This window comes from Manacus candei, unplaced genomic scaffold (genome assembly GCF_025592945.1).
Source record: "Manacus candei isolate 608988 ecotype Guabito, Panama unplaced genomic scaffold, ASM2559294v1 h1tg000011l, whole genome shotgun sequence".
NCBI classification, from domain to species: Eukaryota; Metazoa; Chordata; class Aves; order Passeriformes; family Pipridae; genus Manacus; species Manacus candei.
The window spans coordinates 21,432,720-21,554,615 of NW_026138059.1; the positions used below are offsets into that span (position 1 = coordinate 21,432,720).

General features: G+C 38.0%; 1 protein-coding gene and 1 long non-coding RNA gene across 4 annotated transcripts; one reads left to right on the forward strand and one right to left on the reverse strand.

Annotated features, from left to right (window-relative positions):
* Positions 1–13,383: 13,383 nt before the first annotated feature.
* On the reverse strand, positions 13,384–118,229 carry COL12A1 (collagen type XII alpha 1 chain). 3 transcript variants are annotated; one of them, XM_051778002.1, is made up of 67 exons: positions 118,208–118,229; positions 117,165–117,263; positions 114,478–114,585; positions 106,288–106,404; positions 105,487–105,630; positions 104,513–104,569; positions 103,564–103,827; positions 103,286–103,450; positions 102,663–102,836; positions 101,570–101,860; positions 100,744–101,346; positions 99,103–99,375; positions 96,599–96,871; positions 95,400–95,672; positions 84,211–84,480; positions 82,098–82,364; positions 80,056–80,248; positions 77,399–77,520; positions 74,657–74,806; positions 74,451–74,570; positions 73,742–73,906; positions 73,405–73,551; positions 72,651–72,790; positions 71,321–71,450; positions 70,150–70,295; positions 69,755–69,884; positions 68,820–68,959; positions 67,964–68,093; positions 65,621–65,760; positions 65,207–65,339; positions 65,080–65,106; positions 64,627–64,769; positions 62,020–62,149; positions 61,078–61,217; positions 59,848–59,977; positions 59,011–59,153; positions 57,944–58,073; positions 56,881–57,023; positions 55,253–55,382; positions 54,944–55,063; positions 54,190–54,336; positions 53,286–53,402; positions 52,686–52,832; positions 52,144–52,218; positions 51,446–51,585; positions 49,469–49,592; positions 49,138–49,281; positions 47,120–47,284; positions 45,183–45,221; positions 44,951–45,089; positions 42,700–42,842; positions 42,215–42,324; positions 36,188–36,337; positions 34,978–35,055; positions 34,255–34,341; positions 33,324–33,377; positions 32,716–32,811; positions 30,758–30,811; positions 29,781–29,834; positions 27,905–27,958; positions 26,723–26,794; positions 21,144–21,179; positions 20,967–21,033; positions 19,202–19,390; positions 18,067–18,135; positions 16,859–17,029; positions 13,384–15,720 (listed from the first exon to the last, which is right to left on the reverse strand). In XM_051778002.1, the coding sequence occupies exons 3-67, from the start codon at positions 114,548–114,550 to the stop codon at positions 15,710–15,712; spliced, it is 9,198 nt and encodes a 3,065-aa protein (XP_051633962.1). In that variant the 5' UTR covers positions 114,551–114,585; positions 117,165–117,263; positions 118,208–118,229; the 3' UTR covers positions 13,384–15,709. The 3 variants fall into 3 exon arrangements, with proteins under 3 accessions (XP_051633962.1, XP_051633961.1, XP_051633963.1); XM_051778001.1 differs by lacking the exon at positions 118,208–118,229 and having other exon boundaries at positions 117,165–117,666; XM_051778003.1 differs by lacking the exons at positions 114,478–114,585; positions 117,165–117,263; positions 118,208–118,229 and adding an exon at positions 112,760–112,832.
* Positions 113,745–121,564, forward strand: LOC127466798 (uncharacterized). Its single transcript, XR_007902862.1, has 3 exons — positions 113,745–113,840; positions 114,721–114,853; positions 121,187–121,564. It is a non-coding gene; the product is annotated as an uncharacterized LOC127466798 (long non-coding RNA).
* Positions 121,565–121,896: the final 332 nt, after the last annotated feature.

A 121,896-nucleotide genomic window follows, 5' to 3' on the forward strand; every position in this document is an offset into this window, starting at 1 on the left:
AGTAGAGTTAATGGAAAGACTTTTGGTTGACTTCCATTCTCCCTGGACCAGGAATATTTCATAGGTCTAGAACATACACGTGTCTTTTGCTGCTTTTTCTCCACGTAGTAGCACATACATATTGCCTCTGCAAATATTTTCCAATTAATGGTCCAAAATAAAGCCCCAAGCGCTTTAGCACAAAGTTCCTTTCTTCACAGCAAATTTCCAAAGAGGCATAAACAGCAACTGTGAGTCACCACACCTAAAATGACAAACCAGTAAGTAGCAAATATTCGGTAAATATAATATACCACCTATAATGTACAGAAAAACAAACAGAAAAGCTTTGAAATAAGATTCCCACTACAAAGATGTGAGTTTGTACAAATGCTGATCCACTTATGAAAAACTGCAGCAATCAGAATTGCTGGGGAAAATAGGAGAATTATGTGAGACTTTACCCCAGAAGTCACAGGAACAGTATTTTTGTTCGTATATAAAAAATAAATTATTTCTGCCAATTTGTAGTGGAAGTCATTGATTTTTTTCACTGACAAAAATTATTGTTAGATTGCCAAAATTGTAAAAGAATCATGAGATGTTTCATTAAATGTAACAATTGAACTGAGCTCCTGTAAGAATGGGAAAACTTGCAGATTGCAAACTTTGCACAGCCTTTGAACAAAAGGAAGTTTTCCCTGCAAGCTGTTAAGAAAGGATCTCAATGTATTTGAGATAGAAGAGAACAGGAACTTCTGTGGGTGGGACAGCTGGACTAGCAACTTTTGGAGAGTGGCAGTCCTGGAGCCTCTGGCCACAGATGGGCTAATTGCATTAGTACAGTTAGTTCTGTGAAAAGCAGCAGTGGCCCTGCTGAGCTTACATGCCATGGAATCATAGCAGTCTTGCTGAGATGGAATGAGTATCATTATGTACATCCATAACCAGCTCACAGCACAAGGAAAAATTAGGTTTTTAATAGTAATAGAGCAGCTTGCCCAGATGCAATCTCCAATAAGTGCCTCAGGGCACCAGGACCAGAGCAAGTGAGCCTCCTGTCCTGCAAGCCTAGCCATGTGGACACTTGGTAATCCTGGGAGCAGGCACTTGACATGCAACCATTTGTACCACCTTGCCCATTTACTGCTCCCCATTGAGGAAGACTCGTCTCTCAGTGCCATGAGGCAAAAATCAGGTTTTTTAATCACCCAAATTTGATTTGATGGTTGAAGTAATTGAAGTGTTCATCATAAATCGGAACACATCGGAAACCAAAGTTTCTGAGCTCTTTAAGGATGCAAAAATAAGAACAGAATAGGAAAATATAAGAATCAACCTGGCTTTCCATTTGCAGTCAAACACTGAAAAATCCAGAGCAGTGACTGCGCTGGGACCCAATGAGATGAGATGGGAATGGATTGGATTGGGACGGGAACCCGGGTCTGCAGTGGGTGCAGACGAGGTGACTTCATTACCCCAGAACAGACCCCAGTTAGGGAACACCAGCGTTTTTAAAAAGCCAAATGGATCTTTTGTTCCTCTTACAGGCTCCTCACAGAAGTGGTCACAGCACCAAGCCTGACAGTTCAAGGAGCATTTGGACAATGCTCTCAGGCACATGGTGTGATTCTTGGGGATTTTCCTATGCAGGGATAAGAGTTGGACTCGATGATCCTGATGAGTCCCTTCCAACTCAGAATATTTTGTGATTCTGTAATACTGGAATAGTTCCAAAGAGGACTAGGATAACACATCAGAAAAGTTGAGATGATAAATAAAAGATCGAAAGAGGAGATGCCTATAGATATAAAAGATAATGTTTGTTTTTCTTTCCAAAAGCATGTCTTGAAAACCCAACATGCTGCAAGAACAGACTGTACTGGCATGGGTAGACAAAAAGTAATGGCAAAACCCAGTAAGTAGCCTTTCAACCACATAAACAAACTTGTCTCTAGGCATGAAATCACAGCCCATAAAAGCCCTCAGTGCTAGGGTTTCATTCTGCTTTAAGAGTGTCATGAACATTAATTTTGGACTTGACTTGTTAAATAAACCCAGGGGGAAAACAAGTAATCAAGACTTTCCTCTATTCATCAAAGATCTGAAGGTAATGTTTCCCACCAGTTGCCACAGCATATTTCAGCCTTTTTCCTGAAGAGCAGCATAGCTAGAAAGAGCTATGGGGCATGGATAGTCCTCCTAGCAGGGATGTGAACTGCTGGTTTATCTTCAGAGTGTTTTTTTTTATTGAGAGTACATTGACTGTAGCAAAATGAAGAGGGTCCTCTTAGACAAATATAGACATATAACCCATCCCCTCCTGAAGATGTTTATGTTTGTGATAATGCCTGGCAATAAACCAAGCTCCCACTGAAAAGCCTGAATCTACTTCTCCAGAAAGAACAATTTAGAAATAATATCAAAATAGTGTGTTATATCCAAACAATAATGTGCACAGAGTGACAAACCACTGAAAGACAGCTGTCAGTAATCTTCCCCAGATCACCACCAGCAAGAGAATATTCCCCTAACAAGCAACTCTTTTAATGGATAAGAAGGTTCTCTCTTGAATCAGTCACTGGTGTTCCAGTCAGTGCTGGGGTCCATGCCCCTGCACTTTCACTGAGTGGCAGCTAACGATTAATTTAAAAGCAGAGAATTTGAGTGAGGGTGAAGGTATGTCCTCCATTGCTTTCTCCTTCATTGCTTTTAGACCCTCATGAGGAAAGAGAACAAAATGGCACAAAAAGAGCTGAACTCATGATTGCCTCATGCGTTTAGTCTAAAAGAAAGGTCTTGTAAAAATCTCACTTCTTGTGCTGACTACAATTATTTATTTTGCCAGGTGTTGGGGAAAGATTAAGAGCAGGAATTTGATGAGCACAGTCAGAAATCAGCTATTTTATGACCTTCATCAGTCACCCTTCATCAGTCTTTGGATGGCTCTTTTCCTAAAAGATTTTCCATAGAATTAATTACTTTAATTTTCAATTCTGTACATGAACCAAAGCAGCAGAACCATGGTAGAAGTTGGTCTCTGAGACAAAGCACATAGTTCTACTATATGTGGCATCAGTGTTATGACACGCTGGATGACCTGGGGTGGGAAACTACGCAGTCACTGGAACACAACTAGGTCATGGAGCACCCAGCAGATATGCTCATAAACCAACTCTACACACACTGGGATCCCTTCCTCTACCAAAACTGCAGCCATTATTTAGTGATTTGTCATTTGTTTACATAAAAATGTTGTCCTCTCTAAGGGTTCACTTCTGAAAATAAGCCTCTGTTTTAAATGCCTTGATAGTGACTGCATAAATTTACATGACTCATTTCACAATCCTTGGAAAATTACTTTGCTTATCATGGGTACTCAACATTTCTTTGAGATAAGTTTGCAGTGGGAGCTGCGGGGGAAGGCTAAACTGGCAAGACCTCAAAATCTGAGGAAATCATAGAATGCTGCTAATAACATCTTTGTGCTTTGCCTCAACAACTATTTTTACAACACAAGAAATTGTGCCAGAAATTCAAATTACATTCATTTTATTACAGTTGTCCAAGTTTTTTGAATGCAGGTATAATCCAGTTTGCATTGCGGGAGGAGCCAATTACTGAATCACAGAATGAGAGAACTGTGGAGCCTGGGAGGGACCTCTGGAGGTCATCTTGTCCAATCTACCTAAAGACAGTGGCCCAAGACTATGTCCAGAGAGAGCTTTTGAATGTCTGTCCAAGCATAGAGACTCCACAGCATCTCTGGACAACCTGTGCCAGTGCTCTGTCACTCTCAGAATGAAAAAGGTTTTCCTGATGATCAGATGGAGCCTCCTGTGTTTCAGTTTGTGCCATTGCCTCTGGTCCTGTCACTGGACACCACTGGAAAGAGCCTGGCTCTGTCTTCTTTACTCCCTCCATCAGGTATTTATACACATGGACAAGATCCACCCTGAACCTTCTCTTACGCACAATGAACAGGTTCTTCCATCCTTTGCTATTACATTTTCTTGAGTATAAATGTTCAGCTGGTAAATCTGACCTGTTGCTCATTTACCCTTGCCTAGTGCTCTTTGAAAAGTGTTTAGATGATTTCCTGTTTAAGGCACATCACAACATGGGGCTCTCCTACATCAACTTTTACCAAGTTAAGAATAGCAGCCAACCAACCTCCTTGAAAAAGCTGGTTCACATCTGAACCGAGACTATAACTAGTCCCTGTGCCAAACAGAAGCTGAACTTTCAGGGAGAAAAAAAAACTAACTTAACTGAGGGTACTGGCCATAATTCATGAAATTCCATACTGATCCATTTCCAAAGATTTTATTAAAGGCAAAACCCATTTGGTTTGGAAAGAACTAGTTCTTCCTCCAGTGGAATTTCCACCACACTGAATGTGGCTTTTCCCATAGTACAATGCACAATGCTACTAATGTTACAGGATAACCATAGGCCAATGTGATGTGCCAAAAGACGGCATACTAAGAACATGAGAAATGTTGGTTGTAAATTTTGGCTTCCAAGGCTGAATTGACTCATGCAGCTTTAGAAACACTATTGCAGCATTTGCACAGGTGATGAATCTGGAGAAAGACTAGAAAAAATACAATCAGATACAGCATATAAAGCTAGGTGAACTTTAAACTGGAACAAAGTGTCATACAATTTTGGTATCAAAGTAAGATCTTCCCAGCTGTTGCAGCTGGAGCCATTCTTAAAACTGCAAAAGTAAAATCCATCCATACCTTGATCTGAAATGAAACTGTTCTTGCACGTACCCATCCATGTTTTTTTTCTCTCTAGTATCTCTAACTTCAGTTTGAACACAAACACAATTTAGAAGTACTTAGAACTATTTTTAAGAATGGATGGATAGTATGGGTTTCTTTGAGACATCATGAACTCTTCAATTAGTGTAATATGCAAGATGGATCTATGCAGAAAATAGGAAAAACTGCTGTGATACCTAGTCATATATGGCTCTAATGTTACCTATGCACCTTTGAATAAGAGGCATAGAATGACTCAGAAATGTGAAAAAAAATTTTTTTTTTATTGTTTAAGATAGGAATTTTAAATTATAAGTTACACATCTGAGTAATGCAGTTTGAAGTTGAGACATATCACAGATGGACTGAATCAGAGTCACAACACTGAATGAACTCTCCAATACAGGATTGTTGAAGAAAACCTTTATTTCAGGAAATCTATAATATTACTTCTTACATAGACAGTGCTTGAGTGAAAGGTTATTATCCCTGTCTCATTTTAATATCTTTCCATCTAGAGCTAAATTTCAAAGAGAATTGTCTAAAATATCTATCAATAAATAAGTATATGTAGCTCTCATCCATTCCGCATTTCTAGTTAATATTTCTATATAAAGGTACATAAAGCAGTATACAACAAACATTATTTACATTTCTGAACATAATTCCTTTTTAAAAAAATATCAATCACATCCTACTTCAAATTACTGTATTTTTAGAATATGCAGAAATTGTATCTATGTATCTTCTGCCAGAGAGGGATGGAGAGTACATTTATTTTAAAATGTAGGCCTCTTCCTTTCTGGATTTATATTTCTGTAGATTGCTACAATCTTCATCTTTTTTTCCCAGTAAATCTCAATAAATCATAGCAAATAGAATTACCTTAAATACAAACATGAAGATTTGTGAGCAAAACAGTGGGGTTTCCTAAATTTTACATCTGTTTCAGTATCTGTAGTCCAAGTATTATATGTGTAATATCTCAGTTTTTAATTTATTCCACTTCTCTGTTTTCAGAAGAGACCTCATTGTCATCTTCATTCAGTGACAACAGTCACTCTCTTCCATCTCTCCAGCAAGACACTGCTGCATTGAGTCATGTTCCAGTGTCAGCAGCCATTGTCCCTCGTAGCACACCTCCAGTCTCAGGAGGAATAGCCCTACATTTCACATAAGGGACATGTCCTGCACAATTTTACCATCTAGCCTGGTAGAGTAGTTCCAATGATGACCATTTAAGGATTTCCCAAACTAAATATTGTAAAATACTGTATGAGCAGAAAACAGTATTTTCAGAGCCCAAAGGGCAGTGCTAAGCCTGATTGACCCTTCCAAACACGCACAGGGACCTCCTCACCCTCCTAGGCACAGGAAGCCATTTCAGCCCAGACTGGGGTCACCAGCCTCTGCCCCAGTGTTGCCACAGCAGGGCCAGTCTCCAGCTATTGAGGCAATTTGTTGGGCCACGATGTCTTTCTGGACAAAACAGAGTTCTTGCCCTTTTCTTCCTGATGGGCAACATGAGACAAGTTTGATTACTCTTATAAGCTGATTTTTCCACTCCTAGACATCACATCTGTATGCAGATCTCCAAGTTTAAGTTCTCTGATTGCACCAACTGGATGCACTTCTAGAGGTTTCCTTGGAGGGAACACGGAGCTTTCTATGATTTTACAGGAAACTGATACTTCTTTTAGAGTGACTAAAAAACTACGATTTAATTTCATAGACTAAAAGATGAAGTGGTAAATAAAATGAGATTTTCTGTCTGTTACTGTATCAGCTAAAGGGATGAGCAACAGCACAACTTGTGCTCTACATGTGGAACAAAAGAAGGAGCAGTCAGAAAACAGTCTCTCATAAAACATTCTTTTGGTCAAGAGTAAGGATTGTCCTTATGAAAATGGTGAAAGTAGTTTGATTTCTGGGATTACTACAAGTAGATGGAGTTTAAATGAGGACACTTACCACCTACTATGCAAGAGCTCCTTACATCATTCTCTATCCCACCTCAGCCGAAGAAAGAGCTTGTGTTTTAAAGGAATTCATTAAAGACAACATACAGGTAAGAAGAATATGGCCTTTAGGGAGTCTCTTTTTCTTGAAATTTCTTATTGTCATGGTTCATTTATAAAGCACTCAGTGAACTGATGACAGCTCACTGTTTAGGCCAATACTCATTAATCTACTGCATCAAGAATTCATTAGTGCTGCTTTCATTTCCTGTCTTTCTAATCACCTCTCCCAGATGCCGGAAGAAATCTGAACAACCTGTAACCCTGTGATAGTACACGGGTCTTGGGCAAGATGGTCTCTCCACCTGATTTCCTTGACCTACAGGTGGGAACTTATACTGTGCCAGCACTGTTTTCAGTCATGAAAACACTTTAATTTCATACCACTCTTTAAAGTAAAGCTTCTAATCTCTACTATATATTTAAACATCTCTCCCTTCAAATTTCTGAAAGCTGTACCTATTTCACTAGAAAATTTCTTGCCTCCTTTTTGGGGAAGCAAGGGCTGTAGAAGGAAAACACATTTTTCAGGCATGTATTTGAGAAATGGGACAGATATATTAAATGTTTGGTGCTGTTTTGACTTCTGTTGCTACTGAAAAGAGATCTGCTAGGGAGATTGAGAAATATAACTGCAGGATATTACCTTAGAGGATGCACTGGCTTGGATTTTCAGGCTACAGACATTTTCTGTCAGATATACTGTACAAAAGGGCATTGCCAAATAACAACAGAGTATTCACGGTATTCTGAGGAACTGCCAAAGAAAACAAGTCTGCAGATTACACTTTATTTGATGTTAGGTTGACATTTCTCACATCAACAGAGTTTCTGGAACTTGAAATTTAAGGATTAACATTAAGTATGGATTCTGAGACAGGATTCCAGATTTCTAGTCAAACTTCTGTTATGGTTTTATATCTTTGGTTATTTACCCACAATGCAACATAACGTTAAAATTCAAAGCCACTATAGTTAAAAGAGCATTGTTTTCACTGTCTTCCAGTGTATAAAAAAGTACTTTTGTTCCTTGGAATTACATAGAAGAAATAGATTTGGCTTAAAATCATCTCACTTCATAGTTGACACAGTAGCTACATATAAGAAGAAAATAATAAAATCCACCCAGAAGACCTCCTGCTTGTTAATCTATTGCAACAGTAGTATAAAAGCAGGAAGAGGACTAACAGTTCAAAAAGATACAGGGAGACTTGAAAAGGGCAATACTGCTACAAGTATTGACAATAAGGAACCCTAAAACTCTGTGCCCAAAACTCTATTTTACAGTTTTGGATGCAAGACAGGTAATAGCTAAATGCAAGTTACATGGACTGCATGATCCAGGAATCCTGGAAACTTTCCTAATCTTTCATCCGTATACTTCCAGAAAAATAAAAACAAAACAAGTGCTTGAAATAGCAGGAAGTCAAAGAGAGTAGAAGATAGAAGACAGATCCCTGCTTGTCAGACTTTTCTTTGCCAGGCTAAACAAGCCCAACTCTTACAATCACCAGGTGCTCCAGCCCCTGGACCACCTTGGTGTTCCTCAGCTGAACTTGCTCCAACATGTCCTTGTCTTTCTTATTTCCTGGGATCCCAGAGCTACACAAGCAGGAGGGCTGAATGGGGGGGGCAGCACATAAACTTCAGGAAGGAAAGAGGGCATGGCAGAAGGGAAGAAACACTGTGCCAGGCATGACATGTTGACATAATTGATAAAGAGAAAACTGCTCCTGCACGATGTACAGTAATTTTAGTCACTTTTTTCTGTTCATTGTCATGAACAGAACCCAAGGTGCAAACACTAAATAAAGTGTTGCAATTTTCCAGTGGTGGTTGCTATGAGGCATAAACATCAGGGCACTAAAACAGATAAACGTCTCACATTTGTTTCAGTTTGGCAGCTGCAAAACCACTATTACTCCAGGTATTTATCAGTTTTATATACTTCTGCTTATCCCAGACAGGAACACTTTTTTTTTGTTAACAATACTGGAGTTCTGTAACTTATAAATGACTTTATTTTGCTCAGAGACCAATAATTCTGGTGAAGTTCATGACAGTAGTCCCTGGATAGGTTCCCTCTCTAATGGAAAAAGATAAAGCTTTTGTTTTCTTCTTTCTGGTATTTCCTGTGCATCTGAAGCCTTTCTACTTTCATTACAGCTGAAGAAAGAAAATACATTTCCTTCAATATTTTTAACTCAAGAACTTTACAGGAATATCATGCGCTGAAAATGAGAGACAAAGTATTTTATTTCTTCTTTGTCTCATTTTCATTGATTTGTTCAGTATTAAAAATTATACAAATAATCTTGGTAGTGACTTGAAAGAGAGTTCAAGGCTGGTTAAAAAGGTCGAGTTATTAGAGCCATATCGCATTCTGACACTAAGAGATCAGTGGGTCTCTCAAAGCAACCACCCAGAAATGTCATGTTCTCAAAACTTTAGGAAACTCTTGAAAATCCAGTGAGTAGCTTGTATCACTGCAGGAAGTAACAAATATGAGCTGCACAAAGAAAAGCTACAGTGGTAATGAATGAAACCTTCAAGACATCCCTGTCTGTAGAGGAATGAAAGATAGTGGGAGTCAAACTGGGCACAAAACTATTCTGTAAGAATAGTTCAGAAACAAACAGTCGTTTTCAAGGATGAAGAAATTCAGAGCCACAAAGCTGACATAGAAATTAAACTCAGGGCAGCGTTTGTGTGACAACTCCGAACAGTCTTGCTGCATTTCCTCATCAAAAAGGAAATATCTGATTACTAAGGGCTTTTTAAGTGTCCAAGCTTACAGAATGTTTTTGTGGAATCAAAGCAGGACTATAAATTCAACCTCACTAAATTTAGTGGAAAAACATAGCTGGTCATACAAGGCAATTTCAGAATCACTCTTGAGGGGTAATTTGTCCCAATTAGCTCATAAACAACACAAAAGAGTAAAAATAATGAGATGGAAACATATTAAGCATAACTCAATGAAAATGGATTGAGCCTTTTTTTCCAGATGCCAATAGTGTATCAGCACTAAAATCAGTGTTAGACTCCGTTCTTTTCAGCTGAATGCCATCTAAGAAATGTTCAGATGTGGACAAGCATTTTCTTTAATTCCACCTCCTTTTCCAGAGCATGAAAGTTATGGCTATGCATCTTTTATCTAGCTGATTGAGACAAAACCTGGTGGTCTCCTGCAGGACACTGAAGGAAGTAAAGCCTTTATTAGAAGCTGTGTTTTCTTGACAGCTAAAAGCTGGTCTGATCTTTTTAACTTTGAAGACCAGAAGTACAACAACCTTCATAACAGTGTGTTCAATGGGACACCTAAAATAAAATTATACAAAAGGTATTAATTCTTATTTAAGAATCTGACATGAAAACAATTCTTGTTCTCCCAGTGCAATATCTTCCCAAAATGTTTTCCCATTGGTAGCTTTGGTCTGAGCTGCAGTCAAAAAATGCCAACACATTATTTCACTTCATAACAACAGTGGACAACTTCAAGGACTACGTGACTCCTTTAATATGCTTTCCACAGAAGAATTTGTTTTGGAAACTTGCTAATAAAAATTATTGCCTTTAAGATCTGTAGAGATTGATCAAGTTATCACTAATATACTCTTTTTATTTTTTTTTAGTACAATGAGGGGCCTTCATGGGAACAAAGATCAACTGCTTATGTCGTTTTTTGAAACTCTTCACGTCTGGCCATATCAGTCACTGTCCCTTTATCTTCTTCTTTAATAAGCCTCTCTCTCCAGTCAGCTCTATGGCATTCAAGAGACTACTGCAAAACCACAACAAAAATAAAAATTAAGGCCAGCACTCTTACATGTCTTCTTTCACTGTATTTTTGCCTACTATTGCACAAAGATCTCAGCAGTGATGCATTACTACAATATTTAGTCTCCATAAATGAGTAACAGCATCTGGGTATTTTTGCAGTTTTGCTATCCATGCTATCAGAAATGCAAATAACTTGCTCTTTGATTGAACAGTTGTGGGACAAAGGCTCTCTTCATTAAGTTCCCCTCTGCAAACACAGAATCACAGAATGGGCAAGTTTGGAAGGGACCACAATGGGTCATGTGGTCCAAATTCCCTGCTCAAGCAGGGCCATCCTACAGCACATTGCACAGGATTGTGTCCAATTCTTGAATATCTCCAGTAAAGGAGACTCCACATCCTCTCTGGGTAATCTGCTCCAGTGCATGGTCACCCGCACAGTAAAGAAGTTCTTCCTAATATTCAGGTGGAATTTCCTGTGCATTAGTTTTTGCCTGTTGCCTCTTGTCCTATTGCTGGGCACCAGCAAAAAGAGCCTGGCTCCATCCTCTTTACATCCTCCCTTCAGATACTTATAGACATTGATGAGGTCCCCTCTCAGTTGTCTCTTTTCGAGGCTGAACAGGTCCAACTCTCTCAGCCTACCAAATGCTCCATAATAATTTCAAAGAAGCAGCAGCCCTTTCCCATCTGCTTGTTTCTACCCACAGTTTTTTGCCAAAATGAGAAGATTTGTGTAGATAATTAAAATTTAGCTTTCAAACAATTCCCTTCTTCAAAATTTCCAGACTACGTAAATGGCTCAGTTGTGTATGAGATATTCAGGAACTGAAATTTGTATGTGCATTGAATCTGTATTACTCCAGGATTCCTTTGGCTCAGCTTTGCAACAACTTTCCCAGAAGTGCCATCAGTAGCCCCACCACCCCCTGAGAGTCATTCCCCTGAGAATTCCTGGAAATAAGTTGTTCTTCCTTGTTGGCCTCAACTGGTAAACATTAATTTATAAACTGTCCAAACATCTCCAGTATTTTCTCCATAATTTGTATGAGCCAGTGAAAGTCCTTTTTACTTCAAAATGCACTGTCAGAAGTCTGACTCTGTCAAACTTGGTGGCAGAGGTAAAAGAAGTGTTAACAGGTTTGGGGATTGTGAGGATTTCTAAATTAAATATAAATGCTTACCAGCACTTGTTTCAAGTTCAGAAATGGTCATGACTTGTACTTTGTAATTCTGTGCCTGTAGGAAGCACACAAGCTAGAACTTGTGTCCATCCTGCAGATATATGAGCAAAATTTTGTCATTAAAAATGTATTAACTACCAATAAGCTAAGGTTTTGTTAAATGTGTAAATATTTCAGGCCACCAGATAATAAAATAGTGGCATCTCTATTAAGATTGATATCAATACAGAACACAAAAAATACAAGGCATCCTTGGTAGGCATTTGGTGTATTTTGTGAAGAAATACAAAATAATTTAAAATATATGCTTTAAATTAGGTAAAAATTTCTGTTTGGAAGATACAAAGAAATCTTTTAGATGAAGATATAGGCATTTAGTTAATCTTATCCTAGAGACACACTTAATGCCAGAAAAAAGCAGATGGGAGATAATGTAAGATGTCATTATTTTCAAATATAAGAGAAACTTTTTAATCACTTCTCCAGATTTCTACCAGTATCTTTTTTTTTTTCTTTCTGCAAGACTCATGCCTTTATTTATTGCACATGAAGCTGCAGGACATGTTTTTGATACTTAACTCCCCACAATTAGAAGGAAACACAAAGAATTAATGGCTTTGATTCTCCTTTAAACGTTCCTCAGTTCGAACCGGAATTATTCTCTTACAGTCTAAAAGGCATATGGCTATAATCAGGATCACTCTTTGAAATACCATTTGTTTGTATTTCCTTTCACTTATAATCAGTCAGGCAGTCTACAGAGGTATATAATTTCCATTAGTGGACACTAAAATTTGCCATACAGCTTCCAATGCAGACTAACATTCAGTGGTCAGGAAGCCAGCCTGCATGTTTAGCTTCACTTCTGTGACAGACGTCTTGCACAATCTTAAGAAACAGAATTCCAGCTTTCCCAATTAAGTCAAAAGGGTTTGCTCCATGTCCTATGGCAAAAGCCATTTCTGTTTCTAAGACAAACCTTTATTAAGATACCATGGATAGGAAGGATCACCACCAGTCCATTCTCCTCCTCAGTTACCAAGTAATTCTTCTGGCCCACTGTTGATCTTTTTGAAATTGTTCTTGTCACCCTCTCTAGGTAAAGCCGTGATCAAAGTTGTGCAACACAGATAAGCTCCCATGCAGGGAAGAGCCAGCACATGTACAGTCTAAGCAGAACAGAGCTTGGCAAACACCAGACACCCACTTCCTCAAGCAAGCTATTTGCTATTACTGGACTCAGTGCTGCCACAGTGCTCACAGCTCATGAGGAATTAAAGGTTGTGTAGCTTTAGGTACTCTCTGCAGTTCAAATAGCTCCTCAGGTGGAAAGTGTCTCTCTGCAGCAGCCATCCACTAGAAATCCCAAAAAAGGCAGACTCTGAGCGTCAGTTGCTACCTCATTTTCTTCACCAAATGCCTTGCAGATTGAATTTGTTTAAAGTCTTATTCATACCTCAGACAGAGGAAGCCTCTTCTGCTTTCATCCACCCACCTCTAGATACCACAGCCCAAATACCTATTTTAAGACTATTCCCATTCTAACTGATTTTTGGTACCCAGCATTTCCAAAAGATTGAGTAACTAACTCTAATACAATACACACATATCAGTGCCACAATGCCTTTCAAAAGATGAATAGACACATAAATTTTCAGTAGTTTTATTGAAAAATGCCTCTTTCATTTCAGAAATAAATAATATAAGGCAGTGAAATTCACAATGTGCAGTTAAAATATAAAAGCAGCAATTCTATATCCATAGTCTTGCAAATGATTTCCAACTGCTTCTGATAACTAAGAAACACTGTATTCTGAAAAAAAAATCCATACTAAATATACAACATAAACATGCAATTCCATCTCTGCAGGATTGACTGCAATTTGGCATAAATGTAATTGTGTCTACAAACAAGGAGATTTCAGGCATTATTAAACTGTATCCAGTTGATACAATGATTTCAGCTACTTAATGTTTGTGGTGTTTAGAGGAGATGTATAAGAGCAGTATATGCACTGCAGATTGTAATTCAGAATAGAAGAAAATGACAATGATATTGGAAGGAGAGGGAAATTATTGTTTCTTTTTTAACTAGATAATGCAAACCTGTGATCTGACTGAACTGAAAACATGCATTTGAAAAAGAAGAAAAATGCAGAGCTAAAGCAGACAGTCCTTAGAAAATTTGCAGCAGCTCTGTGGTTATTTTTGGTTTGGTTTTTTGGTTTTCATTTTTTTTTTATTTATTTGTTTTTACATTATTTTAATGAAAAGGCAGAACTGGTATAACTGAATGCACACATTAACCTGTATGCAGCCACTACAAGCAACAGTATTTTACAAGCATTTCCAGAGCAACATGAAGTCTCTAGGTACACACATTGCTATCACCACATAAGCAAGATACAAAACAGGGTTGCATCTGATATGAAAAGACCAGAAAGATATATTGCAAAAGGAATGATGCACTCTCCCTGCATGTATCTGCAAATGCAAGTACAGCCAAAAAAAATCCAAAAAACCACCAACCAAAAAAACCAAAACAAGACACAGATTTTTTATGGTTTTGTTTTTGCTTTTCCTGACAGTGATCTTTTCCAGCGCATGTGCTCAGGGTATTCTGGTGAATGCATTTCAACTCCATAGTCCTCATACTCGTCCTCTCTCCTTTCTGACTCCATAGGTACTATAAAGGGTTCACCTTCAGGTTGATAGGGTCCACTTTCAGGCACGTATGGTTCTGGTTGAAAATAGTTGTCCGATTGAACATAATAGTTATCGCATGTCTTTGAATCCACATATGCAATGAAAGTTAGTTTTTGTACATAATGTTAGTTCAATCTTATTTTCATATAATAAATACATAAATTAGTAGTTCACTGGGGGTATTTTTCAGTTTTGCTGACGAATGCTTTTTGGTAGTAAAATAATAAAAGGTTTAGAATTCAACATGAAAGGCTTCATATTTATAATACATAAAACATTGCAGAAAGAGTCTTAAATTACGCAAGGGACAAATTATGGTAAAATTATTAAAAACAAAACAAAACCAAAGCAAATAAAATAAAATTATTATTTTACAGCTACTTTAGTAAATCCAAGCACTGGACTTCATTTTAAACTGCGTAATTAGTAGAAGACATGGAGCAGGTAAAATGAAGAGACGGGTTTGGCATATACTAATTTTCTCTGAGAATGGGAAAGTAATTGTAGACATAACTATCACCAGCGGCAATATACAGTACATGTCATTTTCTCGTGCTGTTCCTCGTAACATACCGAGTTACAGCTGGTGCTTCAGGAACACCAAAAACTACAGTAAAACAGAAGAAAAATAATTATAAAACTTTGATATTTATAATTGCAGTTACAGATCCAACAAGATTACACATGAGAAAAGGCACATGCCCCGATTCAGACATGTTGGTAACAAGCAACAGACAGGTAGGTTTCATAAGTTGTCAAAGATGTTATTCCGGCCTATAGCAAGCAGCAGCAGGCTTTTATGCAAAAGTATCATGTAGGGTTGTTAACAGATTTTAGTGGATACAGTCCCATACAAATCATTTACAAGCCACAATTAGTTTACTATTTACATAAGTTATTTCTCATTTTCCAGGTTAAATCCGTCTCTCTACTAATGGCATTACCTTTACTGGTTAGTAGTTTTACAAGCCTCCTTCGCCACTGAGGCTTTTGATGGTCTAGGTCTTTTTTAAAAAAGAAAGACTGTCTGTTTTATTGTTGAAATGCAATAGGCTTAATGAATTGACATCACTGTCCTTTATCTCATTCACAAGTTGTGTTAGTAAAAGTATCTCCCCGTTCTATGAGGTCAACATGGTTCAAAAACCATATCCATGGTGAAATATCCATACAGACTCATTTTCTAATAAGCACGTGCGCAAACATCTCAGAAACAGGACTTTCATGTATTCAAACTGTAAGCAGCACTGGCGACTTAGAAAATGTGTTAGCCGAAACCTGAAACAGGTCAAAGATGATGTTAGTCTTTTAAAAAGTCCATCTGATGTGCAAAAAAATACTTTCATCCAATTAAATACATAACAGTTAAGTCATAAGCATATATTTATATATGTATACATAGCTGCTTACTAGAAAGGAAAACACTGCTGAATCACAGGCAGAATTTTCTTTATTTTTCATTTAAATAAGAATTTTGTGTGATATCTGCAGAACCACTTGGCTCTTTAACCAGCAACACTGAGTCTGCAAGTGTGTACATATATATATATATATATCTCTTTTCTTTTTTTTTACTTTTCATGGGTACATGCACAATATGCTAACAGCAAACCGTATCAAATAGTAGCATCACATACATTAATTTTGAGGTCTGGCAAGGCATACATATTAATTTGTTAACAATACCGTGGTCCTGCAGGATCCCTATGTTAAACTATATTAGAATCTTTCCAGTCAGAAATTGCTGGCCGCTGTGACCCTTCATTTTGATTCCAGAAGCAGCCTACTGTTTTGAGCTACATCACAGAGTGGAAGGCTTATATGACCCAGGGCTAATCAGAGACTCCATGCTGTTTAATTTGGTAGATATTGTAGGACAGTGGTGCTTTTCAGTTGTCTGTATTGTTATCACCAAATGGATTTCTTTGCGGAAAATTTTTATTTCAGGAATCAATTTTGTATAAATAATCCTGACATTGCTCAAAAAGAGACACATGGAAATTGCCAAACACCGCATTCCTTTTATTTTTCAAGAGAAACATGGAGAATTCAACCTTGTTCTGAAGACGATTGGGAGGGGTGGTGATAGAGGGAGGGAAAAAAGAAGAGAAGAAAATCACTTAAAATCAGTTAAATTCTATGAGCAACATTATTAACTTTTTTTTTTAAAGACTAAAATATTTGCTCACCACTTCCCTTTTAAAGGAAACCATACATAAATAACATCAAGTAAACCTGTATCAAAGTCTAAATGGCTGTTCATATACCTGACATTACAAGGCAGGCCTGCTCCCTGCAACCATCTCCTGATTCAGTATGTTCAGGCTAGCAGGACTGTCTCATGTAAAGCAGCTCAATATGAACAGCCATGTCTTTGAAGGCTATCTAAGGCAAGGTTAAGTTGTTCATAACTCACCTGGGAATCCTTGGCCATTGTAAGGAATGCTAGCACACTGGGATGAATCACAATATCCTGGTGGCCCTGGGGGACCTCGGATACCCGCATTTCCAGGACGACCTGGTGGCCCTGGTGGTCCTCGTGATCCTGTGGAGCCTGGTGGACCAGTTCTAGATTCTCCTTGTGGACCTAATTTTAGAATGGAGAGGTTGGGAGGTTGTTTTCTCTAAGAGCCAGCTGGATAAAACAGCTAACATTACTGGTGTCTAGACTACACAGCCTAGGCTATGTCTTTAGTGAGAAACACTTGCACTTTGTTGCTGTATGGTGGTCAACAGAAAGAAAAACAAAAGAACACTAGAAATGTGACTCATCATTAGTTGCTTCCTTGTGTGTGGCTTATTTTAAGGATTTATTCATAGAATCTGATTTAGCAAGGTTTGAGCCAAGTAAGAAACTTCAATGAATTCTCTGGTTTATTTCCTCTTTGTGTAAGATATGATGATCTCAAGGGAAACTACTAGATTAGACAAGCACACTGGATTTCAATTAAAATATAGGAGTATATTAATTCTGCTACCCCGTAGCCCCAGGATAGATGAGGTAATGTTTTTTTTGGAACCAGTCTTATTATGGTTAGCAGAAAAGTAAAGCGTCAAGTAACTGTGGCTACAATTTGCTGCAAGCATCTTCTGGGTCCTGTAATGAAAAGTCATTTTAGCCTAGTAAACTACAAGCAGGAACAAATGATGCAGCTGATTTAAGGCAAGGCATCAATGAACAAAATTTCGTGATAAAAGATCAAAACCAAAAGTCCAATCATCTGCCTCTATCATCTAGTGACTCTGAATGTAGGAGTATTTTGTAGTTCAGCAACCAACAACTAAAAAATGGAATTAGACACTGCAAAAGTATTATTTGATAACACTTATGAAAAATATCTGTCAAATATTTGGAAATGTGTTTTCATGAAAAATATTTTCACACAAGCAAGCATGCCAAATGAGGAAATCGCAAGACAAAGACAAATATCTCTTAGTCACATCCAAAAATCTTCCTAAATTCCCAATTTTTTAGGGGTTTCCAGTAAACTCTAATACTTGCCAAACACATGAAGTGGACAGAGTATAGCATGTTCATTTACCATATGTAGTCTGGCTCCCTATGATGAAATGTTGCCCTTTTCTCCTAATTTTCTGTAATCTGATTAAACAAAAAATATTTACCAGGTGGTCCCGGCAAACCTCTTGGTCCTTGAGATCCAGTCCCTCTTTCACCTTTCTCTCCAGGCATTCCTACAGAATAATAAAAAGGCAGTAAAAACCAAAGAAAGGAAACCACATCAACAAATATTTCTTCATGCTCTCTTGTTGACATTAATATTTAGTTCCTATTATTTAATGTAACAAGACCGGTTAAACTCTATGTTCTACAGATGTCCACATGTGTATCTGGGGAAAAAAAGTTGGATATAAATACATTAACCTAAAAATAAAGTAAGATGAAGAGGTAATTTAGTATGAATAAAATTTTTAAACATAGAAAAGAATCTGAGATACTAAAAACACCACAGAACCTTATTATTTTAATCTACAAACAGGAAGGCACTTCCAGCTTGCATACTTCTGCTATAAAATATGCTTACACTTTCTTAGGAACAGTTATAATGAAATAAGTTTAAGAAATTCAGAAATTCATTCTTCCTTGATTTATTCCTAGTCTTTATTTTAAAATATACTAAAATATATGCTAGAAAACACAGCTCTGAATCTATGCTACAGTAGAGTAGCTGGAATAAGCAAAGGCCACAACATAGTACAGTACAGATACTCCATATGATTGCAGTGATCCAGGATAGCCATAAAATAGGTTTACCCACATGCTCAAATTCAGTTCAGAGTCGCTTCCCTCCCTCAGGGTACTGCAAAGAACCAAGGATGTAGACCTAATTCTTTCAACTCTGACATTTTATTCTTGGTAATGACTCAGTCTCTCTCTTAATCAATGTTATATTTTGCAGAGCTGTGTTACTCCAAACAGCCTTTCAAGATACAGCTGTTTAGTGCCAGAAGAGTTCTGAGAACTTTCATTTTCCTGGGATATTACATAGAAGCATCAGACAGCAGCCAAAATGTTAGACTAATTTGTGTTTCATGAAATCTTAACAAGAGGAACAGAGGAAAAGCACTGATGTAATTAACCTTGCCCTCTAGAACACCAGTATCCCTCAGGCAATCCAACTGGCCTAACAGGCTACTGCTAGGTATGGGCTTCCTCGTCTGTCATGGTAAAGGAAGCAGACAGCTCTCCTGGCAGTCTCTGCGCTATGTCCACTGTACAGCTGCTTTGGAATTTACTCACCTCTTTCGCCGGGTGGACCTTGGACCCCAGGAGGTCCTGGGAATCCTGGTCTTCCTCCAGGTCCAGGCTCTCCTCTTGTCCCAGCAGCTCCTGGGGGACCAGGTGGACCTGGTGGCCCTGGCTGGTTACGGTTTGAATAATAATCATTTGGAATTTGATTCAGCATTTGATTGAACCGGCTCATTTGACCTTCAAAAGAAAAAGACATGCAAAATGAGTGAAAATCTTTTATCAGAGTGGGAAGTAATAAAACATCATCTCTCTTCATTAAGTCCTATTCTTGCTCCTGTTCAATAAATTAGTGATGAATTAGTTCAGATGAATTAGAAAGACTTAAGATGAATGTCTGATGAGAAGGCTGAACATAAACAGAGGAGGGATTGAGGGAGGAAAGGTAAGGGGATTCTGGAAGCCAATAACATTAACAGAAATTTAACATAAAACTATTAATATCATAAAATAAGCATTTTTTACAACACTCTTGTTCTCAGAGCTCTATTTAGAGTTGCTTTTACTCTGAAGAACAGAAAGGACTTGTTCCACTTTTAAAACTGGAGTATCACATTTCTACGTACTTTCAGAGCTCTGAAGCTACCACAAACCGTATAAATTATGCCTGTGTAGAGCTAGAAGCACACAGTCTGCAAAGTTGCTTTCTTAAGCCTGTAGGATGCAAAGGCTTGTACCTATATACCTTCTGCACATATGCAAAAAAAAAGGTGTGTGAATAAAAGCAACAGCATTGCGAAACTATGCAGGAAGGAACCCTTTAATGGGGGGACACATCTAGTCCTACCTGATTAGTGTAATGTGCCAATCCTAGCATAACCCTGAAGAGATGAGCTGAACATGAAAAAAATAAGGCAGGGATGCTCAAAGAAGGGATGTTAAAAGATCTCAGATAAGATACCTGTATTCATAAGTCTAACACATTCATGAATGTAATTTCCTTCTTCTGTGGTGGCTAACTAACAGACATGTTTTAAACAGCAGCCATCACAAACATTTTAAAGGACATACTGTCCTCCTCCCTGTACACAAAGGTAGTGATCCCAAAAGTACATCTATTTACTTCAGTCAGCACTTACCCTTATAATAGATACAATATTAAGAACAATTTAAGGCACACTTGTCTCTGTCCTCCTCAGCAAGTCTACCGATAGCAAAAGCACCACTTCAGAGACAGAGAGAAAGCCTTTGTAGAGAACAATTTCCTGGGCTGCAGAGCTGCACTGTGTGGCAGCAGAGGACTGAAATTCAATTTGAAATCCTTCTCCAAATAAATATTACTTTTACACTGCTGATTCTGTGCACAGTAGTTACCCAACACTCATCTGTCTTTCCCTGCTGGCAAAATACCTGCAACCAAAAAACCTGCAACATTGTTTTTCTCACCGATTTCCTCCTCTTGAAGATGCTTAAAGAGAAAATGTATACTGATTTTACTGCAAAGATGAAGTAATTTTGGACCAGAATGACAAAAGTAAAGTCACACTCCTTGTACAGAGTGTTAGACCTGCGTGTGTATTTCCAAAGGTCACAGACTAGTTCATGATCAAGTTAGCCTCTGGATCTGGCAAAAATTTGCTGCTATGTTTTTTTTTCAGCCAAATAATTGGCGTGTGACAGCTATAAGATCAGTCAAGCTCTTGCTGTGCTCTCTAGCCAGTATCTGTCACCTCAAATTTAAACCATTGTTTTCTCTTTTTAAAACACAAAGTGGTAAATTACTAGTATGAGAAACAAAGCAAGCAACACAGTTTACCATTTATCAGTTGTTCACAGACTTGTCTTGCAACTGCTCGCATCATGTTCTGAGAAGCAATGTCACCCTAAATAATCAAATGCAAAACAAGTGTTTTATTAGCAAGTGCCTGTGCTTTTAAAGACATAGTGTTTAATTTTAAAATTATAAGAAAAACTGACTTTCATTAAGACTTACTCTGTCGCCTTTTTCTCCCTTCATTCCAGGTGCACCCTAAAATAAATAAGGAAAAATAAAGCAACTGAAGAATTATGTTATTCCACCCCAACTACTGGTTTGAGACATGCAATTCTAGAAAAAAAATTGACTCTTTCAAGAAGACAGACCCAATCCTTCTTGAACTTTACATTTCAGAGATGCTAAAACAGGTGCCAGAAAAGACTGGAGAAACAATGATCTTTTGTCTGGGATCAAACACACTGACTTGCATAAGAAAAAGACCAGAGGGAAAAAATTCAAACTAGGGCCAAAAAACTGATGTATTCTGACACTGGGACATCACTGTCAATTTGAAAGTGTAATTTCTGGCATCACATTTCTGTAAATGGTCAATGGTCTTGTGTGAGTTATACAAGACTGTTTAATTTTAAGTCTTAACACAACTCATCATTAAAGAAGGTAATCTAGGAAAAATAACACAAGTCCAGGAAGGGTAACTGTCTCCTTGAACACATATGAAAAGGATTCTCTGTTAAGACAAAAATATTTATGCAGAGATGACACATAAGATGGAGAGAGATGCCAGTAAGCACTTACTCTATTTAAAATGACAGCTTCTCTCCTAATTCTCAACCATTTCTACGTCTTACAAAAGTCTCATAGAAGTCTTAGCTTGAGCTGCTTTATAATTATTCAAGTTTGCCAACTTTTTTCTAACAGCACTTTCCATTAGCCTTTGAATAGTTTAGTGGTTGTGGGTTTTTTGGTTTTCAAGAATACTATGTAAGAAGCAAACCAGAAGGCCTGATTCTAATTTTTATATATGTATGTGTATATGAAAAACATCAGGAATAATGATGGGTCTAGCATGAGTTCACATAGATTTTCACTTGTAGCCTAAATTACTATTTGAAATAAGGCATATTTCAAAGGTGAGAGATCAATTTGGTTATCTGATGCTCTACATGGCTCTCCACATACTTACACACACATCCTAAGTATTACTGCTTTGTACATTGTAGTATTTCTTTAAGGAGCCTGTTTATCACCATTAACAAAGCAAAGGCTAAGTGTGGGCTGCAGCTGTTTCTCATAACATTCCTACAGTACCCGCAATTAATTTCAGCAACATGAGACACCAGATCATTCCACTGAGGTCACAGCAGACACCACTCGAACGCAGTGGTACTGTTTCATAGACTTCCATCAAGGTTTTGGGCAAACAAATGCCTATGGGGTATGTTGGAGTGTGAACTTAGTATGTTCTCTCAGCTTCTCTGCAGCAGAGTTGCACACACCTACCCCACGAGATGCCACAGAAAATATGAGACAGTTCATCCATCATTGAGTTAAGTAGTTGTCATATGGTACATTTGCATCATGAATGACAGATCGCTCAGGCAAAATTGATTGTACAGACTCAAATGACTGATTTAAAATGGTGACATCATAAATGTGCCACTAGAATAAATTATGCCATCAATGAGACAGTTACTAATAAGTACAAAATATACCCATCAAGCTGATGAATATTCTTTCCCTTCTGTCCTTTACTGTTTCATCTATATCTTTCTTACTCTGTGAAGTCCACAGGGAAGCATCTGTCTTTCAGTTTTAGCTTATTACAGCCACATGCTGAAACAGCCTATGGACTTGTAAATGCCATAACAACATAAATAAATGGTAACAACTAAAATCATCAGGAAAACATGACCTTTCTGTCTGTCATTCTCTAATAATTAACATTGTGGTAAATGATAATGTAGAGACGTAATTTGACTCCCAAATCAACAGACATCGACATCTCGTTCATAAACTATTACATATAGCTGAAATATCCATTGAACAGAATTGCAGGTTTTTACTTGCACTAGTCTATAACATGAAAATCTAGGAGGGGGGAATGTTAACAAACTATTTCATGCTTCTCTTTCTGTTTGAAACTTGCCGATTTTTTCTATTTTATGAAAGCATATTCCTTTGAAATTATATGCTGCATAAATATTTATAATACTTGCTCATTGTATTCTCATTCTTTCTACGGTTTTCATAGTACAACCTTGTGGTGTTTTGACCAGAAGCAAATCATACAGTACACAGTTGGTTTATTCACTAGCCAAGTGCAAGCATTAGAAATCAGATTTCTGATCTACTATCCTGACAATATTCTAATAATTACTTAAAACTCCATGTTCCAAGTAATTCACTTGCTAGAATATTCACACACTAAAACTATACAAAGAGAAAAAAATTATACAAACTTAAAATGTTCAAATCCTATACACTGTTTCTGGAAATATTTTTGCTGATTGGTCAAGAAAAGTTCTTCAGGCTGTCTTCAACCACAAGCCATGTTGGTAAGACAGGAAGGTGCTCTGTTAACAAAAGCACAACATTGCTCCAAAGTATTGCCAACAAAGGTGCCCCAGCTAGGAAAATGATTATGTTATTCTTTAATTCTAAGTGATACATAGTCAATTTTGCAATTCACTGAAATAAAATGAGCCTCATTTTTTAATTTGTGACCTTGCAAACAAACACTGATTCAGCCTTATGATTGAAAGTCTATAGGCTATTTGGAACCAATTTTAGAATTTGAAGATTACAGGCTGATGGCTATGTTAACAATAAAGTACATTTTTTACCTGCATATTTTAGAAACATATTTTCCAAAATATAATGACAACTGCAATTACTGAGTTGCTATTTGCATCTTCCTTCCACTTGGTTATATGCCTCCTGAATTTCAGTTTATTTTCTTTTAATAGACAAAAAAGTGAAGTTTAGCCAACTGCTTGACAGCATTTTGTGAAGCAGCAGCTGTTGCTGGCATTCTGTTTTGTTGATATCCTGCAATGAGGGAGTCACTTGGGGTCAGTGCAAGGAAAAGCTGGTTTATGCTGCATGAGGGATTTTTTCTGAGCTGTGGGATGAAGGCTGGGCCTGTAGCATAGTTCTATGGCTGAAGGAGGACAAAACAAAGAAAGTTTTGCTATTTTTACTTTAAAAGATAATGTGCTCATTTGTTTTCCCCAGAAGAATGTTTGCTCGGCTCAAAAACCATCAGTTTGTTCCTCCCAAAGCAGTGTCTTTTTGAAACTTCATCTAGGACATCTGCATAGATGCATGCAAGATCAGTGAACACATGGTAGCAGGAAATGCAAAATTCTCAAAGCCTGCATATAACTCACAACAAACTTGGGACTACCCTCAAAACGTTTTCACAGTTTATTTGGTTCCTGGAGGCATCAGTTTAATAGCACCTTATATATAAAACATAAAACCTCGCACTGTTTTCTGGGGACCTTCCTCATCAACCAAGTCAGACCTGTTGTCACAGAATCTGTAGCTCTACCTTAACACAGCTGACTCTGCCTCCCCATCCGTTACTGTTTTTACTCACACACCTATAAAACAAGTACTGGAACTTTTCCTCTCTTATAGTCCAATATCTTCTATTTCACATTACATTTATTCACAGAAAACATATCAATTTATTCTTGAACCATTATCCCCTTCCAGTTTAATGAGTCCTTCTTACTCCTGATGGTTGTTACCTTATGATACGTGTACAAACTCTTACCAAATTCTCACTCTTTGACCAGACAGATGGAGGACAGATACTTTAGTCTCATCTAGGATAGTTTGTGCTCAATTCTCAATAGATTACCAGATGATTTGTGTACTTATTGTTCCTTTTTTACTCATTTTGTTACTACACTGGAAAAAAACACTTGAGTTTCTTTTGGAGGTACTTATAATCAGATTAAAAAGTCAAATTTCCTATTTCCATAAAAGGTCAGTTAGCATAAGTACACAATGAGGTAGAGAAATGTTTTACAGCGTGGTCTGTCTCATCTTAGCACATTAGTAGTATTGAATACACCAGGAAGGAGCTCCAGTTGACTACATTCACTGGGAATTTCCTCATAACACCAAGGCTGCTCATAATTTGCAAGTAAATGTGTATCTTTTACCTGGAATGTAATGTTCCTTGGTTTATAGGGGGTCTTTTTCCTTACTTGCATTGCATAGTACTAGCAATACAGACAGTTCAGGTAGAAGAAAAAAATGACAGGATCTGGTCAAAAATTATTTGCTCCTTGCATTTACCAGAGGCAATGTGAAGCCTCATTATCTTTCCCTTCAGGCAGAACTATGATTCATGACACTGCAAGTTGCATTTGGCTGTCAGACTGCACCTTTGGCAATTGTAATACTGCACACAAAGGAAGGCCTTGAAATTTTGTCCACCAGGAATCTGATAAAACATCTGTGCAAGGTGCAAGCCAGAATTCCTGCTGGGATCTGTTCTAGAAACATTAAGAATTGTAAATATGATGCACAGTGTCCCACTACAAGAAAGTGCAATAACTGGGGGGAAAAATACATTTCTAACTGAAATGACCTCATAAGATTAGAGTGTAGGAGAACTTAGACATGGTTCTTGGACAGGACTTGACTGCTTTGCTTGCAAAAGCCCTGAAACTGGGTTAGTAGCCAGATTTCCTTCTAAGTACATTATTTACCTGCAGAAGGTTTTTGCTGCTGCACTGGCTCAGCTACCCAGTGTCCCAAGAGAAGGAGAAATCAGATACACCTGGCAATTTGAAGCTCCCTTGTGAACAAAGCACAGCATTTTGTACTCTATCAAGCATCTGACCCAGCAGGAATATGAAATTAGCAATGTATATCTAAAGGCAGGAAAGCTTCAGTACTCCCAAGATACTCAGTGTCCTCTACTACAAGGGGAAATGGAATTTATAGTCCAGCAAACACAGACTGAATTCAACTTGTGTATGAAAAAATGACCCAGCTTCCTGGTGCACCTGGGAACTTCCACTCCATGACCATCAAGCTTCCCAACCTACTATATATTCTTCCAAATTATTCAGCTTTCATATACACAGTTACACTGAAGCGGGATGGAAAATTCTAGATGACTGCCATACATTAAGCACAAGTAATGAATTACTTCTCATTTCACTTGCTGTCTCCACTCCTGATTCAAGCATAACTTCTCAGAGATCCTATAAATTAATCAAATCAAATTTTGCCTGAAACTGTAGGTGGGAGCCAGCACCTCCGGCTCCTTCTCCCTGTTCAGGAAGTGCTTTAAAAGCCAGACTAGAAGCCACAGAAACCACCCCCAAATAATTTTGAAATAACATTGTAAAAAGCACAAAACATTTACAAACCAGAACTGATTATGTAATATTATCAAAGATTGTCCACCTTCAGGAGTTTATCACATTTTTGCTACACACACACAAATGTAAAGACTTTCCAGTCATTTTGCTGACCTAGTTCTTCATGCTTATGCAGTGTAGGAATATATGTCTTGGCACACAATATCTTGCAATTTTTTTAGTGGAAACAAGAGACCACAATTTCCAGCCCCAACTATTAAACTCAGCAAAATGGCGTACTGTAAAAATAAATTTATTTTTTAAAAAAATACTTGTGGATTTAGGTCAGCCCCACCATACTAACCACCATCATAAGTGCAAGACAACTATTTAAAGCAAGCAGAATCCTCATATTCATCAACAGACTGTAAATTTCAATTTGATACTCTAAGTGTATCATTATCTTACTGGTGCTCCACGATCTCCTGGTTTCCCTGGTTTTCCACTCGGGCCAGCAACTCCTGGAACTCCTGGGGCACCCTGCAGCATAAGAGATGAAAAGTGAATTGTGGAAAACCACAACAATCTAAGTGCTAAGAAATGTGTTACTGTGTTGAGTCCAAAGCACTACTGAAAATGGTTCCTATCGGGGGTTTTTCTGTTAAGTACATATTAGGCTTGAAAGCTTTCTTACAGAACAAATACTTTGTTTCTTCATGGAAATGTGTCCTTTTATATAACAGCACAGTTTAACAGGCATTTCTGAACCTAAAAATGCAGAGTGTGTCTATATGTTTTTGGTATCAATCTTAATGACAGACTACTAAAGAAGTACAAAACAGTTTGGCCTTCTAAGTTCACCTAGCAGATCCATTATCCCTGTAAAAGTCCAGATCAAGAAGACCATAAAGTCATTCCAGTGATAGTAGATAAATATGAAAAAACAAAAGACCAGTATTAGATTATGTGATAAAAGCTCATCTGAACACTCACAAAGGGGCACAAGAAAGAAAGATAATCATGGGGGAGCAGGAGCTGCCCAAATAATACCGTGCCCAGAGACTCCTGTCCCTATATATGTTGTAAATGTGTGCTCTGTGTGTGTATGCCTAATGGAAATACATCTTCTAACTTGCTTCTGGTTGGAATTGGTAACATTCAACTCTAGCAACTTGCCTATCTCAGGCTGTCTGATCCAGCATGTTTTTCTCTAACAGCCAGCCTTCTTTCTAGCATGGTCCCACAAAGCACAATGAAGCAGCTTTTTAAGAAAAAAACTAATCCTCAAATACTCTTGTCAAAAAAAACCCCTGTATTAAAAGCATTCGTTTCCACCAGTTTACAAGTAATAAGCTGATTGCTTTCAGAAGATCTAGCTATGCATTTAAAGATCATGACTAAAGAACCAGGTAAACTAGTTCTTTCCTTATTTACACCGGCAGAAATTTTCGAAACCACTGTTACAAACATTTGTGAATACGTGCTTTACGTAGCTGTCTGCTCCCCTTTTACTGAGAGTTTCCCAGACTCGTTTAGGATATTAAACAAAGGATCACTGTCACATTTGGCAGAAATTGAAAATGTCAGTGTAGCTCTCTGTTGGCTCAGGTCTCTTAATTCAGAGTATTTCAAAGACAAAATTATATTTACCGCTGGTCCTGGTGGGCCTCTTGGACCTGTGGGACCATCTTTTCCTGTGAAACCCTATTCAAAAACAAAAGCATAATTAGAGATTAATTTAAGATTGTAGCCTGATGAAAATGGCCTTTAAGATTGTATAATTGCAATACTCCTGATTACTACTGCCATATATTTTAAAACCAATCTACAATGTAAGTTATAAAATAGTTATCACAACTAATGCTATGGAGAAGGCTATGGAACAATGAGCTATAGACAATTTAGAAGATGTTCAGCTGCTGTTGCTTAACTGAGAATTAAATCAATCTTTCTCAGCATTTTTAAGAAAAGGAATCATCGTTTGATGCCGTGGGATTTATGGTGCCTCAAAAAATCTCCCGGAGCAGTTAATTAGGGGTATGATAAGAAAGGGTTTATTATGCCAAGGCAAAAGATGTTACACGGTGCGTGCACCCCTGTGCCCCAGATGTTACATTTTATAATACCATCCATCCAATCCCAGATGTGTCCGCCCTGTGACCTTTACTCTGGACTGCCCTGGTTCCACCCCCTGAAAATGGGTCTGAGGTGTATTTTGGGACCACCTACTTCATCTATCTTCATCTTCTTCAGAGCACAAAGGGTACATAGTTACCTAATTCTTGACTTCATTTTGTTGTTCAGGCCCTGATATGGCTGTTCCCTAAACAGTCTAGGCCTTGCCTTGACTAAACATTTCTACTGGATTCAGGGGTAGGAGTGATATAGGGAGCATAGAATGGGGTAAGAGGGTTAAGGAATGTGTAAACAAGGGTGCTACAGGGAAAAGGATGTAAGGGATGCTGCTTTTAAAATCTACTTATAAAACTTATAAGGGTTTACAAGCATTCGAAAAATAAAAACCATTAGGGGCTTAAGGAATCAGTTCTATCCCAGAAGAGCAAGATCTTTCTTTTCACTGTTTTCTCACTCATGGATTAGTTGGAAAATCAGAGGTTTCTGCTTAAATGAAGAACCATCTCCCTCTCAGATATTTCTCCTGCAAGAAGAGATGCTGAGAAGTCCCATTTCAGTGACCTAACATAGCATGCATAAATTAATGTTGATGGTCCTTGACCCACCAATCCAACATAATGCTCTTTGGCAACTGGCTATGACATGGTTGTCTATTTTCACTTCTGGCTATCAACTCCCACTAAAGGATAACTATATATGCATATATCAGCTATTAATTTTGACCGTAAAGGTTCGTAAGAGCCTTTGTCTAATTTTGAGCTAATTTTCACTATAAAGATGATAAATTGCTTCAGTCATCTCAAAGATGATATTCCACTGTGACAACAAAAGAGATTTACTTAGTAGACTCCAATTAGAAGGAAGGAATTGCAACAACTCCACAACAAGCATGCCCTTCACTATGAAGACATTTCAGAATCCTCCATCCAAAGAAAACTTTTTAGTTCCAAATAGTCAAAGGTTTAGGAGCAAACCTGACCTTCACAGTAAGATTGGCACAGACAGATTCTTTACCAATATGACATCTCCCAGACATTGAGATAAGCAGAGATTCAAGGCAACAGCAACAGTGTGGGGAAGACAGCAGGGCTGAGTTCCTCAGTAGAGCCCCACTCAGCTGCTCTGTGGGTGCAGGCATCTGAGAACCCAGTCAGGAAAGGGAGCAGTGCAGTTTTTACAGAACCTACTGGCTACCTGTCTTGGGAGCTTTTCACCCCTGAGGTGTTTCCAACCCTTCTACTTTTGTCTCTCCAGATGGGATACTGATAAAAGAACTCCTTTTGAAAAAGTATTTGAAAATAGAAAGATATATAAAGAAGCAGGGGGAGAGAGGGGAGGAACACAGAAAACACATTACTTGGTCTTTTAACATAAACTGATGAAACCTTACCCTTTCTCCTGGAGGTCCCACTGGGCCAGGTGGACCGGGTAAACCTGGAGTTCCCTAGAGGGAAAAGGAATGAGAAATTGTATCCATGACAGAATAAACAACACTGCTATGCTAAGCATCACATATATCTCTAGTATAGATGTTCTTCCACTTTTTCTGTCTAATCTCATTGTACACTGACATGTAGCATTGCTTTCTCCAGGGCATTACTACTCTCTAAAAGTGTATTACTCAGGGTTATAAGGACTAATAAAACAGGTAAGGAATACAAGGCCCTTGGCCCATGACTGACATTACCTGATATATAAAATTAAATCCACAGCAACATTTAAACATCCCCCATCTAGTCTATATATCTCCAGTAAAATTAAGGACAATACAGTAACCAAGGAATATTCATTATGTCACCATATGTGCAGTAAAATGACCTTAGATTATCTAAATTTCGCTGATTATCTAAAAATACCCTAAATTTTTCTCCTCAAAACCTAATCCTAGTTTACAATATAGAAACCTGAAAGTAACCGAAATTGAATATTACTTTCTTCTTTCAGAACACAGACAGTTAATGCCCCAAGACCACTTGAATTCCAAAAGAAGGAAGTAATTAGGCAACATTGCTGAAGAGGGGTTCCACAAAAGTTCTGCAACCTTCATTTCAGGAAGATGCTTAACTGCAAGTGGTCAGCAGTTGAGAGACCTTCCTGGGACGCTACCAGTGTACTCTTCACAACTGTCCAGATGGACATTTTGCTTGACTCAGTACAGCTGTTCTTTCACTCTTGCTGTTTTGAATGGTTTACTATTTCCTATATTTCAAATTCCTAAGTATAAGACAATTATGTTTCCAAAACTATTACTTAGGAAGGTATGAGAAGAGCCCATGACTCCTAGTGATGTCAAAGACAGCTGTCCAGCAGTAAACCTGTATCAGGAATAGTGTAAAATGACATTACCTTGTCTAAGCATCAACTTACCGATCGCCCTGGTAGTCCAGGTTGGCCAGCATCACCTTTTATTCCTTGACGACCCTATAATTTTCATAAATGATTGCAAGATATTCTGAATCACAGAATTAATTTGTGTAAATTGATAGAAAATATTTCCTACAAGACACCTAAATTAAGGAATCCATAACCCAACTACATATTATGGAATAAATCAAGATACATAGACCTATTAAGTGAAGCAATACTGATCTTCTAACAAACATTTGCAAATGCAGGATGACTGGGTGATATTATATTAAAAACAAGGCATTTGAAGGGGGCTTCAACTGATAAGAAAGTGACATGGACTTTTGAGTCCATGACTGATATCACAGCTGATATCAGATGATATCATAGCAGGAAAGCTGTGAGGGGTTACATGTTTTCTTCCAATCTCCTTTATCTTTCTCAGCTGGGGAATGGAGCTGTCTAAACTCATGAAAGGTGAAATCTCGGTCTTTTTAAAGTATCACTAGTTTTCTCTAACCCATGGTCTAAAAGATATTACACACTTCCAGGTCACAAGGTGTAGGAGAACATAAAGAAGCAATGTATTGCCTTTCATAGGTAGCTTGCCTTTCATATACACTACAGCACTGTAGTATAAATGCACAGTCTAAACCCACATAAGCTAAACTTGACAATACAATAGTTATTTTTTACAGTGGCTTCATGATAATCCAGCATTAAGAACTGTTAGTAACCAAACAATTTGTAAACATAGCCTGCCAACGTGAATCGCAATGGGTATGAAAACTAGGACTCAAAAGTGGTGCTCAAACTTCTTGTGAGCTAATGAGAAATTCCATGAATGTTGGCATTTTCATTCTTCAGACTTTATCAACTGAATGTGACAAATAAATATATTATTTGTATTCCATGTCTAAAAGGAATGTGTTTGCCCTTTCTTGCTCTTTGGCACCTCTAGAACATCTTGATGAAGTTTTTCCTCCTGGTATACGAAAAAAAGCCTGAAAAGTATCTACACAGGTTAAGAAAATCTTTCTACTTTGTCTTTACAAAGCAGACCGTGTTGCTAATGTCTATCTTCAAGCACATTTTATTTTCCATTTCCCAAATTACATTACATTACAGACAGAGCAGGTAACCTATTATCAAATGTAAAATAAGACGGGATGCAATCACACACCAATTCTATTTTGTTTTCCATAAGCTTTATATTTTGATAAAAGACTTCATACAAAAAGCTCCTGAATGTATTAAAATTCAAGCTAATCCTAAATAGGAAACATCAGAATTATATTCCTACTTTTGGGGTGATTGCTTATTAAAATGTGGCAAAAGCAGTCTTAATACATACAATGTAAGCAAAGGGTTATGTATGCTATTACTATAAAAAAAACAGAATATGGTGAAATTTCATCAGTGCTTTGAAGGCACGTGCATGAAATCAGAAGCAGTATCTTGCTAAAATATGCATGCTATTGCCAAGAAAACCTCCTAGGAATGAAGGGTTGTTCTGTATGACTAGATATAGGCACCCATTTCCCCTCTGAACCTTCAGCGACTGATTTAGGCCAAACAATAGCTGTTAGACATGTAGGTCTATGAGAAAGTCTTCAAATTAATATTTCATGCTTAATTTTCCTGCACCACAGTTTGATAGTTTTGAGTCCTAAAGCTGGAATGCCTAGCAACTCTACAGAAAAGTCATTAAAACTGAAAACAGAGTAGCACAATATACATTACAGTGCTTAGGATCTGTCTCTTCATTGGTATCCCATAAGCACATCTAACATTCAGGATACAAAATGCTGTTGTATTAAGAGACTTGTTTCAGAAATAGACTTGTTTCATAACACTACCGCCCTGCAGGGGCCAATGAACATTCAGGCAAAACTGTCACCCTCTTTGCAGGACCATCATCCACATGGACAGCTCTGGCTCCCCACCCGTTCCCACCTGCACCCAAAACGGCCACTCACCGGTTCACCTGGGATTGACAGCCCATTGGGTCCCTGCGGACCTGGCGGACCTTGAGGGCCAGGAGGACCTGTCTCACCACGAGGACCAGGAGGGCCCTTAAAGCAGAAAATTAAAACAAAATTGTAAATGTCAATGCCTTCTGAGATCTGTAACTGCAAAATCCTTTGGGTTAGACACTTAAGGCAAGTCAGAAGCTTGGAGACACCTTTCATACTTCAGAACAACTTTAGAAACATTCAAGTGGCATACCCTTTCATAAGCTATTCTCTGACTCATGTTGGCCAATACATGCCCTCTGGCAGCATCAATTAGAAGCATAGCCATCTCCTCTGTACACAGGAGAGAACAATAATACTGCAGAGTGTGTATCGACACCCTGATGCCTGTAATCCCAGTATCCTTATGTGCAGTCAATGCCTTTGAAGATACACAGACTGTGTATATATAGTCTCAAATAGGTTGGCTGCACATAAATAACATAAAGGTATACTTTCAAGTAAATTTTTCATTTCCATTCTTAGCTCAGCATAAAACTAAGCATATAAATTTTCATACAGGTAAACATGTAGCAACATTATTATAGATGCATTAGAGGAAAGATACTTACAGATGAGCCAGTCAAACCCCTTTCACCTCTGGGACCTTTAGCACCTGGACCACCCTAAATTGAGTATTCAGAAAGAAAAATTATTTTATACACAGAAAGAAAAGGTACATAAAACTGGTGTGCGTTATGAATTCTCTTTAACAAACTTATATGAAATTCCAAAGTTTTGAAGTGTACAGATCACTGCTAAAAAGAGTGCTAGAATAAAAGATGCATGAGGAACTCAGGTAAACCACATCAGCTTCAGACTTGCCAATTCAGCTGACAAAAATTATTGTGATTTTTGTCTCTGCAGAAAGAAACTTCTTCAATTTATATTCATCAAAATCTCTGGATATCTCTCTAGTAGACTACCAGACAACTTAACTGGGCTTCAGATTCCTCATGCAGCAGTTTGACAGCTTCAAAGTAGAAGGACTACTGGGCTGAGCATAACTCCCTTATATTCAAAGCAATTGATAGGAGCATATTCATTCCATAGACTATTTCTCCATACAAAAAATAAAGACAGTAACTAATTTATGTCCCTTACAGAGTAAAGAATCTTTCCTTGGAGTGAAATCCTGATTCTTTATTTAGGAAAAATATTTGCACAGTCCATTAAAAGTATCTTGTACATGATGTGCACGACAGCTGAGACTGGGCCAGAGTCTTTCAACCTATCAAACAATGAGGAGCTATTCACAGTGATGATCACATTGGAAATACAGCAAAAGATTATATAAATGAATAGAAGTGGTAGGAGCTGCCTAACTGTGTTTGAAATTAAGATGAAATGGGGACAGATTACTGTGATGTTATGGACATGTTGATAGAAACTATGTCTCTGACTGATCTTTTTTCACAAAACCACAGATCAACACAAAACTATTTCCATAAATCTAAAAATCAGAAACCTCTCTGTTGTAAATAGTTAGAGCTGGTAACTTACAGCTGGTCCAGGAGGTCCTGGAGGTCCCACACTATCTTGAGTACAGGTACAAGCATTTGGAAGAGCTGGGCACTTCGCTTCATCTCTCTGAAAATTCAATCACAACAATTACTGTCATTTTAAAGAAAAGTACTCACTGGCAGCATGCTTTTCTAAAACAACAGGAGGAAGATTCTCTATTATCCTGTTTTCAAATAAAAATAAAACTCACATCTCACCAGTGGTTTCCAAATGTTTCTACAGTACCTTTTATATTTTTTAGTAAATTTTCTTTGCAAGCTAGGCAAGGCACTAACAACACAGGCACAAGTAAAATCAAATTCATATGCAATTTCTGTTGCTCTAATATTTATATGCATTGGACAATCAACTTGAACTGACAAAGAATATACTAGTTATTTTTTGAAAGCTAATTCAAGAAGAAATTAAATAGAAAAAAATATATATAACCATTCCATTAATAATACCTAGAATCTGCACTATCACAGAAATTATATTATAATGGACATTTTTTGCACCACTCCTAGGGGGCTCAATTCTAGCATTACAACCTTTCCCCCTCAAACACAAAACCTTGAAATGCAGTATTGTTCAGTGGCTGCTCTGACAACTGTGATTTAGAGGTGTTGTCAGTACAAGGTATAAGACCAGCCTAATATTGATATTGCTAAATTTCCTATTAATAACGTTTTTCTGAATAGCCTCTCTTTCACTTATACTTACCATTGAGGGAAGATCACAGCATCTGTCTCTGCTAGTCCATACTGGACTGCATACAATGTCAAAATTCTGGATTTCTAACTGTAAAAGAATGGAATACTCTTGAAAGATGAGATGTTAATTATGAAATCTATCGACATTATCATTAAAAATTACTCCTCTATTTCTAATGAGGTTAACATCATTCATACTTTCACTTCTTCTTTTGACACTGACAGAAAAAGGATTTAAAAATAATAAAAAATTTAAAACCAAACCTACATAAGGCTACAAGAACTTCAAACACTGATGCTTGCTCTTGTTCTGGGACAAAAGATAACCAAATAATGTGACTCAAGAAATATTTTGCAATGCTTAATGAATAATACCAATGAATTTCTACATCAGCTGAGTGCCTGCAGAATTCAGCATGAAATCTGGTTGAAAAACTTCTGGACCAGCTCTGAGGACTGCAGTCCTTGGGTCATATATTAATTCAGATTCATGAACAGAACTTTTCACTCACATTAGCAGCAAAAGGTTTTTCAGAAAGGCTGAAATGGGGATCTTAGGTAGACTGTAAGATCCTCAGCTGGTAGGGTTTGCACACATGGGTCAGACTGCAGACTTAAATCTTCTAAGCCCAGGTAATAGTATCAATTACATATTATTACATATTAAGTATATATCAGGATAACTGATGCAACCTTCATAGCAGCAGCCACTTTTTCATTACAAGTTTATAGATCATAAAGTCATTGGGGATTTCTCTGATCACCCAGTAGAACACTCACCACAGGACATGTCAGAATTAAAACCTGTTCATTAGAGAATGTCTTTTAGGAATAAAAATTCTTCTATAAAAAATGTTCAGTGACAGAGAACCCACAGTAAATGCACTTACTGATTAACTGCTCTCTCTATTGAGAGACAAACATTTCTGCTCCTGTTTGAATTTACCTGACTGCTTTATACTTGACTGCTTGTTTGAATTTACCTGACTGCTTTTATACCTGCAATACTTTCAGCTATTTGATTTTTGTTCTTGCAATTCTGCTGGAATGAGAAGCTATCAAGACCAAACTTCTCAGTTAAGTATATTAGGTCTTACAGTACAGACACTTAGAAGCTTTGGGTGCAACACTCGTTTCTTAGTGATCCTTAATCTGTAATCTCTTTCCTCAGAAAATTTCAAGGGCTCACATTAATGAATGGATTCATATTTATTGCTTACTGTTGCTGATCTTCGGTCGCCTTTTAGAAGTTTCCCAAGTATTTCATAGCCATCAGTTGTGATGTTCCCAGCCTCCTTAATTGGTTTTTCCAGTATTTCACTGCAGTCAATGTAAATCTTAACATTTGATGAAGTTACAACAATATGGACCTGAAAAAAAGTTAAGCATAATAGTTAAAAAAGGCACATAGGCATAAGAGTATTTCACTGATTAGGTAGTACTGTTTGAAAGTTTCTTCCTAGTAAACCTGCTTTAATTTCAACTGGTGGAAAAATTCAAACTCAAGGAAAGTCTATGATATAAATAACTTCTTTAGAATGTGTTGAAGGTCAATAAGATGAATACACAAGCACAGCAAAGAAATAGTGTTTAATGTAATAGTTGAACTATAATTAGCTATTTAAAAAGCTTGCCTGAAAATTGCTTTAAGATGGCATAGAAATAAAAAATAAAAGAATTTTTGAGAAGAATTGAATATAAGCATTTCTTGTCCTCCTCTGATGTCTGGGACCACACAAGAGGTTTATGAGTCTGTGACTGCCCACGGGCTAATAGACTCTGCCTGTAGCTCAGAGAGTAGATTGTTTCAGATCCAAAGATCCAGGGTTCAATTTCCACAGATGACTCAACCAGAGGCATTAGCTGCATTGAGATACAGGAAGTGACCAGAGAAGCCTGCCCAGAACAAGACAAAATAATGGAAGATGCAAGAGAGAAATTTCCATGAGAGAAATATGGCTACAAAAACATATGCTAAAATAAGGAGAAACAGGGAAGAAGAGGAAGAGATTAATTATAGGAAATAGGGGAAATTTAGTAGGGAGAAAGGAATGACTGCAATAAAGAGAGTATGTTTACCAGGAAAAGAGAATTAAATGCTTATGGGAAACACAGCAAACCTTACAGAGAGGAACAAACAAAATCTAAGCAAATATTATCTTTCCAAAAACGTATAGTATGTATGGCAAACATTAACATATGTGAATTTTCTACATTTCTGTGAAAACAGAAAACATTCAGGAGTCTCAAGGAAACAAAAAAGGGTCTGGCATTTTAGCACATGCAGTTGATGGAAGGTCATCTTAAGGCAACAAAGTTTTATGGGGCTTATTATACCTTAAATACTGCATATATTTTACATACATCATTATAACATCTATGTAATTGTTAAAATATCAATACATTAAGATCAGCAGTAAAGAATCCCTGACATAGGCATTTATGTTTTAAAGTTTCTGTTATCCCAGTACATAATCCTTCAGAAGCATATTGTTATTTGATTACTGCTTTAAAAATTGGCATAAAAGTGAAAGAGAGATTTCCTTAAATGTCCTGAGTCAACAAGTGCCTGAACATTCCCCTGAGAATTTGTTCTTCTTTTTCCCTATTAAATATTTTTCCATGCAGAGTTGTCTCCAAGGCATCAGCATAGCTTACCTAAAACTCTTTTGAAATTATGTGCTTATACTTTATATACAAGTGAGGTTTTTTATTAGTATTCCCAACAATGTTCCTTGAGCAAATAATTAAAAAATAATGGAAAGATAACTGAGTGTGTCCAAAGTATAATCGGGTATTACATGCCAAACTTTCCATAAAATAAATAAGTGCTACGCCAAAACTTTAAATTCATTATAATTTATACATCATATACTCAGTCATTTGATTGTATGACTAAATTTTACAGGTTAATTAATGCATCATCCAGCTTAAACTCATCACAGATATAATTTACTAGTTCTGACAGGTACCTAAAAGGCAAGGCCTTCTACTGGAGTGTTAAGTATTTTTCACAATTTCAGTAAAGTAAGAGACATTGCATAGCAAAAGGATATTACTGCATTTTTATCTGCACACAAAACTTAGAAGAGGTGAATCTACATCAGAATGCCGAATGAGACCATCAACTTGAAAATGTTCAAACAGGAATAACTGCTGAGCATTGCCCATACATCCAAATAAGAGATACCAGCAATTAAAAATAAGCAGAGCTCTCCCAAGTCATTGACTCAGTCAGCTAACCACTGATTTAATGTCAGATTTGAATTGCAGCCTAAATCTCATGGCCCAGGCATAAATCTAGTACAATGAGGCATCTGGTCTTTACAGCAAATAAAACATCTCTATATTCAAGCCTGCTACATTTTGTCTTCAACAATGTCTAACACCCTAACATACAGAATCGGTTCTGACCATTTCATTCATGAGATTTTAGGAAAGGAAACATACTTTAATCTTTCTCTCCGGACACCTTGTAAGACAAAGTTTGACGGTGTTCTGATCTACTGCTAAGGGAATCATATCAATAAGCTAAGCAAACTAATTTCCCTATGTATATCAGCAGAAAGACATACACTCATTATCAAATTTTGTGTGACTAACTACTGCAAAATGGTAAGTTAAAAGGAAGTCTAGCATGGTAAGAATAAGAAAGAAGAAGTTGTCTGTCTGTCCAAAACATCAGTTATAAACTTAATGACTGTCTCAGGCAGTCAGATTTTTTCCTATGGGACTTGCCAGATTCAACAGCTTTCACCATAGCTGTGCTACAGAGAGTGTTCAAGTATGCCAAAGTAAATTTCCCTACAGTTAGGTTTAGTTAACTGCATTTCACCAAATAAGCCACTAAGTCATCAAAAGGAAACCACAAAAATGTTTGATATTTTGGAAAACAAACTTCTTGCATTGTAAAGATTTGCTATTTCTTTGAAACTGGATGGTAGGAGAAATTGCAGAAGTACCTTCAGGAATGTTTTAGTCTTACTTTCCTTCCTTCATCCAGCTGAAACTACTGTGATCCGTTATTAGGAGCTAATCAACATGGCTGATACATAAGTCTTTCCCAGCACGTGAGCTGGGGAAGCCCATGATGCCATCATTTACAACCTGACTCAGATAGTAATGTCAGTAATCACCCTGGAGAGAATTCAGAGAAATAAACTTAGCTACATGATGAAAACATCCCAAATACCACTCCACTAGCAAATTTGCAGATGACACCAAGTTGGTGTAGGGGAGTGTTGATCTGCTGGAAGGCAGGAGGGCTCTGCAGAGGGACCTGGACAAGCTGGAGAGATGGTCTGATTCCAAGGGGGTGAGGTTCAACAAGGCCAAGTGCCAGGTCCTCGACTTTGGCCACAACAACCCCAGGCAGCGCTACAGGCTGGGGACAGAGTGGCTGGAGAGCAGCCAGGCAGAGAGGGACCTGGGAGTTTGGATTGACAGGAAGCTGAACATGAGCCAGCAGTGTGCCCAGGTGGCCAAGAAGGCCAATGGCATCCTGGCCTGGATCAGGAACACTGTGGCCAACAGGTCCAGGGAAGTGATTCTTCCCCTGTACTCAGTGCTGGTGAGGCCACACCTGGAGTCCTGTGTCCAGTTCTGGGCCCCTCAGTTCAGGAAGGATATTGAGGTGCTGGAGTAGATCCAGAGAAGAGCAACAAGGCTGGTGAAGGGACTCAAGCACAAGTCCTATGAGGCGAGGCTGAGGGAGCTGGGGCTGTTCAGCCTGGAGAAGAGGAGGCTCAGGGGAGACCTCCTCACTCTCTACAACTCCCTGAAAGGAGGTTGTAGCCAGGTGGGGGTTGGTCTCTTCTCCCAGGCAACCAGCAGTAGGACAAGAGGGCACAGTCTTAAGCTCTGCCAGGGCAGGTTTAGGTTGAATATTAGGAAAAAATTTTTTACAGAGAGAGTGATCAGACATTGGAATGGGCTGCCCAGGGAAGTGGTGGATTCACCATCCCTGGAGGTTTTTAAGATGAGGCTGGATGTGGCACTTAGTGCCATGGTCTAGTAACCACGGCAGTGTTGGATCAAGGGTTGGACTTGATGATCTCAGAGGTCTTTTCCAACCCAGCTAATTCAATGATTCTATGATTCTATGATTCTTTAAATCAAAGCTCCTCCAGCTACTTTAAATACTATCAAAATCTGAACTTTTGATTCCTTTCTGGGGAAAAAAGAAGGGGAATGGCTCACTAAATAAGTGAGACATTTTTGCTTAAGAAACAGTCCCATAAGCAAGAATTCATAGTTCCAGAGCTTTAAGATAATTTGCAAATGGATGTTATTCTCGCACATCGTTTGGCATCTTAAGCTAACTTTCTGTTCATATGTATTAGTGTATTTACTTACTAAAATAATAAAAAATTCTGGATTTTTACTTTCCCTGTAATTGTTTTTCATTAGCAAGTGTAACAAACAATTTTACATTACTGCTAGTATTTCTAGCATCTAACAGGGGCTGCAGATTATTCCCTATTTGCTCTGATAAATGAGCAGAGCTTCACTCTAAGTGCTGCCAGACAATTCTACTCAACTCTAGCACATTTAGAGAAACTACAAGAAAAAACCTGATTCTAAACATCAATAAAATTAGCAGCAGACACTTAAAACAGACTGCTGGCAGCATAGCACATAGAGAGCTCCACACCACCGACCTGAAGAAGGGAAGTATCAACTCTCACTGATATGTAAAATAAGGCATGCTACATATTGCTCTGTGTCTCAACAGTACTTCTTGTTGATGACTCAAAAACAATATATATCCTAGCCTATACTGACAGCTTTTCTCACGTCAATAGATCTATACATTTCCTTAAAATTCAGTTGTCCTACAAAAAAAAAAAAAAAAGACAAAATGCCAAATGTCAAGGACAAATTAAAGGCTGCTTAATGTAGTTGTGATCCGAAGATAATTGTAACTATCAGTTACAAAATCAGTGCCTTAAACAATTCTTCATATATGCAAAAATAATTAGGCATTAAATAAATTCTAAAGAATAGTTGGATATAACATAGAACCAGTCTGGGAAATTATCCTCTGTCAAATTCTGAGGAAATCACTAGCTTTTATAGTACTGTGTGATTTCCGTAATCCTCTGTGTTTTAAACAAATGAAGTCACAAAACATCATAATGCTGGCACCACCTATCTTTCCCTGCTATAAGCCAAAGAGAGCTCAGTTGAAAATGTGGCCTCCAGTATCTGGAAGTTGACAGAGGCAACCCCTTATCAGTATCCTCAAAGGAATGCTGCAAGTCACTAGTCATAAAGAAAACAAATGCTATACTCCATCCATAATTAGTTATCTGACGAAAACAAAACTAAACAGAAGGGAGATAAATGAAAACATGAGAACGTGCATTTCAGCTGACCAAAAGTGTTGCAATTGCAACTCACTTTCTTGCCCTAAACATATATACTTAACAAGCAAGAAAATATTTTTAAATTATTTTTAGATATATGTGTAGCCTGACACCCAAACACTTGGGTTAGTAGAGGTAAGGAAGCAGGATCAAATTTTCATAATTCCATGCACAAGTTTAGAAAAGCAAGCACAAAACTGTCACAATTGAAGGCAGATGCAATAACATGCAAGGATTTCACTAGCCATTTTGACAATTCAAAAAACATAAGTTTCATTCTAAATCATAAACAGATTTCTTATGGGCTCTCTTTCATTATCGTTGCTTCCTCAGTTAACATGAGGAAGTTTAGGCCCAATGAATTTAAGCCAAAAACATATGAATACACATTCATACATACAAAATCATGTATTATATTTGATAAACATAAGAATCTTCTTCAATATGTTATTCGCCTCCCAACATTCGTTCTTACTCACTTTCTTTGGCTACATCTTCCTCTTCTCTGAATGATTTCAAATCACAACACACACACCCCAATCTTTTGTCACCAGAACTTCCTTTCCTTTTTTTTTTTCAAGTTTATCTTTTATTTTCCCTCTTTCATGTGCCAGGAACTAGGCTACGATTTCTTGTTCAGATGTATCCCTTCACTTACAAATTGAACAAATTCTTGACAAATTCTTGACAAATATCTTACATTGGTTCAAAGGAAAGCTATAACTGCAGAGATCTTGTTTTACATGATCTGTAAGTCCCTATGTCAACTTAAAGTACTATCCAAGGAACAGATATAACTGGCAGTAACTTCTGCTTAGTTGTCTTTTATTTCAAAGAACAGCACTTCAGAAAGAAACATTTGTAATTTCAATCCTTTACCTTATGGAAGCTTCCATAAAAGATTTTCTTTATTTCATCATTATCAAAAGTTACAGTTTGAACCTCTCCCCGTGTATCCTTGTTAAAGAATGACAGCACTTTGTTGCCAGCTGCAATAAATGAAAATAACACATTTCATTTCACATGTACTACTGAAACCACCCTCCTAAGATACACTTATAGATATAATCTAGTTTATCCCTCAGTTGGGTAAACACAGATCATAGGTGGTGTTAATGACCTGTAAGTACATAGATATACTTTCCTTTGATTTTAGAGTTCATACCAAAGTTGAAATGTAGCTTAGATTAATTATTCTTAGTTGAATAATAGATGCACAAAGTTTAAAAAAAATCTCTTAAATCAAAAAATATATAATCCTTTTATCATATAGAAATGCTTTAGGGTTGGAAATATTTGGGAAGAATGCATACAAAGTAACATAACATATAACTTCTCTATGCAATAAATGTAATCATCCTTACGATCAAGTACAACTCCAACTTGAGGTTTGTAATCTCTGTCTGTAATCTGCCAAATTGAAAAAGGCTCATTGGGGGATTCAGGCAGGAGACGGAATAACAGAATGATAGTGTATGCCTGCGGCAATCCCTCTGGGTGAATCTCTCTGTTAAAAAAATATGAAGATATTTTTTCACATGGAAACACGTAAGCAAAAGAAGATCTTCATAATTTGCTCTTTTTTCAAAGAAAAGACACAAGAGTAACAGGGAAACCACAGCATTCAATGGAACAGAATATTTTAACTACACTTTCAAATAGAAAATACTGTTGTGATAGAAAAACATCATGTGATTTGCTAAGATGAACTCACAGCCTGTCTTCTGTTGGTCCCAGCACCAATATAGAGAAAGCCGAAATATGACCAAGAACTCTTGATTCTTGTGGCAAGAATCTTTATAAACTGCACATGTTTTAAATTCCTTGATGATAAGTACAGAAAAAAAGACTACGCTTTTTATATCTGGTCTGTTTCAGTCAGGCAACAGCACTTAACTACTGCTGCTTTTCAGGCATAGGTACAGTAAAGGAGATATTCAATATCTTCTCTGCAATTAGTGATGCATTTGGGCTCCAGCTCATTCTTTAGTGGCTCAGGTTTAAATTTGTGATATTTGAACTGTTAGACATTAAAAAAGCAAAGAGACAAAAGAAAATAAAACCATGCTTGAAATATCTCCAGTATTTTTTAAAGGGGAAGGGAGGGAATGCAGTAAAGCAACTGTAAGAAAGGAGGTGGCTACTGCTTCTCCTTAACTATTATAATGCAGCTCAGGGTGGGATTTGGCTACATGAACATAAACTTTAAAATCTTAAAATGAAGAGAGGACCTCCTTTGTATATTAGGCAAAGCTTATGTACCCATACAATTATGGACACTACAATAAAAATGTATCACTAAGTCAACAACACTACACAGCACAGTGCAAGAATGCAAGTATTAATGTAGATATAGCAACACAAGTTATAACCCAGATAACAAGTTCTTTCAGATATGGAAACAACTATGCCACTAGGATCAGTATGCTTTTATTGCTTTGCTGACTCAGTCTAAAGTGAGTTTTATTTTCTGGATTCTCATGAAAAATAAGTGCCCAGAATACTCTGGCAAGTCCTCCACCTCTTATAGCAGACATTAGACTATGTATCACAACATTCTAAAAAAAATGAAATAAAGAGGAAGTCTGCCTTTTTATTGTCTTTTCATCAGCTGATCCTGCTAAATGCAAGGTCTATCTTAACACATAATTGGGATTATCTGTACTTCCCTAGATTGTAAAAATGCAGGCTGTCAGAGAACTATCACCCCTATAGCTATTAACGCATGCCAATGAACTCAAAAGTCCTCAAGTCCTCCCCTTTTAAAGTTGTGATCTGAGAAGGCTGGCAAAAAGAAATTATTTCTTCATAAACCTCAGCTCCTGCGCTTGTGATCTGATCTTTACCCAATCTGACAGAATTTCAGAAGGTTTCAAAGGCTTCTGTGAAAAGAAGACTAAATTTCCTTAAATTTAATAGGAACAATGGGCTCTCTTTATGCATCTCCTCTGACTCAAAATAACCTTTTTTGAAAGTTACTTAAATAAATGGGAGAGAAACAAATGTAAAAAAAAAAAAAAAAAAAGAAGAGAAGAGAGAGGTACTGTTCCCCTCTTAGTAAAACCAACTCCTAAGTCTTTTTGTTCTTTGTGAAAAAGATGTTGGCCAGACTGACCATATATTACCCACCCATAACCACAGGCCCTTGAAAACTCCACGCCATTTGCCAAATAAGGCAAGTCAAGTAGAGGAGAAACTTCCCTAAATCAGCGGCATCAGCGTGCTGCCTACTGCAGTAGGAATAACGCTTCTGAAAAAAGTGATGCTTATCCCACCATATTGAAACCATTTCTCTCTGGCAATGGAGAGCTTCTTGTACTAAGAAGGCTGTTGTTCAACTGTCTAAGTATAAACTGTGGATTACATGCAACTCAAATGGTTAAGAAGCATAATCTCAAAGAACAATGAACAACTGGATTAATAATGAACTGTGACTGCAATGGAAGGAATAGATTAGCATTTAATGAGAACAATGATAGATATTCTTTGTCTTAGTGTTCAGTAAAAACATCAAATTAACACATCTTCCATAAAACATTAATGCTATCATCTAAAAACTCTGTTAATCCTTTCCCATCTGCTCACCCTAAATATGAGTCTTTCAGGTTTACTTACCGTATTGGCTGGCTGACAAAGGCATTTTTGTGGAGTCTATATGCTACATAGCTTGGGAAAGAGCCTGATTCCAGTGATACGCCTTGTACGGAAGCAAAATGCTTCTCCGTTAGATTATATGATTCCAGCATCTTGAAACCTTTAAGTCCAGAGAGAAAATAAAAAACAGAAACATTGTAGAGCTGTACAAGACGCAAATGAACTTATGCCAAAATATTAGACAGTTGCTTACCAGGTGAAGTGTATCCCTCCAAGTAAATAAGGGGACAAGCTGAAAGACATGAAACAATATATAATTCAAAACTACAAAACCTAACATGAGATGAACATACATATACTTCAGAAAGTTTTGTTACCAAGAAGTCTATGTTACTGTTAATTATGAGTCAAATTTTGTTACGTTTGTCATACTGTGTCCTGTGCTGTGGTAGATGTGCTGTCAAATTCTTTACTCATCATTTTTAGTAGGTTATTTCTACTGTGAAAAAATGTATGGAACAAGAAATGAAACCACAAATATTTTAAGAGTATAATTCATACGAAGAAAGGAGGACAATGACACAGTCTTTCCATGAATATTTAAGGCATGAGTCGAGCTGCATAATAGCTGTCAGATTCACAAGGAAAAACTGCATATTTATGTAGCTCCTCAGGAGCCAGCAGATGAGGCAGTTAGAGAGTACACAGTTGCACATGACAGGCCTGAGAATTTCTTATTTTTGCCATAGAAGGATTTCACTTGAGTAAACAACTCAACTGTAGATAGTTTTAAAACAGCATCACACAGTGTAGCTTTACTTCTTTAGCAACCCTATCCCAGTGGTAAGTAAGAGATCTGTTGTGCCCTGCAGTTCACATCAGGCATCATTCTACTTCTTAAAGAGCAGAAGTTGTCACTGACTGTTAATCTCTTTTTGTTTACCAGTACTTTTGAAATACAAGACAAGATTCTATAAAATACAATACCTACTTCAAAATTTTAAAAAAGTAATTTGCTCCCTTAAACTATGTCCAATTATTATGAAATATAACTTTTTTATATGAACATTTCTTTTGATGTAACTTAAATGGGATGGCAACTTGTGTTGGGTTTGCATGACAAGGTTTTGCTAGCAGGGGAACTACAGGGGTGATTTCTGTGAGAAGCTGCCAGAAGCTTACCCTGTGTCCAACAGAGACAGTTCCATCTGGCTCCAAGATGGACCTGCCACTGGCCAAGGCTGAGCCCATTAGCAGTGGTGGTAGCAACTGGGGGATAACAGATTTAACAAGGGGCAAGGGGGAGGGGGGTGGAGGATATATGTGTAGCAATGGCACAACAACCTGCAACCGGAGAGAGGAGTGAGAATATGTGAGAGAAGCAACTCTGCCAGGCACTGGAGCAGAGATTCCCCAGCATTCCTGGTCTTCCCTGTGGTGAAGGCTACAGTGATGCAGACTGTCCTCCTGCAGCCCATGGAAGTCTACAGGGGAGCAGATATCTACTTGCAGCCACTGGAGGAGCCCATGCTGGAGCAGGTTCCTGGAAGGACCCATGGCCCCATGGAGAGAGGAGCCCACCTTGGAGCAGGTTTGCTGGCAGGACTTGTGACACCATGAGGGACACACTGTGAAGAACTGCAGCTGATGGGAAGGAGCCATGTTGACAAGGTCTTGGAGGACTATCTCCCATGGGAGGGACCCCACACAGGAACAGGGGAAGAATGCAAAGAGTTCTCCCCACGAGGAGGAAGGAGCAACAGGGAAATCATGCGATCAACTGACCATAGCTTCCATTCTCTGTCCCCCTGGGCTGCTGGGGGTGAGGAGATAGAGAAAATTGGGAGTAAAGTTAACCCCAGAAAGAAGGGAGCAGTGGAGGGAATGTGTTTTAATACTTGATTTTATTTCTCATTATCCTACTCTGATTTCAGTGACAATAAATTAATAATTTCCCCAAGTCGAGTTTGTTTTGCCCAATGACAGTAACCAGTGAGTGATCGCTCTCTGCCCTTATCTTGACCCAGAGCCTTTTGTTATATTTTCTCTCCCCTGTCCAGCTGAGGAGGGGAGTGACAGAGCAGCTTTGGTGGGCAACAGGTGTCCGCCCAAGGTCAACCTGCAACTCAATTGTAGCAGCATATAAGCAAAATTCATTTGGGAACAGGAAAACCAATGTCTTCTACTCACTTGAGGTAGCTGTCTCACACACGAAGGTGACAAGGTTATCTTGAATCTTTTCAAAGGCATCGAAGTCATCAACAATAAATACATGACGCTCACTGGGCTTGCTGGCAATCTTGGCCAGCTCATTGTAATCTACATCAGCCACACCAACCACAAAGACACTGAAGCCTGTAAAAATAACACTTGTTACTTGAAATGTAGTAAATATACATTACCGTTTTTCAGGTCAATATTTCACAAACCATCTCTATCATTGATTTCTCAGGATCTACCTATCAGCATATATTCTGGATATCCTTTCACCCCTGTCAAGCTCAAAAAGGCTTAGACTGGTTTTTGCATCTTTCTTTCAGAACTTTCTCCTCCTTTTTTGAGGGGGCATTATCCAATCTCATACAGCCTTGGCTACATAGTCCCCTCACTCTTTAATGCAATATGTACAGTTCTCTCAACTCTATATTATCTTAAATCTGCTCTATGGTCAAAATCTCTGTACAGACTATTAGTTATCCTCTTGTCTATCTGTTGCCATCTACTGCATTTCATGTTTCTTAGTTTCAATTTCTTAGGGTAGTATTCCCCTCACCAATTTTTACTTTCCAAGTTAACAAGTCTAGGCTACTTGTCTAGTCTTTCTCTATTATCACTAGACAGACATGGGCAGATTCAGAATACAATTTATCTCACCTCCCTACAATGCTAAATTCAAGACAGGAAAAGTCATTGTCTGCAGATGTCTAACTGTTGCTCTCTTCACTAACCATAAAAGGACCCTACATGATGACTTTAGATTAGACATTTAGCTTTTAGATATCTTAAGTCAAAGGAAGAGAATCCAGACCCTAGAATTCAATCATATCACCAGGTGTAAATTTCAGTCATGAGAAACTGCACAGACAGTGGACTGGTTGAAGGCTGAAAGAAGAACTCACATTTATTTCAAATGATAAAGATATTATTATTTATATCTTTATTTTTTCAAAAATAAGATAATTATTCCTCTGTAGCCAATTGTGGTGAAGCTTTGGCTGAAACACTCTGTCCAGCTTTAAGTATGACATTTAAGATGTGTAGAAATCAAAGCAAGTAGAGAGGAGAGTAAAAGTGATAAGAGGTTTGAAAAACTTGATCAAAAGGAGGTTGAAGGAAATGGGTTTGTTTAGGCTAGAAAAGGGAATTCAGAAAGAGGAAATGACAACAGGTTTCAAATATGATGGCCTGTTACAATGGGTTGATGAACTGTTTCCTGGTTAACTAGGTAAATGAAGACAATAATTTCACTAGCCTGAAGAAAGACAGGTGAAAGGCAAGGCAAAGCTCTCCTACTACTAAGGTAGTTAAGCACTGAAGCAGATTGTCCAGGGAGACTGTAGAAATCATCTAGACAGAGCTAATCCCTTCAGATCACAAAGACAGAGAAAATGATCACTTGTGGTTTACATGCATGTAATTCCAATAAGGAAGTACATCTCTACACGGTTCATGCACTGCAATGCAAAATGCTGGGTGCAGGGACAGGAACAGATGATTTCACTCACATAAGCCACATTCAGCAAATCTAAAGAGGAAGCACAATGCTTTTCAGCTCAAAAGGCAGTAAGCAAGTCCATTCAGACCCAGCTCCATCAAAAGCAGTTACTTTAACTGGAGATCTACTGGTTTATACCAGGTAAAACGTAAATCTTAAAAAAAAACCAGGCCCATTAAATTGTAAACTCTAGAATGCAGTACACTTCCCAATGATCCCTGGGGTTCACACACAAAGAAGAGAAAGAAGTAACTAAAAGCCACATCTTTGAAATGATATGCATGAGGAATTACTTTGGGAAGCCACATCCTCCCCCAGAAAGAAAGCTTTAGAAAGAAAAAGTCTGGTCAACAGCGTGTGAATTCTATTAATAGTTTTGAGTTTTTCATAAATGTTCAGCATACATTTCTGAGTCCATAAAAGATGAGTGAATGATGACCAGATAATTGAAACAATATGGAAATGAAATAGCCAGGTACTGTGAATTGCTTACCAGAGTGCTGAATGACCGTCGCTGCTTTCCTCACCTCATCCTGAGACCGACCATCTGTGACAACAACGAGTACCTTGGGAACACCTCGCCTCATGCCACTCTCCCAAGTCAAAACCTTTTCTTTGATAAATGTTAGGGCTTTGCCTGCAAAGTGTACAATAAACAAGGAATCATCCATATTATCCACAAGAGAAAAAATCTCTTACTTTTTAAGGGCAATAGCTAAACCACAACAGAAAAACCTAATTCTTCAGCCATGTAATATTAGGATAATGAGGCAGTTTCTGAAAACATTTTATCTTAAGGAAATATAATTACAGCCCAAAATTACCTGTCCTTGTGTTTCCTCCTCTGTACTGAATATTTTGAAGAGCTCCCAGGGCCTGGGCTTTGTCATCAAATGTATTCAGTTTAAATTCAGATTTTGCCTCATCACTGTATTGCACAAATGAAACCTGAAATGGAATATATCACAGTGTTCAGTCTTGTATCTCCACATTCAGACCAATTTTCTCCATTTAAATATTTATCGTGGTATATTAATAAGCATTAAATAACTGAAAAATCTTTTTCAAATATGTATGTCTATACACACACATATTCATGTACCCAGCACAGCAATATACACACAATCCTTTTGCTCTTTTTCTTTCTTTCTCTTTCTCTTTCTTTCTCTTTCTTTCCTTCTCTCTTTCTTTCTCCTTCTCTTCCTTTCCTTTTTCTTTCTTTCTCTTCCTTTCTTTTTTCTTTCTTTCTTTTTTCTTTCTTTCTTTCTTTTTCTTTCTCTTTCTTTCTTTCTCTCATTCTTTCTCTCTTTTTCTTTCTCTTTCTTTCTCTCTCTTTTTTCTTTCTTTCTCTCTTTTTCTTTTTCTTTCTTTCTCTCTCTTTTTTCTTTCTTTCTCTCTTTTTCTTTTTCTTTCTTTCTCTCTCTTTTTTCTTTCTTTCTCTCTTTTTCTTTCTCTCTTTTTTCTTTCTTTCTCTCTTTTTCTTTCTCTTTCTTTCTTTCTCTTTCTTTCTTTCTCTCTTTTTTCTTTCTCTTTCTTTTTTTTTCTTTCTCTCTCTCTTTTCTCCTCTTTTTCTTTCTTTCTCTTTTTTCTTTCTTTTTCTTTCTCTCTTTTTTCTTTCTCTTTCTTTTTCTTTCTCTTTCTTTCTCTTTCTTTTTTCTTTCTTTCTCTCTTTTTTCTTTCTTTCTCTCTTTTTTCTTTCTCTTTCTTTCTCTTTCTTTCTTTCTCTTTCTTTCTTTCTCTCTTTTTTCTTTCTCTTTCTTTTTTTTTCTTTCTCTCTCTCTTTTCTCCTCTTTTTCTTTCTTTCTCTTTTTTCTTTCTTTTTCTTTCTCTCTTTTTTCTTTCTCTTTCTTTTTCTTTCTCTTTCTTTCTCTTTCTTTTTTCTTTCTTTCTCTCTTTTTTCTTTCTTTCTCTCTTTTTTCTTTCTCTTTCTTTCTCTTTCTTTTTTCTTTCTTTCTCTCTTTTTTCTTTCTTTCTCTCTTTTTTCTTTCTCTTTCTTTCTCTTTTTTTTCTTTCTTTCTCTCTTTTCTCCTCTTTTTCTTTCTTTCTCTTTTTTCTTTCTTTTTCTTTCTCTTTCCTTTTTCTTTCTTTCTTTCTCTCTTTTTTCTTTCTCTTTCTTTTTCTTTCTTTCTCTTTCTTTCTCTTCTTTCTTTCTTTTTCTTTCTCTTTTCTTTCTTTCTCTTGTTTCTTTTTCTTTCTCTCTCTCTTTCTCTTTTCTTTTCTTTCTTTCTTTCTCTCTTCTCTCTTTCTCTTTCTTTCTCTGTCTTTCTTTTTCTTTCTTTCTCTCTCTCTTTCTCTTTCTTTCTTTCTTTCTCTCTCTCTCTTTTTCTTTCCTGGTCACCACAGAGAAGAGATCAGTGCCTGCCCCTCCTCTTCTCCTCACAAGGAACTTGTAACTGCAATGAGGTCTCCCCTCAGTCTCCTCTTCTTCAGGCTGGACAGACCAAGTGATCTCAGTCACTCCTCATACAGCTTCCCCTCAAGGCCTTTCACCATCTTTGTTGCCCTTCTTTGGATGTTCTCTAAGAGCTTTATATCTTTCTTATATTGCAGCACCCAAAACTTTTGTATTTTAGAATATTAACCTTTCAAAATAGAATGGATTTCCTTTGTATTTACAAAACAACCAATATATTTAATAAACAATAGACATGCACACCCATATACATGTGCTATACAACAATCTAATACAAAAAAAAAATTACACCATTCTGAAAGAAAGTAAAAATCAGATGTGACTGTAGTGATTCAGCTTCATATTCAATTTCCCTCCAAAATGTACCCAGTTGAAATAACAAACCTACCTGGATTCCAGCGGGATTAATCAAGTCAAAGGCTCCTACTGTATTAAAAACAAATTTCACTACTTTGTTGAAGTTATCATCACCAATACTCCAAGAAGCATCAGTCAAGAACACTATGTCTGCTTTGGCACCTCTGCATACTGAAAGATGAAGAAAAGGAAGTCTTAAAACAAATCAACCACACAATCATAAAATAAAGATCATTACTTCAAAATTTGAAAATTCAAGAATGATCAATATTCAGCAAATGCTTACTACCACACAGTCAACCTGGCAGATGACTAATGTTCAACTCAAAAACATGTATTAAAATATTTCAAAGAAAAGTTCAAGAAATGAGGAAGAGTTCAAGAATAAAATACGAATGTTTTCAATTACATTTTTTCTTTGAGCAGCCACTATAAAACATAAATTGTCTGCTGAGAGCAGCTAATCTCACAGACTTGCTGCAGAGCTATAGAATATAAATGATTTTTTTGCGCAAAACAGAAAAAAACTGCTGTTCTAAACAAGGAAATGTTGAAGTCTAGTAAAGCTCTAGAACAAAGGGATGGCATTAGGAAAGGTTTCAAACTTCATTTTCCTAAAATGGTGTACTAGTTTTGAATCTATTTAAAGTTATGAAAATTATGAACTAAATTATGAAGTAGTGCAGCAACTATATAAAAAATATTGAATGATTCTAGAAATAAACATACCATCCCGAGCTGGAGGGATTGTGGGAGGTGGAGGAGGTGTAGGTGGTGGAGTTGGTGCCTCTGTAGGTTTGAGGACTGAAATGAAATAATAATTTTTTTACTTCATATAAATTATTTCATTCAAGGAAAAAACTCTAGATTATATATTATATTATCCAACAGAAAGATTCTAATGTCTTCTCACTAATGTAAAAAAATTAAAATTGGCAAGGAAAACTTTCTTGTATTATCAGAAGAATGAGATTACAGCTAAAAGTAAGAAGTAAAAGATTTCATTATAAAAGGAACACTTTTACATGAGCTCAGAAACACAGCATTCTGATAAAGCATCTATTTTTCAACCAAGTGCTAGGAAATACTTGGTTTGAAGAAGAGCATAGAAATTTTTCTTTACCCCATAAATTCCATTTGACATAACACTAAGAGGAAAGAAAATCACTTAAAGAGGTATTGAAAGCCATTTAGGAGTAGAACAAGTTCTACAGCTGAAACAAGACAAGTTCTACAGCCAAAACTTAAGGTTCACAGTATCTATTACCTACCTGTATGCTCCCTCATAGAGACTGGAGGACCCTCAAGGTTAGGAGTCTGAACAAAGACAGTGGCATTGTATTCTGTGTCTGGTGAGAGGCCAGTAAAACAGTGGCTCGTTTCTGATCCACGTACTGTGATTTCCTTTCCTCTGGAACCTGTCAAAAAAAGCCCAAGGGAGAGACAGTTAGAACTCACTACTCCCCTTTCAATATGTGTACAAGTAAGTGTAGAAATTAGAGACCTCTTGAGAGGAAGGTTGGAGCCAATGCTACAGCAGTCTTATTCTTGTCCCATAAAACCCTTTCTAGACCAAGAGTGTGTGGTGATTATGAACCCTGGAGCATACTGGAGAGTGACACTGCAGTCTACATGTGAAAGTAGGTAACTAGTAGATTCCCACTAATGAAAGTTCACTTGACAATAGGCAGCACTCCACCTTCGCAGCTTTTTCACCACTAGAGGAAAACAGGTTACATTCAGATCTTTAAAGTTCAACCAGATGTATCATGGCTTATGGTGAGTGACTGCCACAAAGACAAAGAAGTGTTGCTGTCACTGACATGAGACAATTATGTTACCAGAAAATGCAAAAAATAAAATGCACTTACCATCAGCTGGGTTTAGCTTCAGCCTGTAGGAAGTTGCTGATCGATGAGGTGACCATCGGATACAGAAAGTATCCCAACCCACTTTGTAACTTGTTAGGTCAGTGACATTCAAATATACTGTGAAAAGAGAAAGAGATAAACTGTTCTCTGGAAAATAGCATGTAATGGATAAAGAACACCAAAATGAAAATCATATTACTAGTGCTGATCCAGAACTCGATTTTTAAAAATCCTCACAGAAAGAAAGGGCAGTTCCAGTTACAATCTCTTTATATTATGCCCTAGAGATCCCTGCCTAGCCACTTACAAAGGCCCAAAATCTGATACCCTTCCCGTATTGGGTAACAGCCCATTTTATGAGTTTTCACATGAAGTAAGTTGATTTCTTTATGAAATAAGAAACTTCCAAAAATCAAAATCTGGCAGTATGAAAAGAACGTACTAAGTCAACAAAACTCAGGATGATTGATTCATCTTAACTGAAGAAATTTTTAGAAGTTTGAGAGGCCATCATTACAATTATCTCATTTTGAAATGCTGATGTTTCAATCACTGGACATTCCTGTGAGGTAAAAGCAGAGAAGCAAAAAGACTAGACCTGCTTAACATGGTTAGATTCTGTAGTACCCTGGAGACTTAAAAACTGACTTCAACTATAGCTTAATAAAACTTTAGGAAGTAGACTAGAAAATTTTATATCATCAAATCATTACTTAAAAATGTATCTTCCTTACTGTTCCCAAGCTTAGCATTTTTAAGATCTACATCATGGACAGATGGTAAGTATTCTCCATGAGAGGATACTCAGGCTTTCTAACAATCAGCCTTAAAAATCTTCTCTTAATCAATGTTATCTCAGATCAGCTTATGTATCTAGCATGACCACAAAATTATTCTGACTTACATGTAGTGCCTTGATCTGTCAGAGGTATACTCATTCCAGAATCATACTGGGCATAAACATTCACATCATAAGTAGTACTAGGAGACAGATTATGCAAGGTGTAGGAAGTCACTTCTCCCACAAAAACCTCCATGGGCTCATTCGAACCTTGAATTGAAAGGAAGCATTAAGTACAAAGAGAGAGAAAGAATCATGATTACATGAGCTACAAAACCATCTCTTACATCAGTAAATGTTAGTCTCATCTAAAACAAAGCATACTGACTTCTTATATTTTAGCATATTAGAATGTTGCAAACAGAACATAAACACAGCTTTACAGACTATTATGCAATTTTTGTGTTTAACTTCTAGAAAGGTATGTATATTTCTTGACTGTCATATAAAACAAAGGTTCTGAAGGCCATAACATCTAAATACTTGTCCAGTACTCATCTCACACATACCAGTTCATACCCTTAGAAGGACAAGAGATATTAAAGAGATGAAAACCAAGTCAGGTCACTGTATCAAATTTTAACTATACAATTCAATCTCTGTAATTGAATGTATGAAACTGTGTTTGAGAGTTTGTGTTTCTTACAAAACACTGATAATAAGACTTGAGCTTTCAGGAAAATCAGTAAACAAAGGAAATAAATAGATCATTTAGCACAAAAATTTCATGATACATATGATTTCTACTCTGATCTGCCATTAGCTAGCTACTCACTGTTCTGAAATTGGTATACTTAGAATGAATAGGTTTTCTTACCCACAGGTTTGTATACAATTTTATAGCCAAGAACAGGGGATGGTGAAGGATCCCAGGAAACTCTGAATCGTGTATACCATTCATCAGTTATATACATATTTTGAGGAGGAAGCAGACCAACTAAAAAGAAAGAAAAGCACTCTAATTAGACTAGTGACTGTTTTTCAACCTCTAGAAATGCACATTGTTACTCTACAAGGTAACAACCACATCAAAAACCTAATTAACAATGAAACCTTAATAATGTTGGAGTGCTCAAGGAATAGGTCTTAAATTTTAAAAAGCATACACAATATGAAAACTAGTTACCAGTTCTGCCATTTCCAGTCAGTTGTCCACCATCTCCATCTTCGTACACAGCAACAACAGTAATTTTGTATGGTGTATCTGACTGTAGTGGTTGTAGTATCACATTATTTCTTATCCCAGGAACTGTTGTCTAGAACACAAACAAAACAGAGGTAAACACACTCACAGTCTTGTAACTGATCAGTAAGACAGTTACTAGAACCCAAAATTTGTTTTGACATTTGGCACAATTTTTTTTATGTCCACTGTAAAAAAATTCATTCAGGATATATAAAGGGTTATAACCTATAAAAAATTATTAGTCTTTGTTATTTCAAATTATAAAACCCTGTGGTCAGCACAAAAAGATAAACCAAATTGACTCTTCAATTCCAACCCTCACATCAGACTGAGGTGCTGCAGTTCTTCACCAAGATTTCAGTACTGTTCCCTCATAGAAAGGAAGAAGTCATGATGATGTGTTTGGAGACATAAAAAAGACAGGGAAAAGCTCATAAAATGGGGGTGAAAGTCAAAGTTATTTCCACTAGTCTGCAGTTTCATCTCTACTTTTTTATTCTCTTCATCTTTGGATATCACTTTCTTGGCAGAAACAAGTTAGTCTGAGAAGGAAGGTCTAAATATTTTGATATATAAAAACGTCCCTATTATGCATTCCTCAATCTCACCTTCCTGGTGCAGCCATGCACTATTGCTACCTTCTAATGAAAATGTAGGTATAATCCCAAAAGGAATATTGCTCCATAAAATACTGAAACTATGGAAAGTAACTTGAGGAATCTATCTCAAAAGCATGTCCCAGTCAGCATTTTCAGTTGTTTGAGATTTTCTGTTTTTATAAATTTTCAAGTGTTTTCTGCAAAGAAGATATGTGTTGATAAATATATGTGTCCTGACTAACAGGTCCAGTAGGGAATTTTCAAATAGGGAATTTTCAGCATGCACTATACAATAACATACAAGCAATAATAGCATTTAAATAGCATTCTAGACATGTTACATTTTGGCTGGTGGTAGTCAGTAGGAATTCTGCCACTGACTTCTATGGGATCTGAGTTTAGCTTTGCTATAAACACTCTGTGAATTTTATAAGTTTCAGACTGTAACTTGCGCTATCATTAAGCTGCAGGAAATGAAACACAAATGCTTAAAATTCATACCTAAACTTACAACAGCAAGTTAGATGCTGAATCAAAGTTACCGTTGTTTTCTTATTAGACTTTGCCAACTCTCTTCAATTTATAAAATGCTGACTTATGTTTGTTTTGTATCTTAGCACACTGATTTCATAATGAACAGAGTGTGAAGTAATAGATGGCTATTCATTGTATTGCATTTAAATTAAATGCCAGGAAGGAGGTTCTGCTCAGAATCTTCTGATTAATGCATGACTCACATATTTAAGAATATTTTACACACAAAGTTGATCATTAAACCATATATGTTCTGCAACTTCATGAATATAAACCCATTTCATACAAACCATGGTTTCTCAGCACTGATAATGAACAAAGAAGCCATACAGCCTGCAAAATGTACTACATGTAGAACAAGTGTCTTTGTTTTTCCGTAGCCTAAAGAATCAACTGAGAACATCTCAGTGTTTACTAAGGAATTACAGAACTTACATATTCATCGATAGGGTCTCCCACGGTGGGTGAATAAATGATTCTGTATTGCTGAACTGGTCCATCAGCATGATCCCACTGTACAGAAAGGCTGTTTGTAGTCTCATCGAACACTCTCACATTCCTCGGACCACTGCGAGGCACTAAAGAATGAACATACAGAAGGTTGTATGGAGCATGATGCTTCTAGTTCAGTGTCACCCTCATCAATTCAAAAGTTGCCCTGAAGCCAAAGCCTAGGGCCCTTCCTGAAGTCTTGAATAAATATACACAGGTAGATTAAGTCAATGATAATACAGCAGTGCCTGAAGGTCTTAAATGGAAATAGGGCCTAACTGGAGGAACTGGAGCAGTATGGACGGGAGAGAACATCAAGGGGATGTGCAAAGGGAGCATCTACATACATTCTGCTTCTCAGATTCCTGCAGACAAGTATAACTATAGCCTGTCACATCTGCAAGTTTTAGATGAACATGGGGATTTAACAGAGAAAGCATAGAAGTGGCAAAAAAGAGGTGACCTATTATTGACATTGACAGTTTCTATACATGTTATTTCTAGAACGAATTTTAAAGCTAAATGTAAGCCAACCAAAATCCCACAAGCTAAATTGTAACAAAGAGGTTTTGGTGTTTAAGTATCTCCAGCAAAAAACCAAACATCTGGGCAGACTGACACATACATTACCATGTCAGACAGAACACAAAGCACTTTTTTTTTATTGGCAACTAATTCTACCTATTTAACGTGGTGGTTTTTTTTTTCAAAGGACAAATTGTTATTTATCTGTAATTTTTAAGAACAGCCTTTAAACTCCTAAACATTCAAATTAAGCTTATTTCACAAGTGAAAATTACATTGGGGATTATACATGTACCACAACTGACAGACAACAAGTTCCCTCCCATGGAGGTCTATAATTGCTTCAGTCATAATTTAGATGCATTAATCTCAGAGTTGGACTAAATGGCTTATATTATTTGTGACTGTAACCAATTTCATAAATTCTTCACATACCAATTTTGACATATATTTCACAACACAAGTACTGACTGCCTCTTACATGTTCTTCCCTGTGCTTGGCTTGGATTTCCCTCTCCGTCTGCATAAAGAGCTATAACATTTATTGAGTAAGCAGTGTCAGGAGTCAAGCGCTCCAGAATCACATCACGAGTGCTGCCCGGTACCACAATCTAAAATAGAAACAAAAGGAACCTATATAAATAGAGCTTGAGTTTATATCATGTCTTTTTAGAAAACAATTTGAATGAAATATAGAAAAATTGGGAACATGACCATGCTGCACACATCCAAGAAAAGTAATACAAATTTAAAATAACCAAATAATATTGAAAAAAATTCAATAGAGGGTGGGAAAAAAAAAAAGGACAAATACATAAGGAGCTCTCATTCTGCAAATAGAGTTGTTATTTCTTAAATGTTACATGAAAATAGTTCAAAAAAAAAGAAAAACATGTAGGAAGGAAAAATAAAATGTAAAGTCTGTCACAGCCTATTAACATATAAAGGATATTAAAAATTCTCAACTTTCCTTACATAAAAACATATTAATCTGTACATGTACAATATAGGTGTACATTTTTGTGTACATTCACAGTCAAAGCTTCAAAACTGCACTTATTTCTACACATCCAAGAAGTCTTCACATCTGAAGGGTAAATTTTTACCCATATCCAGACTTCACTGCTCACCAAGACCTACTTAAACACCAATGATTTAGGGTAAGGAAATGGTTTAGTAGTAAAATCACATAAACTTGGCATCTGGTTTCATAATTAAACATTTCCTAAGAAATATTTGTTATTTCCTTCTCTCTTACAAGAAAAAAAAAGGTTTTAATTTAGTCATCTTTACCTGCAATATGATAAAGGATACTCAATTTTCAATATGCAGTCTTAAATAGGAGAGTCTTATTTCTTATGTCTCTCATTTTACCAACTTAAGCCTTTATTTACAATGGACTGAACTCCTATAGACACTGTTTTCAGCAGAGACACTCCTGGGCAGATAGTTGGCCTGAGTTTATTATTTTATTTTTTTTACACTCATTGAAGGAAGCAATATTCTCCACACACTTTTGATAAATAGTATAAAAACTAAATTACTTACAGATTCTGATGGCCTTGGGCCAGTCAGTGGAGCGTAATTAATTCTATATTGCTGTACTGGACCTGGAGCAGGTTCCCAACGGACATTCATGCTGTTTGGTGTGGGATTGTAAACGTGAACATTTCTTGGTGTTCCTCTCTCCACTAGACCAAGGATAATTTAAATTGAGTTTTACAAAGTTGCTTATGTAAGTTATATTTCTACTTGAATTTACAAGAGAGCTCAAAGGAAAATAAAAAACACATCAGCCCAAGATAAACACATTACTTTTGTTAGCTCCTACAAATTTAAGAATCCCAGTGATTAGTCTTCTCAAACCTCCGTGCTAGGCAGTTAAGTACATGTTTATACTGCAAATTGAAAGTATGATCATAACACTTTGTTATCCTGTTGTTGATCAGACACGTATGAAAAGTAGGCACAAACTACACATTTCAGCTCATGTTGACATTAGGAGCTTAAACTTCCTGGGAAATTTTAAGTACATGGTATAGACATTGGCATGGATTAAAACCAATATTTGGTGTTTGTTCACCGGTATTGCTACTGGCACTACAATTGAAATTTTACTATTCTGTGAGGTAAATTGTAAATTTGCTTCACAACTTAGGAGCTGAGCTTGCCTGAGATAAATGGACTGAAAGCCTCCACACGAATAAGCAAAGAAAACTAAGTTACAGAGCTGAAACCATAACCAAGATGGTAAACAGTTTTTGCATTTGTGTTTTAGCTTTGGGGAAAATAAACTTCCACTTTTGATGTAAAATCAATTTCTAATGATCTGAGCCACTCACACAAAAAATCCTAACATATCCTGAAAAGGGCTATTTTACTTACAAGTTCTTCCAGTGTCAGAGACACGTCCACCATCCCCCTCTGGGAAAACTGGAACCACAGTTACAGTGTAAGGTGTGTTGGGTTCGAGAGTCCTTAGGATGACATAGTTTGTGTTTCCTGGTACTGTGGTCTACAAATTTAAAAACAAAGGTAGAGGCATGACACTTACATAAATATGTAAACAAAGTGTAAGCTTTTTTGTTTCTCACTCCTCTACCACATTTCATTTCCAGACTGGATGTGATAATAACTACAGAAGGTGAAGCTTAAAATAACAGAGTTCATGGTATCTACTGGAATTACTTTTCAAAAAGGTTCTGTCTCAGACTTAAGAAAAATTATTAAGTTCTATCCTCCATTATACAATCCCTTACAGCTATCTTCACTTTGGGTCCAGATCCTGTTCTGCTGATAGTAGTAGCAGAATCTGCAGTGATCTCTTTAATGACTACTATTTAGCATCTCAGAGGCACTAAGAGGTCACTTTCTAATTTAAAAAAAAAAAAAAAGAAAGAAGACTTTAAATAACATCACAACATGCTAGTGACGAGAAGTAATGAGCAGGTCATGTTAGAAAATAAAACTCCACTGCATTTAAGCATATTTGTCATCAGTAGCACTCTAGATGCTATTGAAACAGTGGCAATTCATGTACCTCTCATTTCATGGGCACATTAAATTGCACAGATGTAGAAAAATAAACACAATTGGGAAATAAGAATATTTCACAGTCTGGAGTAGGGTTCCTATTTTCATTATTTTTTTAGCTCTTTAGCAGTTAAGTAATTTCAGGAAATTAGAATGTGGATTTTTCTGCTTTCACAAATATCATTGCAGCTGACTGTCTACAGTTACATAACTTCTTAGCAGTAAAAATAGGCGGAAATAAGTTCTGCTAACTTTAGCACCTTTTGTACACCCTGAAGTCAGCTTTACATTCACACCCACTGCCCTAAGAATAAACAAACAAAAAATTGTGTGCGGCACTAAATCCCTGTGTTAAGAACTAATTTCTAATGGTCTACTATATAAAATCAAACATCTGTAATACATATGGGAGTGACTGAACTTCAAGGAGGTGCTGTGCGTTTTCTCCAGGGTAGTCATGAACAGAAAAAAAGCCAGTGCATCGGCAAGCAAGATCTGCTTCACTCAGTAGCATTTCTCTGACCAGCACCATGAGCTGTAATTTATCTGAGGCAGTTAGAGAGATCCACATGAAGAATTTACCATTTCTTCTGCACCTCCAGCTGTAGGTCCATAAAACACTTTATACTGGCGAGGACTTCCTTCTGCATGATCCCATCGAACATTCAGAGTACTGGTGGTTGGGTCATAAACTAGCAAGTTCTTCACAGTAGTGAGAGGTTCTGAAACAGATCAATGAGCTGTCAGAAACATGGAACCATATTCTCTCACCTGTGCTGTCAGATCATGACTGTGTAAAGTTTCCTTAGGAAATTTAAAAACCAAGAGGTTTAGTAGTTCATGTTAAATATTATTTGTCTTCATTAATCAGAACACATCAGCTTCATCAACCAGCATAGGTAATGCTAAATGCAGTAAAAGAAATTTATTTCTGGACACTATTTTAGAATTATGCAATGAGGCCACTAGGATTTTTTTCTTCATTCCTCATCAAACACATTGCTGTGTCTGACTTTCCATTGCAAGCTCATTATTACATTATCTACAAGTGGATTAATAAATTTACATTTGAACAATTAATTAAATATAGTGAAATGGTTTTTATGCCTGGGGTATCTTTGATAGAAAATCACCCAGTTATTTCTATAGCAGGATCAAAACAATGCATCAGTCTCTGAACTGAAGGTGCTTAACAGCACCCATATGAGAGTTACATGCCTTCTGATGCTTTAAGGTGTTTACTAAATTATGGGATACAACAATAAAAAAATTTAAATGACGAAAAAGTTCCATAGGCACACTAGGGTTTTTTTCAGCCTTAAAAGCCAGGCATCCAGTCTGAGGTAGTGGTCCAGGGTTTCTCTACAGCCAGTAGACAGATCTTCTTACTTTAGATATTTGAAACCCACCAAAGGACAAATACAGATGGGATTAATTTCACCACAAGGAATTTTTCCAGGCTAATTTGAAAAGCAATACATCAATGTTGGTTTTCACCTAATAAGATCCGAAGAAGTTACTTACTGGTTCTGCCTCGTCCTGTAATTCGTCCCCCTTCACCATCTGCATACATTGATGACACAGTAATAGCATATGGCGTGTCAGGCTGCAGCTTCTGTATCACTACACTGTTCTGCCGCCCTCCAACCATAGTCTTCAGCAAAACAACAGAAAAACATTAAAATACCCTTTATACTTCCTCTTTTGTGCTTAATGCTATAGTGAAGAATGTAAGCATTTGATGCAGAGCAGAAAACACTATGATGTTGAAATGCTCTTGTGAGTGACACTGAGAGTAGACATTGAACAGCAATAATATTTAACGCATATTCTTAGCAAGTTTAGACACAAAGCTACTATTCTTTAAAATCTCCAAACTTGCATATAACCACAACTATGTATCAACTGCCAGTTCTTTACCAGCACAAACTATATTGTAAATTACTATATCCTATTGAAATCAATCAGAGTCTTTTATTAATTACGATAGACTTTCATTTGGGCTCTTTATGCTCCACTCTCAGGTTGAATGCAAGCATGGAATAAATTCCAACACTCTGCAGATCTCTAACATACATTAGATACAATATCAACATTGTCTCTCCTTGATTTCAAAAATTTTACAGCATGACACTTCAGCTTCTGAAACATTTTTGTTAAGACTCTGTCATCTTTTTATTTTTATTATCTAATTTTTATTTTACATATAATCCTGTGATCATAATCTTCACCAATTAAGTTAAAGATTTAAAGTACACTGAGAATAATACTTAGATCTTAAACATTTGATACTCATGAGCTTTTTGGCTTTTAATAGTGTGTAATTACACTTGCTCAAGAGCATCCTTTGTACTTTTAAGACCATCTGCACATTTTCAAAGCCAATTCAACTAATGTGTTTGTCATAACAAACTTTAAAAGCATCTGATTAGGAAGAACTGACAACGAGCAAGCATTTATACATCTTCACATTTCGTAGAAGTAGAATATTTTAACTTACAAGCAAAGTACAAAGCTCTTTTCAAAGAATAAATATTTTTATCATCCCACCATGGCTGCCTCTCCATTTTAGTATCTGTTCACCTTTCAAAATCTGACCCTAAATGATTATTACGGTCTCTGCAGTTTGGTATGCAGTTTTTGCAGAGCTGTCTTCAAACCATCCATGCTTCGTCTTGGTGCTGAGGCCATTAAATGTCAGACAGGGCAATAAAAACCTTCCAGAAATTCTATTTTAACTATTTTGGTAGGGACAGCTCTACTGCCTACTCAGCAACTACATTTTAATCAAATATCCCACTAAAAAAAACAGTCAAGGAATTATGATCATATGACAAAGTTATTTGCAGACAGACATTAAATGCCATGAATAGAGGACGAGTGTTCTGTGGGCTCTCCTTAAAAAGACGTGTTTTCTCCAACTGCCACTGCTGAACTCTATCCAGCTGTGAGTAATTAAGTCTATTAACTATATTCTTTGCACAAATTCCAACAGAATGCTCATAATTTTCTTTTTACTCCAGTGCCAGCAATTAATTACAGTAATTAATTAACCTTACTGCTGTTCCTTTTTCTTCTAGTGATTTCTCCCTAAACTTATATTAAACTGCTCAAATTCATTCAATAGTTCAATTGCCTCAACTCAAATGCATGTTGTTCAGAAGAGAGTTAAAATGGATGTGTAAGTATCCAATTGATTCTAAAGTAAATATTCCTAGATACACTTCTGAACATGTGTGATCTCCAATTACAGAGGCAAATTAAATGAGCGTGTTTCTCATCTGAGACTGTTCCTCTGAGTCATTTGGCAGTGACCACAACAGCCTCCCACTGCGGGGCATTTTTAAGTAGCACACATTTCTGATAAACAGGCTGACAATTACCATTCCCAGGCTGTGCTGTGTAGGCTGCCAGTAGTCAACACAGCTCTTGCTGACGACACAGGGAAAGCTGGCTGACCATACAGTACTGGCTCTCCATATCATTACAGCTACTCAATCCCATTAAATGAGTCTAAAACACCTTAAACACTTCCCTAGCATGTGTTTTGTGTGCATTTTTTTTTTTTGCAACTGCTGCTTCTGGGTGGTTTTTCTGACCCTAGAGCAGTGAGAGACAGCCTCAACTGTTCAACTGAACAGCATGTTCCATGGCAAAGTCCTCTGATAGCACATGAACCACACCATGAAAATAACTGAAAACTCTGGAAATGGAAAATAGCCAAGGTATCCATATCGTTGATTGCTGTGATAACTGTATCTGTGATTTGTAGTCTTACGTGCTGCTTGACTTATTCCTCAACACCTTTTAACTTTATTATAGTTATATCTATAGATATATATTGATGACCTTAAGGGTCTTTTCTAATCTAAGCAATTCTATGACTCTGTGATTTTCAAGAAAACAGCATGCATCCAAAGTAATTTCTGCTCCATGAAGAGTATTCTAACTTGGATTTGAAAGGGGAGAAAGAAAAAGGTAGGAGTATGTACTGTTTCACTATAAATAGAAATTTTCACCTAAAAAGTGATTAAAATATACAATGTTGTGCTTTGAAAAGAAATTATTCTAATGGATTTGCAGAAGGTTGTATTTAAGGTTGAAAAACTATAGCACTACAAAATCAGTTACCGACTGTTCAGGGCCATCCCCACTGATAGGTTGGTAAATGATCCTGTATCTCTGCACTCGACCACTGGCAGGATCCCATTTCACAGTCAAACTATGTGAAGTTGCATTGTACACCTGAAGGTTTCTTGGGCCACTCTTTGGGGCTAAGAAGTGCAATAAAGAAAAGAATAAATATGTTATTCACCAAAAATTAGGGACAAATACTTCATTCATACTGTTAGGGCTGCATGACTGCCTGATCAAGAGTAGAATGTATTAAGTACAAGAGAACATAAACTGTAATGTTTGTAAAATAATAAACATGTGGTAATCTAGTGTTTAGTATTCTTCCAAATACACAATAATATTTATTAAATGATCTCAGCTTTTTAATGTCAACATTTGTCACAGTTTAGAAAAAGATAGCTATGGGTTTTTCTTAATAGTACAATACCAGGAAATTCAGATTCTTACCTTGTGTTGTGATAGGTACCAAGGGTACTAGAAAAAAGTAGAAAGAATTTTCAGAATTCTTGTATGTATATGCTTTCTGTTTTAATAATCATGAATAACAACATGCAGAATCCCTTTATTTACTTACATGTCCGTTCACTGCCAATGAGCTCATCACTTTCTGATTCATCAGGATAGATGGCAGTAACTGAGATATCATATAATGTGTCTGGATTCAAATTTTCAAAGACCAAACTATTGTCATCCCCATTTAAGATAGTCTTGTGGAGAAATTAAAAAAAAAGGAAAAAAATAAATAAACAAAAACAGAACAAACAAAACAGACAAACAGAAAGTGGGATATAACTGAGTAACTTTTTACTCAGTAACATCACTGCAAGTGGTTGTAAGTATGTGTTCTACACCTTCTGACTGAATTTCCATTGCACACAACAGGAGGGCTTGCAATTTATAGGCCATTTATCAATTACATTTCTGATTTTAAAAATATACTCTCTGAGAAACTGCCCATGGAAGCTTATGGTGGCTGTCTAATTCTTACCTCCTGTTTTTCTGATCTTCCATAGGGTCCCCAGGTTATTCTATATAGAGAGACATCTGGAGCTCCATGATCCCAAGTACCTCTAAAACTATTTGTGGTTACATCTGTGATTCTCAGATTGACTGGTGCTGGCACAGGCTCTATTATGAGAAAAGAAAAAGTATTCCACAAAATGTAACTACAAAATAAATACAGTTAAACAAAGCAATTACTCAGACAAAGAATTTAGAAAATTATGTAGGAGATTCATCTCTCAGTTACCATGCTTCTAATGACTACATATAACCCATCCTACCTACACTAAGCAAATTGTCCTTCATCCTTCATAAGGTCACACCATGAGGTCACATCACCGGATAAAACAGACGCAGCTCTACTGACCTCAGCAGAGATCACAACTCACATGCCTACTCACAACAACTGAAGTCCTAGCTCTTACGTTTTGGAGCTAGGAGTGATTATTAACTCCCATAGACAGAGCTCAATCTCCTGCATGACTGTCTCCCAAATCTTAAAATTCTTATATAAGCTAAATAAGACGTGACTGAATTACACCACTTACTTCGAAAGAATTCACAGAGGTTAACTGTAGGTTAAGAAAGCTAAATATAATATAGCCACTGGGAAGAAATACAGAAACAGGTAAAACCAGAGAATTAAACTAAAAATAATTTCTTTGGCAGAGTTTTCCTCTTCTTTCCTTACACACACATTCACACAAAACCACAGCTATAGAAAAAAGACTATCCCAACAGCAAGCACAAAATCTCACAAACATTTTTAAATATATAAAACTACAAAAAATTCAGAAGAAAAAAAGAGATCGTAGGAATGTTTTTTCTCTTCTTTTTATATCAGATTGAGGGGCTGTGATAAGATAACATTGCTCATTTCTGTTGTAGCTCTTCTGGTTAACTACCTTCTTAAATCATAAGCCTAGATCAGGATGAGAGCTTTTTTGACACCCACTTTCTCCTTTTAGTCTGTCACTTCTGTTGTATGGAAATCAGCTCTTAGAGTTTGTGCAACTCCATTTCCTTGCCTCTATTTGTTGAGGTACTGTCCTAGTGACAGGGGCTGGGACCAGTTTATCACTATGCAGGTATAACCAAAACTGTGTATTCTAGACCCTCTGTGTAATTTCTGATGGACTGTTAATAAATGAATTGTTTGCAGCAGCTGCCCAGGGTACACCTGACATCTCAGGCTCCAAGTTGGATGTTAAAAAAAACCCTACAAGGCAGGGGAGCGTTTCTTTGCCTTCACACAAATGACTCAGCTGCAATAACTCCCCTTTGGAAAAGCATTAACACCTTCACACCCAGCCTGAGGGATCATCTCTGTTAATAGTCCACAATGACTGGCATAATAGGGAGCTGCAACACCTTGATCATCAAAGATTCCAAAAATATCCCATGATTCACAGAGTTAAATCACCCATTGTGAAACTCTCCATCCTGGTGGAGGTCCTGGGCATTCCCACCTGAGCTTGAGCATGTATAATGGTTTTGGGACTTCTAGTACCACTCGTCAGATACAGAGGAGCACCAAAACTTCAACAAGAGGACTGTGATTGCCACTCTCAACAAGTCTGCGATCATTACTTAACAGAACCGTGACCATCATCTGGACCAACAGGTTTTCCTTTCCTGTTAGTTTACAGCCAGGAGGTCCTGTGGTGCTCAGCACAGGGGCTAAAAACACCGTTCTGTTCTTGTCCAGGGTGCCGGGTTATACACCTGTCTTTGGGGGGTTAAAACCAATTTTTTTCTGGATAATTGTATTTATTGTAATCTTTAGTGAATTGTAATTCTGACATGTAATCTCATTGAGATGGGTTCATTTGTCCCACCTGTTTACTTTTAAACCAGCACAGGTACTCAAATACTGCCTTGATGATTCTCTAGAAGTAGAGACGGATTTCGCATTTCATGACGCAAAAACTCTCTTGGATCAGAAGCAAGATCATGTCTCTCTAATCCTCTAGCATATGGCCCAGCTTCCTACTCACTTTCCTAGATTCCTGCATAGATTTGCTAAACCTTTCCTCTGTCTTCATATTTTCTTACCCATTCTACACTACACTTCTCCTTCAGCCTCTAAACAGAAATAGTTGTGCTTGAGTTGCTCTGTCACCTCTCTGCAGACTGCAGTCTCAGTGTTTACTGCAGTGACACCGGAATCTAAGATTCCTGGGGTTGTTAAATTGAAAATAATGCTACAAATGCAAGTAAAATTTTTCTCAGATTAAATGACAGCTCCACATAGCATATTGCAACATGTACCACTTTAACAGAACATAAAGCAAAACCAATCACAATAATGATGAATAAGAATGCTTACGAGTGACAGCTTCTGCTTTTGTTGGCTGGGATTCTCCTTCATCATACACAGCAACAACGTGTACATTGTACACTGTTTGGGAGGAAAGGTCAGAGAGAGTAGTGCTGGTTTTGAGTCTGTCAATTTCCACCTAAGAATAAAAATAAGAATTGTAAATTGCTCTTACTCTGCATTTGATTCAAAGGCAGAAATTCCTGTACTGAAAAAGGAAAAGTATTCTGCACTATGTTTTGCCATTTACCCCTAAATTTACACCTGAATATTGAGTGCTAGCTACTAATTTCCTTGCAAAGCATATTATATCAGATACATGCAAGACTTGTGGATCATTCACGGCTTCATTCTTTTGGAAACAAGGATGCAGACTAAAACTTAAGAAAATTCTCATTTCCTTATAAAAACACGTTTAATCCTCCAAGAGCTGACTCATGTCAAGCAGCACAGACAAGGAAAGCTTGTACCTAACTACAAGACATCTCTAACAACGCTCACACATGTTCTGACAGTCGGCAAAGGGGCTAACATACCTTTATTCCACAATCCTGTCCTCTTAATTGTAAGCTGTTCTTAGACCTTGGCAAGATGACACTTAACCAGACAGCAGAAATGGCTGTTTACCAAAGCACAGGAAAATTCTCCAGTCCTTCTCTCTGGAGGAGGAGGAAGAAGGGAGTACCCAAAGAAATCCATCTCGTGCTTATTCCATTTCCAAGAAATCAATACCCTTTCCTGACTGCAATCACCATGAACTGATGTTCTTTACTCTTGGTGGTGGGTTATAATACTACTCTTACTGCTATGTTAGTAACCTAACTCCTTGAAATAAAACTCTTTCTTAGTACTTTCAAGAATTTACCTCCTTTACATCAGGGTCATCAGCTATTTTGTATCTTAGGATGTATTTTTGAACTTTCCCTGGGGCAGCATCCCAACGGACATTCATGCTGCTGTGAGTAACATCCTGAATTGTTAAGCCTCTGGGTCCAGGCAAAGGTACTGTAAAAATAATGACAGTAGTAAGTGAAAATACTATTCATGGCAGAGGTATAGGTCTCTTACAGATGCGAGTAAATGCTTTTCGTATCTTTTATTGAAATGGAGGCATTCACTTTCTAAGAAGTTCATCATCCTTGCCATTAGATGAGACAATTTAGCTCCATTTAGGAGATTATTGTCCCAGTAATGAACAATATAGCTATAAAGTGTGTAGCTTTACCTTGGTAAATTATGAGCACAATACTTTTAGAAGTATTAGTGTTTAAAATCATAACTTTTGGTGACAATAGCCACTTTTCATGTATGGTTAAGAGTTTAACATTTTTAAGGACATACAAATAAGCATACTGCATGCATCTAGCCCAGAAACATGCCTTCACCAATAGGAAATATTTAAGGAAAGTTATAAAAAAGGAAGCCATATTTAGATCAATTTTTTTCTTGATATGGAATGTTTCTTTGTTATTTTCTACACTTCAGAGAATGTCTGAATTTGGGAACAAGGTTTCTAAGTTAATGCAACCAAAATTGAGACCTTTTAAAACACTATGACCACAAGATTTTCAAGCCAACTTCCTTCATTATTCAACGAAAAATTGTTTTGTTCCTGTTTTAATAGTTGGACCCTTTGCATTGAAATTGCCTTGAGATTTTTGGGAAATGAATGAGTGTGAGCAAATGCATAAAACATGGTTAAGATGGTCTTCTAAACAAAACAATATATAAAAACTGTTGCATGAAATAAAATTAAATGTTGCTGAAGCAATAACAAAGTAAAAATCAAGATGTCCATACACGTCACTTCCTGGGTGGTGAGTGGGTCACTGGTGATATCACCAAACAATACGTAAGCTATTAAAGTGTACTCAGTGTTGGGGATGAGATCTACCAGCTGCACCTCATTCACTGATGGTCCAACACGCATCTGCACATGAAAAGTAACACACCATGTTTTAAAACTGAAGAAAGCAATGGCAGAAAAGCAAGCAGTGATTTAATTTCAAGGGAATTTTGTTTGTGAGATTCACAGTATATTTACAGCTTCCTGACTGATGTCATTGTATACAATATCTTTGTAAGTTCACTGCACTTCAAAAGTACATGCCAGTCTTTTGACTATTATGATAATCTAACAGTTTTTCTTAATTTATTTCTGGTAGAGTACAGGAAGTGAAGACAAATTCTCTCACCTCTTTCTCTGTGGCTGGGACTGTGGCATTCACAGGTTCATATGTTAACAAATAACCAGTAGCTCCATTCAGAGGTTCCCACCTCACTCGCATGTAGGTTGATCCAATATCATAAACATTCAAGTTTCTAACTGAGGAGATTGGCACTGTCAAATAAAAAATATATATTAATTTATTTATTTCACCTTTTTCATATTTTATATCACAGGTAGTACCACTGAGAGTATTGCACATGGCTATTAGTGTACATTATGGGTAGTAGAAAGGCGATCTGCAAGCACTGGCTTTTTAAGTAGTTCTTACTTTAAGAATGAGATAATGGTCACTCCATTTTGAATGAGGCTACAGATTTGCTATATACACAGCTAAAACTCTTACAAGTTTACACTCGGACACTTTAATATTCTAATCAGCAACATTAACTCACATGAATGCTCCAATATGAAACAACACAACTGGTTTGGGATCTTTACAAAAAGGATATTTTGTCCTTTCTTCTTGTTTTCCGTATTTCTCTAATTATTAAATAAACATGGAAAACTACAGCAGACTTCATAAAAATTATGCAAATATTTTAAGGGTGTATGACAAGCCTAACACAAAACAAAGTCAAATGAACAGCAAACAATCAATGTTATTAAAGAGGCAGAAAAGTCACCCAGTGTTGCATTCAGCATAAATATATCTAAAATCAATCATGTAGACAACTCATAGTAGAAACATGGCTAAGTTATAACTCATAGAAGTGGCATAACTGTTGAATTGGCTTTTTGCTAATTAGAAATCATTTCTATGGTATTGTCTGATAGTAGCAGGAATTAATTACCTAGCATAAAAATACAGGAGTATACATTTGTATATGATCAGATTTCAGTAATTTTTAAACTCTGTCTTATAATTCATGTCTATTGTTCTAGTTTTGTACAGCCATGCTTTATGAGTTTGGAAAGAAGACGAGACAAACATTTTATACCATACTGCAGTTTCACTTTGCTGAAGTTTTCCAGACAAGATCTGAACAACCTGTGTAACACAACACAGTTTAGTCATTCAAATTAAAAATTTTGTTTCTGCTAAGAAGAAAACCCATAGTGCTAAAAGTTCTACTGGATATTTCCCCAGGTGCCAAACTGGCTGTTAACATGTTATTCAAGATCCATTTGTAACTTACAAGTTGTTTCCCTGCCGATCAGAGGTTCACTGCTTTCATCTTCTACCACAGAGAACACATTAACAACATATTCTGTTTCAGGCTGCAGATCTTTCAGAACTGTTGTTGTTTCCATCCTACTCACATAAAACTAGATAAAAGAGAAGCAATGTTAACAACATTTGTACAACAAATATATTTGCAATCTTATCTCTAAGAAAAACAATCATTCCTTGTGAAACTCTTCAGAAATCAATGGTAAGGAACTAAATAAAGTATGGTCTTAATCTTCTATGTATTTTTTTCTGACCGTATAGCAATATTTTTGCAAACCAAGCTGTAGGTAAGTCTCATACAGACACTTGTCTCAAATGGATCTGGATATATTTAGCATCACTTACTGTGCATTCTACTTTCACGCATGGTTTACACTTCTATATTAGTAAACAGCATAAAGAAAGTGCCAGGGACATATGTTACCACTTTTGGAGAAAAGGTTTCAAACACCCAGGATAATCTAGATGGTTACAGCACATGGCAACACCTTGAAGAACAGAAATGCCAGGAAGCAGTCAAGCTGTAAAGTCAGTGTACGCTGTATTGACAGCTCCAACTTTAATCAAACGCCAAATCCTGAGGTCATGATTTACTAAGATTAAACTCTCCATGAGTAAAGAGTCCCCATGAATCTCCTGAGTTTAAAAACAACATTCAGAGATGAAAAGTTCAGAGTTAGGTACACAGAGGTGCCTAACTTCATTCTCCCAAATACTTCATTCTCCTAAATACTACTCTGCCTGGTTGAAGAGAGCGATGAGCAATTCAGATTACCTACAATCAATGGTTGTGAGTCACTGACTCTTTGTGTAGAGAAGTAATAACCACAAGATAAGTCTGATCCTGTGCATTAAACAGTTTAGAATACATACTTAGGCACAGATTCAAAGTACCATCACACAGTGTTAATTTAAGCACACCTTTATCACCTACTGTCTTTTTTTCTATCAACAAGAAAGTTTATTGCATTATGGCCAGAAAATTGCTGGTATAGACATATTTAAACCAATATATGACAATGGAACAGGAACAGAAAGGAATTACTAGAAATAGCAGTCAAGTGTTTTGAAGAGGTACATTTTATTCCTTGATTCATGGTATTAAAGCAACCAAAGTTATATTTATGCTCCTATTTTTTGTAATTTTTTGTATCATTTACCAAGGCATTATATTCTTGACCTTGGGAGCCTTTTTTTCATTTATTGTTATATTATACACAGCACAAATTACAGAATGATACTACCATGATGTGGAAGACCAAGGTTATTATGGACAATGTCAAAGATGAACTAACCTGTTTAGGACTTCCTCCAGAGGTAGGGTAATATTCAACTCTGTATCTATCAACACTCTCAGGAGGTGGACTCCATCTCAGTCTGAAAGAACGAGGCGTCACCTCTGAAATGACTAGGTTAGAGGGAGGTGGCAAATCACCTATAAGCAGAAGCAAATTAAAAAAAATATTCTTTCATCTTATATCATCAGGAAGAAAGAAAAAACATTTTAAGTAGTTGCTTATGTTTCTGTTTTCTCAGGAATTACGACTTCATGAAGAGATAGCTCACCATCACACTCTCAAGACCAAACAAGCTCCCTGTAATTCCTATTCCACCTTCAACACCAGCGTTTCACTGGAGAACCATCAGCTAACATTACTGTTTTTCCACGCTCAGCTTTGCTTTTGGGTTGTCAGACATAAACACTTGAAAAAAGCAGGGCTGTTGAAATTATCCTCATTGGAGGAGTATCATCAAGGAACCTGCCACAATGGCAAAAAGCTGACACACCAAGAAACATGCTTCATAATTCTGGGAAAGAAAGAAGGCACATCCAGCCATGTCATGCTGTGTTAGGCATAACACAGTCATTGTTGAAAGGAAAGGAAGAATCCCTGCAGGGTAGTCCAGGTGGTCTGCACAACTTCCTCACACCAGCAGCTGAAAAAACAGCCCAGGACTACATAGTGTTCCCAAGAAGTAATAAAAAGGAATTGGTAGTGCAAACATGTAAATGGATAAAGGATGAAATAGACTGAAAATGTGATGTACCTGGACCTTTCACACTGTTACACAGATTCGTGGTTACGTCATCAACAATGTTAGCCAGGAAGGAGAAATCTGCAACGTTATAAGCATGGATGTCATCTGGATCTGTTGCAATCTGCTTCAGTTCATTTTCATCTGCATTTTTAATACCTTACAGATAAGACATGAAAACAAAGCTTGTTAGAAATTATGGCCATGAGGCACAATACCATGAACTTAAGTCCCTAAACACATTCTTTGAATACCCTTTCAGGTACTTAAGTGTGTGATCACTTCTCTGTGAATTTAGCAGATGGGCAGAAGGAGGCTGTTGCAGGCCATTTCTTCATATAGTACTTACCAATTGCATAGAGTTCCACTCCCTCATCTCTGAGTTTTCTTGAAGGTGTGACTACATCATCCTGTGATTTGCCATCAGTGATGAGAACACCAATTTTGCGAGCTCTGGGCCTTAAGCCTGCATTTTGCTTGAAGTTGTTTTTTAAGATGAAATCCAAGGCCATTCCTAGCATGATACAAAGAAAGTAACCATCACTATAACCTATTTCCATATAGTAGTTATGGTAAAAGAGATTATTTTATCCTAGTGATTTCACTCTGACAACATAATTCCACAACTTACTTCCTTCTCGAAGTATTTGTAATCTAATTGCAGTCCATCATCCAGACTTACCAGCAATTGATATTATTTAAGCCTTCTCAAAGTCTCTAACCTCTTAACTTTTACGCACCCTCCTATCTGATCTCTTCTAGCTTTCCTTCTGGGTCCTGGTTGTCTTCATCCGAACCCTGACATGATGACTTTTCATCTTCTCATATGCTCAATAGTAACATAAACTCTTCATCATCCAAGCTCTCTTTTATCACATTTTTCCAGACTTCCTCTGAGTTTATAAGCCTATGCTACACCTGTTCTCTCCCAAACATACTGCATTGAACTGTAAGTCTCTTCCATCTTGGACACATTTGAGTTCCCTGAACAATATTGGGGTAAGCTACTAGAATCATTTTTATTGGAGCTTAAGGAAAATCCTGGCAATGTGACATACCTGTTAGAGTATTGCCTCCTTTGTATGGTAAGTTGGCTACAGCCTCTAATAAAGACTGTTTGGTTCGGTAAGCATTGAGATTCCATTCTGTCCTGGGATCACCACTATACTGTGAAAGACCTGGAAAAAAAGCCATAATTTCCTCAGTTATTATGTGTCTGTGTAGCAGTTATGCTTTATTTTCACTCCAGCATATGAGAACTTACCAATCTGTACTTTGTCAGGACCAATATCAAAAACTTCAACAATGCGGGCAATGAAGTTCCTGATGGTTTTAAAATTTGGCCGCCCAATACTCCATGAGCCATCCACCAGCAGCACAATATCAGCTTCTGCTCTGGTTCTACATTCTAAACCTGCCATGTCAACCAGAAAAATATAGCCTTAGCATGATAGTTTTCTTTCCCCATCCTTTTAGATGACATATGTCATGAGTTAGCTTCCAAAATAGCTCTAGTTTTATTCACTGGCACTCTGTCAAGTATGACCTATTTGTGAACGTTATTCACACTAGTCACTGGTTCCATGGCAAAAACTGTCTAAATTTCTTCATGTATGTTTCCTTTTATAAATAAGCCTTTGCAAATGTCAAGGCCAGTGTTCTCTATTGTCATGTCATTATCTGTTTCGGTCTTTAAAGATGGTTGATAACCTGATTTCAGAAGTTTTGTACAAGACTACTAAACTAATCACTGACACGGCAGTGAGTATTATCAGATACAAATTTACAAATTTATAGTATTTTAGTCTGTCATGCATAGCAAAACTACTACTACTTAATTTTCAACTATGTAATAGTGGAATTAATAGCATATATTACAACCACTTTCAAATAAATAGTATTTCTCAATTTTGGGATAAAAAGACATAGTAATACAGATGGTATTAAAGTTTACATGTACAAGAAAGAAAGAGCTCAATTCAAAGAAGACACACAAACATAAACACAGGTCAAGAGATACAGAGGGAACAAAAACAAACATTCATATAAAGCCGCAATATTCTAGAAAGGTAGGAAGTTATTTCACATATCTTCAGTTTACAAATTACAGAATAAAATATGCATAATATTGTTTTCATCACAAAAAAATCACAAAATATTTATACAAAACAGAAAGACACAATAATTTTATCCACAGCCATTTGCAAAAAAAAAAATCTTTCTCTCTCTTTTCCTGTAGATTGTGTTACCAGCTGCAAATTTTCTGGCTTCCTGCCATCAGAGCTTCTCGTCTTTATATGGAAGAAATCCCATTGAGAAAAATCAGCCACACTCATCACAGTTGAAAGATATTGTGATTTCATATATGTTCCACAGAATTGATCCAACACTGTAGACTCATGAATATAACTATTCCATGTACCTGGGGGTTAAAAGCATGATCCTCTTCTGCATAGAAAATATAGATCTAGTCTTAATCAGGACAATAAAATCAGTTGGGAGTAGGGTTTAAGTAAAACCATGTTAGCTCAAAACATTGCATGCATAGCTTCAATATGGAAGTTAAAGTTAGCTTCATGTACAATATAAGTGTTAAACTATTTTGACTTTTAGATTTCTTCCAACTACTACAGTTCCCCACATGGAAAATTCTAGCAATGGTACCAGATCTAGGGTGATTTTTCTCCCCCTATTAATATATAATTTACTACTACATTCACAGTCCGAGATATAAATTTATTTTTCACATTAACCATGACTCAAATACATGCATTAGTAAAACTAATTAGCTTAAAGAATATAACACTGAAGACAGAAATGAGAGCTGCTATAATGAAAAATAATAAACCAGTGTTAGAACATTTTTTTTTTCTGCTAGACTTATTAAAGCTTTAATGTAACCGATGGACTGTTTTGTAGTTTTTCTCAGTTTTACCCTCTAGTATTAGACTGAGTGGGACAGCAATTAATTAAGAATTTTCTAAAATTGCTGTCAATAAAGTTATACAAGATGAATATTTTTTACATAGCCCAGTGTGGAAACAAGGCTAAAAGAGGTTAAGCAAAAAGAATATTGTCAGCTGTCAGAAATCTTTTTTTCTTTATTTAACTCTGAAAGTACTTTGCAGTTAGGTTCTTTCTTGCCACCAAATTCTCTCTGATGGTTATGCAAGCTTTGAAAAGGCAGAGGAGAAAAGTCTTTACTTATTCTTCTATACTTGGCTATTAAGAAGCAAAGACCTGCTTTTTTATGTTTTCCATAAAGGAGGACTGACCCCTGAAACTTTCCTCATCCAGTAGTATTAGCACACAGAGGCCCACTAACCACACCAAAGGGAGCTTCTATCATAACATTCACAGAAACTTTAGCTACATTTAGCTACACAGGGAATAACTCCCAAACAGATACTGGAGAGACTCTGCAATTGCCTTTCTGAACTAAGTCTCCTCCTTCTATAGTGAAAAACAAAAGACTAAAGAATGGATATGTTGAATATAAACTTAAATAATACACAATAACACTGTGACATTCCCAACTACCAGATCTTTGTTCATTATATCATCTTAGTTTTGAAAGGAAAAGACACCATATAAGGACAAGCAAAGGGCTAACAATCTGCTTAAAATTCCTTGTTCTGCTTCTGTGAACACCCTTGTATATGAGCCATGATCTCTACAATCACATTTGACCTTATGTGATTTGACACAGATGTGGATGGCTTGAAAATGCAATGCAGATGGCTTTGAATAATCAGCAAAACATGGGCTGCCTGCGTTATCATCTTTATAAAATTATCTAAAGGGTGCGTAGGACTAGAATTGTGAACTGCAGTATGCTTAGTGGTCTTTTCAGACCAGGGCTTATGTCATCAGGGTAGGGAATATACTGAATCCTGTAAACAAATATGTATGTGCATTAGAAAAACAATAAGGAAACATAGTAAACTTTTGGTCTTTTTTAATCCAAAATTCAAGACTGCCTTTTCTTCAAATCAGTCATGTTTACCTCTAGATAAAAATGGCTCCGAAGTAGTATCCGAAAGAGTGGTCATCTCTTGTCCAATCAGGGGGTTGCTCTCTCCTCCTTCAAACATCCCAAAAACATTTACCTTATATGTAGTTCCTGCCCTGCAATAGTTAAATAAGTATACTGTAAGTAAAGTCATTTGGCTAGTTAAATGCTAAACACTTCACTTAATAAATTCTCACAGAAAAAAAATCCCTCATGGAAAAGAAGGTGCTAAAACATGAAGCCCAAACACTAGCTCTTCCACAAGAAAGTGAAGTTTCAAAATTTAAAAGCTGATTCTACACTCTGTACTTAAATTTATAGCCTTCCTCATTCAAGTTATTTAATTCTGGGAAGAATACAGAGAAATTGTCCAGGCAGACAGAGATCAGGTTAGGAAAGCTGAAGCCCTGATAGAAATAAATCTGGCCAGGGACATCAAGGAAAACAAGAAAAGTTTCTACGGTACATCAGTAATAAAAGGAAGACTGGGGAAAACACGGGCCCTCTCCAGAAGAAAACAGGAGACACGTTTACGCAGAATAGGGAGAATGCTGAGGTACTGAATTACTTTTTTGACTCAGTCTTCACTGAAAAGTGCCCCAGCCACACCACCCAGGTCACACAAGGCAAAGTCAGAGATGGGGAGAAGGAAGAGCCACCCACTGCAGGAGAAGATCAGGTTAGAGACCAGCTAAGTAATCCAAAGGTGCACAAGTCTATGGCATCTGATGAGGTGCATCCACGGGTACTGAGGGAACTGGTAGATGAAGTTGCTAAGCCACCAGCCATCATATTTGAGAAGTCATGGCAATTCAGTGAACTTCCCACTGACTGGAAAAGGGGGAACATAATCCCCAGTCTTAAAAAGGGAAATAAGGAAGATGTGGGGAACTACAGACTACGGAGGTCAGTCTCACCTCAGTGCTTGGCAAGATCAAGGAGCAGGTCCTCCGGGAATCTATGCTAAGGCACGTGGAAAATAAAGAGGTAACTGGTGAAAGCCAAGACAGCTTCATAAGGGCAAATCATGCCTAACAAATTTGGTAACCTTCCACGACAGGCTTACAGCTTTGGTAGATAAGGGAAGTGCAACTGACATCATCTGCCTGGACTTGTGCAAAGTATTCAACACTGTTCTGCATGACAACCTTGCCTCTAAACTAGAGAGACATGGATTTACCTACTAGACCACTCTGTGGATAAGGAATTGGCTGGGTGGTCACACTCACAGAGTTGTGATCAAGGACTCCATGTCCAAGCAGAGATCAGTGATGAGTGGCATTCCTCAGGAGTCACTATTGGGAATGGTGCTGTTTAATATCTTTGCTGGCAGCAGGGATGGTGGAATCAAGTGCATCCCCAGCAAGTGTATTGTGTGGTGTGGCCAACAAGCTGGAGGGAAGGGATGGCATCCAGAAAGACCTTTTAAAGGTTTGAGAGTTGGGACTGTGTGAACCGCATGAAGTTCAACAAGGCCAAGTGCAAGGCCCTGCACCTGGGAAATCCCAAGCACAAATAGGGGCTGGGTGATCCATGAATTGAGAGCAGCCCTGAGGAAAGAGACTTGAAGATACTGATGGATGAAAAACTGAGGATGACCCAGAAATGTCCTCCTGAAGCCCCAAAAGCCAAACGTATCCTGGGCTGCATCACAAGAAGCGTGATCAGCAAGTCAAGAGAGGTGGTTTTCATCCTCTATTTTGCTTATGTGAGATCCCACCTGGAGTACTGTGTCCAACTCTGGAGCCACCAGCATAAGGGCTTGGACCTGTTGTAATGAGTCCAGAGGAGGGCCAAAAAAATATCAGAGGAGTGGAGCATCTATCCCATGAAGACAGGCTGAGAGTTGGGGTTGTTCAGCCTGGAGAAGAGAAGGGTCCAGGGAGACCTTATGATAGCCTTCCCGTACCTAAAAGAAATCTGGAAAGGGACATTTAAGCAGGGCAGATACTGATAGGACAACAGGTAATGGCTTTAAACTGAAAGAGAGTAGATTTAGATTAGTTATTAGGAAGATGTTCTTTACTGTGAGTGGTGAGGCACTGGAACAGATTGCCCAGAGAAGCTGTGGGTGACCCATCCCTGGAGAAGGCATCCCTGCCCACAGCAACAGAGTTGGAAGTAGATGATCTTTCATATCCCTTTCAACTCAAATCATTCTGTGACTGTATAATTCTTTGACTTTTAATTATCCTATTTTTAATATATTTAGTATATTTGCATAACAGATTTTGACATGCTCTGAAGCCTCCTTTACAGATTCAAGCCTCCGAGAAAATGAATCAAGAACCAAACTCAGCTTTTTTCAAGAAACCTGAGGCAAGGAACTTTTGAGAGGAAACTTTAGAAATCCCAAGTATCCTCCAGTATCCTGTTATCTTTTTTATATTTGAAATGTAGAACACAGCTCCTGCCCATATCTTTGCCTCCTTCAGTTCCTGTGAGAATGATGGAAGTGGATAATCTCACAAAGAAACCTGCCAGAGACTGCATAACAAGATCTTCATAGCTTATTGTCAAAATTACTTTCTTACTTACAGTAGATTTTGCCAGGCATTTCAATACCAGATCCTGATTAAACAAAACCCTAAGCTAAAGTTATTTAAAAAAATAAAAAACAACCGAAACCAAACATGAGTTATTATCCATACCTAAGCTCCTCCAACACCACTGTGCTGTCGTATGGCCCCACTATTAGTTCTCCAAGACTCCCATCATCTTCAGTAGGGTGGAAAGTTACTTTGTACCCCTTCACTCGCCCTGGTGCTGGTTCCCATGTTACTCGGAAACTTGACATAGTTGAATCAGAAGTTCTCAGATTTCGAGGTGGCTTAAAGGGAGAGGCTGCAAGGATGGGGAAAAAATGGTTTAGATCAGGTCTGCACATGGGAAAAAAATCAACAAGCATGCTTTTATGTAAAAATACATAAGCAAATCCAGTATTAGTGATAATCCTAAACTCTTCGTGTCTTTGATATAAATAGAAGTATTAAAAGATGAATGGTGATTTTCCTGTCACTTAATTTTAGCTATCTAACCAAGAGGTACGTTAAATTTATTATCGAGGATCCCTCTACAGTCAACACACTGAGGGATAAATAGCCTGGCAGCTGAAGCAACTTCACCACCAGAGGTGTGGCAGCATGTCAAAAAATAATTCTTCAGAGGAGTGCCAGCCAACCAGCTTGAGGAGCAACTTCCTCTGAAGGTCAGTACTCACAGACAGAGTGGTTAACAAGCCTGTTGCTAGCTTCTGCATCACTTTTGCTTTTGCATAACTCTGAAGTGCAGCAAGGAAAATACTGCAGTAGTGTAATCTCAAAGTTGCAAAAAATTGGAGAGTGAACGGAAAGTCACCACTACAGCTTTGGAGTGAAAGATGGAGGGGAAAAAACAAAGAGTTTGCTTTATCCCTATGCCTGTGCAATTGTATAACTATAGCTTAAAGATCATATATGTCCCCATATGGTGAATTCTGCTGAGAAATAGTAGATACAGTCCCACTCACAAGGAAAAATATAGCCTCTCTGTCTCATCTCCCATGATACTTCCTGAATTATGACAACAGTTCCAAATAACAAGATCACTCAGGCCTCACTTTCTTCTAAAGAGTGTTTACCACTACAACTATTTAGACTGAAAGCACAGAGGCATATCTGCATCAAGATGAAGAGTTTAAAAATCAAAAGCAGCTGTATGATTTGCAACACTGGAAAACTAGGTATTGGTCAAGATCTGATCAAGTTTTCATGACTCCTTTATATCGATCACATTTTAGGCTAAAAAGAAATCTTCAGTAACTGAGGTGCTGATATCTCCACTGATAAAAGACTTTTTTTTCTTACTTCCTGTCATTATTCAATATAACCTACATTCAGAGAACAGAGAATGGCATGAACTGCTTACAGAGTACCTCAGTGAACGGTACTAGTCCCACACAGGCAGAAACATCTTGAAAAAAATTCTCTTTTGGTAATGGCTTTCTATCTATTGCAGCAGGAAACTGATTCTAAATCTGGTTGATCTGGGTATCAAGAAAACATTTCCTTCAAAATATAAGATCAGCATCAGATACATACTAAAGGCAGAGTAGAAAATTAGTTTTGCTTTTACCACAAAAATGCCCTCACTGGGACTATTAAGAGTTTCAGTTTCTGAGAGAGAAGACAGCTTGTCCAAAAGACCAGGAAGTCAGGCTTCCACAGATGAAACTTTAAAATCATCTACTGTCCCTCTTTATTACCTCAGGTCTTCCCCAGAAAATACGGTGACCAAAGAAGACAATCCTAAATAACATGATGCTGGGTAGCTCTTTAATTAATATCCACAAAAAAAAGGCAAATTATGAAACAGCTGACAATGCTTCATTAAGTAGTCTGTTGATATACTGTCTTCCTCACAAAACACCTTGTTTTGACTTCTGATGACAGTGTTTCAAAACAAGTCTAGTATTTTCAAGCATTTTACACCATATTTACACTCTCAATATCAATAGCAAAAAGCTGTGCTCAGGCTACGCCATAGTGAAGCTTACAACAAATCAAACTCTTTTCTCAACCTCTAACATTTTCTTCAATTTGCCCGTCAATTCATGATCTTGGTAGACTCCACCACACTTTTCTATGTATCACTATTATTAATTTTAAGCACAAAACTTGCATTATGAAGTCCTGTACAACCTTGTGCTACATACCTGTTGTTCCTTCTGCTTTTCTTGATTTTCCTGGTCCAAAATCATAAATTGGAACAACACTTAAGTCATATGTAGTTCGTGGCTTAAGCCGCTTTAACACTATGCTTGTAGCAGGAGCATTTACTCTTCCAAACATCTGCCTTCCTCCACTGCGTGGTCGGTAATACACACGATAAGACAAGACCTTGCCAGGTGAAGGCTGCCATGAAACTCTCATTGTATTTTCTGTCTCGTTGTCTACTGTCACAGTTCTGGCATCTGGTGACACTTTTCAGAGTAAAAATACAGATAAATGTTTACTTTATCACATACCCCGATATATTCAGTTGCATGATTACAAAATTAATTCTACTGTATTAAAAAATAAAATTGCCCTCTTTAAAATTACAGTATTCGATTGTGGGGAAGGCACAGCAGAATCTCACAGGTCATTGTTAATTATTTTTTAATTGTAATGGACTAAACAAACAGAAGCGTGCTTTTCACTACAGAGAGAAAAAACAGGGAAGGATAAATCATATGATGATACAGCATAATTGGGAGGTTTTTTAGTCACACTTTTCAGCAATCCATAAATAATGGATTCACCAGTCTAAATTGAAAGTGATAAATTATAAAGTTATTTTTTGTTTAATACAATGTCCTATAGCGTTCAGATTTTCAAAGTTTTGAGTTTACTGATCTGATAAGATGGTGGTAAATAACTAAACTGCTGGTTGTTGGAGCCCATACAAACTGTCCTGCTGGAAAATCACTCATCACTATTTGCAACATAGTATATGTGCTGAAATAAGCCCATGGACTAATCAATCATTTTCTCTACAAATTGCAACATTCAGCTTCTAAGAAATATTTTCCAGACTGTATAAATGGCATAAATAATCCAAAGTGAACTGAAAGGTATGCAATGCTGGCTGTCAGCCGAAATAAGCCATCTAGGTTTTAGCAAACTGAACCTTCTTGGCATGCTGGAATCGGTCAATATTTCATCACATGGTAAGGCAGGCTTTGCAGCTCCTGGGAACTGACAATTTCTAATCATTGTTTGTACCAGAAAGATGCAATATTAGTCTCAGGTCTGGGGCTATTGATAGGCCTGATAGCAAGTTCCCTCAGTGAGCACATAGAGAGAAGCAACAAAATATATGACTAAGCTGCCTACTTAACTTGGAAAGGGCAGGGTGGCTAATGCTGCTGTTCTTGAACAAAGAAGGAAGGCGTAGGACAGCAGTCTGCTTTGACTCTGGGGAGTCAGCTCTTAGGAACAGCAGCAATCACTACTCTTGCAAAACCTTAAGAAAAACTAAAATGGGTCAAGGACAAAGGTTAAGGTAGTTCAGCAGCCTCTCTCCAACAGTAGTCAAAACAGATGCTTGGGAAAGAGTACAAGAACATATAAACACACATGATGCTTCCCCAGAGCTCTCCCTCACAGGCTTTGTCTTCACATGGCCCCTTTAGACAAACAACAGAAACATCAAGGCTGATTCAGGGCATCCCTTCATTCATTCACTCAGACTGCTGTACTTGCCAGTTCTGGCTATACAGCAACAAGCCACCTCTGTTTTTTCACTTTGCCTACACTGCAGGAGAGGCTTGAGCCTGCTTCCACAAATAATACATAATGTTTGGCAAATAAGGAAAAAAAAAGAAGAGCCCCAGAAGGGTAAATAACAAATATCAAAATCACCCAGTAAGCCTCAGTTTGAGGACTGTGAAGACTGGAAAGGGCAGTTAGCTTGGAAAGCATATTCATTGATTCTGTGGGAATTTACACCACCTTTCCTCCTTAATCTATCCATAACATTTCCTCCACCTTATTTCCAGCAGTCACACCAAGCCTATGGAAGGCTGACTTCAGAGTAATTTGCAGACAAAATCATATCTTAAATTGGAGGTAACTCTTGCTGAATCCAAACCTATATGACATAGAAGAGATTTCCATGTTTTTTAATTGTCCTGCAAAATGTCAGAATTGACTGAGTTGAGGTGGCACTTTGGTTTGGGGTAACTTTTTTGGGGGAAAAAAAAAGAAGAAAAATAAGATCCATTGTCTTTTAAAAATGGTAATTTCATCAAGAACAGAATGTTACAAATGTTGTACTGCACTCACCATCAGTAAAAGCCTCTCCTTCAACTGGGTCTCCTTCTCCACTGCTGTAGGCTGCATATACTGAAATCCTGTATTTAGTCTCTGGCTCCAAGCCTTCTATCACAGCATCCACTGTATTTCCAGGGACTCTCTTCTCTGCCATTGTATCATCATAAAGTGATTTCCATACTATCCTATAATGGTTAACTGTTCCTGGAGCTGGTGTCCATGATAACCCAACTGTAGTGTCAGTTATGTCTGTGGTAACCAAATTACGTGGTGAACCACGTTCTGCAAGAAAGAAAACAGCAAAATGTCTCTTAAAAACAAATAGCAAAGTACAAATGTAAAAGTCAAATGATCATAAGAGCGAAAACAAACTTTTCCCATCAATATTAGTTTCAATGTCATACATTTGTAGTTCCAAGAGAAAATTCATGAATGTTTCAACAAGATGCTTCAAGCTAGCTTTAGACTATGAATGATCCTGTGCCTCACCATGCAAGATACTTAGCAGTCATGCTTTAGAATATGCAAAATAAAAATGGCAGTATTCAAAGACTTGGAACGAAGCCAGTGCTTAAATGTGGTGCAGCTCACTTGGGTAATTTCTAACCCTCAAATAAATAACTTTATTTCATTCATTCATCTTCATCCTTATGTGTGTAACTTCTTTCTGGGGGTTAAATAAAGGAGACTTTTACCTGGATCAAACAGTCCTTTCTCTGACAACTTTAACTTCTTGTTTAATGGTACTATTATCTTCCAGACTACCACTCACCAGATCTACCATCTATTTCATTTTATGTTTACAACTAATTTGCAGTGTCTTTAATTCATGCCAACCCTAGAGTAGAAAACATCCTCCATCTTTCCACTCAGAAGAACTGTATCTCTATCCTCCCAGAGGAGGTTGTTTCAACCAGCTTGGAACAAAGGAAGCAGCTCATTAGTCTGTGAAACTCAATTGTCAGCTGGATGCACGAATCTCACCTAACACACCAGAGTAATTCCACAGCTTAAAAATGAAGCTCATTGGTTTAAAGTGGTGCAGTGAAAGGAGTGCCTCTGTTTAACATTTAACGTACATTTATAACACATGTTCAATTTTCCCATTGCACTGGCTTGTTTTTGATGGCAGGAAAGGAGCACTCACTGGTGAGTTTAGTGCAATGGCCTCATTAAAGCAAAATCTGCAAAAGGGATCTATGGAACCAGATCTACATACACACAGAAGCTTTTTGATTCTTTGCTGTGTATTCTCTGTGGAATTTCAATTGTACAGGACATTCCTGAGAGACTGCTTAGCAAGAGGACTTAAACACTTGAGGTGGCCTCATGGCATCACAGTTAAGTTTTACCCTCAGTGATAAAAACATATCCCCATACTATACCACAGCAGCCACAGGATTAGAATCAAAATTCTTTGAACACAAAGAAATTCAGTACCTATCCGATTTCCACCCCTTAGTCTTGTTGCAAGAACAGAGTTCACTACATTCAGAAGCCTGAAGCAGTTTCAGGCTAACAAGTTGCTCAAAGTCATATACTGTGTTTTCACTTTTCATATTCGTCTTTTACTTCCACCACAAACCTGCAACATTTCCAAACCCAATCCCACTGGACCAAACAAGACTACTTATAGAAAGCTTCATTTTGAAAACATCTCAGTGCCAGCTTAACTTCATTAAAATTGAGCTAACAAATTCCACTTGGCTTAATGATGAATGGAAATTAATGTCAACCTCTCTGAATTTGGTAAAGATTCATCAGCTACACAGATTACAGAACCCAAGAGTACCACAACAATCATGAAGATGACTCTATAGCTAACAGTGCATGTTGTGGGGGTTTCACGGTCTTAGAGACATCCCATTATGTTTTTCTGGAGACAATCCTTTTCTATCCTAACTCTGCATCGGTCCTTACAATTTTACTCTTCAAACCAATTTTTAGCCTTACAATATAAATCACCACGATTTATGTCATCTTCTCTTCAAAAAAAAGCTTAAGATAGAGAGGTTTTAGTAAAGTTCTTTTATCCTTTCATAACAGTGGTTGCATAGAGTGAAAAAAAGTTATAGTGAAAAGGCCTGATTCAGCTCATGCTTCATGAAGTCTCACCAAATTCAGTGACTGCATTAAATGAAAGCCAGGACAGAATCTAAACTCCAAAGAACAATTTTCCTGGAAGCCTGAAATAAAGATTTGCCTTCAAAAGTAAATTACACCAATTTTTCTGTCTGCTCTTAAGCTCCTACTCCCAAATCTTGGCTTTTTCATACAATAAAAAAAATATTAAGGCAATCCAAATGGAAAAAATATGGAAAACTTAACTTGATATAATGCACAGATGTCTCACAATAAAAACCTTTCTTTCCATATTTTAATGTAATATAAATATACAAGTCACTTTATTTTGGCTACTTTAAAACATGGCTCTGCCACAACATGATTTCAGTATTAAAGTATCTGCTACCACAGCACAATTTTTTGCAAGTCTACTCTTGGACACCAGAGCTAATGATATATGTTGGAAATACTGCAAAAATAGCTGCTTATTTAAACCCCTTATTGATTAAGTAATTACTGAGGTCATTAAATAATGGAGGAAAATAATTTGTTTGGAATGGACTATAATGAACTGCAGTTACTGTAATATGTTGGTTCTGAAAGAAATATTCTTTGGAACTAAATGTCTTTTTTATAAGGCAAGGTAAGAGAGGGAAAAGGATCTGGGATTCCTACCAAACCACTAGAACTAAATGGAAAATTTTTACTTCAAATAGTTGGAAACTGCTGACAAGACAACTTACCTACTAAGGGAAATTAGACTTTTTATATGTTACACTGCAACTGAGAACACTTCTTTAACATAACACACTAACTTGATTTGCACCTCATGCATGAGGTGGAAGTTCACTCACAGATTTTTTTTTTTTGCTTCACTGGATCTCCCAGAAGTGGTTGGTTTTGGGTTTTGTTTTTTTTTTTTTATTAAGGAAACAGCTGTGTTTAAGATATAGTCCAACTCTAAGTCTTAAATTCTTAGGATTCCATGAAATATTATCTAAGCTGCTACATTCAGAGTCAAGAAACATATTTATGCTCCACAATAACACAGGTATAACATGGTGACTAGTGAACATACAATTAGACCTTTGAAATACTTTTCCCTTGGATTAAAACAAAATACCTAGGTAACTTCCTTACATTTCATGCACACAGAAAAATCTACAACACTAACACCTGAACAGTAATTTTTTTTCCTTGGTCCGTGTGTTCAGAAATGCTTGTTTTACACCTACTTCTTGCCTGCTTGTTTAAACAGGACAGATAAGGAGCATGGAAAGACAATAAACACTGTAAGAAAGAAAAGGGCTGGCAGGCAAGCGGCTGTCAAAACACCCCTGCTTTTTCTTGACTTCAAGTGGAAGCCAATGTATGTTCATCACTTCATACAGCCCCCAAGACATCAGCAAGCAAGGAAGGCCTTCCTTTTTAAAAATTATTCCCCAACAGGCATGAAGTCCTGTGATGCTCTGGAGCACCAAACCAGCTGGTGTAAGCACAGCTGTAAGGCATACTGAGTATGTATACAGTAAAACAAAGTGTTTACATGCACAGGTCAAAACCCTGCCTGGGAGAGCAAGCCAGTCACCAGCTTCAGGCCATCAGATTCACTTTGGCAGTTTTTAGCTCAGAGTACTTTTCACTGCCCACAGTCCCCTGCACACCTCTACCATCGCTCAGTGCAGACACACTCTCAAAAATTCACTTGGTAACTTTCAGTCAGGTGCTTTTACACCCTGTTCTGGACTTCTGTAATGTCCAGTCTCCATATTAAGTTTTCCCACTGTAGTGTGCCAGAGACACAATATGATATTAAAGTAGTTTCCCTCTGTCCACTTGGCTTACCTCCCATAGCTCTCCAGCAAACACTGTTGTTATTGAACACAAAACTGAATCAGCTAAAATTAAAATGTTGACATTCATAAAAATTAAATGGGCTTATTCAAATGACCTTTCCTCTCAGAAACATTCACAAAACTCCAGCTGATATCAGTGGGATTTTTGCATGCAGTTTGGGCCCAAAGTTTAAACAGCTTTCTATATGTGGTTTTTAAAACCAAGTTTCAAAATCAATCTGCAGTGGTAAATTTTATGCAGAGCCATGTTTCATTTAAGTTAAACATAGCATTTATCTAAGCCAGTATCCTAAAAGGTCATAATCAACTGAATAAATGAGTCTGCCTTTGCAGAGGCGTATGTTATGGCCTGAGTCCTGCCTTGTTTAAAATAGGCATAAGTCAGGAGTATCCCATTGAATCAACAGGTTAAATTGCCACAGCCAAGGATCCAAGTGCACCCATCAGACGAGATGATAGCAGAATCACTTTCAGGTAGTCACTTGGGCTGGCTGATATCCTTCCCTCAAAGACATAAAGTAGTTGGAATGTCAGACCTCAGGCATGTAGAGAGGGGATGTGGGCATACTACAGGGGATAGTCAAGGACTCGCTACACAGAGGGATGCTCACATGGCCCCATTAGAGCAGGTTTCTTGATCTTCTGCAGAAAGGTACGAAGATGCCAACCAGGAGAGCTCTGACCCAAAACAGGGACTTTGGCCAGAACACTCCTGAGTCCCTGATCTAGGATAACAACAAGTGTTCATATTCAGTCCTTTTAATATTTTATCTGTCTTTTCCAAAAGTTAATCAGTTAACACTGCTCTCAGCTGTGTGGAAGTATCTTATTATTATTCACTTAACCTTCCCCTGTGTTATTTTTTCCTGTTACATATTTCATTTCATAGATACAACTAAGATAATTTTCCACAGATTATCAAAATGTCATACTCAAACATCTTGGAATGTCTAATTTTAAAAATGCATGAAACAGCATTAAATTGCTGAGGACACTGAGTCCTTGTTTCTGTCAGGACAGAAGCAGCACTACGCAGTCTGAACATTACGTAAAGTCCCTGTGATATGCTAAAAACCTCATTGTGAGAAAATGTCACTTGAATTTGCACTATTCTGCCTGTAGGAGGTCATTAATTTCTAAAGCATTCTTATGTTACTGTAGAAACAACAAAAAGAAATAATTTATTTAGCAAAGAACTACCATCCATTTTCTGACCAAAAAAGAGAAATCCCCAAATCTAGGCTACAAGAAATGTATACAAGAGAAAATAACTTAAAAATTAAAAGTGATTCAGTCATGACAACCTTTTTTCATACATTGCTTTAGTACAGACCAATGGTCACAGCACACATAGCTACTCATCAAACAGGATGGCAGGATATTGGGCCCTATATCACAGAAACAGAAAGATTCTGCTTCTAAAGGGGGAGAGACTACTATATAATTATCTCTCAAATTTATCTCCTGAATATAATACACTGTGCCTCTTTTTGTTTATTCTAAAACATGTAAAGGTAAGAAATAAAATGTGTGACATCTCTGCTAATGGAGACTAGCAATCTCACGTATGTCAAAAGAACTTTGTCCATTTTTACAAACAGTGGGCCTAGCCTAGGATCTTCACTGATATAAGTGAAGCCCTTTGAAATTTCTCAGTGAAAGTAAGATGGGAATCTGATCGCTGAATATTTTTTCTGAAAAAAAAACACCTAGTTTTTTTTTCTAAATTTCTCTGAAATTCGTATTTAAAAGTGTAATGACTTCCCTGCTTACAGTCAGTTACTCAAATATTCTTAAAGTTGTTCTGAAAAATATATAACTGGCAACAAAAGGGCACTCATAAAACAGATCCTCAGCTTTCAAACTTTTCAGACATTTCTTAGGATTAAGCATTTCTGTATAGATTGATTAATCTAGCAATGAATTTGTTACTCTTTAAAACAACTGCAAATTATGAAAGTTAATCTATTTAGCAGCTAATGTACAGTATGTTCTTTTCATCTGACAGCATGAATTTGGGCAGAAAACCAAATTCTTGCCAGACTTAAAACCACATCTCTTATTAAAAAACAGATTAGGAAAACAGTAGCACTCACAAACTGCTCACTGTCTGCTGCATTTCCACTCACTGCCCTTACCATGTTTCTCATTGTATTTTATTTCTGGTGTATGATGACTTGGGTAAGATCATATGATCCCAAAATACACTGAAAGCCAAATGATTTGTTTGGAGAGTTTGGGGATAACAGTGGGATTTTTCCCTAAGACATTTTGTGGGTGTTTTTTGCTTGTTCTTCAATCTGTATTATGCATCATCAAATATAACCATCAGTGCTAATTCGTTTAGTTCCTTCAGTTCTCACAAGCCTTGTTCCACGCCGAGGCAAATGGCAGTCTGCACAGATTTAATTTACTTTAGCAGTTTCAACAACTTGGTGTGAGCTGAGGGGAATCATAGCCAAAAAAGTATGTCTTTTTTCCATGGCACCTTTATAGAAGGACTCCAACTAAAGCTGCCTAGTGATGGATCACCATGCACTTTTGAAAGTGAGAGAATATGTATAAGTGGAGAGTTTTCTACAGCACATATTTTGCACATGCAATTATGTTAAAGGAGTATGAAATATAAAGCTCTAGAACTTTCACCTCTGGACGGTACCTCATAACTGTAGACAAAATCAGCCTGTGACTGAAAGAGGCTGTATAATAGATGAGAGCACTATAAATTTCCTAAAGTCTGGATTACTGAAGAAGGAAAGCACACTCCTTTAACAAAGTGGCAAAACAGTTTCCCTTTTCCTGCTCCACAAACAAACAAAAAACAAACAAACCCATTCTCTCTGAATAACAATCACCTGGTAATGGAATGGCACTCTCAGAAATGAGTCATTTTCTGATTACTCATTTGCTAAACTCTCTATACTGTGTTGTCTCTGAGCAGTTCATAAAATGATGATCCTTTGGCATGTGTTTATCTTTGGGCTGCACCAGAGAGTTATGCAAACAGTTTATAGAAGAGATTATCTCCAGTTACTTGGGGGAATATTTGCCCTCTCTGTTTTATGAAGAGAAACAATAAGAGCAAGCATATACTTAGCAAAAATAAAAATACAAGGTGAAACTGAGATTACCCAGCTGGTAAATGATAACAAGTACACAGAATGATTTCTGGGTTTATGTGGATTGATTTTTCATGTGAATCCTGAAACAAACGAGCCACTTCAAAACACTGAAAAACTGCCTTGCAGAGCAAAGCAGAGGAAGAGGAGGAACTTCCAAGAGCAATTTGTAACTGCTCCAAAATACTTTGGAGATAACAAACATAACTGAAGGGCCTTCAGTGAAAGCCTGGGCAGACGTCCTTGCAGATCAGGTTAGAGCAGTCTAAAAACTTCTCATTTTTTTGCTCTCTGGTGAAGGATACCCTTGTCTGGGATAGTGTAACTGCCCATGTGAGTTCTCCTACTACGTGCAGAGCAAAATAAATAATTACTGAAAGCCATAAGAATGCTTGCCTACACCCTTAATTGCAGGAGACCATTTAGTAATTCAGTAAAATTCCATAAATATCTGAGAGTTTGGATTTTTCATTTCCTGCCACTTGACTATAAGATACCTGGAGAAGCTACTGTATCAAGTTTCCCTTTTCTCACTTGCCTGTTAGGGCTGAAATATTCACTACACCCAAACTGATTCCTCTTAGGCTACATATCAATACCATGAACTAGCAACTGTCCCAGTTTGAAAGGCAGTCTCAAGCTTAGCTCTTGATATGATGAGGAGCTGAAGTGGCCAGCAACTATGGCATCACTGAACAGGTTTGGTGAGAATTCATATGGTGAAGACATCAAGTAAGTCCCATAGGGATTCCTGATACAGGAAAACACTTTAGTGCTCAGTATTTCAGTGTTGTTGGCAATGCAAAACACACACCACACTGTTTTGTTTCTCAGACACCATGGCTCACGGAAAAACTAGCTGAAATACTAAACACTTTTTTATGCTTCCTTTCACAGCTTTTTTGTCATTACTGTTGATAAGTTTATTTCTCCAGAAGTTAAGATCTGTCCTGTTTCCAGCCTCAGTCAGACAAATTATTTCAGCTACTTATTGGTCAAGTATTCACTTCACCGACCCGTGTAACTTTTCTTTCGGATCCAACCATATCTATTTTAGCTTCACAGCCAGTATGACTTCTCTTTTCATGTAAACTTCTATACTAAGCTTTGAAGTTTGAATGATACCTTTCAGTTCCAAAATTGCAAACCTTTTGCTCTTAATTGTCTGGTTTTCCTCAAGTTTTGTCATTTTATCCTTCAATGAGGTAAGATAATACTATACAGTGAAATATTGTCTTATATGCTGCAACAAATATTCTGAGAATCTTTCATATCATTAGTCAAAGAGTGTTTTAAAATACCTACAGACCATGTTCAAAGAGTTCTGGCCTAATTCAACTGCTGATTGCTGAAATACAAGGTAGATGTTCCGCAAGGAAATTTGATTTAGGCCTTTGCTGTCATGCAAACAGAAATTTGTATTCTGTTTGTTCCCTTTGATCACCCAGTAATGATTGACATCTCTACAATGCTCTTACTAACATTTTATCTAACCAAGAAAATTAAATAGACAGTTTTAATACAAAGAATAACATTTTTTTGGAGTGCACCATGATAGGATTTTCAAATCCAGCTGAATCTTCAAAGAATTTACATTTGAGTCACAAAGCTATATATGTCAAAATGGTACAAGTAATTTCTAATTTAGTTTTCTCCCAGCTGAAGAACTGAATAAAAAGTTATTCAGTTGAGTGATAGGATGCTTGGTTATTCATATTTATCCCAAGAAAAAATCTGTCACAGAATTTTTTATGTAATGTTTTAATTCAGTTGCTTAGAGTAAAATCTCTTACAGGAATGCTTCTGTGACCTTTTCAGTGCAACACCCATTTTAAATTTCATATGGTTGCATATGAATTCATTTCTGAGATACAGGCAATTATTCTTTTAAATTCTTTGACTCTTTAACCAACTTTGAGAATGTTTTTCTTCTTATTAACAATTTAGTAAGGCAGAAAGGCCAAATAGGAATCGGAGCCCTTGGGAGGTAGGATGGGGCAGGGAGCACTGAAAGGACAAGACAGTCTGTACCTGAGACTGAATTCTGTTTTTCTGATGACTTTTTTGTTTGGATTCTACTGTATTTCATTCACTGCTCTCTAGGATATGTTCTAACAGAAGCTCTAGGCAACGCCTTAAAAGACTTTCCTCTTGCTCACGTTTTATGATAGGATAAAAAGCTAAGCTTACTTTATGAATTTGAAACACACTTGATCTCTCCACATCTCCATGTTAATAAAGGATTTCTCATGAGTTTACTACAAATATACTAATGAAAATATTGCCACCAAATGTAAACGGCTAATTCGGTCAATCTTTTACTAAAATTTGAGGCATCTCCCAAAGGATGTGGACAATTCAGCCTGTTTAACAGTGAGACAGAGGCCTCTCAAGATTCGCAAAGGAAGACAGGAATTCCTCTAACCACTGACAGTACAGAGGAAAAAGCAGGGATGTCAGCTCCCCTGTCTACCTGAGATCCAGTCTGCTTTTGTTCTGAGAGTGAAATTTGCATTCCTGGATGTGCAGTGGCTCAGGTTCAATGGAAAGAGTAAAGAAGATTCTTGTCCAGCATACACTGCAGCTTTGTGAATCTGATGGGATGTGAAGATGGTGGAGATGTGAATTCAAATTCTCCCAGACTGTGTAAAGCCTACACATTCTCCCTCTTCTCTCCAAAAAAGTGTTAGACCTCAAAAGGGGCAGCACCACCACCAACAGGGAAGTTCATTAGGTCCTGATCACCTCTGGCTTTTCTGGAGGATATGGGCAGCAGATCTCTCTTCTCATTTACCTGGATCTCAGCAATGTTCTGGGCAGGAGACAAGCTCTTTTTCCCTCAAAAGAAGCATTCAGATCTTGCAGGAGTAGTAAAAGCAAGCGAGTTAGGGAACTTTCAGTGTGAATTGCAAGGTGCCTGATTCTCTAACGGCTGCATCCTGGCTCAGCATAAGTACGTGGATTGGATCTTAGTCTTAGTGGGATGGGCAGTGTTGGTGCCTAGAGCTCTCATTTGCTCCTTCTATAGTCAATAGACAAATAAATGTTCAGTTGAAGGAAAAATGAGATCTCAGATGGACTATCTGCCTTTCTTCATCAACCACAGAATTCTAGAGCATCCATGCTGCAAACTGCAGTGTTCAAGTAAGTGCCTAAACTTTAGTGGGAAGAATTCAGCACACTGGCATATCATTGGAAATTATTTTTTAAAATGATTTGATTTTATATTTTCCTTTTTAAAAAGGTTTCTCTCGTTTGGTTCCTAATCTATGTTGTAAACAAAAAGTGAGACTTATGCAGAAACCGTGAGTCAAGTATATTGCTAGTCTCTAACTCCATTAGCATCAATGGACAAGTCTTAATTCCACATAATTCATTTGCAAGATGTTTTCAAGTGTCATGCCTACACAGCTGCAGTGCCAGCCTTCAGCAATACATACCTGGCCAGCACAGAGCAGTCACATTTCCTTTCAAGGCCTAGGATGCAGCTTTCATTATCCTCTGACAATCTACAGATGACACTGAGAATGCTCACAGAGAACTAGTCTGGGAAATTCTCCACTCAAAGGCAGAGAAAGAGCAGTCTCCCCTCCTTATAAGAAAGTCTTTGGCTCTGACTTCACACTTAGCCTGCAGTCTGCTTATGCTCAGCTCCAGGTTTTTAGTTAGAAGCAGGGTATTACTCATTATCTCTTTGCCTAGACTAGATGTTGTTTCTCTAATGCAAAAATGGTCCCTGAACATCTTTCAGTCTCAGTACAGTAGCGATGTTGCAAATTTTCAAATGGATGAGATACTTTAACTCCATTAATTAATCCCCTTACATTAAGAACAATCTGCCACTAAAACTGTTCAGAAGTTGAGAGTTATAAGACAAAATATTTCACTGAGGCTAATGTGGAAGTACAGTCAGTTTTGGTGGGTGCTCCTGAGGAACACCTTTTTCAAGAGACCCAGAGTCCCGTCCACAACCAGTGATTTAACCCATTTTTTTTCTCTGAGGACAGTAGGTTTGGAAAATCCATGTAAAGCAGGAGAGTGTTTTTATGCCTATTCTTCATTCATATATTTGCTTCTATGGAAAACTTGGGAAGACACTTTAAAACACCATAAACATTAATCAAATAAATGAATGACCATACAGAAAACATTAAATAATTACCTTCAAGTGTTTCTCCCTCTCCAGAAAGGGCGTCTCCTGCTCCAGAGGCATACAAGGCGGACACAGTCAATGCATACCTAGTGGCTTGGTCCAAGCCTTTCAGCACTTTAGAGGTAGTGTCCCCTTTCACAGTCACTTCCTTGGTTTCACCTCCTGCAACTGGAGTGTAGGTTATAAAGTACTGCTGCACTTTGCCTGGAGCAGCACTCCAAGACAGCTTCATTGTTGATGTTGTAGCATCAGAAACTTTCAAGTTTCTTGGATTTCCTCGGACTGCACATGTCAAAAGAGGTTGAAAACAAGTTGAACCAAGCTTCATTTCTTGGTTGATTTTTTACGTTACTACAACATAGGATTTTATGATAAAAAATAATTCCTGAATAGCCTGCACTAACACTGCTACAGTATACTTTTACCATAATCACGATTTTACAATTCCACCCCCTCCCTCTTTAGGCAAAAATGCACAATAAAGTCTTTTTATTTCCATTTTTTTTTCTGTTAAAACAGGCTCAATCATTCTAGTACTTATATGTACTAGAAACTTAATATATGCTCAACTTAAACACACCAAGATCCATGTTGAAGTCACTATCTGCAGAATCAAGTCAAAGATGACCAACAAAATTAACACACCTACAGAGTTCTTTTGATTATAATTCTTCTGGTTTATAATATCTAAGATCTCAGTGAAATTTCAACAGTGATTAGGACATTCATAAATGTCTCCATACTCTCTGAATTTTGTTTAATAAGGCATAATACATGTTAAAGGATCATGCATCTTCACACAAGTCTACAGTGACAACTTCCATAAATTAAATGTTTCATTAGTTCCTTGCTAAGCACTCAGAACAAAATGCAAACAGGGTCTGAATTTCCTCAAAAGGTATATAATTTATATCACTGACAATATGAAGAATCATGAGGACAATTAATTAAATATACAGGTAGATTCTTCACCCAAGTTACCTTGCCATAGCAGGTGTTACAAGTTCAAGAGACTATATTTCAAATTGAAATATTGCAATTTTGATAAATTAAACTGCCTCTCCACTAGGCTTTGGCAATGTTATAATTCTGTGTTCATCTGGGATAATACATATGAATTATGAGATTTATTCTCTTTTCAGTATGAATATGTCAGCATCCAGGGACTTTTTCTCAAGCTTACTACATTCATAGCATTTGTCATGTACCTTCGTCAGTTTTTGCATATCCATTCAACGAATTCCCAGGCCCAGACTGATACTCAGGAATAACAGACACTTCATATCTTGTATCTTGGATCAAATTCTGCAGAATAGTTGATCTATCATTTGCTGATACAGTCACTTGTCTCCTTTCTCCTCCAGTAAGGGGTCTATAAACAAGCCTGTACCGTAGGACATTTCCTGGAGCTGGTGTCCAGCCAACTACAAAGCTATCAGTAGTTTCATCTGTTATCCTTAAGTTTCGAGGAGCACCTTTAACTACAAAAAAATATACACATATAATTTTTAAATATTTGCCTTTGGTGAAGTAGTATCTGAAGTAAAACCATTCCAACCATTTTGTTAGCTCATCCAGTTTAGCAAAACAACAGCTTATAGTGCACTCCCATTGTTTTAGGATACACACACCACTAGTAATTTCTGAAAATTTAGGGCCAGAGTTACATTCAGCAGTGTAACAAAGTTGTCCCCAAAAGTATATTAATCCCAGTTTATATAACAGATTCTGAAACTTAAGACAATCTGACCGTGTTTAGCAGTACCAGTAGAACTCAACTGTGTAAGGGACATTGGGGCATAGTGAGGAAACTTCTTAACACGACAAATGGTATAGGTTTCCTTGCTGTAGCCATTTGCATCTGCACCACTTCCATTTACAGACAGTTCTCAGATACACCTGATTACACACAGGCAGCTCTCCTATTTTAAAAAATGACCAAAGAAAATGCAACAGGAAAAAAAACCACCAAAACAATTCTATTTCTCTAAGTAAAATTTTTGCAACAAAAAATGTATTCATTGCTATATGAGTTGAACCTAATGTTTAAAAAAGCTTCTGAATTTCGTCTCTAACTCAAAGAAATAGCTTGTTATTCCAAAAACTAAAGAAAAACTGTAGTGAATCACTTAAGCTAGCCTGCTCCTTGACAAAAGATATAGCAGCTCAGATGAACTTGTAGGCACACCAAAAAAGACTCAACTCTTCCAACAGACACTAAGATCTACTGTATTGCAAGTTGCCTAGAGTTGCATTGTCATTTAGGGGAAAAAAAACCTCTGTTTTTTTGTTCTTTACTACCTATATGCTATAAGCATTGTTCTTTAATGTTAAAAGTGAAACATAGCTTTAAAGAAACAAACTTGTTTCCTATTAATCAGAAATACAATACTCAACTTCAAATCCTTTAAAAGCCTGAAACCAAAGTTAATTGCCAAGAAAGCCATCTGGCCCAAACTGTTGGCTAGATCTGCATGGAGAGCTGCTGATGATTACATGACTGCAGAAGGACTATCTTCTCAGACACATTGGGATATCATCAGATCATGATGCTGACAGTTATTTAAGGCAGTATCAGTTACAACATGGGAGAATTGATTATTTTTATTAAAGTTTTTCTTTCCCCTGTCCCTTACACACAAAAGCTACATATTCTAATCAGCCAAGAGTTTGTCTGTTTTCCTAAGGGAAAATTATGCGTGTCCAAAATATTCTGACTGGTAATGTCATGGAAATGTGAATACTGACAGTGAAACCTGTATCTTCCAAACTTAACATCCCAAATAAGCTATTTTATAGGCATTTATTTCTATCAGTCCTAAGAGGAAACACCAATTAACAAAGCTCCGTGCTGTTTCTTTTTCTCCCTGGGAACAATTTATGTCACCAAAGGTCACAAATGACAGCATGGAATAATTTAAAAAAGTGGATCAATATTTTTAAGAGCATGATTTAGAGTAGACCGAGTATTCAACTACTGGAATAGAAAATCAAATTTACTGTCATGCTGTTCCTTTCAACCAGCAGAAATGCATCATGGCAACTGTATCAAGAAAAAGTACAGTTACCATGCTTAAATTGACAGCCCTTGATCACATAAACTCACACTGACATGAGTGGAAGTTTTGCTTTAGTTATTGGATCAGACCCATGAAGTTCTGACAAAAAAACAGGTGACCAAAACTCAACTCCCTTTAAGCCTATTGTATCTAAAACAGAATTTTTACTAATGTTAAGTTAGATGGCATAGCAAATTACATAGGTACACATTTCACTTTAAATATACTGAAGTCAACATGCATTCTTGCATCAGAATCATAGCTATTCAATAGAGCAGAACAGAATTGAATAGTTCAGTTGGAAGGGACCTACAATATTCATCTACTCTAACTGGACTGTATATGAACATTAATTCATGCCACTGAATTTATTATTGAAAACTTACTACTTCCTTTGAAAAGAGACCAATGCAGAGAAGCACAGCATCCATCCAGCTTTCAGGGAAAATAAAATCCAATCTTAACAACTTAATGTTTGCATATCATTGGAATTCTGTATCTTTACTGAACACATTGAGATACAATAATGTTTTTTCTCATTCTGCATAGCTTCTCAGCCTCAGCTGATGCTCCTCATAGATCCACTCTTCAATTATGCAAATTCTTATTTGAACATATGACTCCTTTGTGTCTGAGAATAATGGGAATCCTACCTTCTAAGGTGGTTTCTTCTCCATCCAAGGGAGGGCCATCACCATCTTCATATTCAGAAATCACACTGACTGCATAAGTAGTTTCAGGTAGTAAATTGGTGAGAACTGAGCTAGTACTTGAAGCTGGTACTGAAACAATGAATTCATCTCCACCAACTGCTACTTTATATTTAATGAGATAGGACAAAACTTCAGATCCAGCTGGAGACCAGCTCACTTTGAAACTGTCAGATGTTATGTCAGAAAAGACCATGTTCTTTGCAGGCACATAAGCTGTATAGAAATAAAAATGTGCATGTGAGGCATACCTCCTAGAATATTTTAAACACAAAATCCCTAAAATAAATTAAAAAATTCCCTCAATAATTTCATTTATTCTAATTGAACAGATATTTTATTGCACGTGCACAGTATTTGCTTATAGCTATCAAATTTGATGAAATTCATATCTAGGTTACCTAAAATCATTCAACAATGAGTAGAAGCATCAACTCAGTGATTTCTAAATCGAATTAAAACAGTCCATCTATACTCATGAAAACTTAAGTTAGAATCTGATGATCAAGTCAGGTTTCCTCTTTTATATGTCCCATCGACTGTAATAACATTATGTCCTCAATGGAAACTAAGAATTGTTGGGATTTATTTCAGATCTAGATTAGAAATAGGAAAAAATAAATACCAGTATTTTTTCAGGAACAAAGTTGAAGGGGAAACAAGGAATTTGACATGAAGCACAAACACAAACCTGACACCCTGGGCTTGTTTTGGTTGGCCTAGTCAGCCTAACAGTGGGAATCTTAAGACTGCTTCAGCCCTCTAAACAAAGGCTGTGCTGCTGGTTTGTTCCTCAAATCTATCCTGAAACAAAAGGCTTATTTTTAAAGAGAGTGGGGTTTTCAATATTGGGACTATTCAATGTTTGTGTTCTACTAAACATAGGTAGGGGCACTGAGGGTGCAACTAATCATAAGTAACTTTAGCTGACCAAAAGCTGGTCATTTAGAAATCTTTTAAGTTTTTAACATCCAAGATGGCCAAATTTGGATGCATGTGAAGACTTCACACGCTACTTCAGTTCAGTCTTAGAAGTCTTCAGTCTTCGTACAGTTAGACTGAGATAATATCACCTAGCATCTGCTGTCTCAAGTTGTACTGTCTAAGCTCATCCAGAGGGTCATTAATTTTACTCTAAATATTAATCAAATCACCCCTAGAGTTGTTGGCATTGCTTCACTGCCTTTGGAAATCTAAAAGACAAGCCTATATTAGCTACCTCATCTTAGACAGCTAAAAACGAATGGGCCTGGTAACTGTTCTACTCAAGACACTGAGTGTAAAAGCAGAGCACATTCACTAAGGTCATTCCAATAGACACACATTTAATAGTTTTTTAGATACTTAACAGGGGAGGGGGGAAAAATTTCTCCAATAATTTTTTCATCTCCATTTCACCATTCATTTCCCTTGCTTTTAATACGTTTGAAAATGAGAAGCAAATCCCCAGTTATTAAAATTATCATTTGTATGTGGACAATTTCATCAATGTACATTCTTTAGGTAACTACAAGAACAAAACATTGGTTCAGATATTTTTTCACTGCATTTTCTACATTCCTCTAAGTAATAGTAGTTACTTACATTTTCTCCTTATAGCAGCCAGTTCCTGCTCAATTCGTAGGCAGACTGACTGTGTAAGCTCAAATGATATTCTTTGAAAAGCATCAAAATCTTCCACTGTGTAAACGTGGGTCTCAGCAGGAGGTGATGCAATCGCTTCCAACTCTGTACGCACGGCATCCTTCACACCAACTGCAAATATTTCTACATCTGCATCCCTCAGCTTTATTGCAGGTTCTTTAAAAGCATCTGACGATTTTCCATCAGTAATAAGAATCATGACTCTTGGCACATCTGGTCTCGATCCTTTGCTGGTAACAAATACTTTCTCCCTCACATATGTCATTGCTTTGCCTGTGTTGGTAGATCCACCTCTGTAGGGGAAGGTGTTAATAGCCTGAATTATGTCTTCCACTTTGTTGTATCTGTTCAAAGAAAACTCCATATGGGGATCTCTGCTGTACTGGACAAGACTTATCTGTACTTTTCGAGGCGATATCTCAAAGCTTTTAACTAACACTTCCAAAAAGGCTCTTACTTTTACAAAATTGGCGATACCAATGCTGTAGGAACCATCAACTAAAAACACAACATCAGCTTTTACATCCACACCCCGTGAGCATTCTGCAAAGAGAAAGAATAACCATTGTAAACAGATTTTCTATAGCCACTGCATTACAATTGCATCTGTAGTCCATGTATCACACCCAGTTGCTTATAAACAAAATAACTATGCTAAGCAAAGCTGTTTCTCATAAATTATAAAGGTATGAGATTAAAACAAGCATCAGAGCTTTAATCAATGAAAAGCTACCGTGTGAAAATAATGCAATGGCTCCTAACTTACCCACTTGAACTTTTACTTGTTGTGTTTTTTCCATTATCGTTATTGGCTCACTGGGGGTCAGTCCTTTCATTGCATAAACATTAATTTGATACTCTGTGTCTGGAGAGAGATCTTTAACATTGAGAGCAGTAGTCTGAGGACCCACACTTAGTACATGTTGTTTTCCACCAGCTATCATTGGAATGAACTGCAGCCGATAGCCAGTTATTTGGCTTGTGGATGGATCCCAAGTGATCCTAACAGATTTTGAGGAGATCTGAGTGGCCACCAGATTTGAAGGAGGTTCCACCACTGAAAGAAATGAAAAGCAAACCCAAAATATTAATTACAATAAAAGCATATTTTCTTTGCGGTTTTTATTTCTGGAATAAACTTACTTATCTTTGCTTAATCTTTACTAAAAATCACTTTTAGCATAAATAAACAGAAGTGAATGACAGGACTGTCCAAAAGTGACACAGAAATATGAACAATTCATGGTCCCTCAAGTATAGAAGAACATCCAAGAGAAATTCTGCCTTGCTTTAAACCCATTTCAATCAGAAGTGAAAGCTACACTCACAGAAACACAGTAGAACGTGTGAACAAATGTAGACTTGAGCAGAGCACTATGACAGTGGAGTCATCTCTGCTGCCATTTTGGTCAAAGAATAACTAGTCACTCAAAACCTTACAGGGTCAGAAAGCTGCAGTGACACAGGTTGGTGTCTGTGTTTTCTCAGTATTCTCCACTTTTCATTCCTTGGTTCTTAACCTATTACATATTCTGCCCCTTTACCAAGCAGTTTTTTTCCCTTTAATACATTTTTCCACGGAAGTGACGTCTGTGTCCAAACTGACTGTATGAGACTCTGATAACTGCACATCAATGTTGCCTCTGAAACTATGGAATAATGGAGCTATTCCAAACCTACTACATCACATGTTCTGTTCTAGTGCATTAAAAACACAAGACTGAGACCAGTTTTCCACACTTGCTAAATGAGGCAACAGATCAAAATCCAGAAATAAAGCAAAGGAAGTAGGGATAGCCTCTTAAATATGCATTGGAATAAACTGAGTTCTATAAATATGTGTATACAAAGTACCTCACCTTCTTCTCCACTAACCAGTTCACCTAGTTGTTCATCAACACCAGAGCACACTTGCAAGATAATTTCATTCTGTATATCCACAATTCCATCAAAATTAGCCACATTGAACACATGCTTCAGTGAAGGCTGAGATGCAATTAACTTGAGTTCCTTTGCATCTGCTGCTTTTATACCTAGAAGTTGCAATAGACAGGACCGTGTTAAGTAGCCATAAAATACAGACACCTGTGAATGTACTCATGAAATGTCAGAACATCCTGGGGTAAAGCCGAGTTTAATTTCTCTTCTGTCTTTTGTCATTACCAATAATCGAACTACAAAAACATACAAAATAATGAGGTGACACACCCCATTTCCAATGCAAGAAAATAATGTGATATCCTCAGTGAGGCCAGGGTTGAAACTATGCTAGTCAGTCATTCTAATCTCCATGTAGGAGCTACAGAATTACTATCAAATTAACACAAATGGTATTTTTCACTCTGGAGGTCGGAAATGACCCACTAATGCATACGGATTAAAAGAGAGGCATAATGAAATTCTTGAAACTCGAATCTGTACAACATATACATTATTTCTTTATCAATGTTAATCTCTCAATCATTACAAAAACATGGCATACCCAAAGAAAAAACTTCAACTCCTATGTTGCGAAGCTCTCTTGCAGGAATTTCTACATCGTCTTGAGCTTTTCCATCAGTAATGACAATTGCTACTTTGGGAAAGCCTTTTCTTGCTCCAGCAGACTCAGTGAAGGTGTTTTGAACCAGGTAATCAATAGCCTCACCTAAAAAGAACACCACAAATTGTGTTTTATCAAACTTGTATGAACCAGGATTTAAAGCAAATTTGAATTATGAAACTAAATGCTGAATAAACATGTATGTGGAAAATCTGTACCTGTCATTGTGTTGCCACCTTTGTAAGGTATCCTTTTAATTGCATCAATAAGATCACTACTTCTCAAATACTGATTTAAATTGAACTCTGTTCTTGTATCCGAACTATACTGAACAACTCCAACTCTTGTCTTTTCTTCCCCAATGTCAAAAGCTGATACAAGGGCAACCATGAAGTCCAGAATATATCCAAAGTTATTTCTCCCTACACTCCATGAGCCATCTACCAGGAAAACCAAGTCTGTCATTGCACTTATGGAGCATCCTGGAACATAATAGAAGAAAAAAAAGCAAAACTCTATTAGCAAATGAGCAATAGCATTCTTACAAATCACTGAGACATCTAATGGGAACTTAGTAGGGAAAAGTCAAAAAAACGGATGTTTAATAGATTGATCTTCTTCTCTGGAATATTTTAGTTGTGGAAGCATTATTCACGTAAGTGAATTTACCCATATGAGTTTTCTAGCCACCATTATTAAAAAGAAACTGTTTTGAAACACCTCTCATGCTAATCCACAAGATCTGTTACGCCTCAACAGATGAAAACACACATACAAAACTTTTTGCAGTGATTTGATGTTACAGAAAAACATAATTTTGTTACGACTTCTGCCTTGTATCTTTATGTCCCCATTACAGCTGCACTGGCTCTTCTGCAATGTCTGTTATCCACAGCACAATGCTTGTTGTTAATAGGACCAAGACACTCATGGACCTGCTCAGGTTAGTCGCATGAAATTCCTAGTTCCAGTACCAACTTTGCACCTTAATCTTTCAATCCAGCCACTAAATTCCTTCTATCCCAGTCCCTTCACAAGTTTTCTTAACTCTGGACAACTTTACAAGTGAACTTCATTGCTAGGTAACACAGTTTAACTTTACGGGGTACTAGAGCTAGACCGCAGATAAGACAAATCTCAGGTAAGTTGAAAGATAAAACATCTTACTTTGTAATTGAGCCTCAACCTTCTTTTCCTCTGGTATCCCTGGACCACCTGTCTGAACTGCAGAAAGCACACAGTAGACAGAATTAATGGAGGAAATCAGGTTAAATTTGTAAACATCAAAGAAAAGCATTTAGGGAATTAGACACAAATCTGACAAGACTCAGAACATAAAAACATAAATATAGGTTGTGAATAATACATCACCTGTACTTACAGAGGTGACGACATAGTATTCAGGACAACGCAAAATACAGAAAATGCAAATAACTAAGGATACTATGTATTTGTATATCTTGTACAGTAATTTCCTGAAAATTAACTGCAACATCCCTGGATGAAATACCAATATTTCTCATTTCTAAAAACTAGGGAAATTTATCATAAGTAATTTTCCCATGGTTGTTTGTGAAGCTTGATACATGAGACAAAATGCATCATAAAAGAGGGCATGCTGTGGATTTTTACTCAATTAAATTTATTTTATGCTTTAATCATTAATATAAATTATAAAAACTTAAATTCAATATTTTAGTATGCATTCAGATATATTGTGTCATATTTTATTATTATTTGGTGACTATAGTTAGTTTTTTCACACACACACACACACACACACACACATACACACACGGGACGTTTCGAATTCATTTGTTACTGAGGTCAATGATCATCTTCCCCTTGACTTCAGCAGATGCAATTACAGAAAATAGGTTTAGCCCAAAAAAAACAAAACAGGTGTCTCCTGCCAAGAATTCTATAGGGGTTGTCAGACACTATATATCCATGTCAGTCTCCTTTGATCTCTTGCAAATTCTCTCTGAGTCTATTACGAATAATGGGAAAAGGATGTTCAGATAGCTCCATCTAATGAGAGTTCAGGTATGTGGCAATTTTGTTGAGGAACTAGATCACAGTTTTATGAATGACCACTCAGCTATCTTACTTGGTTTTCTGATTGTATAACAGTTACTTACTTGTCAGTTGGCCAAAAACAGGTAGACTCTCCTCTCTGTCATCATATGAAGCTATCGATACAACATACTCTACATCAGGTATAAGATCTGATAAGACAGTTTGGGTAGTGCTAGGTGAAAGAGTAAATTCTTTAGTAGGTCCATCTGCAATAAATATATAAAACACTTAATGCAGTCTTTAAATCCAATAATATTAATAAGTTTATCATAAAACAAAACGCAAGAGAGAATAATCTATCTAAAATCCAATTATGATTTTAGAATGATAGACTTTTGATTTTCATGAAGTATGAATATTGAAACATGAAACTTCAAACTAACTTGCTTCAATAGTGAACAAATTACTAACTTCCAGGAAATCTGAATCTCAAAATGCACATACAAAATGTACTATCATCTAACAAATCATGGTCCAGGTCTGATTCAATATCACTTTTACACTAATTATTTCTCAAAGTGAAATAGAATAATGACTCTTACACAGCACAATAAAATTCTTAACCTTTATGGTAAAAGCGCAGAAGAGGAGTAGAGTGATGATTCTACCCTCTGTTTGCTCCTTGGAAAGGAAAGGCATCCAAAACTTATTATTTGCAGTCCCAAAACAGTAAACGCTATAGTAAAAAAAGCTCTAACTTGGAACAATCACTGGTCCTTGTATGCCCTTTGCTTCTGCTCAGTCTTGATCACAAACTTCAGAAATATTTTAACAGTTACTCTCATACTTAAGTTAGATATAAGCAAAAATAAACCCAATGTTTCAAAAAATGTAATCTCATAACAAAATTTTACAGAACTCACCATTTGTTGGAACCACAGTTATTCTGTAACCCACTATTGGATCTGGTGGCCTTTTCCATGACATTTGAACATTATGTTCATCTATAATTGTAAAATTCAAGTCTGATGGTGGATTAACTGCAAAAGATTTATACCAGGTGGATGTTTAAAAAATTGGAAAAATAGTAAATGAATAAATAAAAGAATATTGAGCAAAGCTTACTAAAATTGTCTTTGCATAAATTTGTTTCCAACAAATATAAAGATATGTTGTTGGAAAAAGAGTAAAATAAAAGCTGACAAAATGTGACAAAACATCAAAGAGTATATGCATTACAGAAGACAGCACAGAACATATGTTTCTTGAGTTGCCAAGACATTCAAGAATGGCCAGCAAAATCAAGCACAACAGAAAACACATTTGGATACATGTACAATGAGTTCACAGATAATAACCACATATGCAAACATTTCACATAACGATTAAAGGAAATTTTTTACATGCTGGGTGCAATCCGTACAAGCATGCCAAATCACAACCTGCTTACAATATCATGAGATCATTTAGGATGTGGGAAACACAGCAGTCTTCTTAATTAGACATCAAAGAATTTATCAGCTTTTTAATATAGTCTCTGCATAGTAATATTCTCTATCAATTTCACTGAATCTAGAAACTTGGCAGAGAAAAGAAATAATTTAAAGAATATAGGAAAAGACGGGGCATTTAATGTTCAGCGAAACAATTTCTGTTGGGGTCTAGATATGAATATAGTTGCAAAATGTATATCTGTAATAATGATACACTGAGGTATCATTTTATTTCAAAATATAGAAAGCTTCACCCCTTTGTCCCTAGAAGTCACTAAAGTGACATATTATGCACATAGCAGCAAAGGATTCAGGAACTAAGGGGATAATGAATAGCATTAGTAATGATGGCAATTTGCTAAAATATTTGAGCTATTACTAAGTTCACAAAAATAAAATTCTACCTGTTTACACCAGATTTCTGTACAGTTTCAAAGGTGTAAACTATTGTTTTCATGTTCCCTTTGCAGCAGGTGTACCCATACTAATAGTGGCATTTTAACACAAAATGCCAGTATGGTTCCAAACAACACAATGGTTAATTATGAAAAGACAACATCAAGGTATATTTATGGACATTTATTTTGCAGAATTTATAGAAAACGGCAAAGAGAGCACCAGTGATCTGAACAAATGACTGCAAATAAAATTTGTAGGAGCTGATGACAGAAGTAACTGAACAGTACAGAAAGAAATAGTTTACATACGCTATTTTGCAGCATCATGCATATGTAAATGAAATGTTGATTATTATTCTTTTAGCTTCCCACAATGGACAAAAGCCTCCATGTACAAGGTTCATTACACAAAGACGTTTCATAAATATTTTATAATGATATTCTCTTAGTAAAATTGTCATGCTTATTCATGCAGTATTTTACTGACTCACTGTCAGTGCATGGTAGGTGTTTAAATAGGTCTACAAAGTAAGATTAGATCCAGCCATACTTTCCTTAACTACTTGAGAGAGGATTTTGCAGGCATTTTTAATAGACAGATCTCTGTTTCATGGAAGATCTCCATCATATGTCAGATTTCATTTCAGATTTGTATATAATTTTAAAAGCAGATAAAGAGGTAAATGCTAGAATGTTTAATTATGAAAAGTTACTGTTCAGTTGCAAAAAGTAAAATTTTTTGCTCAAAAAATCTGGCATTTTTCTCCTTTTAATTTTCTGTCATTTCAAACCATAGGATAATATGGCTTTGTAATACTGATACGATAGATAACACTAGTACTGAAGTAAATGTTATTTTTCCTGTTGTCCATACACAGGCAGTGAGATTAGACCATTAACCTGCATGCACATTTTATTCATCAGTTTATGAGTATCACAATGCTAGAGACATCAGGGTAGTTACTTAGTATCAAAATCATGCAACACATGTTAATAGGAAAATACATTTAGGTGATAAGAATATCATTATAAAATATTGTTTCAGTAGCAATGGCTCAGGACAAATTTAATGCAAAGGCAGAGACAACTGACCTGAGCATGCTTTTAAAAAAAATTCAGTACATGGAAAAAATAGCACTACCAACCTTGCAAGTAAATTGGCATGTTGCAGCAGAGACTTTAGGCTTTAACTGCTGAAGGACAGCAGCAGCCCAACTTGTTGATATCCAAATGACCGGATTCCAGATAAACTGAAAAAGCTGACTGTGAGGAAGTCTTTAACATCTTAAAGTATTTTAATCCATTTTATGAAAATTCAGATGCAGATCTTGGCAGGTAACAAGAATAGTACATCAATTCACAAGTGACGTATCCGTTCATCCAGGTCCTCACAGCACTTTAGAACAATGGCATTGCAGGGGACCTTGAAAGTCTCCTCATCCATCCCATAGTCAAGACATGATGAGCCACCCCAAGTCATTTCTGACATGTTTGCTCAGATCATTCTTAAAGATCTCCACCATTGGCAAGACTGCCAGCTTCCCACAGAAATTACTCCAAAGGCCTCACTGCTTTTATCACCATAAAGTTATTCCTGACACCTAACCCCAGTCTTCATTGCTGCACTTTAAATCCATTCATTCTCAACCTATGGCTGGTTTATCAAACTCAAGCACTGAATACTACACCCATTCAAATCGAAAAAGGAACCTTGCCTGAGTGAAAAAAAGGAGCAGTTTGGATCCAATGTCATCAAAATATCTGCCAGATGGCCTGTAAGCTTTTGATACTCAAACAATCTCCAAAACAGCCATGGACCTTCACATGGGTCAGATTTCACCCAAATGAAACCATATGTGAGGTGAAGATCAAACCATGGTCATATGCCTGAGAGCAGTAAGCTGAGCCAAAGTACAGCAAAATGTTTAGATGATAAAAATCTTATTGTGATAATAAAATAGGGCAACTGTTACTCGACCTCATTAAAATTCTTCTTCCAGAAAGGAATTCACCAGTGGAAAAATAATACATCTGCAATACTGAATCAGACCAGAGTTCTAGGAACAAAATGACCTTGGTTGTGGTAGGAGATTGCCCCATTACTGGGACAAACCTTAAAACTTCACTTTACAAAATCTGACATGCAAGCACAGCTTTACTCAAGCAAGCAGTCCTGATGTCAGACTACTTGCAGAAGTGAAGTTGCACCTAATGCTCACAGTGTAGTGACAGTGTTCATCCTGTGTCCATCAAAATCCATGCCACACCTCTCACTGACTTGAGTCATGATCATAATATGTGATGGCATTATAGTATTGCCTTAATACAGTGATCCCAGTGTTGATGCACAGAAATGCATGGCTCCCTAACAGTTTTCCAGAGTAGTAAAAAATATCCTGCTGCACAACAATAATGTTTACACTGCATTAATTTTGACCACTCTCAGAACTGTGATATGATAATTTTCTTAACTGGATAGTCTATGCTATGCACTACAAAAAAAACCAAAGCAGAACAAAAACCACAAACAAAACCCCAAACAAAAAATAAACAAACAAAAAACCAACCAGACATAACATACTTAATTCATAGCCATTTCTTGTGTTATTTACATGTGTAATAAGAGTATATTTTCTGAAACAAAAAAAATATAGAGCAAAACATCTTTTTCATGCTATGCAGGTCTTATACTAGCTTGTATTACTTTACAGGTAATACAAATCTAATATACAAAAGTCTACAGTTTTTTGCAGATAACACAGTGTGACTACTAGAGAACTCCAGTGAATATCTTAACAAAACAGAAATAAAATATAACCAGAAGCTCAAATAATTTATATCCAGAACCATACTTAAAAGTGATATATCTTGGAAGTAGCTGCCATCCACAATCCCTATGAGAAACAAAATTTGTAATTCCACTCACTGGAAAAGATGGACTATGATTAGCATATGAAATAACGTTACCCCATGTTAAAATAACATGAAATCTATACCATCTACAGAAGCTGAAGAGTAAGCCCAGCCTTACTATCACAGCGATAAGCCCTGCTGAGGCTGGAAGATGCCAAAACTCCTCATTTCGTATTTTTTCCAGAAATGGCATGGATTTGGCCCAACTAACTAGATCATGACCCCAGTCAAGCTCCTCTGAAGTCTGTGTGGCCAGTGCAACTGGGAGAAAGAATGAGCTACAGCCTAGAAATGTAGTAAAGAGCTGCTTCTCAGACTTGCTGGATATTCATCGCCAATCACAACACTGAAACATTGTCATCTGTATTGTTGCATTTTTTTATTTTGTACATGTATATGAAATTTCTTCAAAATAGATCTATAACTCATAAATGTACTTTGAAAAAAACCTCATTTAAATCTATATATCTATACATATAAAGATGTATGTAACTAAACACAACTGCATAGATATACACACTGCATGCATGAATATTTACCAGATTTCATGCATGTTTGTGCATATATATGTATGTGCATGAGTGTATACACCTACAAATGCATGTACACTGATTCTAACTAGCAGCATGAAAAACAGGGAGGTATAGTTCACCTTCATATATATAAAAATTTCAGTTTCACATATCAATCTACATGGTTCTCTCTCCTAGGAACTTAGAAATCAACAGCTAGTTTCTCAAGAGATAGAAATTAGACATCAAAAGGTAATAAAATAATGGTTCCACCAACCAGTTCTAAAGCTGGATAGGTGGTTAACTTCAAGTTTCAGCTATCCCAGATCATCTCTAAATCATTCATTCAATGAAAATTAGTGTACTCAATACAAGCTTTCTTACAAGAGAAACTGTAATCCTCTGCAACTGCTGTGCTGCAATTATTTGTCACTTACTCTACTGCATAACCTGGTAACAGATTTCTCACAGGACAAACCTTTTTATGCACTTTACAAAGGTCCCACACTTGGATCAGTGATGGTCTCCTTCCCTACCTGCAGCCTAGTCAATAGGCTTTTCCAGGTCTGAACCAGTTCCTGAAAAACTGAAAAGGCAGCACCTTTAGAGGCTCATAACTATGACTGAAATAAGAACCCCTGGTTCTTTGTGATCAAAGATGGAAAAAATACTGTGACAGAGAGAAATTTTGGCAGAGAGAATAAAAAGGCACAAAAGAACTTATAGCATAAAATATAGCATCACACACAGGAAGAGAGCAAGAGAGATCAGAAGGATTGCAAAATAAAACAATAATTTCACTGTAAGAGAAAAAATTCTGAGCTTGAAAACAGATTTGCAGCCCTAACCAGGGTAAACAATTTCCCCACTGAAATGCCATGAATTTAGACTACATGTGGGTTTTACCCTCTCTACTCCTAGTGACTGCCCAGTTGGAAAATCCTGTGCTGCTGCATCTCTGTAGAAAAGCTCTGACACCATTACTGCAGCTCTGCCTTGTCAACAGTAACAGAGCACAGCTCTCACAAAGGACTTAAGAGTAGCTGTGATGCTGATGAAGAACCAGCTTCATACTGGAAGATTCAGGAATCTATGAACAGCAGCATCAGATAAACACCAGATAGATCTACTCCCAGGAGAGACTGAAAAATGAAAGCTGAAGGAAGGTAGAAAAATAGAACTAATCTTTTCCTTCTCTCTGCTTTCACCTCACCTTCCCACCCCATATCAACAATCTTTACCACATCACATGGTCCTCTCCCTTATTCTCCTCTCACTTTTTCTTCACACCAAGTGTCTACTCACACCTGAGGGAAAGAAAATTCAAAATGCATCTCTCATGAATGCTACAGAGAGAGAGCCAAAACAAAGAGGCACAAGACTGATTGACTGATCTGGGGAGGGGAAGGGGGGATAGTTTTGCCACAAAGTGATCTGAAAATAGGAAAAAGACTAAAGGACAAATGTTCACAGGAGAAAGTCAGTTCAGCAGACAGGATTTGATTTGTAATGATACCAGAACTAAAGTGAATAAGATCCAACATGCAATCTACAAAATGATGTAGAATTGAAGAACAAGATTAAAACAGTGCAGAAGGATGACTTTTTGTATAGTGCAAACAAAAAGCACTGCAAAAAGCTCTACAAAAGCAGTTCCTACCACAGCAAGTCCTAAAGTACTTCTAGTTTTGACCTTCCATTTTCAGCACCACAATTTTTTCACCACACATTTTTCTGCTCTTACTTCAAAACTCTGAAACTAGAAGAATTCCCTCATAGAAATGTGATCACTGTAAACTAGGTATTTTATTTAAGAAACATTTCTGTTTATGTAAGTCCTGGCCAGGACTGCTCTACAACTCTCAAGATCAGGCTTTGTCCACTCTTTTGCTTAGCAACAGTGCATCCTCCACACGGGATCTAAACAAGCTAGGCCAGCTTGTCTGGCAGTGTGTCCAGTTTTACTGTTATAAAATAACTGTGTGCTGCTCCAAATACATTTTTGTAGCTTTTTTTAACAGTATTGAAGCTATGACTGGTTTAGTCTACACTACAGCTAAATAAAACACCTTCACTTACTTTCAGAAATAGCACACTCCCTACGTGTAATCAGTACGGCAGGACAACAGCAACAGTACTCCAGCTCCAACCAAGCTCCCTCCTAAGATGGGGAAGAACACACAAACCATTACACTCCTTTCATCAAAACTGTACTCTTTCTCTGCTTTCTCTGGCACGGTGGTCCTGCATTTCAAACGCAACTCTGAAATGACTTGAAATGACCTTTTTCGGTTCCTTAGCCAACAACAACGCAGCACAAGAGGAAGGCAGTGGGCTGATTCTCTCCTAGGGTGACCAGATGTTGCACTACTGACAGAAATGCCATCTTTTTCCAGAAAGCCAGGGTACTTCCCATCTGTGTGCCCCAAGCAAGCACTGCTGCTGGGGCAGCAAACACTGCCAAGGCATGTCTGGCACCCCATGCTTTTAGTAACCATCAGCCAAGGAGACCAGGTCCAGACACAGGAGCTTGTGGCAGGCAGGCCATGATCAGGGAATTTGTTTCAATTCAAGACAGAAGGAGAAGGAAGGGAGAAAAGAACGAATTATCAGATGCTGGTTTCTGCTTTTTTTCCAGTAAATCCCAGGAAGTTCACACCCAGTGGTTTGGTTCACCCTATGATGGAGTCAGGTCCCAGAGGTCAGATCAAGTCATTTCAGTGCAGGACATTCGGCATCTCTGTTGCCCCTGGCAGCCACCACTGGCAGAAATGCCAGGACTATGACCAAAGCCAAGCAGTTCACACTGAGGGTGCAGGGGAGGTTGTTCTCACAGTTGCTGCGGAGCAAATGTGCCAGGGCCACGCCATTTCGAGCCACGCCACAGCAAGTGCGGTGGCCAAGACAGGTCTCCCCAGGTCTTCATCCCTTCAGCTGAAGGCAGGACACTTCCAGGGCCAACAGGGGCCTCAGCCTCCAGAGAGACTGGGCCAGGGCCAGAGGAGGAGGAGGAAAGCCTCTTTGCAGGTGATAAGGCCTTATGCATGCCAGAGCCTTGGAGCCCCGGCTGCCCTACAAAGGTCTGGCCCAGCCTTCCCTTCAGAAGTACCCAGGACACATGACATGGCAATGGCAGCATCTCCCCAGGCACGTTCCCCAGGTCAGACCCTCCACAGAGGTCGAAGTGTCACTGAGGGAAGGTCCGGCCACCCCAAGGCTCAGCCGGGGGTCGCCCCGCTGAGCAGGGGAGGCCGATGTACCAGCAGGCCGGCGGGGCAGAGGCGAGGGGTCCGGCTGGACAAAACACACAGGCGCAGAGAGCCATACTCTGTTGGAGCATTTTATTTCAAAGCTGTGGGTTGTTGGGTGGTGGGTTTTCCGTTTCCTCTCTCAATATTACTACACAAGCCCAGAGACCAGCCGTTCTTGGTCCGTCAGGGGGGCAGCGCCACAGCCCCAGCCGTGCTGGGCTGCCCGCCGGCAGCAGCAGTGGCAGTGGGCTCCTCGGGGCGCTGCGCCCAGCGGCCACATCGGCTGGCCTGTGTCCTGTCAGTGGGGTGGTGTGGACAGCACACCAGAGAGACAGAGAGAGGGAGTTACAGTCCAGCTGACTAGCTGGGAGAAACAGAGCACAGAAGGAGCTGGGCAAGGAAGGAGAGGCGTTTCTATGAAGGAGAGAAAAAGTAAAGTAGTTACACTCAAAAGTGGAGAGGGAGAGAGCCGGTAGCTCAAGGCTGGTTGGGAGGTTTGCTGGTCAGCAGGGCACCGGGGAAAGGGGGCAGGGAGGGGAAGGTTACCTTCAGCCTCGATGGAGGAGAGGAGGGCTGCTGCACACAGAGCAGCGACTGCGGAGCACAGTGCTGTCTTCATTTCTGCTCTTTCAGATCACAACAACATGAATGAATCTGCAGTGATGGAGAAGGGGGGAAGGGGGAGAAAGGAGAAGGAAATGATACGTGTGGATTAAAGGACTGCGTGGGTGTATTCATGAAACATAAAAACCACGAACCACGGATTTCACTTTGTTCCCTTATCCCCAGCCCCCACCCACGGGACCAGGTTGAAAACTCTAGACTTGAAAGCTGTCCAAGACGACAAAAGAACTGTATGACTAACTGGAGAGTCTCATCTTGCAATAATGTGCCTCTTGTTGCTGAAGTCTTTCCAACCACAGTAAGTACTTGAAGCTTTAACCTAGTTAGGGTTAATTTGATCAGGGAAGCGCAGTGAAGACCTGTGCCTCCGCACAGACGGGAGCCAAAAGGGAGCTCCATGACTTCATCGCTGAATGTGATGATAGCTAATTCAGTGGTCATTCCTGCCTTGGATCAACTAAATGTCTCTTTCAGCTGGGGATTTTATTCGGCTCCTTTTTCATAACTGTTGAACCACTTAGTTAGCTTTGTTTTAGTGGTCTCAAGGCAGTTTGGAAACTGTAATAAAATTTTTTTTGAGGGGTTCTGCCTACAAATGTACTATTCTTCATTTCTTGAAGGTCCGAAATAGGTTATACAGAAGTGTGTGTGACACACAACTGAAATCCGACACGTCTGTCTAGCCATGATGTTTCAACATCTGATAATTCATTTACATGTCCTTAGAGAAAACAGATTTAAAATATACTATTAAAAGCTGACAGACAAAAGAGTCTCACAATCGCTGTAGGTTGTCTGGCAAAAAAAGGTGGGATTAGGCCAAGTTAGCGGTTCTTAATTGCAAGCAGCTTCATAACTATATGCTCTGTGCCATGTAAAATTACTCCCAATTACTCCAGCCAAACTTCCAAATTATTTCCTTGTCTAAGTAAAGGCTAATATGAACAGTTCACATCGCTTACAAATATAAGTGTTTCTAAAGTTTGGGATTTTCTATCTTGGGAAGTAGGAGAGGGGCAATTTGTCTGAATAAAGTCATAAATGCATCATATATCATAATTAGGCTGGAGGAAAGAGAATTCCAAAAGCAATTAGGCAACAGATTTTCTCGGGAAGATGCCAAGAGCAAAACAAAAGAAAAATACATAAATCATTCATCCACAGAAACAACTGAAAGGGAAAATAATATTCTTTTACCATCTAGACAACTACCCAGCAAGGCACACTTATTGGGTGGACGCTGTGGAAATCCAGGAATTTCCTAGTTACTGACACTGAGCTTAACAGGCTTCTTTTGAGCAGCTGTATATACTTGCCTTAGCCAAATGCCTTTACTGCACATGAAAATATCAAGAGCTCGAAGAAAACCTAAGCAATGGTTTCAGTCCAATGGCAGTTCCAGAGGGTAAACAGAAGAGTAATATTACCATAATGATTCCCTAACACAGGAAAGGCGAGCGTTAGTATTAAATTGCCCTGAAAGCTCCAAAATCATATCACAGCTCTGCATGGAAAACGGCTGTCCCTGGGAAGATATACAGCACTGTGCAGTGAGTTTAATGATCGCCTGAACTTCACGCAAAAGGACGTTTTGTCCTGGAAATCTTGTGCAGGCTTTGAGTGCCATCTCTTGATCCTTCTGAAGAGCAACAGAAATTAATCATCTCACAAAGGCATCTAGGAGTTCACTACTGTTGCAGGTCTACCGTTTTTGTTTCATGAAATACATCATCTCAGCCAAAGCATTCATTTGTCCACCCAGGAACACTCTGTTTCCTTCTTGCAAATTTAGGAATGTGAAACAAAGCCTGGAGGTGGCAGAGGAAAGGTCCTCTCACTGGCTCAGTTGTGACACAACAGACTTTGTGTCAGAACTAAAGGTTTTCTCATTGACCTTTAGAGACCGTTTAAAAAAAAAAAAAAAAAAAGAACAAAAAAACAGCCTTTCACAGTGCCAGTCCAATCTCACACTAACTCAACCTATGAAAGCTTAGCCAAAGCTCTCCCAGACAGAGTGCAGGACATTTACCACTTTAAAGAAGAAAAAAGTAACATAAACCAAAAAAAAAAAAAAACCGCAAGAAAAACCCACTACCTATCAAAGGCATAAAAAACTGGAAGCAAGAGAAAGCATCACCGGCAGCTGTACACACAGGGGAGGGAAGCGAGAACTCCTGCCAAAGCCGCAGCGGTAGCATTGCCTGCAGGCGCGCTGGGCGCTGACAGCGGGCTCCGCCTGGAGCCTCCGGCCGCCGGGAGCCTCCGTCTGCGGAACACCGCCGCCTCCCTATGTATTTCTGCCCAGGCGCCCGGCACCCCGCCGGGCTCCCCCGTGCCCTCCCCGGGGCTGACAGCCAGCAGCGCCGGGGCGCTCTGCTCTTCACCTCTCCTCCGCCCGGCCGCACGCCTGCAGCCGGCTCTGACATGCCCAAAGCGCACATAACACGCTCCTTCCCAATCCCGTGCCAGCCTCCAGCCCGGCGCTGCTAATCCCAGCCTAAGGTGCATCAGAGGGGGCTGCATGCGTGCTGCGTGCGGACAGGGCGGGCCGCGGGGGTCGACGGCGGGGAGGGCAGGGGACCCCCGCTCCTGCGCGGGCACACACAGACCTGCCGGGGTGGCCACGGGGTGCGGGATCGGTGACAGGACAGCTCCTCCGGCGATGACTCCGGCGGTGCCCGCAGCGGCAGCAGCCGGAGCAGTCGGACCTGGGTAAAGGGAGGAGGATAAAGATGAAGCTCCGGGGGCACCTTGTGGAGGGAGCAGCAAGTAGCAGCAACGGCGAACGAGGAGCAGCAGCGGCGGCAATAGCTGAGCGCAGAGGAGGCGCCTCGATTACTGTAGCTCCCGATGCGAGGGGTCTGTTTGGGAAGACTTGCCTTCTCCAAGTGGGAAGAGCCTCTTCTCAATCTGCTACTTAATAGAGGGCTGTTCCCAACTCTCAATTTACCCTCGTAAGCGGTTACGAAACTGTAGGGAAGGTGGACTGCTGCCACCGGGTGATATATGCGCTGCTCTGCTCCAGCAAGGAAGGGGATCCACTTCTGGAAACTGGCGCATACCTCCGCGCATTCCTGCGGCATGAGACGGGCGGCCGCCGCGGCAGCGTGCCCGGAGGCAGGGGCCCGGCCCGTCGCCCCCTCCCTCCCCTAGGCTTCCCAAAAGGGGGAGACACGGGAGAGCAGTGTAAGAACTGGGTCTCCGGGCACGGCTTCGAGGGACGGTGCCGCGGAGGGTGTCCCCGCGCAGTGGGTTCCGCGCAGACCCCGTCGCCCCTGCGGAGGGCCCGCTCGCCCTGCCGACCTGGCTGGTCTCCAGGACAATCTTGCAGAAAAGCGCGGGTACTCCCAGTGCCGCAGCCGGGAGCCTCGGGGGCAAAGGGGATTTAGTCATTTTGGCACAGTTCAGGTGTGTCTGGCCTCCACCCTAGGCAGCCGACATATATAAAACACACACTCCCCCCGACACCCCTCCTCCACATGGGTGTTTTGGGTCGAGCACAAAGCGCCGCCGGAGCCGGGAGCAGCTGCGGCGGACCGAGCACGGCTCCCCGGGCACAGGGACGGGGTGCACGGCCCCTCCGTCAGATCCTGTGGAAAACCCGCGCCCGTAGGCCCTGTCTGAAATTCTGTGCCTTCCAAAGGAACTGCACCTTCCAGTATGGGGCCAAGCCCGTTGGTGGACAGGGTCCGCGAGGGTCTCCCGTCTCTCGTTCCCAGGAGCCTGCCCGTGGCACCCGGCGCGTCCTGGCCTCTGCAGCGTGCCGTGGCAGAGGGTGACACGGCGAGATACCCTGTCCCTTCCCTGTCCAAGAGGACAGGTCGTCCAGCGGGGCTCAGCCAGGGCTTCCCCGGGGCCCGCCGTCAGCAGCGCGTCTGCTCCCACATTAGCGGAGAAGGGCATCCCCGGTAACGCTGTCGAAGAGGTTCGTCTGGGACCCTTTCGGGCTAAAATACGGGATGCCACCGTCCCCGAGGAGCAGGTCCGCAACTCGGGACGCGGAACAGAGCTGGGCGAGGAGCGGGAGCAAACAGGGAGGGAGAGACCCGCGGCCGTCCGAGAGGCGCAGCCCCGCTCCCCCCGCTGCCCCAGCGCCGCCGCTCGGCGCGTCCGCGGTGCGGGAGCGCCCCCCGGTGGCGGCGGCGCGCGGGAGTGGCGGCCGACACACCGACCGTCCGTCCGTCCGTCCGTCCGTCTGTCCTCTGGGCCCTCGGGGCCACCGCCAAGGGGACAAGATGGAAACCAGAGCCAGGAAGGGTGGCGAGAGGGAGAGAGGGAGCCGAGCCTCAGCGTGGAGCTGAGGACCCCGGCTCGGAGTGGTCGGTCAGTCTCCGGGGCTATGCTGGGTCCCTGTCGGCTCCGTGCACGACGTGACTGGCAGAGCCATCAGGAGAGGTTCCAGCCGGGATGGAAGTGACCGATAGCAGAGATTAATATTTTAGCAGGGGACGGCTCCTTTTTCCGCGGGACTGGGAGATCAAGGAGCAGGCAGGAGGACGTGTGTGTCCTGAGTTTCATTTCTGTAACAGACCTGTCATCTCCATGGGAACCCAAACGCTGAAAAGAAAGTGATAACCAGAAGACATGCACTGACCTTTCCAGACACTTTGGAAGTGAGTCAGCTCCTCTTTGGGACACAGCACAGTTTCAGCTGTCTGGTATTGATAGAATGCGCTTTCCAAAAGCAACATCTCCTCTGCTGATAAACTTTAAAATACTCTTGACCTATTAATCCCACTTGCCCAGTTGTTGAGTTGGATTTTCTCTTTTGGCATTTTGGCATGGGGAATTGAGTTTCTTCCTATCCAGATCTGATATGTAATAGCAATATTTCTAAGAAATAATAAGTTAAGTTTTAAAAATTTTAATTTCCTGAATGAACTTACCAAGAACACCAATATAAATGAGGTGTCAACAATAGTTTCAGAAGAAGGAGGATCAGGGATTACGATGAAATATCCTTCCATAGGAAGTGGATTAAGGCAAATGAAGTATTTTTATCACTTGTGCACTGCAACAGTATTTTTTTACAATTCACTGTGGATTTTTTCCATCATAGGATAGCCAAGATTTTATGTTAATAGTTAAAATTGCTTAATGCAAATAATGAAGATGGAAGAAAATATGCATTATTCTATTAAACTTAAATCACTCAGACCAATTATTTAAAAATGTTTAAATAATTTGGTGTAAAGCTATGAATGAATTCATATGAGTGGAGACTTTGAAACTAATGGGCCTCTCAGAGTTGCAAGAATCTCACAGACTCTCCCTCATAGACCCTCAGATGCTGCTGAGGGTACAACTTCCTTTTCCTCTCAGCTGACCAGCTTTGCTTAATTTCTTGGCCTGAAATAAGATTCAGAGCTGGCAAAAGCAAACAAATGATTCTTGGGGCAACAGGATTTTGTTCTTATCTTTAACTCTTTGTTCTAACCATTCTAATCATGCTTCTCCTAAGATCATTTACATGTAAAATACACTAACAAATTGCTTTTAGAATGTGTGCTCCCATACATCACAGTAATTAAATGGGTTGTTTTTAATCAGCTCTGTTGCTATGTACGTTCATAGTCTGAGTACATAATATGTGATGCAGAAGGCATTTCTGAAATGCATAAACATTTACTAACACTCTCCTGACTGCTTGTTTCTCAGACAAGTGTTAAACACATTAAGACCCTTGCACTCCAGCTCTGTATTTTCTTTGCTATCTAAGCCGAATACACTGAAACAGTGACAAATTTAAATACAAAAATTGACATTTAAATTCATATTTATGCTTTTAATAATATTGCCCATTTCTGGTGTAGATATGTAATATTGCAGGTAACCAGGAATTTCTTAGAAATTTTTAACTGGTTTTGGGTCTAGAGTAATTCAAGCAACTTTGTTCTTCTGGCACCTGTTTGTTTTTTTTTTGTTACCTCAGACTGCATTGCCAGGGCAGAATAAAACAGTACATTCTACATTTCAGCACTGTAAACCTTGAATATTGTTTCCATGTGGATACCACACTAGATTTGGCCTCTGTGTCTTCTTGAAAGTTAGTTGCATCTGCTTTACATATGGATATGGTAAATGCATTATTCATATGAATATATGCACTTGAGTATATGTTTTCACAGAGGAAGAATAAAAAAAAAGCTTCAGCTCTTTGAACGTTAAACAATTTATAGATTAAGCATTAACTATTGTACAGGCAAAACTGTGCTGCTGCCAGTGACTTGCCTACATCTACTGGGGAAGTACTTTGCTGGTTGGTGTATCACTGCATCTCTCTCTACAGTACATCTAGATTAAACATTGTCTTAGTACAGTCACTTAAGAGGCCCATTAATTCCTTACTGCACAGTGCACAGCCTTTCCACTGTATTTTTTATTCCCTATTAAGTCAGTCATAGAACTAATATTTCATGGTATTATATCTGCACCTATAAAACTCAGAAGGACAAAATAGAGCAAACTGCTTCTTCCAGGCTCTGCCTTCTCTGAGAGATTTCCAGTCTATGGAATGAGAAGAACTCAGTCGGGTGTTTATTTATTTAGATAATTTCATTTCAGAGCTGGTATTTAGAGATCAGTACTAGTCTGACCTCTTATAATGAGAACTGGCTTCTTGTATTAGCAGAGTTCAGAAAGGACTGTTTCTACCTGAAATCTACTCATTTAGTGGAACAACTGTGGAAGCAGCATCCCTGGAGAGTGTGACAGCCACAAAATAATTATCTCCCTCACCAGGTATGTTTTCCTTAGCAACTGTTTATTTCTCTAATTTGTCTAACTGATTTTCCCCATCATGTAATACTCTGAAAGTAGAAAATTATTGTGGTTCCAGATAAGTAGAACTGGAAAAGTAAATAAATCATTCAAAAACAGAGGTATAAATAGAAAGGAGCTGGTCTTTTAATGCAATTTGGGAGTCTTAAAAAAGCCAGTTAATTTGTAGGCAGTAATTATAAAAAACTGTAGATCTTTAGTTCTAAAATTGGAAAAAATAGATGCAACCATCTTACAGTCCCTTCCATATATATACACAAGCACACTTTATATTAAAACGTTCCTAAGTAAAGATGCTTTCTTTCAAAGAAGCTGGTTCATTATTTCATGACAGAGTGCTGATCTATTCAGGAAGCATTCTGTAATAAAGCCAATACAAATCTTGCTCGAGTAAAGAGAGCAAGAAAATAAGTCACTGAGGACAGTGACTCTCTATATTTTTCAGGTGTCACACTATCTTTTAACATGACCATTCCTGTCACAGCAATGGACTAGCCACAAAGAATTGTGAATGCAAATCTAAGCATTCCTCTTCTTCACGTAGCTGAGGGGTCCCCAGTG

What these genes read in the sequence shown, in the direction of transcription:
- COL12A1 (XM_051778002.1), bottom strand. Translation starts at nt 114,550, where the DNA reads ATGAAGACAGCACTGTGCTCCGCAGTCGCTGCTCTGTGTGCAGCAGCC. An exon ending in TCCCAGCCACAGAGAAAGAG is followed by an intron (nt 69,885 to 70,149) that starts GTGAGAGAATTT and finishes TTTCATGTGCAG; the next exon opens with ATGCGTGTTGGACCATCAGT. An exon ending in ATGACCCTGATGTAAAGGAG is followed by an intron (nt 68,094 to 68,819) that starts GTAAATTCTTGA and finishes TTTTATTCTTAG; the next exon opens with GTGGAAATTGACAGACTCAA.